The sequence below is a fragment of the Crotalus tigris genome, unplaced genomic scaffold (assembly GCF_016545835.1).
Source record: "Crotalus tigris isolate CLP2741 ecotype Arizona unplaced genomic scaffold, ASM1654583v1 scf7180000017668.6805642782:7212621, whole genome shotgun sequence".
Lineage (NCBI taxonomy): Eukaryota > Metazoa > Chordata > Lepidosauria > Squamata > Viperidae > Crotalus > Crotalus tigris.
The window spans coordinates 5339234-5483412 of NW_024096554.1; the positions used below are offsets into that span (position 1 = coordinate 5339234).

Consider the following 144179-nt stretch of genomic DNA (forward strand, 5'->3'; position numbering starts at 1 on the left):
ATGAAATCCCATTGAGTCTCAAAGGAACTTACTCTCAGGAAAATGAGAATAGATTGCAGCTCTATTGCAGAAAACAAAAAAATAACTTAAAGGGGCTTAACTTTTGGGGAAATCATGTATTTTTTTATTCCTTTAATTTTTTTGTGGATATATGCCATGCAAAACCTCTGCAATCTCGAAATATCCATCTATATGTAAGCTGAAGATGGCCATCTCCTTTGCCTTGGTGCTAATAAAGTCTGACAGGTGAATTTCACACTGATTTTTTTCTCTAGGATTTTCTTCTGTAGATAATGTGCTTGTGGTGGTTTGTCAATAACTGAAAAACAGCATTATATTAAATCTTTTCACATTTTAAACGTTCAAAGTAATAGGTCGTGGAAAAGCTGCTTATACCAATTTTAAATTCTTCAGACAGTATTCCAACATGGGTATAACAGATTGATCTCAATGAAAAAGTTGTGTTACTGAAATAATTGCTTTTCCTCTTGAAAAATACAAGCTCTTTAGGAATGAAGTTGCATCAGTCATGGTATATGAGTCATAGTAAATGACAGGGGGAAAAAAGTAGTTCTGAAGCCTTAAAAGGGAGATATAGGGAATGGGAATGTATTCAGGATAATGATTAAGTTGGCTGGTCTATGCAGCAAAGCAGTCATTTGTTTCTTTTGGGTTAATACAGGAGTACATAAATATTGGTTGGGTGTTTGTACTCTAAAGTTGTTCTTGTCCATCAGCTAAATTCAAGAACTTGTTTAATCAAATGTTGCAGCTTATCCTAGGGGTTCTGGCAACCAAACTAAGATTCAGTTTCCAAAACAGTGGGCATTTTAGATTTAGATAACACAGTAGGCTGCAAAAAGCTTCATGACAGAACCACATGCACCTGGAGAGAGGATAATGTGAAAGCAGAGTCCATGCATGGTCTTTTATTGTTAGAACAGCCTACTTTTCTTCATTAACTTTCATTTCCTCAATGTCTACTTTTATTATTATTAAACTATTGGAAGTAAATTAAAGACTGATTCTAAATCAACTACAATCGCTCAATTTTGATGAAAAATCAGACTCCTATTCAGAAGCATGGTGAAATCATTTCATATAAAGGAATATCTATTTTAGGTTTGCATGATTCATATTCTTGGGTAAAATACAACTCATTAGTCTTGTAAGTAACTTGCAAGCTCCCTAACATAGAATCTGGGGGGAGAAACAGTTTCAGCTCTTCCTTTCCATATAGAATCTGGAAAGGAAAGCAGTTTTATCAGAACAGCAGAGTTCCATTTTACTTATGAAATATATTCTTCACCTGATTAGATTTTGGAATGGCAGCCATGCAGAACAGTAAATGGACCAGACACACATTTATGCTATCTACAAGGTATGTTGGAATGTATTTACTTCGGGGAACTAGTGATTTTCCACTTTTTTTTTCTCTAGCAAAAATTGTTTTGCGGGAGGATAAATGATAAACACTTTCCAACATGGCAAAATGAAAAACAGGCATTGATCTGAACCTCTGCAATATGATAATTTGCTGTGTGCTGCCCAATCTCTATGCTTTTTCAAAATTAGCTCTCAATCCATAAAAATATTTGATATAAAATTCTTTCTAGGCAGTTGGAGACAAAACCTCAGAAAACAAAGTTCAGTGCTTTGTTGATACACACATATCTCAACACTGGCTCTGTCTTATCTGTGTAAGATGTCACTGAAAAGCATTGTGCTTGGAGTAATAGGAACTCAATGGTTCTTCAGGGAAATTTGGCTCACACATGCAAAGGAATGCATGAATAAGTTCTCTAATTCTCAAGTCATACCTGTGTCACCTTGCTCATGTTACTCAGTGAATATAAGGCCATAATATTCACTGCAAAGTGTTTGAAGTTTCAATTAGTTTGTATAAGACCCCGGAGCAAAACAAAATTTAGAGTTTCAGAAAGCACTTCCAAAATATATGCTCTCCAGGCACAGAACTGCCTCAAACTTTATGTGTATGTGTTACCCTGATCTCAAATAATCTCTGAAAAGCCCCTTAGCAGCTTTCCAGTCTAATTAATGTCTTGCTTCAAATGATTGTCATGGTATTTCTCTTTCATATTTTACCTACATTATAAAACTTTTGTTTGTGAAGGCCTTTAGAATGATGTTAATCTCCTAAAAAAGGTTAATCAAATTAAACTCGCCTCCATTTCTTCAGAGAAAACTTGGGGATTGCTACAACGGTATAAGTAATGAGGTTATAAATTGCTGCATTGGTTAGGAGAATGCCATATTATATATGCTAAAAAAAAAAAAAAAGACCCAGCATTGGATTTCATGCTGGATTATAGGCATTGTTAAACTCCTATACAAATTAATTTCACGTAATGTAAATAATATTTTATTTTTCTGATCAGAATACACCTTGTGCTTAACTGGTATTCAGTTCATAGTTTGAAAGATTTTCACTACCATGAACTGACACATAAAAGTAGTAGAAGGGTGTAAAATGCCTGTAATTATCTTTTTGTTGTGGATTTTAAACCCATGGTGCATTCCTACCAGCTGCAGGTCTATATTCTTTTTTTGTTGTAGTTGCATTCTTCTTGAATGACAATTGAGTGGTTGCCCAAAAAAGGGAGCTTGCTATGGGATCCCTGATTCCTGCTATATCCAATCAGGAACACAATTATAATCCCACTGCTTACTGAGATTGAGTTGGGGGCTCTGCTGTTGTATTTTTGCTTCTTCTTCTTTCTTTCTTTCTTTCTTTTTTTGCCTCAGAGTAGCACATGGTTCACTTATCTGAGTGACAATAACAACTTTAGGAAGAATAATGACCACGCAGGGGTTGAGATCTAAAGAATCAGCAGGTCTTGCTTTTGGGTTGTTGCTGCTTCCTTGTAGCCGGATGTCAACCAGGAGAGAAGGCATCAGCAAAAGATCCCATGATCCAGTTGAAAGGCAATAACAGATGCCCAAAAGCTGTGATGTAGGTGAGAAACAAGGGCACCTCTAAGCTGCCTTACCATGTCTCCTTAATAAGGCATAATATAGAAAAGACGTTGCAGGCGGAAATAAAAGTGGGAAGGGTAAAACTGCAACCATTTAGTAACTTTCTGTCCCTTCAGTAGCTGGAAATATTGCATTGATTTCTATTGCTTAGCTGGTTAGAGTCAAGCAAATGCAGGACAACGGTCAGACCGCCTGTGAGAAGATGTAGGGTTGTCAAGGAGCAAAAATCAGTTTAGTCATTTCCACATGTGCTAGGAGCCAACTGGGCAGCCGAGTCGCGTGAAGAGTCAGTGAATTTGTCCTTGTTTTAGCTGGCACCACTAACATCATACATAGACTAAACACAACAGTGTGCTGTATTCAGAAGCAGCTCCTCCTATCAGTCCCCTCTTTCAAATAAAAAGCAAATAAAATATATATATATTTATACATTATATTATCATATTTTCTTTCAGCTTTACAGGAAAAAAAATTGTGGATTCCCCTTCTAAAATAATGGACACTTTCATTGAAGATTGATTGTTGTCCCTTATTGGGGGTGGCTTAGCACGCTTTCAGGCCAAAAGAACAGGTCTGACTATGGCAAATCTGAAGGAAGCAGAATACTTTAAAAAGGAGGATGGTCCATTTCATCAAGCCAGGAGGCAGGACTTGTTGGAAAGTCTGGATAACCAACGCTGCTTCCAGTGGAAATATCAGAGGTTGGGCCCCCAGCCATAGCTCTGAATGTCTGGCTCACCCCCTGCCCTCCATGTGCTATTATTCCTAAATTATTGTCCATTGTGTATTCCAAACCATTTAGCAATGGAGTATGTGATGGAAGAGATGATATGGAAGCTGGAGATTGTGGGATTCCATAAGGACTTCCATCCCTCAAGTCCTGATAGGATTGTCCTGTCCCATCCAGAGAGAAAGTACTGTTCAATAGTTGTCCACTAGCCACCTCACCAGCGTTGCTGTATATTCTATTGTGGCCCAGCTCTGAGAGGATTTGGTCTTCTGAAAAGAAACAAAATTTTAGTACAGAAGAAAACCTCTCTATCTGGTACACTCTGATCAAAGACTGAAAAATTCCTTTAAGTCAGGGATGAAGACTGGTAGACCTCGTAGGTATTTCAAGACTACATCTCATATCATCCCCTCATTATCAGCCATGCTGATTTGGGATCATACAAAACAGAATCCAATAATATTTGAAAAAAAAGTGTGCATTTTTCCATGCAGGGTTGTTATTTTTTTGCCACAAAGCTTTTATTTATTTATAAAACCTTTTATTTATAATACCTCAAGATTAATAATAAATCCCAATACTGAGCAATGCAGACTGCCTGGAATGAAACAGGTTGATATCTACACATCCAGCTATTTCTAAGTACTTGTAGAAAATGATTTTGACATACGTAAAATGTGGATACAGCATTTTACCCTCTACAGTGTCAAAGTTTGGCTTGCATCTTGAAAAAACACCTGACTTGACCAGCCCACTATGATATGGGCAACATTGAACTGAATTTGCACTGGCCATGGTTGATGTGCTGACGCCCTCTATAAGTGAGGCAAAATACCACCACCGAATTGTGACTGTGGGGTAGAAAAACAAACTATCCAACATATAGTGACAGAGTGCCAAAATTTAACATTTAACCAAAATGTGATGTGAATGTGCCATACAATAAATAATAATAACGCTCCCCAGATAAGCAAGATCTCCTGAACCAAAATCTGTGCTGAAGTCAATTATGAACTAACTTAAAGGCAACCAAATTTGCTCCTGATTGCCACTTGCCATCTATATTCTTTTAGTATATAGATGCTATAAATATACTTAAATGCCATATAAACCTTATAAAGAAAAAACATAAGTGTTATAACACCTCAGTGTCACAGTCACTCATGCTGTAATCATCTTCCATTTGGATTTGTTAAAGACTGTGCAGAGCCAGAAACTGGAATAATAGATAAAAATTGGAAATGGGGATAAGACCAGAAAACTGAAGCTGGGAAAAAGATAAGGGAAAGTAGAATAAATGTACCCAGTAAAAAGCATGATTGGCTGACTCCCTCAATGGGAACATTTTGCACTCAAAGTTTTATTGCAGATTTTCGCAGTCCAAAAAATCAAGATGGTGACATTGAAATTCTATTTTTTTAAGAGCATGAAGTATGCAGCAACCCCATCTAGTTCACTGCACCTTGCACAATCTTTAGACAGATGCATATACACACATTGTGCAGTCATGAGGAGTAGCACAAATTAGTACAAGTCCTAGAAGGGACTATGGGAAGATAGCTTTAAAAACTAATTAAGAATCAGGGGAAAGTCTTCTGGACCTTGGGTAAGCACAGCATCCCTCTGCTATTTATTAAAACAACCCAACTTTTTTCAGGCTTCTACATCAATCAGAAAAGGTGGCTGCTTTAAAACAGACAGACAAAAACTTTATTTTGTTTCCTGACCAATAAAAATACATTCAATAAAACAAAATCAAGTTAACTCCTAACATCAATGACTGTTGGCAACCATTTGTGAGTAAAGCTTGCACACAATGCAGCAGAAATTTACTACTTTTAAAAAGAGAGGTTTAAGCTGCTTATCTAACAAATAATGCAAATAAAAATAACCAGAGTGCCTCAGGGATTTAAATAAAAAAGGGGCAATCACCTGGTGACAAATGCACTGAATCAGTAGTTTAATGTTTAAAATATGGTCTATCTACTGATTCAGAGCATTTGTTGGCATTTCCCAGGATCTGCAGATCTTACTAGGAAAAGCGTAAGTAGCCCGCTCCTAATCTAGGACATTAGTAAACATAAATGGGAGCCCTAATCTTAATTTGCCTTAATCTTTTGTACTTCCTCTCCTGCCTACCTCTGAAGCTCAGCTCACTGTCACTAACGCCGCAGTCCTCTGCAGAGCTTTCTTTCTCATGCTTGGTGCCTCCTCTGTTCCTTTTAACGCTCTTGTAGAACTGGCCCCAACGATGTCGCCCAGCATCTTTCTTCAGGCGCTTCTCTTTGGCTCTTCTGTTTTGAAACCAGACCTGTAATCATGGTGGGGAAAAGCAGTGAGAACAAGATCATTTTCAGTCCCACCACCTGAGATTCATTGAAAAGAATTTTTTCATCATCCAGAAGATGGACAGGCATGATCTCATCTGGGAGAGAAAAGATCAAGCCCTGTTCCTGCTATAGGGTGATTGTGTGAACCTTGGTACTAGCCCTCTAGTACCCCAGTTAAAAACTGGGGATGATAACAGCTTCCCTAAATTCTACTTGTAGTAATGAAATGACAGCAACTGTAAAAAAAAAGGTTTTAGGCTAAGACATATGGGAAATGTATTAACAATTAATACCTAATACCTATAATATCTATAATATGACAAAGCACAAATATCAGTATAGACAGTTCAAAGTTTCTTACTGTGGATTTTTGGTGGGGAGAACTTGTTCAATATTAGATATCACCCATAAGTAAAGAGTTTCAGGGCAAGTCCAAGGAACTGAAATGAAGAGAAGCACTTCTTATTTAACCCTACATCATAATCACATCATTATCCAAAGTCCTGATTGATGTACAATAGGAATCACTTGGTGTATGCGTGTGCCTGGCCTTCCAGATCTATGTTGTGGCAATTGCACCCAGTGACAATTAGAGGTTCCTGAGTGCCTGTATCTGCTGCACTATTTGTTTACTGATTCGCATGCTTTCTCCAACCTTAATTTTCTAGGATGCTCTCTCTTGGTTTTTTTCCCCCAGTACCATTTTGTGGTTTTGCATAGACTTCAAGATGTGCAGCTAAGTCTCTGAGTCCCTTCAAACTGCACTAAATAGGGAAAGTCAACATCTGCAGCTGCCACTGCTAATATTAAAGGGGGGGGAGAGAGAGAGTCCCCAGCACTGCTTTGACTCTGCAGTCATAAGCCTTGACAAGCTGTCCTTCCTAGCAAGAGGTTATAGAAAGAGGACAAAGTTCCAACTCTAAGCAATAGTAGACTTTACAGCAAAGCAACTGACAAGTGAGTTAATAAAAAATAAAAGGGAAGAAAATCAGAATTATAATAGGAGAAACAATATTCAGAAAAAAATATAATACAACAATGTGAGCCTCTTACTCCTACTCTTACGTACTACTTTATTTAGATAAAGTAGATGGGAATTATAGAATCAGAACTACAGGCCTGAATAGGAAGACACTCTGTACTTTCATCTGTACTTTTACTACTAGTATTCATTTTGAATGACACCATCAGGAAGAAGATGAAAACAGCTACAGAATTCTATAGAAAAGAGAATTTACTGTTTTCCCATTTGGGTATTAAACTGCCCGGCAGAAATCCGACACAGCTATTAAAGGAGCCGTGTGCATAGAATTTATCGATTGATTTAAAAGAGTTGTATGGCCGTCTATCCTGAAACACAACTCTGGGCAGCTCACATCAGCAATAAAACCATAACATCATAAAAATGAAACTAAAATCAAGAAACAATAAAAAGAAAAGAAAAAAGAAAGCTGGTACTTCAGTCATCTCCAAGGGTGCCCCCAAAGCCCTCCATAATCTCCCATTGCTCTACCCCGATGCCTGGGTAAAGAGCCAGGTCTTGATGGCCTTCTAAAAGGCTAGAAGGGTGGGAGCTTGCCAGATTGTGGAGGGAGGATGCTCTACAACAGGGCTTTTCAACCAGTGGTACGGGTACCACCTGTGGTACATTGACACCTGGCAGGTAGCACGCGACCATCTTAGAAAAGTGGTAGAAGGGGAGGGGAATGAGCTGAATCGGTGGCAGCACTGCACAAGCCTGAGCGGAAGCGCCAGGATCAGTGCCGTTTTCCAGCTGATCGGCGCTTCTTCGGGGCTGTCAGGACTCAGTGGAAGTGCCAGGATCAGCGCCAGGCTCCAGCTGGAGTTCAGCACTGATCCTGGTGCTTCTGCTGAGCCCTGAAGAAGCACCAGTCAGCTGAAAAGGAGCACTGAACCTGACGCTTCTGCTGAGCCCAGAGGAAGTGCCGATCAGCTGGAATGTTGCAGCATCTCCAGGGTCTTGTGATTTACATTCAGATGCTTGGCAACTGATTCATATTTATGATGGTCACAGTGTCCCAGGGTCATGTGAAGTGACCAAAACCTGATACAGATGGGAGGAATAAAAACCAGCAGACGGGAGGAATAAAAACCAAACACCCTCCACCCCACCCCCACTGCCAGTCCTTAACAGAAATGCTCACAACAATGAAAACCTTGGACAGGAGGAAGCGCGCCGCCGGGCACTGTCTTGCTCGGCTGTGGCTTGGGGGGGGCACTTTTTTCAGTGCCATTGTAACTTCGAACAGCCACTAAGCAAACTGTTGTAAGTCGAGGACTAGCTGTACTTTATCATTTTTATTTTTGGGGGGGGGGGTCACCAAGTTTTTGACACCTTGCTAGGCGACTGGTGGTACTCGGATGTTGCCCTATCCTAAAAGTGTTACAATGGGTGAAAAGGTTGAAAAGCCCTGCTCTACAAAATAGGGGCAGCTATGGAAAAGGCTTATCTAATTCTAGTAGTACACCTTCATCAACCTCCCAAAGCTTAAGATTCTGAGATGTTACACTGCAGGATTTTGGCCCATTTCTTCCTACCTATTGCCAGTTAGACTTAGCTACTATGCTTTCTCAAGAGAGGAAAGGAGGTTTCTATTCAGAAGGATCGCTGAACAGTTCATCTTAGGCAACCCCATCCTTCAGCTTTGCATTCACTCTGCCACGGCTTTAAATTTGGAATGTGTTCTACATCACCTTGAGTAACTTTGAACTCTCCAAAACAATCGCTACAAACAGCCCATTGTTTGAGTTGAAGAAAAAGTCAATATTATGTCATGTGCTCACCTGTACAACCCGCATGTCCAATCCTGTCTCAGAGGACAGCTGTTCCCGCACATGTCTGGCTGGTTTGGGGGAGTTTTTGTAGGCGTTTTTTAATGTTTCCAACTGTTTAGCTGTGATGGTGGTTCGAGGCCTCTTGGCTCCAGCCTCTGAATCATCTGCAATGGAAGAGTTTCCGGTTACTTTAGAAGGTGGAGCATGAATCAGAAATCTACCTAGAACAGTGTTTCTCAACCTGTGGGTCGGGACCCCATTTGAGGTCAAACGACCATTTCACGGGGGTCGCCAAACAATGCAGTCCGCCATTTTCCCCCCCTTTTTCTTAGCTGTGCTACTCCCTTTTATTCTATTGGCTTTTGAAAACCAATAGAATAGACTCTCTTGAATAGAGTCTAATTCTGTTGGCTTTCAAAAGCCAATAGGAATTGTCCAGACTGTCTCTGCCCTGCTGAGCCCGCCAAAAGTCCCATTCTGCAAACGTTGCTGCACCAGTTGAGTAGTCCTCGACTTACAACCGGTTGAGTAGTCCTCGACTTACGACCAGTTGGGGGTCGCAGCATTAAAAAGGTTGAGAACCATTGACCTAGAAGATGTGGGGCGTTTTGAAAGCTAACACGAATGACCATAGAGCAGTTATATTTGAAAAAAAATTAGGGGTACATTTAAGTTTTTATGGATACACAGTACTAAAATAAACCAGATTTCACTAAATTAATACAAGTAGTCCTCAGTTAATGATAGGAATTAGTGACAGCAGTTCCAGGAGTCCACCATTAAGCAAGGACCATATCTGTCATTAAGTGAGGACCCCACAGGACCTCTGACTTTCTGCCAGCTTCCCTATTGACCTTGCTTGAGGAAAGCCAGCAGGGAATGTTGGAAATCGTGATTGCCGAGGTAGAAATCACACTACTGTGGATATGCTGTGACAGCTGGAATTCCAAGGACCAGTTGGAGGCACTTGTTCAGCACTGTGGCAAATTTGAACAGACACTGAATGAATGGTCATTAAATGAGGACCACCCATAAAACCAAATAGAATAAAGAGAGATCTGAAAAGATCTGTTTAGGCTGATGTTTACATAAGATAACTCAAGTGGCCACAGGCCATTCCAATTCTAAATGTTTTTTTTTATTTTCATAGTAATGTCAACTAGTTCATTTATATGTATATAAAAATATACATATATTTTGATTGCCGTTTTAATGTCCCTGTACTTTCTACATAGGAAAATACATTGATTTGGGTTTTCTCCATTAATTTCTAATCCACCAAGCAATGCAAGGGGGCTGACCCTGGAACAAGTGCTATATCCAACTTAATTTTAAGGAAAGGAAATGTGATTATTTTGATATTTATAGTCACTCTTTTCTTTTTATACTGGAGTTCCCTGTCTTGCAACTATGAATTATTTTAGACCTGTTATACCCACATTTTAATGGAACTACTCATAAACTTATGCTCTTCCATAAAGGGGTGGAAAGGGGCATAAATAAGGCTCCTCAACTTTGATAATTATAGTAACATTTTAACTAGGCATAACGGAACTAATCTGTAGTTAAATCTACAATCTTAAAACTGCAGTAACTTTGGGCAATCAATCTAAATGTACCATTTTAATTCTACCTTAGGTCCAGATAACTATAAGAAGATTATTGGTACACTTTCATTGGGAGGTAACCATTTCCATCAGCAGTAAATACATCCTGGAGCTAGAACTGCCAAGCTGTAAGATATAGAAAATAGATTTTTTCTGAATTCTAAATGATGATTCTCAGACTCCGCTGCCTTTCTTTTCATGATAGTTTCTTCCTTTGAAGCTAGCCTCCATATGCACACCCCTCTAATTAGCAAAACATAAAAAATATACAATATAAAACAACTTATATTTTTCCACACATTGATAAAATGTGTCTTATTGTAACATTAGAACCTATTCTCCTTCTAGAAGTGGTTAGCAATGGACCTTAACCTACGTGCTGATAATTCCCCTCTCCCCCTCGCCCCCTCCCCAAGCTCTGTGGTTTGCAAAACTAAATCATACTGAAGTCATTGATTACACTGAGCCTATAATAGAAATTGAGCAACATTCAATCCATGATCTATTAGCCTCCCTCTCCACCAATCTCCTTTACACAGGCAGGCATTGCATCACCCTAGCCAAATTGATTAGGTCAAAATAGAGTCCTTAATTAATGAGAAGTCAGGGCTTGTCAACATGAAATCCATTAAAGACCAGTTCAGTTTTAATTTCAGTCAGGCACTGTTGGGCAGCCTTTGAGGAGTCATTAGCATTAGTGATCTATAGCCTGTTTTCTGTCTGGCTTCCTTGAACCCAGCCCCGGTTCTGTTGTTGTTGTTTTTACCTACAGTAAATATCGGCATTTTAGACCGAGTACTGAAAAATGGGAGACTTTCTGGATGAAGGGCCAAATCAAGCTAAAGTGCAAGATGCAACTCTGCTGCTTTGAGAGAGCTGCGCCAGGGATTATTTTCAGCTCTCGGTCTTATTTTATGTACAGCAGCTGGAAATCAACAGAGAGGACAAATATGCAAAGACCAACTTCTTGTGGCACATCCTAATAAATAAAAATAAAATGCGTGCTTCAAAGCCCTGGATATTTCCTTTACTTCCAACCATCTGATATACACATTTGTGGATGAGCAGAAAAGGATGGAGGTGATTGGGATGCTACACACAAAAAAAGGTGAACTATAGGAAAATGTTTTTCCCAGATGAAGCATCCATTCTGATAGGATAGTTCCAATTTTTAGTTCCAGTTTTAACATACCCAGTTAATTTCTCCTAATATTATATCGAGGGGTTGCACTGGCTTGCGAGAGCCATTTGCTACATTTTCTGGAATTTTGCCAGCCAGTCAAAAGCGTGGCTCAGTCACTGCACCTTAGTGTGCCCATCAGTTGTTCTACAGCAGTGTTTCTCAACCTTGACAATTTTAAGGCATGTGGACTTCAGCTCCCAGTGTTGCTGGCTGTGGAATTCTGGGAATTGAAGTCCACAAGCCTTAAAATTGTCAAGGTTGAGAAACACTGTTCTACAGCTAGTGGCATCAGAGCAACAATGGAACCAGCAGAGCCAGTTCTGAAACATCTATCAGCACGCCACTGGTTATAACTGGCAAAAAGCCAGCTTTCTGTGCACATATTCCTAGGAATAAAAAAGGGGAAAGGCTAAAACAACAAATGAGACCAGTCCAGATCTTGAATATAGTGCATTGGGTTCAATGTGTAATCAGGACTTGGGCCAGAATCAGAGCCAAAGGTTGCATGCCATACACTAGGCCACAAAACAGTTGCAGTTGGCAGGACCCGTCTCTCCAGCATCACAGCTGCAATAAGCAAGAATGCAGTACCGGAAGCGATGGGTACTGATATTCCTAGGCGGAACAGGAAAATCCATGTTGTCTGCCAGTGTTACCTCATTCTGTTTTCCAGTTCAAACAAGTCATTTTATCAGGACCAGTTTGCATGTTCAACCCTACCGTTCTGTTTGGCTGTTTCGTAATCCTCCTTGCACACCAGGCGCCCATCTTCCATGAGATAGAACTCATCCCCTGTGGCAAGTTGGCGGTTGCAGATAATGCAGGCAAAGCAATGGAGATGATAGACGAAATCCTGGGCTTTTCTGACCACTTGGGTGGGTGGGATTCCCTGTTGGCATGCTGTGCATTTTGTACCAAAACGCCTGCAAAAGAGAAAGAAAAAAAAATGCTAATGCCTAGAAGCAGAACAGGGTATATGCAACATCGGAAAAAAAAAACCCACAATTATGAGAACAGATACTGATTCAGATTTCTAGGGAAATTTTTACTTTCATATTTTAACAATAAATGTCTGTTCTTCTGACTCTACAAATAACCCCAAAGTAGGTGGGTATGCCTCTGTAATCCACAAAAATCAAGTATTTCTGAACAAGTTTTCAGTGACCAAAGATATTACTTAAAGTCCATGTGTAACAAACTTTTCCTTACAATGACTACCAAACTCAGAATGAACTGTACGTAAGTCATTAATCCAAAGACTTGATCTTGAATTTCTAGATGCAGAATTATCTAAGCTTAAGTATTGTTTAATTGTAGAATATAAACATCTCTTCTTGTTGCAGAAATGCACAGAGAATTTCCTAGCAAGAAACTCTGAAAAAGGTGGCCTTTCCAAAGGAAGCAGAGGAAAGTGCAGAATTGAAAGCAGCAGCCAACCCAATCATGCATGACATTTCACACAGAAGGTCTTTATCTTCTTCAGTGTAAAGCGATTGGGCTAATTGAAGGGTAGAGTTTGATGGTCCTTTTAACTAAAGCTAGGGCAGGCTGTACAATTACCCCCATAAGGACGTATTTCATCCACATTAGTTCTAAATAAATTACTTGTAGTCATTGCCGGTAAGGTAAATACAAGATTAATTTAAAGTGATAGAATCTGCAGGCTGCAATAACAGTGGCACCCACACACCAGCTGAAAACCCGTCCCTAGGAATGTCTTAGCAAATGTCCTAAAATAAGAAACATGCCTAGCACTGTCCTTTATTAAAGCAAGCCCTCATCTATACTTTACGATAAAGCTACAAATTATGGATGACCAAGCAGAGCTGGCTGAATTTTCACACCACTTTTCTTTCCACAAGTAGTTTAAGCCTCCCTTTAGTCAGCACCAGACAGTTTCCCCAGCGGAGTGGAAGGCTCCGACCCAAAAGAACAATTTTGCTGGACTAAAAATGATCTTATGACAATCAACGGGCTCTTGTGGCAAAAACAGATTCCATAGATGTATTTACTTATTTATTTAAGTGGTTGTTTTCAGTCTCTTTTCTAATAATGCCAAATACAGCGTTTGACATTTCACTGCTATTGCATGCCAAGCTGATATAGATACTGACATGATTTGAATTTTAGCCATTGTTTTTCTTTCCCCATTTGCCTTCCATTTTTAAGCCTTGCAACTTAAAAAAAAGAGAGATCTTTAGAATGTGAAAGCATGTATAATTTTCTTCTACCATTTGTAAGTTACAAGAGCACTGAAAAAAGGGACTAATGACCATTTTTCAAATTTACAACTGTAGCAGCATCCCCAGGGTCACGTGATCAAACTTGGCGATGGGCACTGAATTTATGACTGTTGCAGTGTCCTGGGGTCATGTGATCCCCTTTTGAGTCAAATGTCAAAGTCACTTAACAATCATGTTACTCACTTAACAACTGCAGCGATTCACTTAACAACTGTGGCAAGAAAGGTCGTAAAATGGGGCAAAATTTAGTTAACAACTGCCTTGCTTAGCAATGGAAATTTTGGGGCTCAATTGTAGGACTACCTGTATGGACTTTGGATTCCCCTGCCCCTTCCCCTCCTGTTGCCAAAAGAAATGCCTTGGCTACTTTTATTAAACTCCATCTGTCTTTCAATGTTAATCTCTGCCAATGCTCCAGATCCCCTCCACAGAGGTATTCCCAGGGGGAGTTGGGGGAGGAATTGTGAAAACAACGGAGACCCATGACACAAGCTCCACTCTTTTGTTATGCGTTAAGATGTCCTATGCACATGTACAAAAGAGACGGAACCTGCGTTGTGGCTGTGCAATGTTGCCTCTGTTGTGCTGATCAAAGCACTGGATCCTGCCAACACCTCTGGCTATCAGCTTTACTGTGGAGTTAGGACTTCTTCGTAGCATGTATCTCTTTACTTGTAGAGAAAGATTCATTCAACTATTAACTTGCTCCATTTTTAAAGGATTACCTAAGCTTTGTTGTTATACATTTTGGAAGTAGCAAAAAAGATGCCCCTGTCCTCAGGCTGTGTTATTTAAGGATGAAGTATTTTTTTTTAAAAAAAGATTGTTTTGAAAATTCAGGTTTTTCTGCTAGGTAAATATCAAAACTCCCAACATTATTTACATTAGTTTTGTAAGTAATGAATAAATTCAACAACTAGCTGGATCTAAAAATTAGAAGAAGGAACTTTGCTTTTCTTTAACCCAAATTCTATACTGAACTGGAACTTTAAGTGTTAGTCTTTCTGGATCATAGTAATTGGAAGAGATGCATTTGTATTGTACAATACTTATCCTGAGATATTAGGACCAACACTATGGAAACCTAAATTCAAGTTCATTTAGTCATGGTATCTCATAAGAGCTGAACACTATTTCTTACCTCCCAACCTACCTCAAAGTATTGCTGTTGTGGGAATAATATTGTAAAAAGGAGTATTATATATGTTGCCTTCACACCCTAGAGGAAAGATACAATCTAGCAAATGAATAATACATTTAACTGCAATGTATTAAGCCACATAATGCATCTGAAGCTATATCAATTGGAGGAAATGCTATGCTATGATGCATAAATATACCTGCCTGTAAGAATTACAAAATCTTGAGTGAGCCCTATTATTCAGAAAAGTCCACCTTGAAATAGTTCCAAGCCTTGTACAGAAACTGGCCATTGGATATTAACATAAGAATTAATCCCAACTGAAAAATATCATTCTCAGGTTAAAAGTTCACTTATTTATTTATTTTTAACTGTCCTTTTAGCCTTCTAAGAGAGCACACAGATTAAGCTGGTTTACTGTGATTAAAAAAAAGTATGAGTGGAGGAAAATTCCAGTTCAGTTGTAAAAACATACACTGTTTTGTATGTTGTCAAACAGCAATATGAGAATAAGAAAACTACTTGCCTTACAGGAATGTTACAGGGGTTATTAAACTTACGTATGCTTACTCTTTAGAATGCTCTGAATAACTATGTATCTTAAGAACAAAATCATTGTAGTGATCTACAATACAAAATCAAAAACAAAGCAAGCTTCAAACTACTGTTGACATAAAATATATCAAATTCTTCATCAATCAGAATATTTAAATCCAGAAAAATCAGCCACAATATTTCCCAAACTAAATAATACAATCAGGAACACTTTCTTTCAGATAGCCCCTAGATAACAATTCTCCTTAAATTTTAACTGTTTTTTATTGCATATTCAGTTTTCAATTGCTCAAGAGACCAACTTCCAGATTTTTCACTACCCACCCTTCACCCTGGTTGGAACTGCAACCAGCACAGTTTGCTTCATCCCCAGGGTAAATGTGTTTGCTGCTAAGTACATTAGATTTTCTAGTTCCACATGATGCACCATGGTTTCCAGACCAAATACAAAGCTGGTTCAACATTACATGCAGTCTAATATGTAGTTGCCAAATGTATGAACTACAAAAGATAATCAGATATTTGTTACTATAATAGTCACTTAGCTGTATAATGTCAGTTGTGAATCTAGAAGTATTCTCAAAATACACAGCTATACTTTAAGAGAATACCATCCATACTGAGAATAAGACAGCTCCTTGAATATACCTACCCACAGAACCACTGCACAATTATCCACTCCCAGTTTACTTAGAGGATTTGCTAATATTTGGAATCATCTCTGCCAGCATAAGTATCCATGGAGAGACAAGGAGATAGCTGACAGTACACCCATGACTGTGCCATCTTGCAAATGCTATGACTTGCATACTTACATCAGATGTTAGGAATGTAAGGATGTGAAGGCAGAGGTTGTATTGTGACATCACTGAATGTGTGGTATTATGCTTCCATCATCATAGTTTACATCAAATAGTACTTACCTGGTACTATTTGACATAAACACCAGGAAGGGTATTTTTCAAGAGTGGATACATCACCATCTTCTTCATGGAACTGACCACTATAAATCCATGTGCAAAAATGCAATTTCTACTGCCTGGACCACTCAATCAGCCTCACCTCAGCTAAAACAAACATTTCCAATGGACAATATGGCTTCTGGACGAATAAAAAAGGGCAGGGGCTGCTACTGTATAGAAAAGGCACGTTTCCTAATTCCCAATAGATGGCAACATTTAAGAGATGGGACTTAAACAGTACTCATTCTCTCTAGCCCGGTGGAGTGGTCAGATACATTCAGAGGAAAAATAATCTGCCTTTATATTATGTAAACAGCAGCTTGAACTTCACCCAGAAGGAATCTGGGAGCTAGAGCTACTTAAGCAGCAGTAGTGTAACATGGTAAGGTGCCCAGCACTGCTCTGAATTCCACATTCTGTACCAGTTGTATCTTCTGGATGGTCTTCAATGCTGACCTCTTCAATATAATTTGAAAATCTGTCATAACAGATCTCTAAGGACTTCAACCCAGGAATTATCAGAGGAGATAACAACACTTGTTATATGTCTTGGAGAAACACCTAAATAAGAATACAATGGAGAAACAGTCCTTTTCATTACCCTCAATGCCCATAAGAGATGTGCCTAATACTTGTCTGACTGCTTTCATGATAAAATGTTATGTTTCATTACTAAAATATGGCCATCTTCCACCCTTTTCATGACAGAGATTTCCTCTACTCCCAAATTAGGGAACAGAAGCAACTAAGCGTAGCTATGTTCATAGCCTACTATACTCACCTTAATAAGTGTGCTGAACAAATTGCTTCTTATTATTGGAAATTCCACCAGAACATTCCATCAAATGTTAATCTAAAAGCAAATGATGTAATAGGCCTTATTTTAAAGGAAGCCACTGATACTTCACCATGTTCACCAACTTTAGTCTTTAATATATCTAGGTTTCTACCTCCTCACAGCTTACAGAAAAAGACTAACCCAAAGTATATTCTGGTCTGTGCACTGGTCTGAGGACAAATTGAGGTAGTTTTATTGGTCTTAATGAGATCATGAAGTTCTGAACCAGCCCTGACAAGGTTCTCTCACTGACAATGTTGAAGTCCTTCAGAATGACCAAATATGGAGTTTCCAGTACTATAATGGACATCCTTAGCCTGATCAGTCAGGGAGACTGTTGAGCTGCACAGTGAGTGGTCAGTCCCAATTCTATCTTGTTCAGTCACTTGAAAACATATTTCAAAGAGATTTCTTAGTAAATATAAACCTTTAATTATCACAGCAATGCCTCGTCATTAGCTATCTAGCCTAGGCTTATGCAGAATTGGAACTGCAGGTGGGAAAGCTAATTGCTAGTTGTCCAGTAGTCTTTTTATTTAGAGTTAAGTCATGGATGAGGACAACTTTGTTATAAATTCATCAGGCAGGGGGCAGTGATATCTTCAGGCAAGGAACCAAAAACCATGAGACCAGTGACTTACAAAAAAAAGGGCAGGACCATTAAAAGAAAGGATCTGCATATCTGTGTCCTCTAAACAGGGGCCGTGCCATGCCATGCCATTCTATCCCATCCCAACCCATCCTATTTATTTATTTATTTATTTATTTATTTATTTATTTATTTATTTATTTATTTATTTATTTATTTATTTATTTGTGAGACTTATATACCGCTTTAAGTGCAAGCACTCTCTAAGCAGTGTACACCAGTAAGCAATGTATTTACATTGTCCCCAACAATCTGGGTCCTCATTTTACCTACCTCAGAAGGATAGAAGGCTGAGTCAACCTTGAGCCGGTGAGATTTGAACCGCTGACCTGCTGAACACAGTCAGCTAAAGTGGCCTGCAGCACTGCACTCGGCTCATCATATATTTGGTTGTTTGTTTAACACATTTATATAGCCAACCACATAGAGGTGACTCTTGGTGGATTACAACATCTATCCTTTTTTCAACTTGCAATCAGCTATATATTTGCCTCCCATTTTCTGTAGAGGACTAAACCAGGGGTAGTCAACCTTGGCTCTTTTATGACTTGTGGACTTCAACTCCCAGAATTCCTGAGCCAGCTAAGCTGGCTCAGGAATTCTGGGAGTTGAAGTCCACAAGTCATAAAAGAGCCAACATTGACTACCCCTGGACTAAAGTATTGGTCTCCAAAGCCCGAAAACGTAAGGTAGCCAAGACGAAGAGTGAATAATTAATTATTTGAAGTACATTCAAATGTTTTCTCCAAGGACTTTCTAAATAGTCTAACCAAGCTAATCTGATTCTCTAATGATCTATTTACTATAGGAACTAGCACTTTGTCCTTGCTTGTTATTTTCAAATCTATACTTAAAATATTGGAGGCATATCCTTAAAAAAAATCGCATGCAGTTCAATTTGCAATGTTTATGTCTGCCAGAGCCCTCCATAGGGAAGCATGCTTTTAATCTGTTCAATGTGTGGATTACATGCAGCTGCAATGTCTTTCTCTCTCCCCATTAGAGATGGACAAAAGTTCTTGGGATATCATAAAGTCACATTAAGGAGCTGTGTTTATTTTAAATGCCGGAAAAGGATAATCACATTTCGGTTCACCAAGACAGCACCTTAATATTACAGCTTGCTTTCCCAACTTGCAAATTGCTTCTTTTCAAAAACAAAGAAAAAACCCTAAAATGTTTTTGTAGAAATTTGTCTTCTAATTCCTATTAGTCATCCAATACATGACAATTATTTCAGCTTCTGAACAAGAGGGTGGAAACTGATCATTTAATCTATACAAAAGAGATGTTTAATAATTTAGTGGTCAAGGGCCATATGTTGTCTACAACAACTTACAAGGATAATAGAGCAAATGTCTGAACTTTCCAATAATTATACTGTTACTCAATATAATACCAAACCTGTGCCAGACTATGCAGTGTTTCAAATCTGATGCCAAAATATGTTTTGGAACATGCAGGGGCTGAATGTAGCAGCCTTCACAGCAGTTGTATGATCCCAGGAAAACGTGGTTGTTTTAAGGAGTTATAAACAGGTGCTATTTTCACCTCCTTGCGTGCTCTGAAGCATAGTTCTCTGGCACTGAATTCCAAAACTGAACAGACTTAGGCAAATAAAGACCTAGTGTTGCATTTAATATTTTGATTAAAGTAGCTAGTTAGTAAAGTAGACAATGTGAGCTCTGCTAGGTCATCATTTCAGGGACATTTCCCTTACCTTGTCCAATTAAAGGTTATGGGAATGAAAGTTTTAATCGACTATAGATGTCTTCATTTGCTCTTATAATAATAATAATGGATTTTAAGGTTACTCAATAAACAAATAATAGAGATATCTGCAGTATCTCTAGGATTTTGGAATTTTAGGGTTGGGAACACTCCTGAGAATACTGTATACAGCCAAGAAAACAAATCTTGGCTGTATACAACCCAGATTTTTTTACTCAAGACACAAGGGCTCAAATTACTCTATTTGGATCATATTATATGAAGATTAATTTCAGAGAATTACCATAAGTCTTCATATAATATGTCCCAAATAGAAGAAGATTCTAAATGCTAGGAAAAGTAGAAGGAAAGAGAAGAGGGTGACCAATAGCAATGAGGATGAACAATGGCAGTGAGTGCACGGTTGGAAGACTTGGATGATCAGATTGGGGACAGATTGTCATGGAGATAGTCTATATATGTGGTGGCTAGGAGTAAAAAATGACTTAATGGTACATATTAATCAATCGATCAATCAATCAGTGTGTAGTGGAATTTTCTTTCCGTTGGAAAAATTTGTGCTGAGCCAAGTAGATAAATTGGCAAGGAATGCTGCAAAGAACATCTACTGAATCTGAGCACCTTCTTTTCTAGAAACAGCCTATTTGGATCCAACCCAATACACACAAGAACACAGAAGTTACCTTGTTCATTGTCAGGCAAAGGAAGTATGCAGATGATTGAATGATAAGATTATGATATGAGAGATTATCATAGAAGCTTTTCTGCATGAACAGAAAAACTGATCTCTCAGGCAAGTCTCATCAAAAGCATCACCAACCGTGACATTAATCCAGACACTTGATATACTTTTGTTTATGCCAATAAAATAAGTTTTCCTTTTTCTTTAATAAATTTGAATTATTTTCTATAGCTAGCTATTTTCCAGCGAGGTAAAGCACATTAAGAGATAGAGTTTGCAGAAAGACAATTGGGATCTCATAAAAAAACACGTCACTGCTACCATGTTGCTGTCCGTTGTCCTGAAACCAAAGGCCTCTAACATTTCTCAGCCCTTGCATTCTGCTGGCTTATTTCACATTATTCTCTAATGGACTTTACAACTGAGACATTTTTACAGCTGGCAGTATCAAAATAGACTGTCTACAGTCCAATATTCATTTCCTCATCTAAGCCTCAGACCCACTGATTTAGTACAGCCCTTCCTACCTGGATAGCCAAACTTCCACCAGAAACTCCAAGCACCATGATTACATTTTAATACATCTTTTTGCTTCCATTCACATGGTGTGAAAAATGTTCTGCTCTTGTAAAAAACATGTATTTTAATGGCATCTGTCAAAGTCTATCCACCATCAGAAAATGTGGCTAAGTAAATAATGCCATTTGTTATTTTGGGCAGTAGCAGCAACCACTGGACATCACATCAATCAGTTTTTAAAAGGCAAATTAATAATAGAATATATGGTGGCATAAACACATTAACATGGAAAGTTCATTCAATTTCTTCCCCAGCAAATACCCCTCTGGGTAATATAACAACAGCCAGGCTCCTGAAAGGGAATCATTAGCTATAACACTAATATTCAGCAGCCAATGAATTTGCAGAGGGTTGGATATACTAGTTCAGTTGTGTTCCTCAAAAAAACTCTTCACGTTTCAGATTTCAGGGGTGTCTCTGTAAGATTTAAAGTCTACCGCTTTAAAAAAAAAAACAGATATGGCATAACAACTACCCTGATGTATGCATCAAACAGACAGAATTAGCAGCTTTTTCCAGCATAACAAATCTCTATGTGAATTTGGCCATATTTGCGATTTATAATCAAGGGCTAACTTTTAATCTGCTCTGCCTTTGATACAAGTACCTTATTCCTGCCTTCCTGTTCTTATTTCCTATCTGTATTCTTCATCCGCCAGCAAGAATAGACATTTTATCACCATTAGCAAACTAGAAATCTCTTTTTCCTTTAATTAACCACCCTTTCTGTCCAGCCACTGCACCATATTCTGGAACTCTTTCTCCAAACACAATTACAATAGCTACCACATTTTCCCCTAAAGCATTTAGCTCTACACCATAATGCTGATATATTTTTAATGTAGTACACATATCAGAATCTTAAATTCATCCCTTGGGATCATTGCATCTTGTTTCCTCTTGTTTTTCTTTCCATTTCATGTCTGATTTAAATTGCAAATTCCTCAGGGCAGGGAACAATCATTTGCTCAGTTTTTTGAAACCCTATGCAAACAATATATGATGATTTGCCCTTCAAGATTGTCCACACAAGAAGCACCACCATGTGTATTTGCTCTTATCTTTATTGTAACAGAAACTTGCAAGACAAATTATTCCCCTCCCCCCTCTTATTTTATTCTCCAGAAAACTAGGGAGGATCTCTTCTGAAATGCCTTCCCACATCCTATCCTCTCAACAGTCAATGAAAAATTCATCAGGTCCCAACAATATCCCTAATCAACAGTAACATTAGGCCCTTAGAAAAGGGACAATAAAGCAGGATGGGCTACAAAATTTCAAAAGCATCCAAGTCACAAGGATAGGTTCTTTCACTATAGGGAAGGGGGGGGTCCTGAATCTGCTTTCTATATCTGCTGAAGAATGTTGAATCGGAAGGCATATTTTATTGCTATACATGAGGTCAGGAGATAGTCAAATAGTGTATATATATATATATATATATATATATATATATATATATATATATATACATACATACATACATACATACATACATACATACATAGGTATAGCTTGACAAGATGAACCAGATAAAGAGAAGATTTCAACAATAGTGAATTGTACCAACAGAATAACATATTTGTAAGAAAAGTTCCTCAGCTTTAACCACTTTTCCTTTCCTATATATATTTCATTTTTCCTGACAATTTAATGCTTATTTGTCCAACAATATTATTCCATTGAATTAAATATGGGATTGGCTCTAAAGCTTATGCTGACTGATGCCCACACGAGAGCTGTTACTTCCTTTAAAATTGGCTTATGTAATACCATTAGAGAGGTTTTAACTAAAAGCAAATATACAGTTATATTCAGCAAATCAAGCAGCCATTTTTACTTCCATGCCCATTTTCCAGAGAGATCCAAATAACTGGTAAAATGAGTGGAATATTAACTGCTGGATTAAAAAAGCTATAGACTCCCAGAGAAAAGTATTATCTGCAGCCATATGTAAAGGCATTTCATGGAAGTCCCCTGCAGACAGATGTAAAGACTGTACATGTTACACAGGGCCAGCCATTATGATACCATTTAAGGAGAAACAGACATGAATTTAAACAGTTATTGTCTGGAACTGAGATTCCTTTAAGGAAGGGGGGGGTGAATTTGCAGAGCAGTCTGATTTCCATGTCTGCCTCTTTTATTCACATGTATTATTTCTTTGAACTCAAGGCAGATAGTGTTTTGTCATTAGGAAAGTCAATAAATAAATATGTATGTATTAACAGTGAATTCTAACTAGGGAGTTGTAGTAAAATTGGGAAAAATGAGTGAAACTGGGGTATTGGTTTTCTATGAAAAGCAAGGAAATAATTTGGATGTTAAGAATGTGGGTGCCCAGGGAGGCAGGACAGAGGAAAACGATGCATAGATAAACAAGGAGAAAGAAATATAGAAATTACAAGTGAAAATAAGGTAACTTTTCACCAGACCATTGAAAATCCTACAAGAACACCTGAATTGGGGACTTACATTCAAGAGGGGAGGTGATCCATAGAACTGATAAGGAGATGAAAATGAAATGAAAAAGAAATAAAAAGATGTGGCGTTGTGGGTCCACCCAAACCTAGAGACATTGATTGATACAAGCAAGAGTTTGACCCAGAGTGAAACCAAGCATTGATGAAATAGTTAGGAGAAATAAAAAGAATACTGCAATAGGAATCTATTAGGGGAAGAGGCAGAAACCATATGTAAGACCTCAACTTTGGGTATGGCAGGAAGGAGGGAGAGACAAGGAGGAATGTGAAGGAAAAAATAAATCATATTTGGAAGTAGCAGAGACTCCAGCTCCCCTTCCTCATGGCAGCAAGATTATTCATGGCAAAACTCATGATAGGTGAAGAAGGAAGACATGAGGTTTTGTGCAAGAAATGCCAGATCAAAAATTGGCAGCTGTGTCCATTTGGTGCAAAACTCAGCGGGTTTATATGTTTGGAGCTGAGAGCAGTTTAGAAATTTGACCCAAGAAGAAATAAAATGGCCTGAAGCTTTGCAGCAAGCACTATAGCTTCGCAGAGATGAACAGAACGAGCACATTATGGAATGGGGGACCAGGAGTGAGAGTTGCTTGCTTATTAGACTGTTCATCAGAAAAAATATTAGATGTAAATAAAAACTGTAAAAAGTTCACAATTAATGGTGGGATAGTAATAATAATAATATCCCAGAGCAGTTTAATTTTATCATTTTTCTATGAGAAAGTCATAGAAAATGATAAAATTAACCTGCTCTGGGACTTCAGAATTCAAACAGACAAGCACTTGCAACATAACAACCCAGACTTAACAACTGTCGATAAGAAAGACAAAAAAGTCTGGATAGTGGACGTGGCAGTGCCTGGAGACAGCAGAATAGATGAGAAAGAACTGGAGAAGATAACAAACTACAAAGACCTACAAATAGAAATAGAAAGACTGTGGCAAAAGCAAGCAAGGGTAGTACCAATAGTCATAGGCGCCTTGGGTGCAATCCCAAAACAACTGGAGCACCACTTGAACACCATTGGCATTGACAAATTCGCTATTAGTCAATTGCAAAAGGCGGCCTTATTAGGAACTGCTTCCATCCTGCGACGATACCTGTAATACCATCAAACATCCACATTGCCTATCCCAGGTCCTGGGTAAGGACTCGATAGGTAGACAAAATGCCAAATCCAGTCTGAACATCTGGCTGACTGTGCGATGATCGATAATAATAATAATAATAATAATAATAATAATAATAATAATAATAGGCTCCTTGGGTGCAATCCCAAAACAACTGGAGCACCACTTGAACACCATTGGCATTGACAAATTCGCTATTAGTCAATTGCAAAAGGCGGCCTTATTAGGAACTGCTTCCATCCTGCGACGATACCTGTAATACCATCAAACATCCACATCTGCCTATCCCAGGTCCTGGGTAAGGACTAGATAGGTAGACAAAATGCCAAATCCAGTCTGAACATCTGGCTGACTGTGCGATGATCAATAATAATAATAATAATAATAATAATAATAAAGTTGGAAGGGACCTTGGAGGTCATAAAGTCCAACTCCCTGCTCAGGCAGGTAACCCTATACCATTTCAGACAAATGGCTATCCAGCTTCTTCTTAAAAACTTCCAGTGATGTTCTTTTACTTATCAGATGGCCTAAAAGGGTGGAAGGAGTCAACTGTTAGAACTCCCCCTTTGATTGGCAGCAAGCTTGATGAGTAAATAATCCAAGAGCTACAAGAATTTCTGCTTGGAAAATCTCTGGGGGATTCAGCTCACAAAGCCAGTACATAAATTGTTCAGCCTGTTTATTTACCACCAGGGTCCCTAAATACAAGGGGTTATGCACATGCATCCCTTTCCCTTTTTTCACTTATGTTTAGATCTTCCTTCCGGAGATCCCTCACTTGCCTCCCCATACTCACATGTTCCTCCTCTTCTCTTATAAGGCAATCTACCTCTAGCTTGCAGTGTGTCCAACAGGCTCTCTGAATGCCCATTACTGCAACAGGCCCTTCCCTCAAGACATTTTGCATGTACAGTCTTCTTCCCATCCCTTGCCCAATTGTCAGACCTGGTCTACACAGTGGCAGCAGAATGAAATGGTGGGAGTGATGGCATGCCTTTATGCTGCTAGTTGCAAGACCCTCTGCAGTTAATAAGCAGATACACATGTAGTAAAAATGTTGTAAGGGAGAATTCCAAAATGACACTAGCCTACCTCCCTGTTCAGGATGCTGCCACCTCATGTTTAACCATATAGATCAAGCTAATCAGTCCAATTAGAAATACCTTCTTTTTTATTGCAACCATCACTTCAACATCCCTAAAAGCTGCATCTTGAAAGCATCATCATCATCATGACACTCTACAGAGCTGCAGGAGAACTCTCTCTCTCTCTCTCTCTCTCTCTCTCTCTCTCTCTCTCTCTCTCTCTCTCTCTCTCACACACACACACACACACACACACACACACACACACACACACATTTTTTAATTTCTCTAATCCCCTGCATACAAGCCACCACCAATTCTACATGATGGCTTCGAAGGATCTCTGCATTCAGCATCTGTTCTGTCACATGTTCTTCCCTTGCTAATGGCAAAGGAGGGAGGGAGGGTTGGCAGGCAGAGGCTTTTGATATCAAGCAATACAGCCAAATAATGGAGGAGAAGGCTTAATTTCCTGAGTTACACTTTCTTTTCACCTGTATACTGAGCTGGGCTGGCTCTGCCTGACAGGCACAAATAATTTGGCCAGCAATATGTATGTTTCATGTACTTGGGAATCCACTTTTGTCTTTCTACATTCATATCTGGAGCAAATGGAACAAGTGGGAACTTCCAGAGGGAAGGATACTGTGAATCGTCACCCATATGCAGCAAAATCCTCTAGGCTTTGCTTTGGTGCATAGCAAGGGTAGTTTTCTGAACATTTTCACAGTCAGTTTTTTAAAAGCAAGCCTTTCTCTTTAGTGGCTGGGAGTGACCACAGAGAGGAAAAGGTTTTTTAAAAACTCTGGCCACAGGTGCATTTTGATGCTGAACAATGAGATTTCTATATAGCCATTGGACCTCCCCAAGACTAGCAGATGCAAGAATATCTGATAAATGCAAATATATACACAACTTTTACAAGATTTATGTTCACTAAGTAATGCAGTTCTGGGTCTTTCTAAGGCATGGCTCTCCAACTGAGCTTTCAGCACAGAGGGATAAAGGATCAACAGCTTTCCCAGGATGCTTCCCTATCTAAATGTTGGTTTTGAGCTATAAAACCTTATATATGGTGCTGGCGCTTTTCGAATTCAGGAGGGCTATTTTGTTAGGTGTGCTGTGCTACTTTAATGATCCCTGTTGTTTTAAATTGATTGTTTTATGATATTTATGATGGTTTTATATGAGCTGCTCAAGATTTGTAGAATTGGGCAGGATATAAATTATGCAAATATATAAACTGGATTATGACAGCTTGATAGCAATGCGCCACTAACACAAAACGAAACCTAAACACATGCATTATTTTTTTTCTGCAGTTCTGTAAAACAATGAGATATTTTTAGGCTACCTTTGTAAACAATTCTGAAAAAAATAATATTTACTAGCGGTAGGCCAGAAATGTTTGTTTACTTTACAGATGGAATAATTAGTGAACTAGTATTTACTGATTATTTTCTGCTAATTTACATTCAAATAAATATTAAATTCTGAGGCCCAAAATGTTAATAACTGGGATTGCCCATCAAAATAACTAAGTGGATTAGGTGGCCTTTCCCCCACTGATTCCAGAGTGGACGTACATTACCTACTATTTCTTTTCTACCAGTCCGAGACCTGACCTGACATCAGTTGCCTGCCAAACTATCAAACTATCACTGAGTTCCTTGGCACTGCTCTGAGAGGCCATGCCCTCCTTCCAGCCAACTCATCTCATGCCTAGATTCCCCCCACCCACCTCCGGGGCAAAGCAGCTGCACAAAGTAGATCGGGGTTTGATTAACAAATTATTAAATTAAAAATAATTCATGTCTAATGCAAAAGGGGTTGGTAAATGATGGCGGATGTCTTGGGTTAAGCTTTCTTCGGGGAGGGATGTTTGCTCTAACCTTTTTACTCTCTCGTAGAGTGACTGTTTGCAAGTTCCCCTTCCACTGCAGGGTTTGTGACTTATGAACAAATCTGATTCCTGGCCTCTCCCCTGCCTGCATCCTCCCCACCTCTAGGCTTTGTTAGGAATTAGCACCAGAACACCAAGCAGATGGTCCAAGCATCCTAAGGGATTCTCTGTTGAAGAAATAAGATTGCAGGATCTTGATAAGGCAATCCTACATGGGTCAGTACAAAAAAAAAAAAAGCAACGGAATTTGATGGAATTGAAAGGCACATTTAACTGCAGCCTATATAACCAACGCAAAGAAAATGTAGACTTCCCAATTTGACTATAAGACAGAAATAGGCATTCTTGGCTGAAGTCATAGGTTATACTGTATTAAGAGTACCTTTCAAAAGTAACTTTACATATAGAAGTCATCATAGCATCAGATAAGAGGTTATGAATAATTAAAAAAAACATTTCATAGCAATAGTATTTTCAAAAGATCTCATAAATCTGATCTCAGTCATCAGCATCATTTGCCAGAGGTAATACCATTTTAGGACTGCACTGACACTTAAATTGACATCTTCTTAGTCACCCTTTTAACAACCCCACTATACCATCCCTCAGCTACCCCCTTGCCACCTCCCCAAAACAAGGACATTTCAGGCCATTGCCCGTGGCCAGAGAGTAAGCCCTGCAAGCCTTCCAAGGCATCTTGGATAGCTTTTCTGTACCTACTTGAAGAAGTCTTCCTTGCAATAGACACTTCCTGATCTGGAAAAGCAACGTTCTGCCAGCTGCATCTGGCAATCTGCACACTTGAGGCAAGAGCCGTGCCAGTGTCGATCAAGGACTTTCAGGATGAACTTATCCAAGATGTGCTGGTTGCAGCCAGCACACTGGGGGATCTCTGGCAAAGGAAGAACAAGAACAATATCAGCAACAAACAACAAAAATTTCTGCAAAGCATGAAAAGACTGCAGCGAGCAGGCACATCTGATTGGTGGAGGGGGGGCTGGGGGTGTTTAATTGTGCACAACTAAATACGAAGGAGGTACTTGAAGCAGATAGGAATGAGGTTGTAAGTTTAACCCTGTTTTGTTATTTCCAACTTAAGATTGTCTTTCCCACATTTTTCCTCCAGTGGGAACATGCAAGAACCTGAACATGAAGATTACCTGGGGTGTCCATTTTTAACAGGGGAAAATGTGCAAGGAGTTGGTTTCCTCCAGTTTTTATTATCCCCACTCGCTGCTATTAAATTCTAAGCAGAACAATTCCACGCCATCACCTCCACCACCATCATTTCCATGTAAATTCTAGTATAATATTATGTCTGGGGAAGATTCAAAGGCTTCTATACTCTTACAAACGAAACTGGCCTATTTAAAGTCAACATCTTGCTTATTTTCTATCATTTAAAAAGCTTGGAGCCAAATGACCACCTTCCTTGCTTCATAACTAAAAGGTTCCTAATCTAGGTTCAGCCTGAGATTCATTTATTTAGCCTTACCCAATGTAAGACCTAATGCAAATTCCATAATCTATTCATCCATAAACCACTGGTAATTTTTAAACATTTTAGGCTCTGCAGCTAGAAAAGCCCAAATTTTGTACTCAAACTGTCAAATTTGGGAGGATGTAAAATGTATTGATGCAGATCACAAAAATTAAAGAGCAAGACATCAAGGCTAGGGTAAAACTGGAAAACAACACATACCGATAATAACTAGGAACAAGAAATTCATGTAGGAGCTATGTTCCTTTTCCCCAACTTAGTTTGTGATTTCTTTTCTGAAATTAAAGTTCAGATTTCTGCCAAGGCAAGCCATGTTTATTAAGGATATTCAGAAACTTCTATAATAAATTCTTATCACTTTGGATCATGACCAAAATTCAAAAGAAAAGTAACATTACAGTTTGGACAGTTTCAGTTTCTTGGCATCTAAAATCATTTCTGTTTTTCTTATCATATGGAACTGTGGACAAACATTTTATCAAATCTTGATTAAAACAGTAGCCAGACAAAATGATTCACAGCATAACACTCAGCTTCATAGTTTATCGGCTAGCCATTAAGGCTACGCAGCATTGTAAAAATATGCAGATTTTTAGTTTTCTAAACTAGAAAATGCTTAAAAGAAACTAGAAAAAAACACGTAGATTCAATGATTTAGTAAAAACAAAACTATTGCTTTTAAAGGCTTTACGATATTTTAATATTGTCATGACAACTTTCTTTTCAGAGGTTTCCTATTTTTTACTAAAAAAAACCCCAACCCATATTACTAAAGGGTTTTTTTTTTGTTCCTTCTTTCTATCATATTGATCATTCTGCTCTGAAGAATTAGTTGTAGTGACTATACTAATTATCCATCTTCTAAAATCCTTTCCAAACTCAACCCACTCTTCCTCCCTCCCTCCCTTTTGGCACAATTCCTTGAGTCAAACTGTGGAAGCCAGACATTTAATAAGTGACAGTTCTACTGCAATTATTTTCATAACCCAGGAAACTTCACCTGCTAACTTCTGTCTGATTGATTTCTGTCACTAAAAGCTAGCAAGAAATGGTTTGGAAAGTATAGTACACTAAGTTTGGATTCCATCCTGAGAAATCCTGTAATTAATGGGGTGATCTACATTTTCCCAAGAAAGAAGTAAAAATGGAAATAATATTACTATAGAACTACAGAACATTTCACCATAGTGGGGAAGGCTGTGACTTGTGTATCTGTTCAATCCAGATAGCAAATAAGGATGTTGACTTTCATGGCTTCATCTATCCAGTTTTATATGCTTCGTGTTTAAAACAGACTTGTACTCAACAGCTCTTCGAATAAAGGATTGTCCTACGTAAACTAGACACAAGGATGCAAAGTGCTGGATGAGATGCAGCTGGGGTCAAAAGGCTGCTATGTGGGTAAAGCCTGGCAGAAGATGTCATTTTGCTGAATTTTGACCACTATCCTGCTTGCATGACCAAGTTCAGGTTTATTAGTCAGATCAGTAAAATACAGTCTGGTTGTGCACTCTGTCTCTGCGTGTGTTGTCTGTCTGCAAGAAAAATAGGTAGGGTATACAGCTGCAAAGAGCTAGAAGTTCATCTCTCTTTCTATCTTCCTATAGTTCCAAATAATGAAAGATGTTGTAAAGTCTGCCAGGGGAGATTTCCCAGTAAAAGCAATGCACATAAATTCCAATATATATGTCTGAAAAAAGATTGATTTCTGAAGAAGCAAACCACAGAGCAGATACGGTGTGATATTTCAAGAGATATTTATGCATCAGAGGCTTCTTTCTATTCCTTCCCCCCTCTTTGGCCTCCTTTTTCTGGGAAAAGAGACAGTTTTGGAATGGCAGGAGACTGACTCACAATAAATATCAAGAATTTGTTGCCCTTTTATGCCCCTACAAAACCTCTGGATGGCCAAAAAGGGATCTCAGAGGCTTTTGTATTGAAATCCCAAGGAAACAGAACCATTGATTGGCTTATTTACTGAGGAGTTTTCTATTGCTGGAAAAAGATTCTAATTCTCAAGAGGATGAATCGTGAACCCATTGTTACCCCCACCTTCCTTTGGCTGGCTGAGATAAAAAGCAGGGTCCCAAGGAAGAACTGACCAGACCAGGATTTGAAATCAGGTTTCAGCAATGATAGTAGGAGAGCATTCTCCTGAGGTTAGCAGGCTGACTGAAAGAGGCGGTGTTCAGATATGTGAACAACCGGTTCTCTGTGTGGATGCTGCTTCCAGAAATCCATTCTAGGCCTGGGCAACAAAAAATTAGCTACCGGTTCTGCTGAACTGGTACGAACTGGCTGGATCCCACCACTGGCTGTGTCCTTTCTCAGCTCTGCTTTGTCTTCCAACTCCTGCCATTAATTTCTTCCCCTAAGATGGCTGCCTAATAAAAGCCAGGCCTTTTGTGCATTTTCAACATCTATTATACAGGCCTGCTTGTAGACTATGGAGGGTTTTGCAGTGCATGAAAAGCTGCAAGAGAGATGGAGAGTTTGACTAAGAAAAGAACTGTATATACAATGGGAAATTATGCCAATATGATATAACCTTCATTCCTAAAACAGTTGTCTCTAGCTGCAAACATAGGCCTCAGCTATTGGAAAGTGGCCATTTTCAAAAACATACAAACATGTTATAGAGACTTTTATGCCATGGTTTTCATACTAAATACAGTTCACCGCCAGGTCATGCTTTCTACCCCACATGTAATTTTCTCAACACTAGTTTATTTTCAGTGATAAAAAAGACAGGGAGCAAGCATGGGAATCACACACCAAGATCTCTGGACCTCAACTGTCCATCTGCATTACTGGAAGGGTTTGGGGTTTTTTTGCCTTGGCAATAAGGAGGATTGACGGATTGCAGCTCATGCTGAAATTTTTAAAAAGTGCTTCTTATCCCCTTCCACAGTGTTGGCATTTAAGCTTTGAAGAAAAAGAACATCCATTAATGCCAACTGCCTGCCTTTTTTCCCACCAAAATTTAATTGCTCTTATGAAAGGAATGTTAAATCTGATTGGAAAAGAGAACATTTTCTCACAGTCAAACATTTAATTCTCCTCTTTTCACCCTTTCTAGCACACCTCTCTCCCTCAAGGATGTATTTTTGAGAGCACACTCCTTGTGTGCTCTGACACACATATCAGCTAAAAGAACTGTTTTCTGCTCCAGTTTGGAAACTTACATGGGCTACTTGCTAGAAAACCTACGCGGAGTTTAATATCTGCAGATAACTCAAATATTTCGATTCAGTTTAATTCATTCATCTGATCCACAAAACTTGCAATAAAATATTATCTACCATTAAAAAGTTCAAAATAAAAATTCTGAAAGAACAGGAAATTTCTGGATGTGAATATATGCAATAAATTTTTTTTAAGTGAGGATATATAGCTTATTCCAGATGAAATTGGCCTGTTATTATATGTTATTACAGAGGCCATAAAGGTTGCCTCTGAAGTGCTGTATGCAGGCTATAATGCACAGGTCTTTTTAAATAAACACATTTGCATTATTCTTCCTCATATTAGCCTTTTCTTCTTGGTTTCATGATAATCCCTGAACCTCTTGCTTTTCTTTTCAGTGGATTTTCCAGCCGTTTTATACCTGAGACTCCTCTCTAACCAGTTTTATAAGAAAAAAAAAGTGAGAGAAAGGCATTTATAATATAAATGAATTCTCTATCTTATTACTGTAATTCAATTTTTAAAGCTGTCCAATTGGCAAGCAATTGAAGTCATGAAGAATGAAAGAACAAGCCAAATAATAAAGCAGGGGCAAGGGAGAAACTTTAGTCATCGCAATCCTCCAAATCAGATTCCAATTCACATTATGAAGTAAACTGAGCCTCTCCTCCTCCTGAATTTCTGTATTAATTAAACTTTCATCTCAACTTTTCCTGTAAGGAATCATCCCATTTTATTTTCACTACAATTTAAAAATGAGCTAGTCTGAGAACAACTGCCTTCCCATAACCTTAGATCAAGGTTCTTCAGTTAAATTGTGGTTTTAGGACAAACTGTAGTATCCTGATTTGCTTATATTGCTGGGCCATCATGGATGGATTCACGCACCAGATTGTGCCAAAACCAAGCCTCTTAAAGGTTTCAAGTTCAGTTTTGAAACTAATCATTTCATGCCGCAGATTCAATACAATACATAGGTATCTATCTACACAATGGTTGTTACCTAGTTTAACCCATTTGCAGTGATCTCATATATAAATGTCATGACTTATAACCTTGCATCAGGATGTAAGTATGTAAAGAAAAACTTCCATGATAGCATCATGGTGCATGTATTTCATTTCAGCACTGTTTATTATTATTACTGTTATTTCAAATGCTCATTAGAGAATATCAGGTGTTTATGATTTTACAGAGCACTTTTCCGTAATTTCAATTTTTTAGAATCCTGATTAGCAGTGAAGCATTATGTAAGGCCAGCCACAGTTTAACAAAGGAACAACATAAACTTCAGCTTTCAGATGATAATATAGTATGTGCTAAACAAAACCCCAAGAATATAGAAGTGTGGTTATTTTAAAACAGAATGCCTGGTGAATTAACTAAAAGAGGTCAGGAATCCGAAAAAGCCTCTGAACAGAGGCAGGTGGCAATGAAAGTTAATATATTCTATGGCAAAGTAAAAGCCTGACTTTTTGCCATTTTTCTTTCTTTATAAATAATTAAATCATTTATTTTGTTTTTAAAGATGCTCATTTCACTTTTTCCCATGAAAATTTTTTTTTATTTCAAAAATAAGATATTACATTTAAAATAACTACAAAGACAATAAAAAGAAAAACAAAATTACAGACAGTTAAAACAGACAATTACAGAAGAAAAAAAGTGTGCACAACATATACAGAATCAACATTAAATATTGAACACATATTGTTCACCCTGGTTGAATGCTTTTTGCCATTTTTTCCCGAAAATGAAAAGATTTTACAGAGATCTCTCTATAAGATTTAGAGAGTTTGCAAAGTGGCATTGAAAATTCTAATTAGTCAATCAGTATCCTGAGATGCCCTATTCATTCACTATCCGTGTAATTCCTGGGTTGCTGTTTGGGATATCTATTAATGAAGAAATATAATAATTGTTTGGGCATGTGTTAGGGTTAGGGTTAACAATAACAGTTCCTGAACTAATCAAAATTTCCTTTCACCACTCTACCCAAAATTTAAAGGAAATAGGTAGCTAGTGTGTCATGCCTCCTCATTTTCAATCCAAGCTATGTATTTTTCTGGTTAATGTCACCCATCCACCCACCTCAATCTGAGCCATTGCTACATGGAGAATTTCCCTGGCTACAAAGAGCCATTCTTTCTGTTTAAAAACTACTGTGAACTATGAAGAATAGCACATCAGCATTTTTGCAGCCAGAGATCATAGCCAAGATTGATCTAGGCTGTTTAACTAATTGCAGATTAGCCCAAAGAAAGAAGCCAAAGGTGAATTGAAATTCCTTCTGCTTTTCCTTCACCAGAAGACCAGTCCAGGCTACTGCTTAGGGATGTACTGTTGTATTTGCCTTTTATACTAAAGCTGGAGGAAGCAGGTAAAAGAGAGAAAGAATAAGCTTCTCTTAAATTCATAAGCTAGGAGGTGTAGTGAAGCAAGCTATTCTGTTAATGCTCAACAAGAATAAAATTAGAACTGTTAGCACTGTTTAGATCAGCCGAGTTGGAAATAAATTGTCTCATTTACTAATATTTTCTACATTATGAGTATGAACAGATCAAGAACTGCTTTCAAACTGGCATAGATTCCTCCAATGGAGGTATCCTTATCTCCAAATCATTTCTATCAGTAAAGAGCTAACAGCATGTAAAACTATTCAGACATCTTGATTTTTCCTTTCTTTAAAACTTGGTTGTTCCCTATGGCAGGAAATAAATCAGCCAAACTATACAGAATCCACACACTCCAACAACTAGCAAAACATGAAAATAAAACAAGGCTTCAGAAAAAAAAAATCTATACGCCCGCTTTGACTTTTTAAGTACAATTATCTGTCCTGAGAAATCTTGCTGATCTATTCTCCTATCTTTCCATCTAGCAATTTTGTAATTTTTTTTTAGCTATAATATAATAGGAATACAGTACAGTTAGTGGTGGAATTATTCACTGTGATCAGATTAAAATCTAATGTTTTAATGCAACAAATATTTCCACTTAATGTTTATAATATGAAGTGTTTACTCTACCTTTACAATACAGTACTTCATTAGAATAAAGAAGCTTCTTTTGTGTTTCTCTGTTAAGAATAGACAGTTATCTAGCCCAGTGAAATTAGATTTGTATTGCTGTTTAATTGACCAGTTACAAACTAGTGCTACTGGGTAAAGAGCTAAGTTCTTGAACCCTGAGTCATGTTATTAATCCTGTTTTTCAAAGCCAAATTACCTCTTCAGTTCCGGGCCCTGAAATTGTAATGAAGCATTGTGGAATCACTTGAAAGCAGTTTCTTTCCAGAGTTTTCAGTACAAGTGAAGTGGAAAACTCCCTGAGCAGGGAGTTGCAAGTCTTAAATTTTTAACAGAAGATTTTGCTTAAAACTTAGGATGTTTTTGACAATTCCTTTTGCAATTCCTATGTCTGGTTCTTTTAAAATTATCTTTTGTTCAATATTGGACTGAAAAATAAATATGAAACATTAGAATGCTAAATATACCATAGATTGGCCATAAACTGGCCAACATTCTCAGAAACAATTAGGGATTTCAAAAGAGTCTTAATCAGGTACTTTATATATCATTAATATTAGAATATCCTGTATACCTTGCTTCCTGAAATTTCAAAATGCCTCCCTGTCCTTCAGAATGTCAGATGGTAGCAGAACTAAGGTTCCAGACCGGAACTATAAGTTGGTAGGGACTCTTTTGTGGATGTTTAGGGCATGAAATATGCAACTGTTATTCCGTTGTTGGAGAAAACATCAACTCCATTCCAGAGAAGACCTTTAAAATCACACTGCATTGTTCCAGCAACAAAGATTGTGATAATCTGCCACTGTGAAATGGATTCCTCCTGACCAACAGTCTCAGCAGTGGCATACGTATCAGTAGTGAACACTATATGAAATATGATTTCAGAGCACAACAATTTATTAGATAATGCCTTCCAAATATCTTCTTCAAATTAGTACCTGCCATGTACTTTGATGAGCTAGCTAGGAATGGTGGGAATTGTAGTCTTACACAGCTAGGGAGTATAGTATAACTGAAAGTTGCTCAGTGACATCATTTGAGATAAGTGGTATAAGTAGCCTTTCCCCAAATCCTATTCTAATTTATGAGCAAGTTAAATAATTAAATAAGTTGTAAGATAACCTGTGAGTCCAACACAAACCACAATAAGCTTTATATGAGGAAACGTCTCAAAAATGGGAAGAGAATTAGAGAGGAAACTGAAATATCATCTCTCGAAGCATGGATGGAGATCACTCAAAACCAAAACAATATTACATTATAATTTAGAAAAAGCACCTCCAAATTCAAAAAGCTGTCAGCCTGGGTAACGAACTGCGTGAAAAAAGCTATTGCTTAAATATATCAGAAGCAGGATACTAATTATGGAGCTGTGGATCTAGATAAGAAAAAAATTGTTGTCTTTCTTTAAGAAAAAAGAAGCTAAACAAATTGCAGAGAAAGTAGCTGCCTTTTTACAGTGTAAAATGTAGACATGTTTCTGTGTTCATTCTTCTACCATTTTTTCCATAAATGAACACATCTGTTTCACAAACACAAACCACAAAGCTGCCTCTTATTTTCAACAAATCTGTGAGTCTTTTTCTTTCCAATATACATGGAGAGTTATGTGTACTGAACTTGCTTTCAGTGGCCACAGATTTGATTAGGTTACCAGCTAATGGACCTACTCTTTTAACCCTAAGTCAAACACAGTGGAAACATCCAAGAAGATGACTTTGTGGGAAGAGCCTCCCATTCCACACATACTCCCTCCCCCACACTGCCCAAGGGACAACAGATTATGTTAGCTCTCTTTCCACTTCTTTCTACTCAAACAATATTCTTACTGGGCTGCACGGAATTTGTGTGGGAACAAAATCAGAAAGAGAAGTGTGGAAAGCTGTCCAAATTAAGCTTTGAGTTCCATTCAGTCCCCAATGTATCTGTCTACCTACTGCTTTGTAAGGAAACGGGGGAAGATTTTGAGATGAGACCATGCCAAATTGTCTTTAGTGCAAATATATCTTATAAATTCACTGTTATTCTTCCTTCCAAGTGTAGTGATATAACTTTTATTCAAAAGCTTGCAGTACAGGAATTTTAGTTTGTGCTACATTAATAGTTATTTTGACAGCATCAAGATATTTAATATATTACTGAATATTGGTTTCATGTTCCTCACCTAATTTGACTTTCAGCATTAAAGAAATAAAAAAGTGTCATTAAATATTTTAAAATGTGCTTTTATATTGTAGAAATGAAATAAATTACAGTGCCATATGCTGGCCTCTATTGTAAACTGATAATCATTGCTTGTATCCTTTTCCTTGATTGTGTCAACCACACTTCTGAGATACAGGGGTCTTTTGCATATTAAAAATGTTTCATAGGGATTTTTCTTGTTTTCCGTCCTTTACTATCCAAGATTATGTGTACTTTGCATGCCTATATTTATTGCACTGATGGACCATATGATGGACCTAAGTACTGAAACACACTAAGGCCATTTTCCTAATAGTTTAGACTCCTGGTCATCCTTCCTTAGGTTAGCAAAAGGCTCTGCTGCTCTAAATTCATCCAGGTTGTTGACTGCAGCTGGGTTCTGTAACATCTGTTGTGTCTCTAGTAGCTAAGTGCCAAACTGGAGGGAGTTACCAATATATCCCCACACTTCACTTTTCCTTATGTTAGCAATGAGAGGTAGGCCAGGTCAAGAAATAAATTCTACAAAGACTATTTTAGCACTTTATTGCTGCCACATGTAATAACAGAATCTTGAAAGTCTGATCTGTATTCTTTCTCCCCCTTCTTACATCAAAGAAAATCAAGGTGGAGAAATCTTGAGTTTCTTTCTCACTCACTCCTCCCTCCAGTACTAAGTTAGTATTTAACTAATGCCTATTGAATTCTTTTTTGAAGCTATCTCTGTCCTCCTTTACATCTCTCTCCTGGTACCATCAACTTTCTCCTCTAGGCTGGAAAATATACGGATCTGAATATTGTAACAAGAAAAGATAGGGTTGCTATACGCACTTCAACACTGTTTCAATTTTGCAAATACCTGCCTTTGTAATTCTACCTGTGAATTGTGACTCTTGACCCCTCTCACCTCTACTTTGCTTTTAGAGTCTTAAGCATTTCATCTAGGGCAGCTTTATTTTAGTGAAAGGAGATATTAATTAAGCTCTTGAAAGTGACACAGAAACTTTGAAATTTTGGAAGTATTTATTCTTTCCTTTCTGGTTTCTTCAATTCAGGGTGTCTGTTCTATGTCCAACCAAAACTCTGCTTTAACTATTTTTGGGTTCCAGGCACACAGTACTCATCATTTTCAAGGCTTTTGACCAACTGATGGTTAGTGGCTTCTCAATTAGCAAATGATTTTAAAAAGAAATATAAGCATATCTTTGTAACAAGATCATATAAATAAATAAATACACAATGAAAAAAAAAGAGGAGTAAGGGGGGAAATATAAGAGCCCAAGTAAAGTAGAGAGGAAAAGAACAGAAATCAAAATATACATAACTTATCATTTGAAGACATGCTTTCTAGATGGAAGTTGGGGGTTTTCCTTTAATTTGTCTGTGATTCACACTTTCTTCCACTCACCTTCTTTTTGGTCTTTTTATTTAACCTGTCCTTAAAATGAAAAAGACTCTAGTGATTGGTGAAGGCACCAGTGGCTCACTCATCAATTTAGGAAGAGAGAATGCCAGTTGCCATTCTGAGGATCGAGAAATAGATAGATATATTGTAAAAAGGCCATAACTAAAAGTATGGTTAAATTTGGAAAGAAGACATAATCAGTCAAGTTGCTGGGAAATAAAAAAAAAACACCTTTGGAAAACAGATATGAACTCACTCATTAGATGGTGCAATTTTCTCTTAGTGTTCTGCAGATCCTGGAGAAAGGAGATTACAAGTTATACACACTTCCTAATTTTGGGGGCCTCCTCATGTATTTCGATGAGGAATATGGTGATAGTGTCATAATTAATGCAGAATTCAGCTCTATCAATGTTTTATTTCTGTTAGTTAAGACTGCATGGACTTCCCAAAATGTCAGTGAGTTATACAGCTCTTCCCCATAAGTGGAATGAAAACTTTATAGCATTACTGACATTGCAGATTTTGTTTATGCCACCAATTTTAGTTCCTCTTTTTAAAAGAAAAGAAAATCTAATAATGGTTTTTTCGTGAAGTGCATTAGTCACCATAGAAACAGTGATGTCACTCAAATGGGCAGAACTTGAACATCACCCAAAAGTACGACTTGAAGGAAGTGACGGTGCTTCTTGAGCTGGAGTTGGGAATGACTTGTCCCAGTTGGTGACAAGAAGTTGTTGCGTACACAACTGGAAGTAGAGTATTTTAATGACATCATTAAAAATTTTCAAGTTAGAAATTAGAGCAGTATGGAACACAGGAAAATTAGGGCTACCAGATTTAATTGGTAGATTAATTTATTTACCCTAAGATTTAAATTTATGTATTTATAGCAATTTAGCATTCATATAATACTTTGAATATTAAAACTTTCATAGACATTGTAATGTGACTCTCACATTTCTACAGGGCTCTTATCATTATGGAGGTAGGGATGGCAATGGTCATGCTGTATTCTCTACCAACATCATGTTATTTGAAGTATGACCGAACAATAAATAATAGTAATAAATTAAATAATAAAATCAATCATGTATTGAAACACAGTAATTAAAGCAATATGCCTGAAACAATTTGAACACATAAAGCAAGGTGCAACATAGTGTCTACATCTCTAAGTCAACTATGTTCCAAAATATTATGGGTTTTACCTTATCTGGGATTGATAGATTCTCACTCAGAAATCCAAAAGTTATATTTATCTTAATTTGTCCACATATATTCTTTTATTTTACCTTTTTTATAATGTAAAATAAAATTATATGAAATGCTAAATTACAGAATATTTAATGACAGAAAAAAAATCGAACAAGGGAAATATTCCTTGAAGAAAAGTATTTATTTTATCCCATTAGTTCTTCACTTCAAATATGCTAGTTTTTAGCTTGCTTTTCCTTGCTCTTTCATCAGAAGATCATCTTGTCTCACTCCAACTGCTCAGATTATCCCTTATTTTAAGATGTAAGTTTCAAGTCACATTAAACAGAAAGCCTAACAGATTTTAGATGCCAATTTTCCCAGCAAAGTGCCCTTGATGGAGTAGGTTGCCTCAATTCTGATAAGCATGTCATGAGTAAAAGCAAGGTCAAATATCCCTAATCATATCTGAGAGCAAATTTGTTTACAGTACAGAATGCAATGGAGGCTGAAGGTTTTGGATTCCAACAGAGGAACTTGTCAGGAATCCATGAGTGCTGCATCATGCTAAGCTTTTGCTACCTGAAATGATGCCTCACTCTGATTAATGGTAGGATTTATAGAACGCCAATAAAATTGCAACAATAAAATAAAAACCATCTTAGTCCTGCAAAAGGGGAGAAAGGGGAAGAGAAGTGATAGTGTGGTCTAAAATCTAGAAATGCCTGAAATGATGTTTCCTTTGGCAAGATTTACAGACAGTGGGAATAATCCCAGTAAAACTCTCCTGTAAGACTTGCATCCTGGAGTCTGGTTCTTCTGCAGAGCTGAGAGAAGTACAGTATATCCAGGAAGTATACCCAGGTGAGCAAATGAAACTCTGAGACAATGCCACATTTTAAAAGTCATTAGCAATCCTTAAAGCTGGAGTATTGTAACAGAAAAGCAATGTTGCCTGGGCATGCTGTGCTTCCTGTAGTCCATTTCTGTCCATTTCCATTATAGGTGACAAGAATAACTTTCCAGATTTTATCTGGCTGTAATCATAATCTCTGACTTGTATAAAATCTTAGCATCCTGCAAAAGCACACTAATGACAATAGCAACACAATTCATAGTGTCACTGATGGAGTGCCCTGGCTAAATTTAGTTTTAGGATTCATACATGAAACAAAGATAGGTTATAGGGCAATGATAATCTTAATTTATTATCCCAGTTTCATCCACGTCAGTGCAGATATGCTTCTGTAAGTGTTCCATTATGCAGAGGTCCATAATTCAAACAAAAATATATCACCTCTGACTGGAAGATCAAAGTATAGAAGCAATTAAAGGACTGTTGGGTTAAAGCAGATTGATTGTGAAACTCTCTCCTAAAAATATCAAATACTTCCTGAGATTACTTTCCTTATTTAAATGTGGTACTTTTAACATACTTTAAGTTTTGAATGCATGAAGCAGAGGATTTAAATAGCAGCTCTATTACACTTCTTGTTGTTGTTGTGCCATATCCATTATCAGACATTGGCGATCATGTTGGCGATCCTATTTTTATCACCAGCCGCATGAAAAAGTGCTGCTGAGTTTTGTCCAAACCAGTCCCTTAGAGTTTGAAACCATGATGTTCTTCTTCTGCCTGGACCTTGTTTGCCTTCAATCTTTCCCTAGAGGATTAAATGGAGTATGCTGTGTTTTTCTGGGTGTTGCATCACATGTCCAAAATATTCTAACTTTCATTTTTTAATTGTTTTGATGATTTCCCTTGGCTTTCCCAGGAGGCTTATCACCTCCTCATTTCTGATCTTGTCAACCCAATTTATACGTAACAGCCGCCTGTAAATCCACATTTCAAATGCTTCTAGTCTCTTCAGGTGGCCTTCTGTCAGAGACCAACTCTCTACTCCATAGAGCAGGATAGAAAAATATAACATCTGGCAAGCCTGATTTTCAATCTGACTGCAGAAGACCTTTTTCATTTTGAAGAATGCTTTTTGAGCTTTCTCTATCCTTGTCTTTAGTTCAATGGTCATGTCCCAGCTTTCATGTAAATTAGAACTGAAGTGCGTGATCCTTTCAACTTTTTCTAATGGTATTCCTTCCAAATTTATTAGTGGTAAATTAACAGGTTGTTTGCTGACAACCATGATCTTGGTTTTTCAGGTGTTAAGCTTCAAGCCATATTTTTCAGATATTTCTGTGACTCTGTTGATGAGGAGCTGAAGGTCTTTATGCTTACTGGCAAGCAGAACTGTATTGTCAGCATATCTTAAATTGTTGATCGAAACACCGTTTACTTTGATGCCAGTCAGCATCAATGTTCTCCAGTGCCTTGTTGAAGATACACTCAGAGTAGATATTGAACAACAGTGGAGACAGAATACATCCCTGTCTGACCCCTCTTTGTATTTCTGCATCAGCTGAGTATTTTTGGCCTAGTCTCACATTTGCTATCTGATGCCAATAAGGATTCCTTATGATTTGGATTATTACACTATTACACTTGGGAAAAGTAATAGCTGGCATTGCAAAGATATTGGGTGGGGTGGGGATTCCCTCTGTGCCCTAGAAGAGGAGGTTAGCTAAATGAACACTTATTAGCAATGAGAGACAGAATTGCTATGATTAATTGCTAAATGCAAGAACAAGCCAAAGCAATCTCCATCTTAAAATATGGGCACCTAAAGACCTCTAATCCACAACTCAGCCAAATCTTCATCTAGAATATCTTTCCTTTCAACAATACGGCACACTCTTTTTTACTCTGGGTGGATTCACAATGGGAATACTGATTCTTCCCTCTGCCAACCATGCCATAAGCTTAATGTTGATGGTGACTGAAACCATGATTCTTATTAATAATGTAAAAGGATTAAAAAGTATAATCAGTAAATCTATTACACATTCTAGATGCACTACACAGGGCAAAATCTGGAGCAGATTGTCTAGGAGAGGCTCAAGATGGCTTGAGGGTCTTATATAAACACCCAACAAGAAAACCTTAAGTTGAAATGTTGGAATATATTGAAATGATTAAGCACTACCTCTATCAAAATTAAGCTTCAGTTTATTTTAAGGGGACTTTCCTCTGCCCTGGTTATCTATCAGTCATCCCAGTATTTTCGGTTAGAACCTTGGAATAGGACTGTTGGCTGCCATCCACAATGCAAACTCCATATATTCCTGTTTCTGTAAGAAAAACAAAGAGTCAGAGGCCCTAACCTGAAGTTTCAGAACGGTTCCAGAATGTCAAGCTAAGCTATTTCTTGGTGTTTCATTACTATCACTTGAAAACATACTCAGCAAGTGAACTTTTCCTAAAACCAAGACAATGTATCATGCCACAGTCCCCACACAGTCACCTTCGTTTAATAGCGATCATGAGCAACTTCATACTGATTCCAAAGACGGCTTGTTCATTTGCATTATACTAATGCCATAATAAACAGGCAGCCTTCCTCCTGCCACCTTGTGGCGTTGCACCTGCCTCTGAAGCAACTAAGGATTAATTGCTCATCTTGCCTCATATGAAAAGAATGAGGTGCAGCTCTTTCTCAAAGCCAAGGGAGCTTCCCCAAAGCCCTTCCAGCATTACATTCAGGGTTTGCCTATTGAAAAGGAACATTCAACCATGAGCACAAATGCCACTGATGCAGACCCCAACGCCAGCTAAGTGTCCTTTGGTAGGGTGGGTGGAGCTGCAGTTTGGACACCAAGAAAACAGCTGTTTCTGAATTATAAACTTTTGGCTCAATTAAGATAAGATAACCTTTATTGTCATTTTTTACTGTAGGCACGACACACATCAAAAATGAAATCTTAGTTGCCAGCTCTCAAAGTGAACACATACATGACACACACCTAAACATACTATATACAATATATACATACTATATATAACATATGTATAGGCCTACACCCCTACATATACATAACATATGAATATTAAACACTGTCCATCTTGAATATTCTCATATATCTAGGGCAGAATCCAGTATCAGCCATCTTTTATTAGTTTACAGACTTTGTCAGATGATGGCATTTTCTTCTTTTACATTCCTGACTTTATATAGTCAGACAAATCTTTCTGCTTCAGAGCTCTTCTAACTCTGGTATAAAATGCAGCCCAATTAATTTGTATGATTTTGTGGATCTGTTCTCTGCCTTCCTTTCTTAGTGAGAGACTTCTGAATGTGCAATAGCTTAGGCAAAGAGAAGGGGGGAGAAGCTGACCAAAGTTTATTAGCAACAGAAACATTGTATTTCTGTGTCGTTCCCCAAACAGACCAGAGAGAAGCCTCTCTTTGCTTTTTGTTTCAGCAAGAGATTAAACACAGTACAAAGCACTCATCTGCTTGGGGTTGGGTTTGTTGTTGTTGTTTGCTTTTTTCCCCTCTCCTCACACAGGTACTTAGATCCCCCCTCCTAAGGGGTTGAGCATGCATAATCAATAGGATCTGGGGGAGTATGCACCTGTATCAGACTGCTTATTTATCTATCTTGAGATTTCATGCAGTTTCAAAAATCTGGTTACCACATAATTTGGGCACTGTGTACCAATACGTGGACAGCACCTATTTTTTCTAGAAACCCATGGCATGTGTTGAAGTTTATTATGCTTTAGGAAAGCAGAATCAAGAAGACAAAGTTCTTATATTTGGGATGTGAAAACATGATGAGATGGGAAGTAGGAGACAATGAAATGAGACAGATATCTAGGAGAAAAGCTGTGACATGGTTTTCAGCTCTCTTACAGATCAGTTAACAATGGGGCACAAATTCTGTTTCAACAAGTGGAAAGTGTCCCTGAAAAAAGGTTCCAGCTTTCAGAATTGGAGGTCCAATACCATGCTTGGCAAATATCCCTTCTTACCTTTATCTCTCCCTCTGACTTTAAACAGAAGAGGTGAATTCTAGAGAAACTGAACCAAAACAGGCTATGGAGAATTAAGAAAGATGAAATACTATTGGTAAGGAAAGATACAAGTATAAAATTCTATTTGGGAGTAAATTGATATGTAAATAAATTCACTATTAAAATGCCTTGGTGGCACAGTGGTTAGAATGCAGTATTGTAGGCAAACTCTGCCCACAGCCGGGAGTTCAATCATGACTGGGCTCAAGGTTGACTCAGCCTTCCATCCTTCTGAGTCCAGTAAAATGAAGACCCAAATTGTTGGGGGCAATTGCTGACATTGTAAACTGCTCAAAGAGGGCTGTAAAGCACCATGGGGTGATAAGTCTAAGTGCTATTGCTATTAATGATAATCCTCCAATTAGTCAATTCTAAAATACTTTTACTTTTAAAAAAATACAGGTTAATGAGAGATCACATAATAGTCAATAATCCAGGAAAGTTCATGAGTGAACATGAATAAAAAATAAATAAAATATGAATAAAACTGACCATTTGGCTGATGTGTCACATATATGCATGTTTTGCTGTTTTAAAATTTTCCTTCCCCTCTCATTGTGAAAGAGTTCTTCAAATGCCTTTTTTAAACATAAATAAAACAAACTGTTTAGTTAGCTCCCTATAAAGTAAAGACATATAAATAATGAGATTTCAGGGAACCCTGGTAGAGATAATAAAAGTAGCATTTCAAATAATTAGATTAGTCAGGGATACAAACAAAAGAGTAAAAATTTAACAAACTCTGAGGAAAAGTCTGTGAAATGGTATACATTGCAATATGCTTTAGTGTGACAACAAGCAACACCATTACACATTTGATATATAAATATATAAAAATAATTAAGTATCCCCCACACCTCATCCAATCCTTCAACTGAAAGAATTATTTCACAATCCCATAGTTTTGCAAGAAGATGGATGTCCTTCCAAACTAAATGCAGATTCAAATACCCATGTACATACATAAAAAAACATAAAAATATAATGTATTCAAAAGATTTGTTTTAAAAAAACAGCATGATTATTGTATCCAATCAATGTATATGCAGTACAATCCTATAGATGGTCACTTAGACATAAACACAGAAAGTTTGTCACTAGGTTGTTTCAGAATTAATTGCACCACCATATCACTAACAAAGAATAGATGAGTGTTTTCATTATGGATAGTCACCTGTCTCATTTTGCATGTATTTGTGCTTTGAAAGAAAAAATAGGGAACTTAATCTTTCTTCTGACTTAGTCCTGCACCTGGCCATTGCCTTCAAGACAAGGGACATTTGCCAAGAAGTGGCTGGGACAGCACAAAAAAACAAACAAACAAACAAAAAAACCAGCTAAATCTCAGTCAAACCTCATTTTAATTTAAATGTAAATAAAATACAATATAGTTAATAATAACTACCCAGGTAATTAATACATTTTCTTTTCTATCAATGCTAATGAGATTCAGTGTTGTGTAGTAGTTAAAGGGACCAGTAATTGTATATCAAGTCATTTGTAAGACTACTCATCAGGAATATGTATTGTGTTAAATGTTATGAGATACAAAACTAGTCACCATTTTTAAGCATGGACTAAAGAAATGTATTTATGTATTCATTATATTAACAACAGCAAAGGCAATAATAATTTCTATACCATTTTAGGAGGACTCTTTTTGAGTCCAAGAGTGGTTTTTTTAACTGCAATTTTTTTTCCTCAGGTGCATCAACCCACAGTGAATACATATTGAAATCTGTTCCTTGTCCTCCTTTTTAAATAAAAAATAAAAAAATTGTAGCCACGATTGTGGAAAAAAGCAGAAGTGATCTACCAGACAACATTCACTAGACTTATAAACAAGCTCAGGAAAACATTTATGTCAGCCTCCATCATTTGATTTGAAGGATGGGTCCAAATAAACCATCACAACATGATGGATCAGCTTCTTTGGGCTTCAAATATGATCCACCTTGGAAATCTCCAAACAGACTGAGCCTCAAGTTAATTAAAGTCTGTGAGAATTTTCCACATAGGCCCTGAAACTCAAGCAAATGTTAATTCACTTAAAGGACTAAAGGACTACAGTAAGGACCACCAGATTCATTTGATATGGTGTAAATTTATACTGACTTTATCAAAAATATCTAGTTACAAGGGTATTAGTGCTGGTCTCTTCAGCATTCTTTCTTTCTTCTGATTTTATTTTATATTATTGTCCTAAATTAGGTAACTGTGATATAAATGGTTTTATCTGCTCATTTTGTTTTTAAAAGTTTTTTCCTACAATAAAATCATATTTGTTCCACTACAACACAGTTTTTTTTCCAAGATAGTTTATTTTTGCTGGACGAAGAGAATAAATGCAAAAAAGCTAATCTTAAATTGATCTACAATCTGCACCACTGAATCATGCCTTTGATCCAAAAACCATTAAGCTAAGGACTTGTTCATACAATTGCAACAGCAATTAGAAAGCTGCCACAAAGTCATGAAAAAATGCCTAAATGTATTGTTTGCAAATATTGATCTCCATACACCCAAATTGCAATAGTTATTCTTAAAGATATATAAAATGGGAATGAAGCAAATTCATTGTCCAATATTCACAAACTTATTTGTTGTTGTTGTTGTTAATTGCAAAGTCGTGTCCGACCCATCGCGACCCCATGGACAATGTTCCTCCAGGTCTTCCTGTCCTCTATCATCTTCTGGAGTCCATTGAAGTTCACATCTACTGCTTCAGTGACTCCATACAGCCCTCTCATTCTCTGTCGTCCCCTTCTTCTATTGCCTTATAGAAACGTATATAACTTATAGAAACGTATATAAGGTATGTGTTATTTGTTAAGATTCTGATACCATAGATCAACTCATAACTACTTATCACAAATTTTTGACAATCAGTGAGTGATTTCTTTCATTAGGGCTGAGCAGGACTTCTCTAGGACACAAGCCTGCATGCTTTTCAAACCATTTTGGGTGTGATGCCTCTACTGTCACCAGAGGGCAAGATTGATTGAAATTGATCTTGATTTGTCTTTCTTCTCCTTGTTCTGAGAACAAAAAAGCAACTCTACAGACCAACTCTTGAGTAATCTCTTTTTGATTTGTTGGCTACTGTTAGGTTTTGCAGTAGATTATTTGTTGAATTTGGGACAGACCTTGTTGCAATAAAAGGAGAAGAAGGAATTGAGAGGCACCAATTGTTATAATTATTGTTTCATCATCTCATCTGTTTCATGGTCTGTTTTGGCTGATTCTGTCCTTCAATAAGAGATTAAAACTTTAGATCAAAAAACAAGCTTGTTTTTTTTTCCCAAACACACACACACACACACACATCAAAAGATGAAGATGGCTGAATTCAGGCCAAGTGCCCATTGGAGGCGTGTTGGAGGACCCGAGCATTAAATGCATTAAACCTTAGAGGAAAGAAGCAAGTGCTGCTCTCGCTAGCAAAGCGGAGGATCTCGGTCCTCTTAGGCCTCACTGGGCCCAAAACATCTCGCAGGAGACCAAAGGGGAAAAAAGCAACCGAAGGCCTCGTCTCTCTTCGCTTCGAATTTCTGGGACACTTCCGAACGAGGGCGCTTCCGAACGTTTCGCTCTGAAGGGGCGCCCCCCTCGCTTGCCCCCGCGCACCGCACAGCGAGGTTGGCGCTCCTTCCCCGCGAGGGTAAAAGGCCTCTCGGCCTGCCACGCGCCCTTACGCTCGTCCAAAAGGCCACCTACCCGGCCGCTAACGCCTTGCTTCAGCCTCGCGGGACTGGCTAGAAGAGAGGGAGGGCCGGCCTCTCGTCCGAGACTCGCGGAACAGTTTCCCCGGAGCTGGAGGGGGGGGGGGTGACAGGCGGCCTCTTCCCTTTCCATGGCGTTCAGTCTCTCGGCCGCGAAGCACAGATATATTGGAATTCATTTGCATTTTACGAACAGACAACCCCGCGAGATCTGCCCGCCTTTCCCCTCCGGGCTTTCCTTAAGAAGGCGAACCCAGCTTCATTAGGACTCTCCCGAGGGTTACAAAAACGGGCCTCCCTGGGCGAGCTTCCAGAGGAGCGGTGGGGCAGAAAAGCAGCAGGGAGGTTTCGGCGGCTCCTGACCACCTTCCGACCGTGCGAAGGGTAGGGTTGCCGTCCCTCCGGCCTGCCGTTGAAAGAACAGGACGGCTTCTCGGTTGCGCTCCACTCCCGGGAGATCTATTCGAAGTTGCTCTCCTTCCCCGGCGTTGCAGGAACTGCCCCTTCTAGGGCTCCCTCGAGCTTCCCTCGTAATCAACGGGCGGTTCAAGAGGCGCCGCTCAGACCTCCCGAGGAAACCTTCGCCGCCCTGACCCCTAGAAGTGAATTAGCGCACTCGCCTGCTGGAGCTCGCCCGCCCGCCCATCTCAGCGAGGGCTAGGCTGGGAAGGAGGGAGCGAGGCAACCGTGCTCTTTCTACCGAGACCAGAACAGAAAGGGACTCGTCTCCAAGAAAATAAATTGGCGGGAGCCCTTCGTCTGCAAGAGAGAATTAAGTTCACCAGAATTAAAGGCCCTCAAGAAGGGCCGATCCCTGGTTACGGGTCGGGCCTCCGACACCCTTCCCTTCCTTTCCAAAATCCGCCCGTCAGTATCGCCTGCAAAGGACAGGACGCAAGCGAAGATGCCACGCGGTTGGGATTCTTTCGTCTCGCCTGGGGGTGAGGGAGACGTGAAGGACTGTTTCGTTGTTTTTTGGAGAGACTCACAATCTCTTTGACACACCGAGCAGTAACTGAATACAGTATATATATATTCCTCCCTTCCCCTGCAAATATGACTTTCATATAGCTTTGAAAATACAAGGGTTTTTTATTATTTGTTTTGGTCTCGATAATTAAATTCGAGCGATTATCTTTTTCTGTAGCGTTTCCCACACAAAAGGTGAGAAAGATGAAGATTAGCATATCTTTAAAAAATATGCCAGCAATTTATTTCCACGTTTGTTTATTTTGAAGATAACTTCCCCCCTCCTTCCGCTACTCTTTCTGTGTCGGCAAAGGTCCCAAATGAAATTAAAATACACGCATCTAAGGGAGGAAAGGTACATTTCGGCGAGCATGCCAGATCAGTATTTTGCTTAAGGTTAGAAATGCAATTTCATGCTGTTCTCCCAGACTCTAATTGCAGTTGCGATTTTAGACCAAGCATTGTGGACTCTACAAGAAGGAGAAAAGGATTGCAAACAACCCCCAAAGAAGCCCCTTCTTGCCGATAAGATCTGATTTTTTCTTAAAAAAACACCACGCAGCTAAGCACGCAAAGCCTCCGGGATGCGACGGGCCGCAGCCCCCCGCGACCGCGATCTTTCCCGCGCTTAACACGGGACCTGCACTTACAGGCACATCCCATCTACGTAACTGGCCCGATCCGCTTGCATGGCGGCGCAATAAAAACTTGGAAAAGCGCATGTTAGACCGTACGTATTCTGTCGTTTCATACCATTAAAAAAGAAAGGTATGTGCCTCAATAGGTATGTGCTGAATGCCGCCTTTCTTTCCATTATTACCTCCTTCACTCTTTGTTTAATCTTTTGCTTCTGGTGGTTGGTTTTTGTAACTCTAAGCTGCTTTACCTGAGTTTTATGTATTGACTGCCCTAACTAGCAGGCGTAAGGGAACTGTAGGTTAAATAAATTGCGGAATTCGTACAACCGAAACGAGCTAAAACCGATTCAAGGCTTGGGCAGGGAAGCAGAGAAGAGCGCGGCAGCTACTGAATTTCGGTTAATCCGAATCCTTTTGAAACTCGGAAAGCTGTTCCTAAAAGACAAAGGTAGAGATCCCAGCTGCGGTGAACCGGGAGCAGCCTCTGTTTCGAATCTAATCTGTTGAAATTCGCCTTCCTATCAAATTGGAAGAAAGAGAAGAAGGAGATATTTAAGGTGAAATCCGGGTTCCACCCCGAAGTCTATTTCAAGGAATAGAAGGGTTGAAGAAGAGACAGAATCTATCTAGAAAATGTAAAACTGCTAGTCCACTTATGCCCCTACCACCAAGTGGAGAAGAAATGAGCTTTTCATCGAAGAGAACTGAAGTATGCACATGTGTCCTTCCCGGAAAGTGTGTAATTAGAATTAAAGTCTATGGACACATTTACATATCTCGCCCAATCAGACTTCGCCCAAACTGGGTTTTTGGGATAGATCATAATGTTCGGATTTTCACACCTGAGCCTACAGCAAGCAAATGACATCGTAGTTTAGCGCCTTAGGTGAATCTATTCGATCCCACGGCCACGAAAGGTGGCTTTTTCTCAGACTTTCCTCCCTCCCTCCCCTTCCCCAAGCAATTTATCTACAACAAAACAGGGGGGGGTCACCAAGGAAGTCACCTCACCTGCTTGCCCTGTTTTTTCCTTTCCACAGAGGGCAAGCTTGGCATTTTGCTCGAATTAAGGCACCTTTGCATCAAATCGGTTGGAGGAAAAATGTGACTGGAAAAAAATCAAGCAAATTAAGCATCGCCAGCTTCTTATCAGCCGAGGCTTCTTCCAGTTCTTAGCCCCCTCCTCGTTTTCGCTAATAGAAAATAAACGGAGCGCAGTCGATTGTTGAGCTTAGTTGGAGGATGGCGAACGGAGCCCTCTTGTCTTTGCTCCATTTCGAAGCCATGGGCAGGTTCGGGTTTTCTGGAGAGAAAACCCCGGGGAAGCAGCTTCCCCGGGGGAGGGAAAGCAGGACAATCGATTTTATACCCCACCTCAGGGAGAGGGGTAGCTTACTGCCTTACACACAGTTAAGCAAAATTTGCTGATTTTTCCACAAATTTTCCGGGTCTCGGTTAGGCTTCCAGATTAGAGCAGAGGTCAGCTGTGCCAAGGGGAGAATTGCCTCGGAAGGGAACCTCTCCATTGTGGCGCCTTTTGCCCCCAGGGGGCTGGCTCCGAACTGGGAAAAAGGCATGAAGGCCTTTTCGTTCCTCTAGCCCAGGGGTAGGCAACCTTGGCTCTTTTATGACTCGTGGACTGTGCTGGTTCAGGAATTCTGGGAGTTGAAGTCCACGAGTCATAAAAGAGCCAAGGTTGCCTACCCCTGCTTTCTAGTCTGTTTACCTTGGAGATACCTCATAGGGAAAAGGAAAGAGATAAATGATGAAGAAAATCAGAAAGAGAGGAGGCTTGATTTGGGGCCACCAATCCTGGGCTTTGAGCCAGGGTTACTTCCTGTAATTAGAAAAAGTGAAAGGAAACGGACTCCAATGCTCAACTCCCCAAAGGAGATGCTTTGGGGATCTTATTCCAGCAACACCTGGCAGCTCAAAACAAATCCAAGGACATCCCACACCAAGCCCTGCCTCACCCATGTGTTCCCCAAATGTTTTAGATGGCCAACCCAACCTTTCCTAAACTGGGAGCACCATCTGGGAAAAATCCTGAGTCCACAATCCACCGTCCTTTGGAGGCCTGACACACCCAAGCTGGGCTTTCTCTCTACCTTTTCCGTGGAGAGAGGAAGGGATAATTAGGAAAATATTTGACTGTGCCTTCAAGTGAGGAGCCACCAATGAAAGGGCCCCGTCAGAGGGCCCCACATCTCCTGCATGAGAACGGATTGGGAAAGGCCAGAACCGATGGGAACCAAGACAGCTATACTGGGTAGGGCAGCTTTGAAACCTAAAGGAGAGAAATAGTATGTGAAAAGGTAAGGTGCAGAGAAACGGAGTGCAGAAAAACTGCTATTAAAATATCCCACCAAACCAACAAAACAGAGGTAAAAGGTCAGTCTTTCGATGACTCCTGCTGTCAGTCTGCACATTTGTAGTCAAAAAGAAAAGGGAAAGGTGTGAAAGTGTGGAAGGTATGCAAAGTATATCAGTTACCTACAGCTCTTGTGCTGGTATCAGTCTGCTTAGACCTACAGCTCTTGTGCTGATATCAGTCTGCTTAGGTGCACTGAACTTGACATTAGATTGTGTATGCAAAAGTACAAAAAGAGTGTGCATATCTAGGGGAGAGAGAGAGAGAGAGATGTGAATCCCAGTGTTAACTGAGGAGAGAAAAATGCCAATTGATAAGTAAATGGCTTCTGGCATGGAAAGCAAGACAGGTGAAAAAGTGAGAATGCAGACACACCAGCGATTAGATAATTGGAATTTAACGGACTTTCTGAGTTATATTCTAGGCCTAATTGAATGGAACCAATTGACTCTCCATTAGAGAAACTCGAGCAGTGACCCAGGCTATAAATTTGGGGCACATAGTTTGCAGAGAGTTCCCGAGTTGCCTTTCTGCTCTCAGTCTGTTCCTCCTCCCTAATTTAATGGAAACTGGCTTCCAAGAAAATAAAAGGATGTGTCCTGGAGTGGCATTTTTAAGTAGAAGGTAAGGATGGGTTTCCGCCAAGAGGAGAATCAAGAAAGGATTCTTTATTGGAATAAATGCCGGGTGCAGAGAAAGAAATTAAAGCAGAAGGAGGTAAGATATGAAAAATAAAGCTGGTTCGATGTTAACAATAAACAGAGTCTTCCTGCCAATCTCGGGTCTACCATACGTCAAATCATGCCAGACCCGGCATTTCACAATTCATGTATTTCACAACTTCCCATTTTACCTTCTAATCCAAGAGGTTGGCCGCATCAAGACAGTGCAGTGACATCAGTCTCTTTCCAGTAAAATCTAGACTCCTGGGGGTTGGGATAAGACCCTTGCATTTTGGAGGCAAAAGTCAGGGCATAAAGCGTCCTAAAACTCATAGTGTTTCAACTCTAGTGGCTTAACCAGCCATTAACAAGGTGCAATGCCTCAGTTCAAAATGGCTGACTTCACTCAAGGTGTTGAAACCAACTCAACACAAGTCAGGTTCTAGCTTAGGTGAGGCACAAAGGTATTGCTACCCAATGAAAGGCTGTTCCCAGGCAACTCACCTGCCCACCAGGCACTTTTTCTGGCAATATTTGGGGCTGAGGCGGTGACTGGGCTGACTGAGAACCCAGCTAGGTTCCTTCCCGGGCAGCCTGATCCACTAGAAAGTCGTCCTTCCTGCTGTTTCCACAATGGAACTTCTGAAATCAGCAGCAATTGGTGCCTGGGAGGAAACGGAGGGGCGGTGGGGAAAAAGCCGCTGGGGAGGGGGGACAGGGTCAGGGTGGACGGGGTTGCCTTGCTTATGATGGGAGGGCCTGGGATCCCCACCCAAAGTCAGCCTCCCTCTTCCTGGGGGCAGAGAACCTGCCTCCTCCTTGTGATAACTCCTCAAATCACCTGACCCTCGGTGCGAGGGAGGCGACCCTCGACTCCTGTGGACCGGAAACGAAAGGGAGCCAGCTTTCCCTGGCCAAGGAGCCTGCACCGAAAGCGCCCGATCCAGTGCAGCGAAGGCCGTCCGAAGCGGGGGGGGGGGGAAGAGACGAGAGAAGGACCCGAAAAGCCAGGAAAGTCAATGACGGCCAGCCGAGGATGGAGATTCGGATAAGGGGACTGACTCTGTGGCAGCCCAGCTAGACAGTCAGTGAGAGCCGGCCTCGAAGTGTTCGCACCACTGCTGGGCAGGACCTGGCCAACTTCGCGAGGCCGCAGCGCTGTTCCGGCCATCCTGAGCGCTCAGAGACCCAGCCGAGTCCCAAGCAGCACAAGGGGGGGGCGGGCAATTGACCCGTCCTGGCCAAGTCCCAGCGCCATTCTGGTTACCCGGGAGACCCTCGGCCCCCTTGACCTTCAATTGAGGGGAGGGTTGGCTCCCTCGAAGCCCTGCAGAAAGGAAGGGGGGGTGCGAGGCTAAGGTACCTGGCGAGGATAACTTTACCTACGCTCCGCCTAACCTTGACTTCCTAGCCTTCCCTTGACCTGAAGTGAACCTAAAGGCCCTCCGCTTTAGCTCCACCGGGGCCTATCTGGGAAGAGTCAGATTCCCTAAGGCGCTCCCTCCTTCCGGCCACGAGGCTCTCCGTAGGCCGCGGCGTCGAGACAAACTAGCGGAGGCTGGCAGCCCGCGGTGGAAGTCCTCCCCTCTCCAGAGCGGCGGTCTGTAAGAAGCGCCGTACCCTCTTCCAATCTGGGAGCGAGTCCTTCGGGGCGCAAGCGGCTCCTCCTGGCTAGAAAACGGAAAGCTCCCGTCAGCACCACGTACCGGTATGTATTCCTGGCTTGCTTCATCGGTCCTTGCAAAGGACCGATTACAGAGGCCAAACAGTGGCTCTTCTCCAGGAGGAAGTTTTCCGAATTCCCTTTCTCCCCCCCCCCCCCCAGCAATCTCTTGGAAGCAAGGTTGACGCACCTCTGGGAAAGCACCTCTGGGAAGGCGAGCAGTGCCTGAGAGGGCTCTTCCTAAAGGTCCGCCCCATTTAAATCAGAGAGACTTGCTTCTGACAACACAGTTTCGGGGAGAATCGATGAGCAGATCCGCCGGGACACAAGGAAGGGGAACCGAGGCCAACCGAAAGAAGCTTGTTGCTCGCGACGGCCCAATTCATAGCAGAGCTCAGGTTGCAAAAGTCCACCCGTCGGAGGAGAGAGGTGGGCGTATGAAATATTCTCGAGAGACCCCCCCCCCACCCTTTCCCCTTTATCCCTCGTGTGCGTGTGCCTTGAAGGCAAGGGCGCACTCCCGCTCCTGCCACCGGTTTTCAATCCACTTCCCGCTTCCTCGACGCACCTCGCGGAACCTCCAAGGGGAGATTTCAGCAATTAACTCTTCCCCTCCTTGCAGGGTGAAAGAGACGCCTTCTCACGACCCAGCGGAGTCGCTCCTCATTTTCTCGAGGCCGCAGCAAATGCAGGCCCGGCTGCTTCTCATGCTCCTTTCCGCTGAAGGAAGCTCTCCCCCCCCCCGCGCCGCAAGCCCGGAGGTGCCCCAAGCGCAAGCAACCTCCGGCCCAGTAAAGGGACTCAAAGCAAGACTGCAAGTGACCTGAAGGGCAATGGAAAAGGATCGGCCCGACTGCTTCTCCCAAGCGAGAGGGCAGAGGCAAAGTTCTGGCAAGTCGCTGCTCAACCCGGCCTACGCACGGCAAGGCCATTCTCGTGTCTGCCCGACGTCCTGACCGTTAACCTCCTGCCCACCCCACCCGCTTATCCGGGAGAGAGACCCATGAAACTCAGCGGGACTCACTCCTGGGTGAGTACAGTGTAGTAAGCTGGGAGCTGCTGCCACTTGCCATCTGGCAGGTTGTTGGTTTCCAGCGCTAGGATTTATTGATCCAGAAGGCAAAAAGACAACCCTGCAAAACGACCTGTCCTCCTCCTGGTCACAACCTTGGATGATCGCTTGCACAAGACACCCTTCCCCCCCTCCCCGAAGAGACACAGGCTAATGTACACACGTCGCCAGGCAGAACCTTCTACCCTTGTTCCTAACATGGACAACGCAGCTGTTTTAACAGCTATCCTCCCTGCACCACTCAAGCTCCCCAAATTGCCACATTTCTTTATTCTTAAATTAACGTGGACGAGAGAGGAGGGAGAAAAAAAGATTCCTTACGTTGCATTGGCACACCAAGAATTTCTGGAAGCGCCTTGACAGAACCTTCCGTAGCGAGTGCTGAGCTTTGCATCGTGTTATTTCAATTGACAGAGAAGACGAAAACGCTGGGTGAAGGGGGGGGGAGGAAACACCCAAGGGGATTGTTATTAAAATAAATAAATAAATAAAAACTCAGAATAAAAAAAAAACCGAAGTCTATTCGGGACCGATCCTTCTCGATTTGCAGAAGATTGGCCCCAGCTGGCTTCAAATCCCCTTGGAGTCTCCTGCTATTCCAGCTTGACCGTATCCTGGTTGGAAAGTGATGCTGCAGCAGTCGCCCGCTAGCTGAGTGCCGGTCCAGAGAACGCAGCTTTGATTCATTCACACTGCAGGGAGAGGGCGTGACGTCACTTTCCGCAGGGAAGCCCCGCCCCCACGGCCAATCCCGGTGCGCCTGCTTTCAAAAAATTCTGGGCGGGGAAAATGGACCCCAAAGGATCTTCGAGAGTCCCTCGGATGCCGCTGAGCCGAGAAGACCCCCGCCAGCCGCCTCTCCTTTTTGCCTTTGGGCTACCAGCAGTAGCGTCCCTTCCCGCCCCGTCGGACCCCGCTTCTTTTCGTCTTTCGCACCGCAAGCGAGGCATCCGGAGAGGCTTTGGAACCCTTTCCGGGGGGGTTGTGTGTGTGTGTGTGTGTGTGTGTGTGTATGTGTTGAACCGTCGCCTTTCCACCCAAAATCTTTTTCCTGGATTTTCTCTCTTCCTGACCTGCCCAGCTAGAGAAAACCAAGCCCTTTCCTCTCCACGCAGGGGGAGGCCTCTTAAGCACCCCTTTCTTCACGAGCCCAGCTCTTCCAGCCCCCGCATAGGTAGTTTTTTTTTTTTTTAAGGATTTCTTCAACGAGGCTATTTTTCTGACCTAAGCGTTCGTCGTAAACCCAGGACATCAATGTAAACAGCGCATTTTGACGCTTGCTTGAAATGCAACGAAAATAAACACGCTTTCCTTGCCCACCCATTCCCCCCTCCCAAGGAGGACCAGTGGCAAGAAGCGCTTAGCGCAGCCGGTCTCTGCCAGGCTCAGCGAAAGGGGTTTTTCCTTCCCTCTCGGCGAGCGCGGAGTCGGAGCGTTTCGGTTTCTCCTAGGCCCTGAGCGCGGAGAAACAGGTTCGCGCTGGGGACGGTGGACTGTTCTCCGCCTCCTGCGGACTCGGTAGTCTTCGCTTCGACCCCTTTCCCTTTCTCAAACCAGGTGGGGGTTTGGGTTGAACTAAGAAGCCTGCCCAAAATTCTTGTTTACGACTTTGTCCCAGCTTTTCTCTCTCTCTCTCTCTCTCTCCCTCTCTCTCTCTCCCTCCCTCCCCCCCCTCTCTCTCTCTCCCGCACACACATTCTTTATTAAAGAGACTCGCTCGATCCATTGTTTCAAGGCTGGGGTGGAGAAAATAGGTTGAGCCTATCCCGGTTTGTTTCAAGAAACCGGGGTGGTTTATGAGCCTATATAGACTTTAGACTTTGCGTCTTGTTTTGCTTCCTCGGTTCCCACGAAGCCCGAAAATCTCCCCCCCCCCCGCTGGCTTCTGCTCAGTTGTCAACTAGTGGCAAAAAAAAAAAAAAAGCCCTTGGTTCCCGAGAAAAGAAAAAATTGAGGCGAGAAGTGGAGAGCCTTCCCTTCTTCATTGAAAGCTGAAAGCAAACGCGCTGCAAAATTCGTTCATTCTCTCTCTCTCTCTCTCTCTCTCTCTCTCTCTCTCTCAGGCAAACGAATTGAACAGGTACCCACCAAAGCCATCAGGTGACGGCGTTCACTCTTGTGTGTTTGCGCGGATCAGAAACGGAAGGAGAAATTCATTTCTGCTTGCAATTAACTATCTCGGGCATCACTGAGGGAAGCGAGCTTTTAAAGAAGCAGCCACTTTCCAGCTTTTTCATTCTTAGTTCAACTGCGGGGAGCGCCTTTCGTTCGGATCCCGAGGCTCTTTTCCTGGCCGAGCTTCCTTTTTAGGGTTCCTGGGATTGCGCGGTCAATGCGCCTTTCCGAACGGGAGTTAAGTCTAGCTTACACGCTTCTTTTCACTATGTGGGATTTCCTGTCGTTTAAAGGGTTCTATCCCAGCCTTCCTTTGCCATTACATTTAGTTGTAACCCAATTCTTTGTGTGTAACTGCTCTTCTCCTGTCCCGGCTTTACTCGGCAGGGAAACGGAGGCAAGCACCAGGTAGATGGCTGGATATGATCAACCACCAATAATGGTGCAATTAAATCTGCAGAAATTCTCAGCCGGTGATGAATGAACGAGGCAGAACCAAGAAAAGACATTGCTGGCGAACAGAAGCCCGGCTCCTGAAACACAGCTTTTCTTTTTCGCAATCGAAAATCAGAGCTCAGATGGAGGGTTGGAAAATGAAAATTTTCTCTGGGCAATATTCTGGCTACTTTTAACAATGCTGAGCCTCCACTTCTGTTTTTGTTTGGCTAGAATTGAGCTGATGGGTTTAGGAAAATTGACAAGGGGGCGAAACCTTCCCTTTTCAATCAGAGGAAAGGGACATTTGTCGTTGGTCATTTACTTCCATGGTGTTAAAATGTTAAGATCAATGGTTACAAATTGCTGGATTCTTCTCAGACATTAGATAAGTGGCCGAGAGAACGTTTTCTAGAATGAAGCAGGGGAGGCAGAAGTAGGATCTCCCAGAATAATTAAGAATTAAATTCTCAGAATATTTGAGTATCGTAAGGGGATGGCAGGGAGAGGAACCTACGTGAAATAAATTTACCAAATAAAATGTCAATACATTTGGTTAAAAAAATTGCAACCATAGTGACTGCTGTTTATTTCTATATCTGGTTTTTTTTAATGTAACATTTCATTCCTTCTTCCTAACTCTATCAGGGTGCCCACTAAAGTTGATGCCAAGATGGAGACAGGAGACAAATAAAATCTAGCGCCGAGAAGAATTTTCTAATCTCTTTCTGAATTTGTATTGAAAACAGATACTTGAAATTCTGTGCTGACATCGGTAAATTTGATCACGTAGATGAAACAGATTTCAATATTTAAGCGTGTTCCTCTCTGCATAAGACCTGAAGGAGGGTTGTTGTCACCACCACGCCAAACAAAGTTATTGCCACAATAGAAACATACTAGAAAGTGATGAGTTGGCAACCAGCAAAGACGCAGGTCAGATATCTCTGGGGTGGGGGTGGGGGTGGAGAAGTCCAGCAGAGTCAAGGACACTGTCTGCGCATCAAGCAAGATCCATCCGGGGGATGCGTTTCATATTCTCCTGATTTAACCAGGGCAGCTACAAGAGTAATTTGTAAATTGTGTGCAAATGCCTGCATCACAATAAATAAATTTAATTATTGACCACTCATATGAACCCAAAATATGCAATCTCAGAAGAGGCTGTTCATCACACTTCGGCATGATTAATTACTCTGGCCTTGTCTCCTTTCAATTAGCACCCATAATGAGTAGACGCGTTATCTATTACACATATTACAGATACACTACATGATAATCAGGCAAGGATAAAATAGCTAGCACAAGGTAAAATGAAGTTAAAGACAATTCCATTCTTCAGCAGGATTTATCTTTCCTCAGAGGACAAGACCTAAAAGCCTGTGCCCTAGGTTCCTTTACTTTGAGACATATCACGTGCAAAAATAGAGGAATGGGGTTGAACTCCTTAGCCGGTTGATCATTCTCACTTTTACATACTGTAAAATTTCTGATCTGTAATTAAAGCCTTTCCATTTTGTTGGAAGACTATTGTGGTGATGCACATAAACCCATTTGGCCAACATTTTAAAATTAAGTTTTAAAACACTAATTTTTGGTTGGACTGTGCCCAGGAATTAAATAAATTTAATTTATTTACTAAATTATTTATTTAGTAAATAATTTCCACATAATTTCAAGTGAAGAGGCATGTAGCTGTCAAGACCACAAAGACAGATTTCACTGATAGACCAGTATATTAACATGCAGATAAAAACTTTGCAACCATCCCGGATCACAGGTTGTCAGCACCATCAAATCCACAAACAGCATCAAGCAAAATAGTTATTCTTCACCTTCCTGGAATGTAAGTCAACACATGTTCACATTCGTTATGGATTTTTCCATCTCTCCTCCCCTTAAAATTATATAAAAATAAAGCTTCTCTTTATTTAAAAAAGATGTGGGGAGATAAGGGAATAGGGAGGGCTTTTAAAAATAGTACTCCTTAGATCACTGTTCTTGGAGAAATAGAGAAATTAATTATATATGAAACGCATATTTCCTCCAAGATAATGAAGGCCTAATGTGTAGTTCTCTTCTTCCTCCAATTTATTCTCACACACTTATGAGGTGCATTAATTGAGAGGTTGTGATTGTCCCACTTGAATCCTCAAGGGAACTTCAAAAGTAAATGAATCAGAATTTAAACCTGGTTTTCTCTGCCCCTAGTCAGAGGTTCAAGTCATTACACCATGCTAATTCACTTTCTGGGTAATAGGAGACATAATCCCACACTCTAGAAGGTACCATGTTGAAGATGGCTTGTATGAACAATAAAGAGTATTAACAAATAAAGAGAAATGAAATAGTTACTAGGCTAGAAGGCTTGAAAAGAAACAGGAACATGCAAAAAAAATTGGAACTGCTATAACTAATGTATAATTTTGGTTAGAATCAAATTAACTTTTTATCTTAATTTTCTAAGTTGATGCTTTCCAGACAAAGTGGAAGTAGACGTCACAGATTTTTTTTTCCAGTTTGGAATTAGTTGCAACCCCACTGCATCTGAGATCAGGTTGACAGAGTGCTCTGTGTATTGCTATGTAAAATGATCAAGACTTCATTCAAGCTAGCCATGGAAGAGCTTAACTTCTGCACACCATGAGGAAAAGTACGTAAGATCTGCATTTATACATAGTATTTGTGAGCATATGATGTTCTTTTGTTCTAGGTATTTGAAGAAAGTCTTGGTTTTTGAATGTACCATTCCTCAGCCAGTATGGCTTTAAAACACAGAAAGCAGGTCTTATCTAAATACCCCCAGAGCCTTTTAATTATCCTATTGTTTGTTATACCAACTATAGCTTATAACCTATAGTTTGATTCTTGTTCATGGAATACTGCAGCACATCTATTATCATGACCATCATCAAAAAGTTACTGTATTAGTAATATCAGGGTATTAAGATGGCGAAGCAGAGGTTACTATTTCCCAGAAGATATTTGCCCCAAGCAAATACTGATTTATATTTGTTTTCTTGATACTGTAATTGACTTGATAGATCATGGGAATGCAGTCAATGGGCAAGCAGAAGATGTGACATACAGAAGCTCATATTTCTGACCCTGGAAAACCACTTGGCAAAGCTGCTATTGTAGGTTCAGTATAGTTAATTGAAACATCTGTCAGCTAAGGTCTTGGTAGCAATTAATGGATCAATATCGGGCTGTGCATCTAAGACATGCATTCCCCATGATCCAGTTATTTGAAAATCCTTAATTGTTTAAATGTACATATCTCCCCCTATGACTTTATGGTTGCCTGCCTTCCTTTTAACAGAAGCTGTTTGCCCTGTTGTCCTCTGAATAATTCAGTCTATTTTTGTTTTTGTATTATCAGCATAAGCAATTTGTTTCATCTGTATCATTGAAGATTACACTAAAACTCAGAAATGCAGGAAACATGGGATTATGCTGTAGTTAGTACACCTGTCAGAGTTAGGAGAAGAGGCAACTTCATTTCATAGCTGGTTGCAGGTACTTAGGCACTCATAGTATGCTCAGGTTAATCTCTGATCCATTCATTTTGGTTAAAAATCAAAGGCAATAATCCCAGACTGATGTTACTCAAAGTGGTTCAAGCTCAAGCTGTAATGGACAGTGAATTGCTACAAGAGACTCCTACAATTTGGTAGTGAAATTTATGTATCTATTTATTTTACAGACATCTATCCTGCCGCAATAAATAAAAAAGCAAATTACATAGAATATAAAAAGCAATTAAAGTATCCACAATAAACCTTTGACAAAACTATAGAAATAGCCAATGGTTTATTAAGTACAAACTTTGCTTTAAAAAAGCACCAACCAAACATAAGAATGAAACAAAGAAAAAAAAATAGCAGTTGGAAATAGCATGATAAAATCAGGAAAGAACCCTTTGAAACAACTATCTTTAGTAGCTTTGAAAACATTATCAAACATTATCCCTACTGAGTGGCCATTGCATAATATTGCCATTGCCTTCTGGTCTCAACCTATGGATCCTCTCCAAAAATGCATGATCAATAACAGTTTCTCCCTGATTGATCTACTAAGTTAGCCCAGAACTGTTTGCAACAAACCGTTCTGCAGATATTGGGGTTTCAAGCTATAGAGGGCTTTAGATGTTAAAAAAAAAAAACCCAGCATCTTAAATTGTAGCCCAAAACCAAGCAAAAAGCTATACAGGATTCACAAAACTAGCATTATGTGCTAGTGCCAGAGAGCTCGTAGGCTACTGCATTTTGTTCCAACTCTAATTTCTGAGTGGTTTTTGAGGGAAGGCTCAAGTAGAATGCATTACATAGTCCAATTGGTGACCTCTTGGATCAAGGAAACTGTCAGTTCCTTATTGCTGGGGTGGAGTTCCAAAACCTTGAAAGAGACTATATTATTGTATCTAGATCCACTTGCTTCAGGTAAGGTTGTAACTGACACACCAGCTGGAACTAGGTGTAGGCCCCTCTGGCACACCTTCTATTTGCTGTTTCAGCAGGAGTCATGGATCCAAAAAGATCCTCTAAGTGAGCTTGCTTCTTAATGTCTATACGCTAACATAATCTTCATCTCAAACTTGGATCAAGGGATGGCTTTTTCAGGATGGGGGGCCCAGACCACAGTCTCTTTCAAAGTTCTGGAACTCCACCCCAACAATAAGGAACTGACAGTTTTCCAGATCCAAGTGATCACCACTTTATCCACTTCCTGAGCAAACCAGGAAGGCAGGAGTCCAAATGGCATGTGCCAAAGGGCATCCAAGACAGCACCCTATCCATTTCCTTGGAGGTCACAGACTAAAAGAAACCCCAGACAACAGGATGAGCTAACATCCCAGTCACCACAAGTGATTGACTTTGTTGACAAAATGCTATACAAATTGTTCACTGTGGCCCGAGGAATTATCACAGCGATCACTTCTCCAGAGGGTAGCATTGAAAACAAGGAGTCCAAAAATGACATTTCTTTTGGAGCCAGAATAATTTGGGGAAAATACCAAACTGGGAGAGGGAGAGGTGATCTGTGAAGAAAGAAAGCAAGAAAGGGAAGCTCCCTAATAGTGTAGAGTATTAACTGAAAAACTCATCCCCACTGCTCTAGGCTTTTGATTCCCATTGCTATGGAAACTTCCATTTAATCACTAAATGTGATGATAGATAGATAGATAGATAGATAATAGATAGATAGATAGATAGATAGATAGATAGATAGATAGATAGATAGATAGATAATGGATGGATAGACAGAATTATATGCTGTATTATAACGGTTTACACACAATATACTGTAACACCAGGTCCCCAAGGCTCCAAAACAAATGCAAATGTAGTGATTCCAAGGGACTTTCAGGGAGAAGATCTGAGTTTAAAGTGCAAGTAGATTGTCCTACAGAATGCAAGCAAGATAATAATCTGGAAGTTTAAGATAACAACTGTATTTGGAGAATAGCACAGCATATTTCTCTCTGGCCTAGGCAACCCAGGGAACAGTTCAATTCATTAGAGTAGGTGGGGGGAGTGCTAGGAAGGGTCACCAAAAACAGGCTAAGAACAGGCTCCTGGTTCTTAATGTAAAGCAACTTAACTTAATGGCTGGGGAAGACCACACATCTGAAAGTTGCTGAGGCTTAGAAGTGCTGATATAGAGCATCCTGGCATAGTAAACTTGGATCTGCAGCCCTTTCCAGAAGAAAATAATTATTTGATGTTAGACTGATGCCAAGAAAATGTAGAACAGCTACATATTTGCAGATTTCCAGTGCAGCTGGTTAAAAAAAGAATTCCTATCCTGGAAAAGGTAAATTTACAGGCACAATGGATAAATATGGGAGACAGGCTGCAAGAAGCTGAAATATTAAGAGATTGAAGTTCTGAATCTTCTCATAGGTTTTTTTTTGCCAGTGCCCTCATTAGGTGATCTAGCTACAAACAGCAACTAACATCTGCTTGTACCAGGGGTAGGCAACCCAAAACACTCAAGAGCCACTTGGACACGTTTCCCACCGAAAACAAAACACTGGGAGCCGCAAAACCCTTTTGATATCTAAAATGAAGATAACACTGCATATATCCTTTTTTATCTTTATTATATGTGTGTGTGTGTATATGTGTTTGTGTGTGTATATATAAAATAAAGGTAAAAAAGGATATATGCAGTGTTATCTTCATTTTAGATGTCAAAAGGGTCTCTCCCTCCCTCCTCTCTCTCTTTCCTCTCCCTCTCTCTCTTTCCTCTCTTTTCTTTCCTCTTTTTCTCTTTCCTCTCCCCCTCTTTCTTTCTCTCTTTCCTCTCCCTCTTTCTCTCTCTCTTTCCTCTCTCTCTTTCCCTCTTTCCTCTCTTTTTCTCTTTCCCCCTCTTCTATCATTCCTCTCCCCCTCTCTCTTTCCTCTCTTTCTCTCTCTCTCTCCTCTCCCTCTTTCTCTCCCTCTCTTTCTCTCTCTCTTTCCTCTTTCTCTCTCTCTTTCTTTCCTCTTTCCCTCTTCTCTTTTTCCTCTCTTTCTCTCTCTTTCCTCTCTCTCTTTTTCCCTTTCCACTCTCTTTCCTCTCTCTTTCTCTCTCTCTTCTCTCTCTCTTTTTCTCTTTTTTCTTTCCTCTTTTTCTCTCTTTCCTCTCCCCCTCTTTCTTTCTCTCTTTCCTCTCCCCCTCTCTTTTTCATCTCTTTCTTTCTCTTTCCTCTCCCTCTTTTCTCTCTTTCTCTCTTTCCTCTTTCTCTCTCTTTCCTCTCTCTTCTCGCTCTCTCTTTCCTCTCTCTTTCTCTCTCTCTCTTTCCTCTTTCTCTCTCTCTTTCCTCTCTTTCTCTTTCTCTCTTTCCTCTCTCTCTCTTTTCTTTCCTCTTTTCTCTTTCCCTCTCTTTCTTTCTCTTTCCTCTCCCTCTCTTTCTCTCTCCCTTCCTCTCTCTCTTTCCCTCTTCCTCTTTTTCTCTCTTTCCTCTCCCCCTCTTTCTCTCTTTCCTCTCCCCCTCTCTTTTTCATCTCTCTTTCTCTCTTTCCTCTCCCTCTTTCTCTCTCTCTCTTTCTCTCTCTCTTTTGTCTCTCTCTCTTTCCTCTTTCTCTCTCTATTTCTCTTTCCTCTTTCTCTCTTTCCTCTCTTTCTCTCTCTTTCCTCTCTCTTCTCACTCTCTCTCTCTTTCTCTTTCCTCTCTCTTTCTCTCTCTCTCTTTCCTCTCTCCCTCCAGGTGAGGGGAGGGAGAACAAAAGGCAGACAGTGCTGAATGGGCGGGGAGGGGGAGTAGGACAGGAGACAGAGGCTCCGTGGCGCTGGCGGTCACTGCAGCACCATCAGGATTCCCCTCTGCCCCTGACCTGGCCACCGCCCCACCAGGTCCTCAGCCAAACAGGCGGGGAGGGGGAGCAGGACAGGAGGAGGCTCCGACTCTGGTGCGGCTGCTGCCCCTGCTGTGTCCTCAGATGAATGGGTGGGGAGGGGGAGCAGGATGGGAGGCAGCAGCTCTGGCGTGGCCCGGCTGCTGCCCCTGCCGTGTCCTCAACCAAACAGGCAAGGAGGGGGAGCAGGGCAGGAGGCAGCAGCTCCGGTGCAGTCCAGCCATTGCCCCTGCCCCGTCCTCAGCTGAACAGGCGAGGAGGGGGAGCAGGATGGGAGACAATGGCTCCAGTGGCGGCGACGCGGCCCAGCTGCCGCCCCCACTGCATCCTCAGCCGAACGGGCGGGGAGGGGGAGCAGGATGGGAGGCAGCGGCTCCACCGGCGGCCACTGCAGCATCGTGGGGGGTCCCTGCCACCCCCAGCCTGGCCGCTGCCCCCGCCACATCCTCAGCCACTTCGCCGTCACAAGAGGAGGGCACCAAGGCCGGGTGCACCATGGGCAGCCATGCCGGCAACAGGGAATGCCACTGCTGGGACGAGGGGGGGTCCCAACCCGCCGTTGGCCCCGCAGCCCGCGCACCCCAAGGTCTCCTTCTCCTGCAGCACTGAGGCCGGCGGCGGTGGCAGCGACAGCAGGATGGCAAAGGGGCACAGCTGCCCACTCACTGCCGCCTCTTCAGCCTTGCTCAGTGTGACCGGGAATAGCGGCAGTGGGAGGACGGCCAAGAGGACTGCGCAGCAGGTGGGGAAAGGGCCGGGCAGGCACTGCAGAGGAATCCACTGCACGTGAGACAGCCGAAAGGCGCAGGCAGAGAGGGGAAGCTACAGAGACCCCCAGCAACCCCCCCAACTAACAGAGGTGGCGGCGGAGCAGGGCGAGGGGAGACCCACCGGGCAGGGAAGAGGCACCCCAAGACCGGCCACCCACGGCTCCTTACCAGGGACACCTTTCCAGCAATCCTCCCGGCCACCACATGCTGTACGAAGAAGGAAAGAGGTTTGTGGGCAGTCCCACCAACCAATCAATTCAAACTTCATGAGAAGTTTGAATTGATTGGTTGAACTTTTTTAGTCCCACTTTTTTTTTCAGACTGTACATGGTGGCTGAGGACAGGATGCCGCAGGAGACGGCTGAAAGAGCTGCATGCAGCTCCAGAGCCGCGGGTTGCTGACCCGTGGTTTATACTATTAGGATCTGTTGTGCTTTGGTTGAAGGGGCATTTCTTATTGGTCCAGGGTAATCATGTTTTGGAAGTCTTATATATTAGATTTTGATACTAAAATTTATTATCCTGCTCATAGTACTGAACAGTTTCTTTTTCAGCAAATACTATATACTGTGTAACACTGTATTTAAACTCTACTTCTTACAGTTTTTCTTAAATACCATGACTGGATTTACATCACATGCCTAACCAAGTTGCCTTTACTCAGCATGGTGATTTTAGTAAATTTTAACATTGGTTAATTGGGGGGATAGTGCTGTGAAAACGCAGTCCTTTCAGTTAGTTAAATATTCAACAAATTAAAAATAGGTTAGTTCAGAAATTGAATTAATGGATTGATTCAGTAATTGAGTTAAGTATATTGCTCACCCATAGAGAAACAATATAGAGCAGAGAATCTGATAATATTGAGTGGCCCTGGCTGATGAGTAACTACAGCCAATCTTGCATTATAAGACATTTTTTAAAAAGAGAGTGTATTTCCATAGTAAAGTATTATTCTCAGTCCTAAGATTTTTCACTGAGATTAAACAACATAGTCATTAGCAAAATAAATATGATATACTTTCATTAGGCTTAACATATCTATTTCATTTTTTTTAAAGGCATTTCAACCTCACAAAAGCCAAAAATCTCATTCCATTTTTAGTGATGTCGTCATGTGAGAGTCATACCCTATAGCTTTTGGAGGAAAATATATAATGAAATAATTTTTCTCATGGGGCAACATTCCAATACTTTCTTGACAGTAGCATCCCCTCTGCTTATAATGTATTCTGTTCAGCTTTCCCCAACATGTGGTCCCTCCTGTTGCAGATCCACAGATCTACAATACTCAGACTAAGCTGTCTAGAGATTATGGGGTTTGAAGGCCAATATCCTGGTGAAGCCTAGGTGAGAGAAGTGCCCTTGAGCATCTCATTATCTTTTCTGCTCAGAGCTACCAAGGTTAATGGGCCTACTGTTATGGAGGAACATTTATACCTACTAGCTGCTGTCATGATTATAACCCTTATGGGTATAAATGTGTTGTTTGACCCTCAAGGTGTAAACAATCAGTTTTATTTTATAGTTTATGAAATGGAAAGTAAAGGATTAAAGAAATTTTGGATGGATGGCCGTACATCTCACTTTCTCATTCCCTCCCACATCCACTTATATATCTCACTATAGAATGAAGAGTCTCTGACCTTTTCTTTTGTAGCTGGGTTTTGCAAGAATTTATCTTCCAGGGTAGGTGCCATATCCTATGTAAGATATTACTGGTGTCAACGTGGGTTGCTTTGATGTCTTTATAACCCTCTGAGATCGATTTCTAGTTTTGTGCCATAGGAATGTATTTTAAGCTTATTCTATTTAAACAACAACAACAAAAAAAAAAAAACAGGGCTATCAAGGGTCTCTGTACTCAATGTTGCCATGGTCTGGTCTTCTGGGTTCTTGCAGCCCAGATCTAATAACCCTATTTTTATACATACGCCTCCCATTTTCCCCCCCTCTAAATGGCCACTTGGCTTATTTTCCAAAAGAGCATCTGGAATTCAGGCTGAAAACAGCTGCCAGACTCTTGAAAATTACATCTTTAAAACCTTGCATTCAATTGCTGCCTAATGAAAGAGAAAAGGCTCACTACAGCATTCCCCGCTGATGTATAAGATCATCATCCAGCCAGCATGGGAGCACCAAAGGTAATGACTCTTAGCCCAAGTCAGCCTCAGAGTCAAAAGCATGCCAGTGGAGGCCCAGAGGGCCAAAAATATGAATCTACTGGGAACCGAGCTGCAGGCCTTCCAAGCATGATGAGTTCTAGGAGTCAGCTATCCAGGGGAAGAAGAAAACTGCAGGGTCTCTTTAATGTGGCAAGAGGCCCTTCCCATACAACAGCCTCCTAAGTGTATTGACATATAAATTTAATTTATGTATCTATTAGTTACACACACACACACACACCACTCTGCAATAAGGATCAGCACTCTTTCTAATGCAGCTACATCTTGGCAGGAGAACTATAGTCAATTTCATAAAAGCAATCCCAGCAACAGCTATGAGAATTAGATAGCCATACTGGAGCTGATGCACAAGCCAAATCACTAAAACACAATTGTCTAAGAAATAATGCTACGGCAAGTAGAACCCAAGTTCTGCATCCCCCTGCTGAAATACAGGACTGAAAGAACAGGCTATTAATCACAATGATTATATGTTACCTCCAGTATGGATGATAAAAAGTTTGTAATATCAGTTGCCTGGACACATTAGCAAGGAGGGTGCTATGGCAGCTTGGGGGCTACCTTTTTTTTTAAAAATGTATTTGTTCCATATGAGAATTATAAATCCTTTCTTATTCATTACTTTGGAGTTTTTAGAAGGTATTGATCAGATGACAGAAGGCATCATCAAGATGAACTCAGACCCAATTTTTTTTCTGAGCACGCATAATTGAGAGTTATTTCATATGTGAAATACTCAACAGAGGCAGGAGGTACAACCTGAGGGATCACGTACATAATTTCTGGGAAAGCAGGAACAAGAAGGAATGACTTCATGGGACATTGGAAATATTGTCTCCAGTAATGCTTCTCAAAATCATCCAATAGACCAATTAAAGAATAAATGGGTCCTCTTCAGTCTCCAAAGAGTTTTCTCTAGCCCCTTTGATGTCTTAGCACTACAAATCCCAGAATTTCCCATCGAGCATATAAATTCTGAAAGTTATGGTCCCAACAGACCTTACAAGCTTAGAGTCACCTGACACTATGTGTGCGTGCGCCTCTGTGGTGAACAGTGCTGGCCTTTCTCTACAGAGGTGCTTTTAGCAGGCCTGTGGCAATCAAGCCTGGACTGATTCAAATGGTCCCTGTGGAAAACCAGTCTGATTTTTTTAGACATTGGAATCAATTAGAATCAAACAGACAAATCAGGCTGATACAATTCATGATGCTAAAAACACACAGGTCCGTGACTTTCAACAGAATATCTGAAATATTTATATAGTTCTGCTCTTACCCAGTCGTTCCTGTATTTTGGGGCCCATTCAAGCATCTTTTGTCCATAAGGAGCAGGGGCGTAGAGGAGAACCTCCACACCCGTTCTCTTGCTTGAATCAGTAAGGAAGGAATTGCAGCTGGAATGTGCGTGTCAGATACATAAGATGAAATTTAATTCATGGTGGGATTGGTTGACCTCTGGTAAGATTCTGAATCCACTGACTGACAAATTTATTTAGAAATCTGCAAAACTGAAGTTCTGAGGTAAAATAATAATTAATTTATTCAACTTGTGATGCCACCCAACTCTCAATGACTCTGGGTGGCTAACAACAATCAAAGAAAGCAAAGTAAAATAAATGAAAGATAAAAGTTGGCAAGCATGACCAACCAGATGGAATGAAGCAAGGGGTCTCATTCACCCTTGCCAAAGGGCTGAGTGAACATCCAGGTCTTCATGACTTTTCTAAGAAATAGTAGAATGGGGATCATCTTTTTCTTGGGGGAAAGCTCATTCCAGAAGGTATACTTCCAGGATTGCGATAAATGACCTTATTTAATGAAAGGAAACCAGAACCTGCAGAACTGAATTGGTGGGCAGATGCTAAGGGGGACAAGCAGTCCCTCAAGTAAGCCATGTAGGGCTTTATAGATAACAACCAGCACCTTGAATCACATCCAGAAGCAAACTGGAAATTAATGCAGCCTGAAAAGCTGATATGTTTCATGGGCATATCCAGGCATGTCCATCACTGCTTGTGCTGCCACCTTCTGAATCAGTTAAAGCTTCTGGGAGGCCTTCAGGGACAACCCCATATAGAGCATGTTGCAGTAGTCAAGCCATGAGGTAATTAGGGCATTACTATCTAAAACCCCCCAAATCTAGACAAGAGTGCAATGGGCACACCAGATGGAGTTGTGCGATGGCCTTTCCAGTATATGTAATTATGGTGCTCTAATGAGAGAAAAAAAAATGAAGGTCAGAGTGGTCAACTGTCTTTTTGTTTTTGACATGCACAACCAGGACTACCATAACTTGGCTGAAAAAAATCATGCAACCACTAGATGGCAGCAAAGAGAAATGGGCCATTTGAACTCCTTGCTGCCTTTTAGAGTTTGTCCTGATTTTGCAGCACACATACAGCAGTTCAAAGGAACATATTTAAATGATGATATCAATATTGCAGTTTGCAAGAAGAGATTCATTTTCTAAGAGAAGACATTTCTGCAATGAGATGGAGTTCAAAAAAACACAAAACCTTGAAGAGTCTGTAAAGTCAGCAAACCAGGCTGAGTGGCCACGCTGCCATTTTTTCTCCAGTATGCTCATTTTCAAATATTCACTGTTGCTAGAGTCAGGTTTTGGTTTTGTTCCCCCCCCCCTCAGATTTAGAAATCCGTAATGATGACCACTACAGAAAAGTTTATGAAACTCATTGTTTTTATTTTTACTTCCAACCAACATCTAATGTGTGTGTATGTGTTTGTGTGTGTGTGACCAGAAAATATACACAGAGACATATATTTAAAATAGCCATAAATAAGATCCAAGAAATATTATGAAGGGTTACATTTAGAGAAGGTGGAAGACAAATCAGAAGAGTAAAAACCATATCTCATTCTTCTGCAATGAAGGTTCTTGCCCTTTTCTTGTGCATGGAAAAAAAATCTCCCTTCAAAGCTAGCTCCTCTGCAGTATTGCACTCCTGGTTACGGTGAGTAATATGGACCAGGGCAGAGGGTCTATATCAATCTAGCAAAGCAGAAAAATGAATGAAAATTGAATTCCTGTGAGAGAAAGAGGAGGAGGAGGAGAGAGCTGTGCTTCAGACAGAAAGATAAATCAAAGGATGCTGGGAGGAGAAGAATGATGAACCAGCTCCTAGGCAGAATGGAATAATTAGGGAAACTGGTTGGAAAGGCAAAAGGGGGGAGTGGTAGAGAGAGAGTTGGGAAAGGCAATGATTATCCATTGTCACAGGAGAGGGACACCTTTGCCCAGAAGATCCTTTCAATTTTGATTTGGACTATATTAAGACCACAGAAAGATCATCTCTGAACTAACAGAGAAGGTACAACATGGTATCTATACTGTTCTCTGTACCTAGCCACCAGAGAAGTATCTGAAAGTAGAACACTCTCCCTCCAGATTGATTATTTTGCCTGTGCTGGTGCCAGAGAAATAAGATGTGTGTATGTGTGTGTGTGTGTGTGGGGGTACAAATACAAAAGATACACTTTTGTAGTCATTCCTAAGATTCTCCCTTGAGGCTGCATACCTGTTCTAGAATTTAATTTGCTGGAGAGCTGGGAATATTTTAACTATACTGGGGGAAGAGTTGTTCTCCGCAGCTGCTAATTCATCTGTCTGGAACACTAATTAACCAGCCGGGACCGGTGACGTGGTCCATGAGCCGGGTGCAGATGCCGGCAAAACCCATTTAAGACATCATTGCTTACTGGCTCCTTAGCCCTGATGATGTTTGGAGTTTCCAAACGAAAGCTTGGCAGCTTTTAGGAAAGTGTATTTTTATATTTATACTCTCCTGGTGTTCGTATTTTATTTGTACCATACACACACACACACACACACACACACACACACACACACACACACACACACATATATATATATATATATATATTTGTTTTCTGAGGTTTTCTGAGGTTTTCGCGGGTATTTGTATATAGGTCTTTGACACTTCCAATTTTACGCGGGAGAAAACCCGAACAACCAAAGACCTATATATATATATATATATATATATATATCAGTAAAAAAGGAAAGCGATCACCAGGAAGTAAAACACCAAGGTTTTAATAAATAAAATCAAGCTTTCGATGGTTAACATCTGCCATCATCGTCAGGATACAAGCCAGTTAGTGAGGAAACCTGCTTACAAGCATAGCCACGCCTAAACTCTACGCATGGACCTTGTAACAGGTCCAGGCCGACTAATCCTTGCTTCACTTACAGCCTTCAGTGATTCTTTCTTATAGCTCTTACTTACATCCACACAACCACCCACTTCCTCCCTCCCTTTAGTTCCTGAGTCATATAGGCAACGTGTGTTTCTCAAAATTAAAGGGTCCTCTGCACTATTGAATTGATTCTTCTTTCTGTGTTCCTTGGACGTTTCTCTCCTCCACTCCTCCGGCACGCATCGCACTCATTTGCATTCTTCAATCCTGTCACTCCTTCAATCCCCCCACAATCCTTGCCACCAATCTCATCCACAATTTTATTTCCCCCCACTGTTCCCAGCATATCGCATCCTCCATGCTCCTCCTTCATGCCACCTGGTGCGACTCTCAATCCGGTTGCCTCTCTTTCAGTCTTCTGTAACGCCGCTCTCCGGGAGCGCGTGACCACCCCCATAATGGGGCGGCTGTAAGTATTGATCTTCTGTACATCCATTGAAGGCATGTCTCTGTCTCGGTGGCTCTGATCAGTGTAGCCGCATAGCAAAGGTGTTATTCTGCCATCGCTCATGGTATGTGTTGCCTTTTTTGAATTCCTATCCATTTCCAAGGCGCCGGCGACCAGATGCGTTGTAGCGGGGGCACCATTGGGGACAATGGAGCCGATATAGTCACTGGGGTAGCGAGTTTGTTTTGTGTTAATTGGGACACTTGTTGTTCTTATTCTTGAGTATTGGGTACAATGCAAGGAGGTGTCTGGGGCATCCGAGGATGGGCTACTAATATCAACAAATTTCTTAATTGATGGCGGATGTACACACGAATCGTTAACTAAAGGGGGTCTAGATTGTAGATGTCTCTCTTCTTTGTTGCCAGTTTCATCTAATGGACACCCAGAGTTTTTGTTACTCAGATGTTTTTTCCCAGGTCGTCTACGCATTTCCCACGCCTTCATGGTCTGATATGCCGGGCGTAGGTCCACATGTCGATTGATTGACATGCTGTCTGAGAACCAGGCTTCTTTGAGTAAACTACCACTCTTGGAGGTGTCACTGGCAACCACCCTTACGTCGTCAAAATTAAATTTATGACCAAACTCCTCCATGTGAGTCAGTATTTGGGAGTACTGCTCACCTCTTCTTATTGCCAGCTTGTGTTCCTGCATTCTTGTTCCGACCCTTTTGGAAGTTTCTCCCACATAATTGCCTGGACAGTCATTACAGTTAATCCTGTAAACGACTCCAGATCTCTCAACTATGGGGAGTGGGTCCTTTGGTCTCATAATGCAGGAACGCAACGTCCGGTCAGGTCTATGTGCAACCCTTACACCATAGGGTGCCAATAGTCTGGTGGTGGCTTCCGAGACGTTGCTAATGTAAGGGAGGGTAATACGAGTCGTCTGTGATGGTGCCATCCCACTTGATGGATTTTGGGATGGTTTGGACAGAGTACTGTGGCGTCTGATGAATTTCATGGGGTACCCATTGTACCTACAGAGACGGAGGAGATGTTTTCTTTCCTCCATCCTAGCTTCGGCTGTACTGCAGTGGGAGTCCACCCTCTTAAAGAGGGTTCTAATGCAGCTGACTTTGTGGGCCACCGGGTGATTGCTGTTGTAGTGCAAAATTCTATCGGTGTGCGTGGGTTTGCGATAGACCCGGGTGGTTAAGGTCCCATCTGGCTGGCGTTGGACTAAGACATCAAGAAATGCCAGCCTACCCTGATACTCCTCCTCCTCCGTAAATTGCAGATCCACGCACACCGAATTAAGTGTGTCCACAAAGTCAGCTTTTTGACTCCTCTTAATTATGACGAATGTGTCGTCAACGTAGCAGGCCCAGAACTTTGGGCAGTATTGGGTCATCGCTACGTGTTCCAACTGCTGCAATACAGCCTCAGCAATAACACTTGAAATAGGTGACCCCATGGGGGTGCCCTTTATTTGCTCATACATTGTGCCCTGAAACGTAAAATACGTTTTGAGGCAAAGGACTAGACGGTCCACAAGGTCATCAGAGCGGAGTGAATCCTGGTAATGTCCTGGTCCTCTGCGGCTCAAAAGATCTTTGATCGTCGCAATGGCCAGGTCCTGTGGGATAGAGGTGAAGAAGGAGATGACGTCAAACGACACCATCACCTCGTCATCCTCTATCCTCAAAGTTCTTATCCTACTCAGGAATTCCTCCGCAGATCTTACCGTGGTCTGGTTGTCTGCGACCAGGTGGCCAATGAGGTGGCTTAGCCATTTGGCCAATTCTGATGTGGGGGTACCCCTAAATGCTATAATAGGGCGGAGGGGAACCCCTTCCTTGTGGACCTTGGGTAAGCCATAAAATCTAGCGGCCGCTGTGTCGCTAGGGCGTATCCTTGCAATGGTTTCATCATCTAGTCTTTTGCCTCATTTCAGGGCATTGAGCACTTTATTGACCCGGTTCTTAAGGGTCACCATGGGGTCCCCACTTACGGTTCTGTAGGCCGTTGCATCACTGAGTAGCCCAAGCGCCTTGCTGGTGTAATGAGCTCTGTCCATGACAACCGTAGCCCTCCCTTTATCAGCTGGCAATATGAGGGTGGCATCCTCCTCCTTTAGTTGGCTAAGAGCCTCCAGCTCATTTTTGGATAGAGTTTGGTAGTATTTGTGGCCCATTAACAGTCCTGTTACTCGGTGCCTGATAGAATCTCCAGCCTCCTCTGTCCCAATGCGATGTAACGCCGGCTCTAGCGCTGCCATAAAATCTAAGGGGCATCCATTAGATGCTACGGTTGTCCTGCATTATGAGACCAAAGGACCCACTCCCCATAGTTGAGAGATCTGGAGTCGTTTACAGGATTAACTGTAATGACTGTCCAGGCAATTATGTGGGAGAAACTTCCAAAAGGGTCGGAACAAGAATGCAGGAACACAAGCTGGCAATAAGAAGAGGTGAGCAGTACTCCCAAATACTGACTCACATGGAGGAGTTTGGTCATAAATTTAATTTTGACGACGTAAGGGTGGTTGCCAGTGACACCTCCAAGAGTGGTAGTTTACTCAAAGAAGCCTGATTCTCAGACAGCATGTCAATCAATCGACATGTGGACCTACGCCCGGCATATCAGACCATGAAGGCGTGGGAAATGCGTAGACGACCTGGGAAAAAACATCTGAGTAACAAAAACTCTGGGTGTCCATTAGATGAAACTGGCAACAAAGAAGAGAGACATCTACAATCTAGACCCCCTTTAGTTAACGATTCGTGTGTACATCCGCCATCAATTAAGAAATTTGTTGATATTAGTAGCCCATCCTCGGATGCCCCAGACACCTCTTTGCATTGTACCCAATACTCAAGAATAAGAACAACAAGTGTCCCAATTAACACAAAACAAACTCGCTACCCCAGTGACTATATCGGCTCCATTGTCCCCAATGGTGCCCCCGCTACAACGCATCTGGTCGCCGGCGCCTTGGAAATGGATAGGAATTCAAAAAAGGCAACACCTACCATGAGCGATGGCAGAATAACACCTTTGCTATGCGGCCACACTGATCAGAGCCACCGAGACAGAGACATGCCTTCAATGGATGTACAGAAGATCAATACTTACAGCCGCCCCATTATGGGGGTGGTCACGCGCTCCCGGAGAGCGGCGTTACAGAAGACTGAAAGAGAGGCAACCGGATTGAGAGTCGCACCAGGTGGCATGAAGGAGGAGCATGGAGGATGCGATATGCTGGGAACAGTGGGGGGAAATAAAATTGTGGATGAGATTGGTGGCAAGGATTGTGGGGGGATTGAAGGAGTGACAGGATTGAAGAATGCAAATGAGTGCGATGCGTGCCGGAGGAGTGGAGGAGAGAAACGTCCCAAGGAACACAGAAAGAAGAATCAATTCAATAGTGCAGAGGACCCTTTAATTTTGAGAAACACACGTTGCCTATATGACTCAGGAACTAAAGGGAGGGAGGAAGTGGGTGGTTGTGTGGATGTAAGTAAGAGCTATAAGAAAGAATCACTGAAGGCTGTAAGTGAAGCAAGGATTAGTCGGCCTGGACCTGTTACAAGGTCCATGCGTAGAGTTTAGGCGTGGCTATGCTTGTAAGCAGGTTTCCTCACTAGCTAGCTTGTATTCTGACAATGATGGCAGGTGCTAGCCATTGAAAGCTAGGTGGATGTAAGTAAGAGCTAAAAGAAAGAATCACTGAAGGCTGTAAGTGAAGTAAGGATTAGTTGGCTTGGACCTGTTACAAGGTCCATGCGTAGAGTTTAGGTGTGGCGATGCTTATAAGCAGGTTTCCTCACTAACTGGCTTGTATCCTGACGATGATGGCAGATGTTAGCCATCGAAAGCTTGATTTTATTTATTAAAACCTTGGTGTTTTACTTCCTGGTGATCGCTTTCCTTTTTTACTGAAATATATGTACCCAGGAATCGCTATTCTTCAATTTGTAATGTAATTTTTAATATATATATATAGCCTTGAACCATTCATGCTCATCTTTATCCTTTTATTAATTAAAGCCTCTGAGATTATAATTTGAGGGGAAAAACTGGAGCCACTTAGATGTGAGACTGAGTTGGGGCAACAGGAAGAAAGTTGGATACAGAAGAACAAAATCCCTGGTCTAAATTCCTGTTAAGCCACGACATTCCCTGGGTGTCATCATCTCTCAGTCTTCGCTTCTTCACATGGCAGGCCTGTGAGCATGGGATTACTTAGCATAATTAGTCTAAAATTCATTAGTGTACTTGATTATAGATTTCTTTTTCCTCCCTGGCCAGCAGCCATTAATTCTCTCTCATCTAAAAAGGCTGCAGCACACTTCATGTCAGCACTGAGAAATAATTTCAGAGAAATTGGTATGAAGATTTGGCAGCTGATGGGATTATTCTAGTTATTTAAAAATGCCTCTTTTGCTTTAAGAGAAACCAGGGACTTATTTCTTGAAAGTCTTTGGTAAAAATGATTGATTGCATTATATTGTTTCATAACAAAGTGCTTCTATTCTATTTTCAGTTTGTGGAGTACTGCCTTGGTGACTTTATCAAGTGGTCATGAGACAAAATACAAATATAAATATAAACCAAGCACCATCCCACTGGAAAACCTGGAAGAAAGCATCATAACAAGGAACACGTGCAAATTAAGCAGTAGCAATGCAGGGGTACAGAAAATGGTGAATACTACCTATTATGAAAAAATACACCTTAAAAATTACATCTCAGTAAGCAGCACACAACCATGTCCAGTCCCAAACACAACAGAAAAAATCCCCAGATCTGAGGCTGTTCCCCTTTGTCTTCATACAGGAAGAAAAATGTCGCAGAAGCACATTCAGAAGCAAACTCAGAAGCCTACCGATACAGGCATTTTTGTAAGCCTTTTTAAAATACAGCCTCCATCTTTTCTTTGTAAGAAAAGTGCAGTTACTTGCTGATAGAAATATGGGGCTCAAACCATCAGGAAATTCTTCTACACTGGCTCCATCAAGAGCCCAGTTTTGGTACAAGAACACCCTTGTATTTCTTTCTAAACTTGATGCCCCTCAGTTTAAATGATTTCATTCGAGAAAACTTTCAGGTGTCCAAAATTAGCTATACATAAATAAGAAGGGCTGTACTTACCAGTGATAAAAAGAAGGCAGGTCTTTCGTTTCAAGATATGTAGAGGATGATAACCTAACCTTGAGAAGTGAAACTTGTTTGTAGCATGCCAGACCTACTGCCTGGCATTTAATTCCCCGTCCCCACTGGATGGGCTTGTTTTCTTTGACAGAAATTAGGAAGGCACAGATTAATACTGTGGGAGAGACTCGGACTTAAAAGGGGAAGAGAAGCCAAAAAGTGTGAAAGAGGAAGAGGCAAAAGGTGTCAGGTCTCCCTGCTGAAAAGGTGCTGTGATCTCCACTGTGTAGAGTAGAGAAAGTGATTCTGTGTGTGGGTCAGTAGAAGAGAAAGAAGGAGGGGGGTGGAAAACAACCTCTGAGAAAATTAAATTGCACTTGAGGGCAAATTCTATTAGGGAATAGTGACTGTCTCTCAACAGCCTGCATCCATTTAGGTAATTAGTTGCAGGACAGGAATAGCCATCCAGGAGTTGGTTGTGCAGGTCTGGTTTGACTGATCACAGGCCTAGCTTTGTCCTGGCTTCAGGGAACAGGAGCCTTTGCACCTCCAGCCCCCTACTTGCTACCAAGGAGCTATGTTTGGTTTAGGAAATCAAATGCGCCCTGCTGTGAATGATAGAGCGTTAAGTCTCAATTTGTCTCATATGGTTTCAGACCCAGTAGCCAGCGGTCCACACTTAAGTTTAAATTAAACATCTGCATAAATTAAAGATTAGTGGGATTTTTATGTCTTTCAGATTTTGCTACAGGGATTGGCCATTTGTTGAAATTATCCCTGCAAAATGCTTAACTATGATGCAAATGGCTGGGGCTGCTTAGTCTGTAAACTAATTTATATCTAAAGGCTCCTGCTAGAATTGCCTGGTAATGTCTTGCAAGATTTGTTCTAGTGATCTTTAGCTTCTGCTCCATGTGGTTGGTTGAAGGTTACCCTATCAAGGTAAAAGAGATCGTGAATGGCACTCATTTAGAGTTCTAGTCACACTATATTCATACAACATGCGTAGCTCGGTTATTGAATTAGCTCATTTTTAGAAGGATTATACAATTCTTTGAACTGCAAACCGAGCAAGAAGAGTGGAATCACACAACACATTAAAACATGTGCCACAATTAAACCAAGTTTCATAAGTTGAAATGTAGTTGCCTGATTGCTAATTGGCCTGATTCAGTGTGTTGTGCAAATACACCCACATGTAGGGCGGGAGTTTAAAATGGCACTGCTTTTAATCTGAGGTTCTTGCTTAGTGTGTTATATCACTCAATCTTTGATCCTGTAAAAAGTGATTTTCTAGCCCTTCTTTTACTAACCCTACTCCTCAATTTAAACTGCAGCCTCCTTTAATTCCCTTGGCTCCCGCCCTCTATATTTTGCTATCCAGAATTCCTGCTTCTCTTATTTTCTGGTGACAAAATAAAGCTTTTTGACTCTGTGAGCAAGTGATGTGATGGTAGGTGGTGGTGGTGGTTCACCAAATTCAACGTTCCTTTCTTTATACATTTCTATAGAAAGATGCTTGCATATATCTCTACTCCTGAACATTATTAAAGTTCCACATTTCTCTTATTGATATAGAAAGGGAATCTGGCTGAAAAAATTAACTCAGCGTTTGGTGCTTGCTTCATTTATTTCACAAAATCTTCCAACATGCAATATGTGCCAGCATTAAAAAAAAAAAAAAAGTAACCACCCTTTCAGATTTAGCAACTAGTTGTACCACTTTTAACTGCAACTAAATGCTTCCTGTAACTGATGATCGGTTTCTCATGTTTCTAGGTTCCTTCTTGCTTGACAAAGTTCAATTTACTAGAGTTTTCTGCGTATGGTGTGAACTGCTCCTGCTGCATGTCTAGGCAGACATGCAGCAGGAGTAACCACCTGGTAAAAGCTTTTACCTTTTACTTGTGGACAGTGCAACCAGGGACAGTCCTACCCACTTCCCCCAACCACATAGATGGCCCAAGTTCCAGATCCCTTGCTGCCTTTTGCTAATGGCAGTAAGAAACCAAGGTCGTGCATTGGTTCACTAGAAAGAAGGAGAAAGCCTGTTGACCTGTCTTTCAGTGGGCCTACTCAGAATGACTGGTTTCCTACCATAGAAAACCATTCCTAATAAAGAGATTAAGCTGTCGGCATTTTTTCTATGTCCATAATAGTGGGGGAGAAGAGATAATTGAAAGACACATTGACCTGGAGATGCCAAATAGCCATTGTAGCATCTCAATCTGAAAGTTTGGAAGGATCTTTTTAATGCAAGCTTTATTGAGGTATTAAAATGCATGTTAGCAATGAGAGCCGGTATGAGTGTGTGTAAAGGACATATGATTATTTCTTTAAAGTCCATCCTATTTTACTTTAACTTGGCATTGATCTTTTCTGCTATAGTAAGATATAACTAGATCTTTCCTACTCTTCGAGAACCCAGCATTTGGATCTTTCTGAAGACTATATGGGGTAGGGCAGGGAAATGAAATGTTTTCAACTGTGTTGATCATTTAGCTTGCCACTAACTATAATTAGATCTTCAATATGTGATTGATTGGTAGGATATAAATTATAAGATTTTAAAAATTAATTTTGTATTCTTTTAGAATGCAACAACCCAATTCAACTCAGTGATTGCACAGAGAAAATCAGTCATCCCATCAGATGCCAAAAACCCTGGAGTACAGATTTTGGTCAGCTTTATTGATGTTTTGGGGAAAAATGCTGGGACCCACATTGTTGGTTTCACCGTAATGGTTTTAATCTTCACAACTTCTCTGGGTTGATTTGCAGAATTAATTCAAGGGCAGTTTGATAAAATGTCTGAATCAAAAGATGTGGTTCAGTTTGAATCCTTAATAATTGAAAGGAATGCCTCTGGAACCATTTGATTTGGCCCAAGTCATTTGCTTCTAGACCACATGAGCTCAACAATGCCTGAACCAAATTCAAGCTTATCACATTATTAGAGAAGAGAATAGAGGGTCTGGAAGAATATCTGGCCATATTCAGCCTAACTGGCGAAGATGAAGAGTTCCTTGACAAGGTAAAGAAAACAGAAATCCTAGCGGAAAAAGCCCGGCAGCATATAATTCAGAAGAGAACCAAGAGACCCTCTCTGTGACTGAAACTGTGTAGTCAATTCTAGTTCTTCTCCTTAGAGAATGACTTGCAGGCTCAAAGAGGAAAATGCATGTGGTGGTGAAGGGTGACTTGATGCAGAGATGAGCAGAGTCTGCAGACCACATTGGATGTAATGGAGAAGCTGACCTGACCAAACAGACATACTGACCACTGTCCCTTTTTTAAATTTCATCTTGGAATAAATGACACTCCCAGAAATAACTTGGAAAGAATATCAAGGGAGTCCAAGGAAGTAACCAAAGAGTTGGAGCACAGGTGATGTTTTTGTCTACAAGTCTGAATGGAGTTTGTCGCCCAGGAAAGAACAGACAATTCTGGAGGTGAAACACTGGATCAAGAGATAATATTATTAAGAAAATACCAGATTCCTGGACAGTCAGGCATTCTATTGAGATATAGACTGTCCCTCATAAAGTCTGTGAAGAATATGTTTGGAAGATTATATTCCTCATATCCTCTGGTAGGGTTTAAACTAAATCTGGAGGGAGGGGGGGAAATCATGAACACAAAGAACCTCTCTCAAAGAATAAACTCCAAGGTAGTAAACCTTACAACAGGGAAGGAAGTGATCAGAAGGAAAGGATGCTCAGGAATACACCAGCCAAATCTATGAAGGCAGTTGCCTGTACACCAACACGCAGAGTATGAGGACCAAAAGGGGGGAGGGGAGGAGCAGACAAAGTTGCCATTACAGTATTAGTATTTCTGAAACCTAGTGGAAGGAACTCATGATTGAAGTACAGCATTAGAAGGCAGTAGTTTGTTCCACAGAAACAGAAGTGGAAGGGGGGGGGGAGGACACATAATATATAAATAATGTATACTTTGATGGACATTCATTACATCAAATGAAAAACCATGCCAAAGCTTTCTGGGTGAATATCAAGGGTAAAAGAAGTGATAATGGCTCTGTTGATATATTTTAAAGGCCAGGCGAATGATAATGAAATATTAGTTTATTACATGGTTGAGATATTGATTTGCTGGTTGGGGAAGTTGCCAAGATGGTGAGAGAGAAAGTAAGAAGGTTGAAGTGCCTAATTCCTGTTTTGAATCTGTCTTTTTGCAAAAGTTAAAAAAGGTCCTCTAAGAACTTGCTCAAGGTGGGGCAGGAAAGAAATGCATGTCAGGCTTGGCAGCTTGAAGACAGGTGAACTTCAACTCCCAGAATTTCCCACCAGTTCCAGTTTTGTTCTCCAAAATACAAAAAGGATGAGGAGGAGCTGGAAAGAGTGCAGAAGCAATTAACAAAGAAGTTAGGGATTTGTATGATAAATCCCATGAAAGAACTGTAAGAACTGGGTAGTGGGTATGGTCAGTCTAAAGCAGGGGTTCTCAACCTTGGCAACTTTAAGACTTGTGGACTTCAACTCCCAGAATTCCTCAGCCAGCAAAGCTGGGAGTTGAAGTCCACAAGTCTTAAAGTTGCCAAGGTTGAGAACCCCTGCTCTAAAGATTACAAGGCCAAGGAGAGACATGGTAGCAGTCCTCCAATGTTTAAAGAATTGTCATAGGGATATGGGCATTGATTTATTCTCTGTAATGCTGGGGAGCAGAACAAGAACCAATGGTGGCAGCTTTACACAGAGAGATCGAACTCAAAACAAGGAGCAATTTCCTCATTGTGACAGCTGCTAAGCAGTGGAACTGCCTGCCTCCTGGAGTCATATCAGCTGTATTTCTGGAGGTTTTCAAGCAAAGTTTGGACAGGCATTTGTCTGGAATGCTCTGAGGATTCCTGCCCCAGGCAGGAGGTCGAACCAGGAAGCTTCCAATGTCCCAGTGATTCCGTAAATGACAATCAATAGACATGAAAATGAGGGGTGGGGAATGTTCCGGTCAGCTTTGAATTATGTAATAAGCTTCTGGCATGTGCTAAAACTGGTGGAGGCTCCCTGTTACCATTCCTGTAGGGTACTGCCAGGGGAGAGAAGTCTTAACTGTGATTACATCAAAAGGGGCTCTTCGCATGTTCATTCCGGACCACACAGACCTAGCATTCCAGAGGACTAGAGATGTATGAAACAGGATGATGGAAATTCCACTGATTAGACTATTTTTCTTTCCAGTTTCATCTTTCCTGCTTGGTTAAATCTCAGTCTTTGGGACCAGAATACCTGATGAAAGTTAGTCTGTTTCCTCTGCTCTTGCTACCTGCTTTTTTTTGTTCTCTTTTTGTAACTTCTGTCCACTTCTCTAAGCCTGTATATTCAAGGTATGTAATAATTACTCTGAGAAAGCCATAAAATATAGTAAGCCTATGCCTTTTAAGGTACTATGCACACCTAACTTGGAATTCTGGATTAAGTGTTTGGATGCCACTGAAAAGTGTATATAATTTTATTTCCTTACTGTGCAATATGCCTATGGTTCTGCATAGCCATTGTAGTAGTAATAGTAGTAGTAGTAGTAGTAGTAGTAGTAGTAGTAGTAGTAATAATAATAATAAAGTTGGAAGGGACCTTGGAGGTCATCTAGTCCAACCCCCTGCTCAGGCAGGAAACCCTATACCCGTGGTGGCGAACCTATGGCACGGGAGCCAGAGGCAGCACTCTCTGTGGGCATACCCACCATCACCCCAGTCCTAGGCTTTCAGCTGGGTTTTATAAAACATTTTCATTTCAGGCCTCTGCCGCCGTGTGCAAAAAAAAAAAAAAAAAAAAGGTTCAATCAATCAATTTCAATTTCTTGCGGGGAAAAAAGAGACCTCGCAAAGTTGGAATTGGTTGATTGAACTTTTTAGTCCCACACAGACTACCGTTACCACCGCAGCCACACCCACCCAATGGGCCATGTCCACCCAATTAGACACACCCAACCAATTAGGTACACCCACCCAATGGGCCACGCCCCACCCAATGATACATAAGTGGGTTTTGGGTTGCAATTTGGGCTCTCGGTCTCTAAAAGTTTCGCCATCACTGCCCTATACCATTTTGGACAAATGGCTGTCCAGTCTCTTCTTAAAAACTTGCAGTGTTGGAGCATTCGCAGCTTCTGGAGGCAATTTGTTCCACTGGTTAATTGTTCTAACCATCAGGAAATTTCTCCTTAGTTCTAGGTTGCTTCTCTCCTTGATTAGTTTCCATCCGTTGCTTCTTGTCTTGCCTTCAGGCGCCTTGGAAAATAGCTTGACTCCCTCTTCTTTGTGGCAGCCCCTGAGATATTGGAACACTGCTAGCATGTCCCCCCTTGTCCTTCTCTTCGTTAAACTAGACATACCCAATTCCAGCAACCGTTCCTTATATGTTTTAGCCTCCAGTCCCCTAATCATCTTTGTTGCTCTTCTCTGTACTCTTTCTAGAGTCTCAGCAACCTTTTTACATCGTGGTGACCAAAACTGGATGCAGTATTCCCAGTGTGGCCTTACCAAGGCATTGATGTGTGAAGCTACTTTTTTAGTCAATATAGGTTAGAGAAACATGAGGTAAAAAGCAGCTTTGTGGAATGAGGAAACCTTGGAGCTTTTAAATTGCCTGGCTGAACTCCAAGCCAGGTTATTATGGAATAGAGGCTGTCATTTGACAGTCTGCTCTGAGAGAGGGGGAAAAAAACCTTTTGGTTCCTAACCAGTTTCCTAATCTTATTCACATCCTAATCTTATTTAGTTATTCAATTTGTGTTGCTCTTATAAGAATTGTTCTGAAGGTACATAAAAGAACCATACAATTCAAATAAAACTCAAACTGTACAGGCAGAAAGTTAAGGAGTCAATTTAAAAGAAGCAGAAGCTTAAAAAAAGGGTGAATGTGATTCTGACAACTGCGATACACTTTCCTGCCAGTTTTAACTGAGACGCATATAGAAAACCACAGAGCCAGCCCTAAAATAGGCATTTCAGTTAAAAACTGACAGAACCCTGAAACTTTAGCACTTTTGCGGCTTTTCACCCCTAGCCATTTTTTATTATTTCAGACTCTCTAAATATTTTAATTGGGAAGAAAAGTTTATATCACAATATTTCACCACTCCCCTGCATGAATATCCTAGCAAAATGTCAAGCTCTAACAAAGGAAGAAGCTGGGGGCTGCATTTCATTAAAAAGAATTGCAGAGGTGTAGCCAGTGATGCAATAATCTCAATCCCCAGTTTTATGAGGGCATCTGTGTTGTGAATAGATAAACCTTCTGCCATGACCTCCATTCTTGGACAATTTTTTTAAACTCGCCAACCTTAAGATGTGTGGACTTCCAATCCCAGCATGCTGGATGGGGATTCCGGGAGGTGAAGTCCATGTTTGAAAGATACAGATCTACAACATGATGTGCTCTGCATCCTAAAATGTTTGCCTGTCAATAGCTTATCACAGTAAAAGAAAAGTGTTACTACTTCTCTTCCATGCCCTGGATTAGCTTCCATGAAACCATATAAAAATAACCCAGAGGGAGTTTTTTATGCTGAAGTTTCCCATGAAACTTATGAAACAAAGTTTTTGGGAGTGACTATAATAATTATTAGTAATAACAATAATATATTTTGCCCTGACATCAGGAGTGCCCCATCCTCTTGGTCTTCTGAAAGTTTTAAGGACCTGAATTCCTCAGTGGCTGGGCCAGGAAGTCTGATGAGCCCAGTATAGTAGTAGAGATTTGTGTGCTTTGTGTGGTGAAGTTTATAGATAGTCCTTGACTTACAACAGTTCATTTAGTGACTGTTCGAAGTTACAGTGGCACTGAAAAAAGTAACTTATGACCATTTTTCACACTTACGACCATTGCGCCATCCCCATGGTCACATGATAAAAGCTTTACCTGTTGGACTTCAAAATTCAGACGCTTGGCAAGTGACTCATATTGATGGAGGTTGCAGTGTCCCAGGTTTATGTGTCACTTTTTGTAACCTTCTGACAACCAATGTTAATGGGGAAGCCAGATTCACTTAACAATGGTGTTACTAACTTAACACCTGCAGTGATTCACTTAACAACTGTGGCAAGAAATGTCGTAAAATGGGGCAAAAACTCACTTAACAAAGTCTCACTAAGCAACAGAAATTTGGACTCAATGGTAGTCGTAAGTCGAGGACTACCTGTACTATACTGCATCTTGGTTATTGTATTATGGTGATCTTAATTCCAATTTATCAAGGGTTTTATTATTTTGCCTTTGTTGATTGTTGTTAATCACCCAGGGTTTTTGTGTCAGATGGGTGGCCATAACTATTTTCTAAAATAAATAAACAAACTCCATGCTGAGAAAACCAAAAATTGCTTTCCTAGCACAGGATTCCTGAATACGCTTTCCTTAAAGACAGAAGTTCAACAGGTAAAGCTTTTATCCAAACTATAAGATACATTGCAGCTGCCAAAATCTCACTTCTGCCTGGCTGTAGAAGTCTTTTCTCTTCCACCCATGCCCTCTAGAAAGGACAATTATTTGCTGTCCTGTCCTGTCCTGTCCTTGAATCTGATACTGATCTCATCCACAGCAGTTGTTGGTGGGGATTTCTGTACGTGGGGACAATTTTGAATGGGTCTAGGGCAGGGCAGGGCAGGGCAGGTTGTAAATACACAGCAGGCGAGGATGGGCAACTTTGGGAATTCCAAAGGACAGCAGCAGGGCTGGGTGAGGAAGCAATGGGGCCGGACAGAGATTGATTGGGGTTAAACGGGAGGACAGCTGGGGGGAGAAAAGAGGAAACTCTGGAGGATGTGCTGCATTGTGGCATTGACCCACTGACTGGTGGGCAGGTGGTCAGGTTTGGAGAAGGAGCTGAATGTTAGGGTGAACAAAGCAAGGGGCTGGCTGGAAGGGGGGAGGGGCAGTGCATTTTCTTGTCCCCTGCACAAGACATGGCAAATGTCCTGGTTTGGGAGGTGGGGGAGAGGGCTCCCTTTTTCCTCATGAATTTTGCACAGAACATAACACACAGCTATTATAACAGAACAGCTAAGCATTTTTTCTGAAAAGAAAAGACATTGTTTCTTTATTCTTGGGGTTGAAACCCTAGAGAATGTCATCTATTTATCTCTGTCTGTCTGTCTGTCTGTCTGTCTGTCTGTCTCTCTCTCTCTCTCTCTCTCTGTGTGTGTGTGTGTATGTGTGTTTGTGTGTGTAAGAGAGAGCTAGAGAACTGGTATATTAAAGACTCATGATTATATTTTTAATATTATAAAGCTTCCCCCACTTTTTAAAAAAAAAATTGGCTGAAGGGGGAGAAAGAAATCCGCATGTTGAAATGGAGACAGGTGGGTGGGCATGTAAAACCTTTAGCTTATTACTGCTATTGCTGACATGTGCCCAGGGGAAATCAGGGTGAAAGGCAGCTATGGCAGCTCTGCTAATGCTAAGGAGACATCCACTTGCACCCTATTTATCAATCTGAGCGCTGAGGAGGAGGTAGGGCAGGCCAGTGCCCATGAGACAGCCCACCAGAGAGCAGGAATTGATTCAAAGCGGTGGGCACCAACCTTGTAAGCTCTTGCGTTGCATTACCTCAGACGGTTTTGTTTCAATGTCTGTGGGGACCAGTTTTTGATGCACCCACAAATCCTATCAGGGTGTTCCCAGAGTTCTAGCCTTCGTTTTTAGCTGAGTGAGGATTCCTCCCCAATAGAAACATAGAAAATTACATCAAAAGTGCTGCTGACCCCTCTCTATTTTCACTGACATTAGAAGAAGCTCATAGAATCCTAGCCTGGATCTTCTCCTATTTTCTCTTTAACTCATGGAAAAAGATGCTTAACCAAAGCAAGGGAAGAAGAGACAGACTTGAACTGTTCCCCAAGTGTAGAAGAGGATCTGGATCTGGATCAGAATCTCACCAAAATTCTAATTAAAATAAAGCTAACTGGATCCGCTGTGCACAATGAGGTTTATATGTGCCTTGAGATATTAAGCAAGTGAGGTTTTCTGTATGCTTCAAAGCAGTAAGAAAAACCTCTGCTAAACCTCTGTGAGTCAGGCTACTGCAAAAGAGAAACTAGCAAGGAAAGTTAAGGGTATGTGTGTATGTAAAAAAAAAGGGACAGAAATGCTTGCAAGGAAATACTCTCCACTCTGAAAAATATTCCAACATGAAATTTGCTACTTCCATTGCCGATCCCTATCCTGTCTCTATTGCTTCTCTTTCAGGCTAATGTCAGACATTTGACTTTCCTCCAACTTCCAAGCTAATTGGGGACAAAGCCTGATAGATTTTAAATGGTGTGGGAAAGTGTGAGAATGCTACTTCAACTCTGGTTGAGTAAAGTTGATATAAGATTGTTTCATTCACAGGCTAGGCTGGGGATGAGAGTAAAGCAATATCATTGGGGCATCAGAAGGGGGAACAAAACCCCAATGTTGTCAATCATGTTCATGCTTGGATAGGGTCCAAGCTGGAAAAGGCCATAAGACTCCCAACACTGTGGTCATAAATTACTGCAAGAGTTCTTATGCAATTAAATACCAGATGTGGCTTAAAGTAAGTTGACAGTACATTATGTCTTATTTTATAAAAACAAAAGAACAAACAAAAATAATTGAAAGTATCATACAAAGGTGGCATTGTGAATATCAACAACTTATCAAAATGCTTGACCCTATTCTAGGCAAAGAAAAGGTGTGTCTCAGCTTCTTTCTCCTAGTGTAGAACCTCAACTGTTGGTTTCCACCACAATTTTATTCACCCTGCCTGGCACAGATAGAAGAAGCCAGGAGCCAAGTTAAAGAGTTGCCTGTCTAGCCATAACACACTGTTGCCCTTCTAATGGGAGCAAGATATTTTGGTTCCCTACCAGATGTTTTGGAGTACCATATCCATTAACATCAACCAGCATGGGGCAATGGCTTTAAGGATGATTAGCTTTGTCATTAGACTAGAGATAGAATCTAAGGAAGAGGGAAACTTACATGGGCTTTAAAAAAGGAAAATCATAATTCCTCCCAAAATTAAAATCACATCTTCTTACCCTATACCCTATATTATCCCTCTCAACCTCTAATTTCATTAGCCCTGTACAAGAGAAATGGGACATCACCTAGTTCAGGGAGTTATAATTAATATAATGGCTGATAGACAGACAGACAGACAGACATATATTTAGATGTAGAGATAGAGATATATACTGTAGATATATATAGATGATAGATAGATAGATAGATAGATAGATAGATAGATAGATAGATAGATAGAATATATGTACTATCTAATGAGACTAGGGAATTAGAAATTGTATTTCATAGATTGCATCTAAATGCCATTTTACAGAACATGGATTTTTATTAAAACAAACAGAAGTTCTTCCAGTGGTCCTACTTTACAATGAAGTACCCATCTTGGCTAATTTTAGAAGCTACGCATTGGGTGGTTGAAGTTGGACTGGGGATTAGCCAAAACTTTCAGAGCTGTTGATTAGACTCAGTTGGGGAAAAAATCCTGAAAGCATTGCAAAGCATTTCTGTAATGTTGCCAGAAACATCAGAGACACAAGTGCTGCAATGATATTAGAATAGTTGATATATAGAAGGACAAACATTAAGAGAGTTGCTTGGGGTAAGAGAGAGTAGGGAATGCAGAAAAACATAAAGAGTACAAACAATTAATTCCATTGTTGCAGTTAGACAATATGTCCTAATGCAGTGGTTCTCAACCTGTGGGTCGGGACCCCACTTGGGGTCGAAAGACTATTTCACGGGGATCACCAAACAATGGAATCCGCCATTTTTTCCCCTTTTCCTTAGCTGTGCTACTCCCTTTTATTCTATTGGCTTTTGAAAGCCAATAGAATAGACTCTCTTGAATAGAGTCTAATTCTATTGGCTTTCAAAAGCCAATAGGAATTGTCCAGGCTGTCTCTGCCCTGCTGAGCCCGCCAAAAGTCCCATTCTGCAAACGGTGCTGCACCAGTTGAGTAGTCCTCGACTTACGACCGGTTGAGTAGTCCTCGACTTACGACCGGTTGGGGGTCGCGGCATTAAAAAGGTTGAGAACCACTGTCCTAATGAAAAATATTTATTGGTCTGAATATAGCTTATCTCACAATTTATCTCACAATTTGCTTCAGTTTGGTTGTGGTGTTTAAGACAGTGAGTATGAAAAACTCTTTGGAACTTCCAAAGTTCTCTTAACTCTGAACTCTTTTTATCCTTCTTGGAGCATTTTTTGGCTGAAATGCAAAAAACTCAGAGCTCTCCAAATAGGGCATATAGAATTCCACTGTTGCGCTGTTATATTTTGTTCTCCCAGACTCAATTCTCAGTAAAGTGAAGATATAAGGGAGGAAAAGGCATCAAATCGGATTGACACCCACTACTGCCTCCTTAATAAAGTTTATTATCAGCAGTCTGTAATCCTTTTAAATCCTCTACAGCAGGGGAAGGGCCGGGATTAGTAGAGGTCAATGTAATCCCAATGAATTGGTTACAGGAGGATTTAGCTAGTACTAAGGGAGCAGATGGCCCAAGTTTCAGCTTTGGAAAACAACCATTTTCTTTAATGATTAGGAACAAGGATAAAAGGACAAGAGAAATGGGAGCAGTGGTCCTGGGATTTTAGAGGGGGATGGTAGAGACAACAAGTTTATCCTATTCTTTAGAAAATCATACCCTTGCAACCAGAATGGAAAGACTATAGACCCTAATTTCTGATCATTCCAGAAAAACAGGATTTGGGCCTATTTTTTAATAGGATGCCCAATTTGTACCTTGGCTGTTCCTCTAAATTTGCAGATAAGTTATTATACACAGACACATTCACACACATACAACATTTGGATGACTTCATTCAATGTACATTGGAATTCAGACATGGACTCATCAGATTCAATGCAATCAGATAGTTATCTTGAAAGTAAGTAAACTGGATGCACAAGGGAGAAAAGCCCCCACCATGGAAACATTCTGCACTGAAAGACATTGGGGGTTTCCCGACACACTGGATGTGAGCAGGGAGGAGGTGTCAAATTCCCCAAGGACAACAAATTATTTAGAGTGCTTAAAACAAAATAGTAGATGTGTAGCACTTCAGAAGGATTCCTCCAAATCTGGGAAAGATAAATTAAAATGGGAAGTGCAGTTCAGTGTGAACCAGGGTAAAGTGATGCATTCCAGAGCAAAAAGTGATTCAACCAGGAAAGAAATCTTAAGGTTGTGGTCTTTGGTGAAACATATAGGTGTCATGAAAGCAGAAATCCTCTTCTGGAAATTATTAAGAATGAATACAAAGAAAGACACAAATTGCTTGTTTTATGCTAATCCAAGGAATAGCCATATAGGAAATATTGTGCATGGTTTCAGTCCTACTTCCGAAAGGCTACAGGAGAGCTAGAAAAGGTGTAGGCAATCAAAGCATCCAAGGAAATGGTACAACTTCTTTTTGATGATAATTTACAAGTTAGCAAGAAGGGGAGATATTAGATACATAAAATTATGCACAGTGGTAGAAACTGAGAGGAAAGTGACAGGCTTCCTTTGGCTTATTATATTGGAGCCCAGGCACATATAAAAAAGGCAAAATGATACATTGGGGGTAGATAATAAATAGTCGTTCACACAGCTCATGTTTTCTAAGGGCACTTACATTTATGTCCCTGCTTGCAAGATCTCTATAAGGATCCAATTGACAAAGATAAGCTTCTTTTACTTTATTTAGCATGTTTGGCAGTATAAACTATGGGAGTACAGTAAAATGTAGGTTCTTAAATTTTATACGGCTTTGTCAGTAGCTACCATAAAATACATTTTCCCCAGTGAAATGAAGTCCATTTTTAATGTGCTAACAATGTCACTTCTCTAACATCTCAGTTACTTGTTGGGAATACCATGCAGGATACATTTTCCTGCTACTCTAGCCTCACATTGATATCAAGGAAACTAATGAAAGTAATATTCTAGGATAGGCTAGCAACTCTCGCCTGTCATCTTCTTTTCATACATACTACATTAATATTGTTCTATAGGCCTCTCTGGGCTTTAGGACTGAAGGCCCCTTTGGAATTCAGACATCATGTTATGGAGATGATGGCAGTTATGAAAGAAGATGCTCATTCATACAATAGCTGTTCCGGTGGCCTTGTCCAATCACAGAAAGAAAACATCTGGGGGTGGGGATCATAGAGCATGGAACGTACCAAAGAAACATTCAGTGATGTAATCTGTTTCAGTGCCATCATATAACACAAGAGATAGAAAAGCCTGATATTATACTGATTATAAAATGCTGTACAAGATCCAGAGAACTAAAATTTCCTGCTTGAAAATTAATATTCCTTTTTGCATTATTGGCTAGGAGACAAATAGCACATAGGGCAGTCCAATTTCTTTGGTTGCTGAGTAAGCAGTGGTGGCGAACCTATGGCATGGGTGCCAGAGGCAGCACTCAGAGCCCTCTCTGTGGACACGCGCACCGTCGCCCCGGCCTTCAGCTGGGTTTTATAAAACCTTTTCGCTTTAGGCCTCTGCCGCCGTGTAAAAAAAAAAAAGGTTCAATCAATCAGTCATTTTCAACTTCTGGCAGGAAAACAAAAGTTCTTGCAAAGTTGGAATTGATTGATTGAACTTTTTAGTCCCACCCAGTCTGCTGTTACCGCCGCAGCCACACCCACCCAATGGGCCACACCCACCCAGCACCCGACGATGCATATGGGTTTTGGGTTGCAGTTTGGGCACTTGGTCTCTAAAAGGTTCGCCATCACTGAGCTACAGTATCAATTGTATTGTTTCTCAAATATAAAAGTTCCGTAACCGATGGTCATTTTTAAGACTAATTGTTTTTTTCCTTCTCGTGGAGGAAGAAATGGACTAAATACAGTTCTGCAAAAACCAGGCCTGATGACCACAGTGAAGAAAGAAGAGCCCATATGTAAACTGTCTCTTTAAACCTCTCTGGACAAAGAGAGGACGGGAGATCACTCACAAGTGCTTTAGAGACAGTTGCTTCTCAACAGTCTCCTGTGGAATTTGAGCAATGGGAGATGAGGGAATAACCAGTCTGCAGATGATGCCTTTAAAAAGGGTACTACGTTTGCATACATGCTTTTATAATTGCATTTGGAAATTGCTTAACTACTTTTCAGCTATTTGAGACTTTTGGATCAACAAGTCTGAAAGCAACCAGTGAGTCTGCCTTAAATCCTTAATGAAAAAAAGTTTTAACTACACATTTTTACTAATTTTAAAATGTTTGAAATAAACAGCAAATAGTTAAGACTTTGATTGCAGAATTTTAAATGAATTAAAGTCTAGATAAATTTGAAATAAGATTTTGGAATTAATTGTAAATAATCCTTCCCATGGGAAAAGAAAGAAATGAAATCAAGTTCTACAACATTTCTTGAAAGGACTAAAGATTAAGGTTGCCAGAAGTACAGTAAAAGGCAGGAATATAAAGTTGGTTTATTTGATCAAGGTTAAAATATGTAATTTCTGATAACTCTTAATGGAATTTTGCTGATAGTTAAGACTGAAAGGACAGTGCTTTGCTTATAGGTAAGAGATGGGCAGGGGATGAAGAGCTCATTGGTTGTAAATTAAGAGATGAATTAAACTAAATTGTTTATATTAGTTGTGGTTAAAGTTGGAAGTCAATCTTTTCTTTCTTTCTTTTCTTTTTTTCATTTTTACCTTTTCCTTTGTACTTTTTACTCTTTTAATTCTGTCTTTAGTTTAGTTCTTTAGCATGTTTTTACTATTGCAATTATAAACTTTAACAAAATTATTTTTAAAAAAGAAAAAACAAAAGAAATCTTCTGTTATTTTTTTTTAAATTCAAAGGTACAAAGGAATTTTATAGCAAGTTTTATGGAGTAACTTCAATTTCAATTTCTAAATCTATTTTAGAAATGTGTATTTCAATAGTTGTATAATCCCTCAGTGTGTGTGTCTGTGCCCGTGTGTATGATTTAGTTTATAAACTTACCACTTCCTTCCCACTAGTCAGTGCAATGTATCATAATCTTAGAAACATAAAGCAAATACACAGGCTACGTACGCACATTTATTTATTAGCAAAAATAAATTTATTCCACTAGGTCAAATAATTTGGGTAGAGGCTTTTTGGACCGTTTCCACACAGCATGGTGGAATACAAAGAAAATGCAGTAAACCAGTGGAATGGGACAACTTGGCACGGCCAACTCACCAGGGGGCAACGCGCTGTGAGATAATTCAACAATTCAAGTATTTAAAATAATTTTTAAAATGTCTTAATTTTTATCATTCGCATTTCATTGTGTCCCTCCTTTTACATCCTTTCTTTAACGATTCTATTCCACCATTTCTTTGATATTAGTGTAACTCTTGTCCTGTGGTGAGCTGTCCCGGAGTGACTTGGCCACAACTGTGGCGAATTGGCCATGCTGAGTTGTCCTAGACCCATAAACCAGCCTCACATGGCTCTGAAGAACTAAAAGCTAACCGAAAAGTCTTCTTTCCTGTTTAAAGTGGCTCCTTCAGTGTTCCATTACAAGGCAACCAGCATTATGATAAAAGAGAAAAATCTAATAGATAAATGTATTGTTATATCATATGGCAAGATGGTTAAGGACAATTTATCTCTACAATGACCTTTTGAGGTAGACTGCCATAGAAATTCTGGGAACACAAGGCATATTTGTGAAGATCATGTAATTAGCAACTTCAGTGTAGACTATACTTATAACACTTATTTATTGGGCAGTCAAGTCTGTGGCACAAATATGTGACTTGGTAATTCCCCATCCTCCATCCCAGTCTCAACCACATTTGTTATGAAGCAGAATGTGACCAGCAAACCTCATTCAATACTATGTTCCTTCTTATTTAGTTGGAGTCAGAGATATATCTGATCAAGAAGGACATACTATTTAATCTTATTGGCCTACTCTGTGATTTTGGTTTTTAGTTTTGATCTTCATCTGCATTTTACATTATAAGGAATGAAGAAGACATCATTATTGTCACTATAGGATAATCAAGTGGCCGTTTATAGGATAGATCTGATCAACAGAATACATTCTGGCTTCTAATAGTCTCCATCACCATATACTGTGTGAATGGAAGGGAACTGTTCTCAGTTTTGCTCGTAAGGGGAAAAGAAGGAATACATAGAGTTATTAGGAATACTTCTATTATTTGTATTAATCCTTTGCATTTGGTAAATCATTTAAATTCCCCATCCTTGTCCAAGCACACATACTCTCATACATGTACAAATAGTACCAACTATATTAGGACTTGAGGAACTCTGAAATTAATTTTTGAGGCAATACATAGTTTTTGAGAGTAGTTCTGGTATGTTCCTATGTTCCATGAGAGTAGAAGAATTAATTCCTACCCTAGCTATTAAAATCTGACTAAAAAGCACACCGAATTATAACCTCTTAAACAGATGATAGCGAAGAAGAATTAACAGGTTTTTAGAATAGTCTTTCAAATCTACTGTCCCTTGAATAAATTAATAGCCGAGACTACAATTATGTTAACAGACAAGAAACAAGGCAATGGTAGCATCATTTTTACCACAGAGTGTATGAAAGACATTTATATAATTTGAATTATATAGAGTATAGAGTACATCTTACCTTGACTACCCATACAACTATTAAACAAACAAAATATAATTCCGGTGCTTACTGTCACCTGTAAACAACCATAAGAGAATGCAATGGCAATTTGCAATTAAAGAAATATCTTGTTCTATCAAAAAACGGTATTTCAAAACTCTCAGAAATTTTTTTCTACAATATGGAACCAGGCTGGTCTGAACTATATGCTACCTGTGAAAGTCTAATGTTTCTCATTTAGTGCAAATATGATTCATAGTAAACATTTAGTTAAGTCTTTGACCCACAGACCGCAACATTTTAATTGGGAGTAGTAATTTTACTGACCCTTCATTTCTCTATTTTAACCATACTATTACCTTAGACACATAATCATATGGCACATAATTGTTAGAAAGGCCATTGTACCAAGGGAAGCCTTAAATATTCTACAGCATTAAATGATATCAGAGTTCATATCATTTGAAATACTACCGTCTAATGCAGTGGTTCTCAACCTGTGGGTCGGGACCCCATTTGGGGTCGAATGACCATTTCACGGGGGTCACCAAAGCATGCTGTCTGCCATTTTTTTCCCTTTTCCCTAGCTGTCCTACTCCCTCTTATTGGTGGCCACACCCACTTGGGGGTCACCACAACATGAGGAACTGTATTATGGAGTCACGGCATTAGAAAGGTTGAGAATCACTGGTCTAATGAGAGTTCATATCATTTGAAATACTACTGTGTTTCTCAACCTCAGCAAGCTGGTTAGTGAATTCTGGGAGTTGAAGTCTAGACAGCAAGTTCCTGAGATTGAGAAACATTCTGTTGGCAGAAGGACCAGGTGTACAAGGAAATTTGTTGCTGAATGACCAGCAAAATCTCTCCGGAGGAAGGAGAGATTGTTGAGATAACCCATGTGACTCCAGATAGCTCCTCCTTGTGAGTAGATCACGGAATGGTTGTTTTGTGGTCAGCTTATGTGTTGAGTGGCTAGAGTGGAGGGATACTGAACTATCAAGCTCATACTTGTAGAGTAGCCTTTTAAAGACATAAAGCCTGCCTGGCCCTCATTTCTTAATCACTTTTTGAATTATTTCTTTTATTGTCCTGAAAATATTTGCTGTATTCATTGAGTGAGTTACCTTCTTGGAGAAAGATGCTTTAAATGTCATTTTAAAGGCTCTAGAAAAATATTAACTTTTGAATTAAACAGCAAAAAGGTATATAGAATATGATTTTGGAATGGTAACAAGGATTAAAAGTCCAGATAGCCCTGGAATTATAATTTTGAATTAATTAGAAGAATTCTTCTTGCGGGAATTGGTGATTGTTTGGGCTTTTTAAAGAGGAAACATGATAATGGGACCTTGAAGGTTTGGCACCAGAGGAAGCTAGAGGATAATACATTAATTTTGTTAACAAAGAAATAAATAATGGAGCAACAAGCCTTAATGTATGTTTTTGAATATTGGTCTTCAAAGCTATTTGATATGATGGAACATGGGACAATGAAGTTAGACAAAAAGAATAAGCTATAATGGATAAGTATGAAATTAGACTTAACTGTGTCAAGCAGAAAATATAAAGATATACTGAATATGCAAATGAAACTGATGGATATTTCACTGCCAAATGATGTACAATTAAACCATAAAAATAACTTTTTCCTTACTGGACTTACAAAAGAGACCTATTAAAGTCTGGGACTATATTTAAAGGGTTTAAAACTTAAGGTTGTTAAAAATTCAGTGTTGTCTTATTCAATCAAGGATAAAACAGAAAATTAGTTATATCTGGTTTCCTTTACTGGACTTTTGCTGACAAAGAACAAATGGCAAAGCTTTGAATTTTGTTTTCTAGTGAATAAATGAGTTGTGAGTGTATAGAGAGAGATAGTACTAAATTACTGAAAATGTATTTATTTGCCAGGGTGAAGGGGAGTATTACTTGTTTTTCCTTTCTTTCTTTTTTGTATTTTTTTCTATTTTTCTATTTTTCATAGTTTGTTATTAGTTTTTATTTTTCCTACTTGTAATTCTTAGTAAGATTATTTGAAAAAAAAAGAGAGAGAAATACTGGTCATTTCAACTAACTGATACCAGCATTATAGATCCCAGCTATCTAAGATTGGATTAAATTATTCAAGTTCCCAAACCAAGCTTTATATTTTAGATGGGTATGGAAGGGAGAACTTAATTCTTTTTGCAAACAACGCCATATATCTGGCTTTACTAAGGGGTAATTTTATAGTGGCACAGAAGCTTTGGAAAACAGATTAAAAGTGTTCAAGAGATCTTCCAGCACAGTATTTTAGGCTGCTTGTATACCTAGACCATAACATTTCTTTACCATGTTACAGGGCTTGGACATACCTCAAGACACAAGGCACAAAGATTTCAGAAATACAACTTTGTTGCTGGTCCTAAACTTCTCGTGCTTTTTTTTCTCTTAAAACAGCAACAGTTTTTGTGTTACGTTCTGACTGTTTAAAAGAGGATCGTACTACATTTATCTAATGAGATCTGAATCTTTTCTGTTTATTAATCCTCTCCCACCACCACAAACCAAAACAATAAAGAGCCCCTGACTTCTCAGAAAATCAGCCTGTCACCGTGTGCTCTGAAATATGATTCCATGCCCCTTTTGTCACTACACTCACCTATTTTATTCTGGTACAGAATCACAAATATATATAAATGATCTAGCAACTGTGACAAAACAGACCAGTCTGTTCACTAGGTACTCTTTCAAATATAGAAGTAGCAATTTCTATACGTTTTAGGAGGTCCACTACTATTCTACTGATTTGCATCCTTCATAACCAATATATTATCTGTGTATTTTTTTTTCATCTGTGTATATTCAGTACAGGAATTGTTAGTTTAGTGAAAGATCACCACATAAAACTGATATGCACATGCCCCTTCCATTACCTAATGGCTGCTGTACCTCTGCTTCAATTTCATGTCAATGAGTAGCCTAACCGGGCCTTGCGGTAACCCATGCGCATGCGGAAGAAGGTGTACATGCCCAACAGGCAGACAGAAGAAAGCAAATACAAGACTACACACAAGCTGACATCCAACCGGGAGAAACCCATTCCCAGAATATAGATCCACTGGTTTCCCCTCAAAGTATTCTCTTTTTCCACTTGGATGCCAGAGAACTGTTTGGCTCCCAAGTTCTTGTGCCTCAGGGACTCTCTAATATAATCAAGTGAGCGGTGGCCCTCATTCTCCATCAGGAATAGCCGAGTGTCCCTCTTAGTCCGCCTCTCTCTGTCGCTAACCTGTCTTGCCATCTTCAAGGCTTTGCTCTTAAAATGCTGCTCACTAAATGTATCAAGATCAACAATATCCTCCACCATTCCTTTTGCCTTTGTGCTCATCTTGACAATGCTTGGTTTATGCCACTCTGGAGAACCAGGTTTTCCCAAATCATATTTCTTCTTTTCCACTTTCCCTGCCTCTAGCTGCTCTGCCTTCTTCTCTTCATCTGACTCCTTTTGATTGCCTTGGTCATTCTCTTCTCCTCTTCCTCCCCCTTCCAGCTTCCGTTCATCTTCATGATTTTGTTGAGCAACATCTCGACCATTTCTTCTTTGATGCTCTAGGGGAGAATCCATGTAAATGTTTTTTTCAGAAAAATGCCATTTGAGAAACATCAAGACTCGATTCTCATTCCACAAAAACTTTTTTCCATCAGTTGAGATGTAATGACATGAAGGACACAAGCTTTTGGGAGGCCACTGGATCTTGGGAAATTTGGGATCTTCACTTTCTGTACCTGAACAAAAAATGAAAGTCTTACTATCATGAATATTCAAATAATATTCTCACACACATCAATATTCACAAGCTACTTAGTCTATAAATGACTGGTTTGACTTATGCCTAACTAATTACTGCATCCAATACCTTATTTTTAAAAAGCCCTTAAAATGCTTCTTTATGATGGACATTTATGAAGCCAGAAAACTTAACTCATTATTCACTGTAGATTATACTAAAGTTTTTTTAGTATTAGGTAACATTTATATTGATTATTATATTGCATTAGCTAATTTCCTACAATGATGTTGGTGTATATGGCATACAATTTTATTTATCTGTACTGCATTTAATTATAAACATATCTTAAATAAACCTGCTACTACTGTATACTGATTTGCTTTAAAAGCTGATCAATGCTTATTCCTTTTCAAAAATTGAAAGATAACCCAAAGGTGATATCTCTAAATAGTTACGGAAATAGTTATGAAATACTTAGCTAATGCTTTCAACAATTTTTACTGTGTTTTTAGCAACTGTGACATAAAATATGAAGAGAAGTACACATCAAAATATTAACACTACTTTTCCATAAAAGCATGTGCAAAATGGTTGACAATGAAACAGGTTTGAAGAGAAAAAAAAAAATTTGCTTCATTACTTTGAAAGCAATGCAAACTTTTGAACTCCCTGGTTCTTAGCCAAGAAAAAAATTCTGCAACAAAATTGCTTCAATAATCCATCTCCAGATAAGGATGTAAAAGCTTGGATGAAAAAAAAAACCCTGATAAAAATAACCTTCTTTATTCATTTGTTATTACAAGCCTTCCAATATTTTCTTTGTTCCAATTCAGTGAGTTGACTGAAGGTGCTATCCTGTCCTGTCCAACTTTATGGGTTGTGAAATGTGAAATATTATATCTATTATGTCTATTATAGATATATGGTATATATACATATATAGATAATTCTGCTCCGACAACAAAAGCAAGCAAGGAACTTCCAAAATTTAAATTATAAGCTATTCCTAAGGGGGGGGGGGAATGATTGCAGCACATCGTCATCATGGAAATAATACCATTACTTTCACTTACAAAAGTAAAATGCATGATTCTATCTTAGAAATGAATCCGCTTTCCTTAATGTCAGGTTGTTGTTGTTGGAAAAAAAAGCACCATGTAGATTTATCTAACATCTGACTTGCCTTTGCCAAAGTGGACCAGTACAGTAAGAACTTTAAGCAGTTAAAACCCAAGAATTTCAGTCAAGATAAACAGAGGTCACATTTGGTAGAATACAACAAACCATTAAACTGTTATATTTTGTTTCAGTGGCACATGCAAGTAATCCTCGATTTACAACAGTTCCTTTAGTGATTGTTCGAAGTTGCGATGGCACTGAAAAAAATGACTTTTCACACTTACCACCATTGTTGCATCCCCAAGGTCACATGGTCAAAATTCAGCTGCTTGGCAACTGACTCATATTTACGACTATTGCAGTGCCCCAGGGTCATGGGATCACCTTTTGCAACCTTCTGACAAGCAAAGTCAATGGGGAAGCCAGATTCACTTAACAATCGCGTTACTAACTGCAGTGATTCACTTAATTGTGATTCTCTTAATAATTGTGGCAAGAAAGGTCGTAAAATGGAGCAAAACCCATATGTCTGACTTAACAATAAGGACTACCTGTACTGTTTTCCTTTTGTATTTTTGTTTAATGAATTTTATACACCACTCAGAGTTGAATTGTTTGAGCTGGATGGGCATATAAATGTTTTGAAAAAGCAAATGTAAATAAATAAACAAATTTTGCTTCCCCCAATTTTTTCAGAACAGGGCAAGCAAAGGATGCCCAGTTGTTATCATTTCTAAGTATCCAATATTTGAAATATACCCAATTATATCGTCAACCTTCTATCTCTAACTAAAGAGGAAAAGGAACATGACCTTTATAGCAGTGGTTCTCAACCTTTTTAATGCCATGACCCCCAACCTGTCGTAAGTCAAGGACTACTCAACCGGTCGTAAGTCGAGGACTACTCAACTGGTGCAGCACCATTTGCAGAATGGGACTTTTGGCGGGCTCAGCAGGGCAGAGAGCCTGGACAATTCCTATTGGCTCTATTCAAGAAAGTCTATTCTATTGGCTTTCAAAAGCCAATAGAATAAAAGGGAGTAGCACAGCTAAGGAAAAGGGGGAAAAATGGTGGACTGTGTTGTTTGACGACCCCCGTGAAATGGTCATTCGACCCCAAATGGGGTCCTGACCCACAGGTTGAGAACCACTGCTTTATAGACATATGCAAGAGCTCCTATTTAGGAAAAAAGGGCTGAAATAGTTTTTAAGTCCAGAGAAATTCGACAGACTATAAGAAGAAGGTGCAGTAGGATCAGACTATAAGATTATTTTATTATAGTCAATTTCAGTCAAAGTACTTTCAGTCTTCCTTTGGAATCTATTTCTTAGTCTGGTCTACCTAGTGGGCTGACCCTGATTTTCTGAATTAGATGAAATGAGTTGGTTTAATTCTGAATGGATATGATCGCTATCTCAGAATTTGTGGACTTTGCGTTCCAAAATGCAGATAAGCATTCTATATTGAGAATCTGCTGAAAACAACGAAGGTGTCAATGCTGCAAATACTGTATATTCTTGCTTTGACAATATGCAAAACTGTTGGGCATTTATTGGGTTAATACTTAGCTTAGACTGGGCGGGGGGGGGGGGGAAAAAAGCCCGGGAAAGAAAGAGGAAGTAAACTTTTGACCTTCTCACTAATTGGATAATGTGACCTGTGACTGCATGAGAAGGGAGGGGTTGAGCAAGGAAAGCTTGATGCCAGCCACCGGAAGTTCAGATTCTGGCATCAATTAGTCCAATGTTGACCGGCATAATTTGTAGCTCTGCAAATAAAGACTTTAGGAAACATGCCTGAAAGTTCTTTGAAGTGCTTCATTAGTCGGAACTTGTGACATCATGCCAGAATCCAACACTCTTTTCAAACGATCTACGTCCCGATCTATCAACAGTAGCCTCGGGGGAGATCTCATTATGGAGAAAAAAAAATTGCCTGAAACCAGCCCCGTAGCTGCAACAGTCTCCCCGGGGGGGGAAGCGACAGCCAGCAAGCCGGGGGAGAGAGAAATTTGGCAGATTTCCCAGCTGAGAGCGAAGACTTCAAAGGCAGAATGGACAGATAACACAGTTATGGGTGAGTCGTTGGAAAGATTTCAAAACTTAGAAATGAGAAACAGAAAACAGTCCCTACAAAGTGAAACCTTCATCCCTAAGAGAGAGAATCCCAGTTTGAATCCTCTGCAGCAAAGGGGAAATTGGGTTCCCCAGCAAGCGGCTGATCCATGTCCTCTGAACTTACCACAGCCAATAAAGGCCTTGCAATGCCTTGGGGTGGTACAGATGCCAGGAAATCAGCAGCTGGGGGGAGAACAGCCACAGCAAGGAGGTTGGCCACAGCCCCCAAACGTGCAACCCCTGGGCATAAATCTGCAGCCAGGTTGGGGCCTACAGCAACTGGGGTGGCCACAAGAGCGATGGGGAGCCCAGCAGGAAGCCTGTCAGACCCTGCCTTTGCCAGCCAGAGACCCCAACCCTGAAGAGAGGGTGAGTCCCAGTCTGAGGCATCTGCAGCAAGGGGTAGATGGGTTTCCCCGGCAGATGAATGATCAGCAGCAGCAGAGGGCACCACCACCCCCTCCAGTCCAACAACAGAGAAGACCACTACAACCCCCACTTGCGCAGCCACCATTGGGAGGCCTACAGCTGCAGGGGGTACCATCCATCCCCGCTGGCCAGCAGCCATGGAACCAGCCCCAGTGGGGGCCACAGCAGCCTGTGTTTGCACCACCCTTCAATGCAACGTTTGATGGGGACCCAGAGAAGCTGATTTTTTTCCTCAACCAAGTGCGTTCTCATCTAAATCGCTGGGCCTATCTCTATCCGGAACCAGGGGCCATGGTTGACGTCATTGGGGCCAACCTAGAGGCAGTGATCCTGGGACTAGCCTGGTTGGACAAATGGAAGCCATTTATCTGGTGGGAGAAAGGAATGAGAATTGTGAGACTACCTATAGGGCCTGATCCCCCCATTGATTCAACAGATGTTACCGGGCATCTTAGGCCACCCAATGAGCGAGCGCACATGGCCGTCTCACTGACCCCAGGTGAACCAGTCATCCCCAAAGAACATTCCAAGTTGGGGAAAAGGTCTATCTGTCAACTAAATATCTACGCCTCAAATTGCCCAGCAAGAAATTGGGACCAAAATTCTTGGGGCCTTTCCCCATAGTAAAGGTCATCAACCCAGTCACAGTACAACTAAAGCTCCCTAAACTGTTAGGGAAAATTCACCCAGTTTTCCATTGTAGTTTGTTGAAGCCTTATCGGGGCTCCACTTTGAGACCTCCTCCAAAGAAGGCACCTGGACCCCTCGTAGTGGCAGGGCAGACCCACTATGAAGTGAAACGTATTCTTGACTCCAGAATCTTTAGAGGGAAATTACAGTACTTGGTACAATGGAAGGGATACCCATTGTCTGAAGCCACCTGGGTGAAATCTAGTGAAGTGAACGCTGACAGATTGATCGAAAAGTTTCATGTGAAACACCCCAGCAAACCGAAAGATAACCCTTAACAAATGCTTTTGTTTTCCTTACAGGATCTGTCCTTCTTGTAAGGGGGGCCGGATGTCAATGCTGCAAATACTGTATATTCTTGCTTTGACAATATGCAAAACTGTTGGGCATTTATTGGGTTAATACTTAGCTTAGACTGGGCGGGGGAAAAAAGCCCGGGAAAGAAAGAGGAAGTAAACTTTTGACCTTCTCACTAATTGGATAATGTGACCTGTGACTGCATGAGAAGGGAGGGGTTGAGCAAGGAAAGCTTGATGCCAGCCACCGGAAGTTCAGATTCTGGCATCAATTAGTCCAATGTTGACCGGCATAATTTGTAGCTCTGCAAATAAAGACTTTAGGAAACATGCCTGAAAGTTCTTTGAAGTGCTTCATTAGTCGGAACTTGTGACAGAAGGAAGTTTTAAATTGTCGAAACATCTTGTGGATATTTGAAATATAACATTATAATCTTAGTAAACGCTTACAATAAAGAATTTGCTGTCTACATTCATTGGGCAATTACTTTATTGTTAGTAGATTTGCCATCAACATTCCCTTGGATTGTTGACAGTCCGAAGCGTTTAAGAGACTGACTTAAACAGGCATCTTCTAAAGGCTCTGGTGAAATTCTGAAGAGGAATTAGCCTGTTTAGTGGCTGTTATTTATCCCGGGCTTGAAGGAATAAATGTATGGATGGGTAGCTGTGTAAAGGGAGTAAGAAACTATGCCTTAGAAGATCAGAGATTATGACCCTAGGGATAGACAGAGAGGGTGGGAAAACCCAAGAGAAACAAAGAGTAAATAACTCCTTTGATTCTCTGGCTTGGTCAATGAGTCCCTCTACTTTCTCCCTTCACAATCATCTGTCAAGGGGAGTCACCTATTCCTCCTCCTGTCAGGGAAAACAGGACTGTAGAACAAGGGACAGCATCTGTCTGTGAGAAGCACAGCATTTGGGCAGCAACCCTGGAGGAAGGTCCTCTCAAGGCACGTGTCAGCCTTTAGAAGCCCCCAGTAGAAAAGATGAAGAAGATTTAGTAGCTGAGTCTCTGGTTCAAAACCACCAGCTGCTGACTCCTTTCTGGCAACAAGAATTGGTGTTTGCTGTCTGACCCTCTCTGCCCCTTCCGATCCAAGTATTCTTCAGGGAATTTTTTTGTTACGGCGGGCAGGGTTAGCTCACAATGCTCTCTCCTGCCCACAACATTTGCTGCAATTCCTCCTTTTATAGGGCAGGAGGGGGTGTTTTTCTTCAGCATGGTGGGTGGTGATGAGGTGCCTTTTTTTCAAGTTGCAGACTCCTCAGGGCTGCTGAAGCAGGGAGTTAGAGGACTCCGCAAGCCAGAAAGCTAGCCTGTTGGAGTACTAAGCAAAGCGTTCTCAGAAAGAAAAAAAATATTTATTTTGTTTTAGAGTCAGCAAAACAGATGCAGCATGTAGACTCAATTAAATACAAATTCTTTCTGTGTATGTGTGTTTCAAAAATGCTTCCATTTATAATTGGAACTATCTAAATCAAGAAACAATCTCTCCCTTAATCAGTCCCTAACAAAAAAGATGAGGAAGCTTCTTCTATCAAGAACTCTGATCATTTTTAGTTTGTGCCATCATAATACAGAATCAATTTGGCCACTACCTATTTTTTGATTCAGACCCCAGCATTAGAGCAATAGAACCAGTGGAGTAGAGGTGGCTATTAAAAAGGCCAGCATGTCCTGGAAGGTAACTGCACTAAAGTGTAGAATGAACAGGTAGCCAAGCCAACCAGTTCTAGAAACAAGCTATTACAGACGGTCCTCAACTTATAACCATTCATTTAGTGACCATTTGAAGTTACAACTGCACTGAAAAAAGTGACTTCTGACTATTTTTCACACTTGCAACTGTTGAAGCCTCTCTATGATCAAAACGTGGATGCTTGGCAACTGGCATGTATTTATGGCAGCTGCAGTGTCCCGGGTTCACGTGATCACCTTTTGCCAACTTCTGACAAAGTCAGTGGGGAAGCCAGATTCACTTAACAGCCGTGTTACTAACTTAACAACTGCAGTGATTCACTTAACAACTGTGGCAAGAAAGATCATAAAATGGGGCAAAACTCACTTAACTGTCTTGCTTAGCAGTGGAAATTTAGAGCTCCGTTGTGATCGTAAGTCAAGACTACCTATGTTCAATTTCCCCAATACACATTCAACATCAACTGTCTCCAAGGAGAGCTACAGAATAATATTTAAAATGAAAGTTTTCATATTTGAAATTTTTGCCATGTTAACTGAAATCAAATTTCCCAGACAAAAAAGGAAGCTATTGCTGGGGGCAGAGATAGAGTACATGTCTCTTTTGACAGAAGCAATCAATTGCTGTAAAAAAAAGCTAAGGGGGATAACTAACTAAGATAACTAGCTAACCAGCCAAGGAGAGAAGCAGCTTAGAACTAAGAAATTTCCTAACAGTGAGAGCAATCAACCAATTGAACGGCTTGTCTTCAGATGTTGTGGGTGCTCCATCACTGGAAGCTTTCAAAAAGAGACTGCACAGCCATTTGTCTGAATTGGTATAGGGCAGTGTTTCTCAACCTTGACGATTTTAAGGCATGTGGACTTCAACTCCCAGAATTCCACAGCCAGCATTGCTGGCTGTGGAATTCTGGGAGTTGAAGTCTACATGCCTTAAAATCGTCAAGGTTGAGAAATACTGGTATAGGGTCTCCTGTTTGAGCGGGGATTGGAATGGAAGACTTAACTCTTAACTCTGTTATTCTATGTCCTATGGAACTCAGTCAGAATATACAGGTAGTCCTTGCTTACCAGCCACTTATTCAGCAGACATTTGACCATATGATGGTGCTGAAAATAGAGACTTATAATTGGTCCTTGAAGTTGCAGCTACTTGCAGAATCCCTGCAGTCACATGATTGCAATTTGGGCATTTAAAAGCCAGAGCACATTTATGAAGGTCATAGCATCCCACAGTCATGGGATTGCCATTTGCAACCTTCAAAGTCAGCTTCCAATATCTGAAGTCAATGGAAAAACCAGCAGGAAATTGTAAATCATGGTCATGGTCATATCATATTAAATGATTCATGGTGATTTGCTTAATGACCACAGTGCTTAACAATGGAGCTGCCGTCATGTTCTTTTAAAATTCCTACACTGAGTACTTTTTCCAAAGGTGGAAGCTGTCATCTTTTAGATATTATGTAGTCCAGCTCCCAAAAGACTTGGGAGTCCAATGACACAGCCAGTGTGGTGTAGATATTGGACTAAGACCATGGAGACCAGGTTAAAGTCAACCCTCAATCATGGAAACTCAGTGGGTGAGCTTGTTCTCTTTCCATACCAACTTAGCTCCAAGGGCTGTTCTTCTGAGGCAAATCTAACAACTATGTAAGCTTTTGAGAGCCTTATATTGCTAGAGAAACAGGATATCTGCTGGTTAAAATGGTCAACAAGTCCACTTCCAGGAGTAGAATCCTCACCTGCCAAGCGAGCGTTGACTCTGTTATGCCTTGACCAAAGCCACAGGATAGCCTGATCCCTGTTCTTCACTTCATGCATAGACTCAGCTGCCATCGCTTCAAAGTGTTCTGCACACATCCTGCAGGCAAAGAAATTACGGATGTATCTTCTCATTGTAGGAAGAACTCCAGGTGTACCCGAGGAAGCTGAAAATGAGACCAGGATGGAATTCTTAACACCAAAGTAAAAAAAAAAAAAAGTTAAAAAAAGTAACCCACAACAACTACCATCTTCCTAAAGTGAACTCAAACCATGTTTCTTTCCCAAAGCAGAGCTGATTTTGGTTTACTCTATTACAGATGAATGGGGGGGAAAATATCAGGGGAAGAACACCCCTGATATTTTTAAAAAGAGACAAACCTTATCAAGAAAGGTATAAAAATGAGAATCTTGTAGGAGAAAAAGAAGTACAACTAAGAGTTAATTTATTTATTAAAAATAAGTTATCACTTGTTAATCAAAAATCAACTTTTCTCTCTTTGCTACTTTGAAGTGGCTAGGCAGTCCATATAAAAATGAAATATTTCACTGTCAGAACAAATGACCACTATATGAATGTAAATGGAGAAGTATCCAGCATGTTCATATATAGAACAAATCACCATGTCATAGCTCCAATAGATGAAACCCATCAAAATAACTTCAAGGCAAAAATTCTTCCTTAAAGAACATTTTATTCAGGAAACAAAGTATCGGCACTACATTGTTGAACCCAAAAACTAAATTCCCTTCCCCCAGATACAAAGTAATAAAGTACAATTCCCTCCCCCAATAAGCTGTTATAAATCACATTCTCCAATTAGCCTGAAATGCGGGCTTTTTCCCCAGCTCTTCAGCCCGCCAAAACATAATCAATTTGTCCTTGGGTTCCCACAAAGCAGCATTATTATTATGGCTAGCTGAGCTTGAGCATTTATCCCAACCCTCCCCTTCTGCACCTGATTTCTAAATACCAGAAAAAGCAAATTAAAAGCAAAGATAAAATGGCTGTAATTTCCATCAGTTGTCAGAGTGGGAACATCCAATGTTTACAGCGTTGACACACCATTTCTGCCATTTCTTGTCTAAGTTATGTTTCTGACTTAAATGCTTCCTTTTCTCTCTTAAAGCCATAAAATTGTAATGCAATTATTTGGATGAGGTGTGACAAAATAGTGCAGAACTGGTGTAGAGTAGCAGTACCATAGTAATTGCAATGCTGGACCTGGACCAGAGGGACTGGTATCTGGCAAGAAATAGCAGTAATGGTGATTTGGTGTGTGTTTGTGTGTGTATGTGTATAGGGGATTTTATAGGACAGAGGTGGCGAACTTATGGCATGGGTGCCAGAGGCGGTACTCAGAGCCCTCTCTGTGGGCACGTGCGCCATTGCCCCAGTCCTAGGTCTTCAGCTGGGTTTTATAAAACCTTTTCACTTTAGGCCTCCGCCGCCGTGTACAAAAAAAAAGGTTCAATCAATCAGTCAATTTCAACTTCTCGCAGGAAAAAAAAGATCTTGCAAAGTTGGAATTGATTGATTGAACTTTTTAGTCCCACCCAGTCTTCTGTTACCACCGCAGCCATGCCCACCCAATGGGCCACACCCACCTGGCACCCAATGATGCATAAGTGGGTTTTGAGTTACAGTTTGGGCACGCGGTCTCTAAATGGTTCGCCATCACTGTTATAGGGCAATGGTTGTAAAAAAATAGAATTAAAGAGGAACTGTCATGGTTTATGATGACTTCTCATAAGAAAAGGGAGATAGATTTTTAATCATCACAAATAATATTAAAAATGATATGAGAACATTTGTGACATTTCTATTACTTTTTGTTTTTTGTTTTAATCTGAGAGTGGGCAAAAACAGAACATTGCCAATAGCAATATCACTTAGACTTATAAACCGCTTCACAGTGCTTTACAGCCCTCTCTGAGCAATTTACAGAGTCAGCATATTGCCCCCAACAATCTGGGTCCTCATTTTACTGACCTTGGAAGGATGGAAGGCTGAGTCAGCTTTGAGCCGGTCAAGATCGAACCCCTGGCAGTCAGCAGAATTAGCTTGCAATACTGCATTCTAACCACTGCGCCACCATGGCTCAATGATTCAATTGTGAACCAACTCCCAAAATGTTTTCTAAGTATGTTCAAATTGTGATTGTGAGACCTAGCATGTATGCTCACTAAGGCTTTGGAAAAGGACCATAAAGATCCAGGTGATAATGCATCTCCACCCAGGGAAGCTCACTGAGTTACTTTGGACCCTATCACTCAGCATAAGCTTACCCTATAGAGTTGTTCTTGTGGGGAGGGGGAATAAAGGGAAGGGAGTGTAATGCACACTGGTTTGAGATCCTGGGGGAGGGGGAAATCTAAGATATAAATCTGACAAAAGAATAATAAATACAATACATATAAATTCCTCTGTCTGCAAGAGATGAGGGTGAAACCATGATGAATTTAATGGACATTACAAATATATTTCTGACTGTATTTTATGGTTAAACAAATCTCAAAATGGTAGAGTAATGTATCCAAGGACTATGGTTGTCGGATCAGGCCTTCTATTCTGAAGTTCAGTGTGATGAATGAGATATAGAGCTTTCATGCAGTTACTTACTAGGCTGTTTTTGACATGCTGCTTGAACAGTCAGGTGATGGAAGAGAGTCCAGAGTCCACATGGAAAACCCCGGAAAGTAGATTTGCTTCCTTGACATCCTATCCAGTGAGGTTGCTCAGGTAACGTGACATTTGGAAACTGAAAGATAGGAGGGAGATTGGAGAAAAAAGGCTGTGCACAGAACAAAATACCTGTCACACCTGCCTTCAACCTTAAGCAAGAATGATCCATGATCCCATTTTATGAGAAAGATATACCTTATTAAAGGTCAAGTGCAGTACAGTAGAGCAAAGCCAGACCTCAGAGTTGCACACCAAATTCCCAAGTGTAATTTTCTCCTTCCAAGATCCTTCCCCACATTAGTCCCCACCTGTCCAGTCATGTTCAAACTAAATGATGTTGGAATAGTCATCCTTGGTATGCAGCTATATTCCTTCACAGTCCTTGGATTCATGTCTCCAGCCAGCACAGGTAGATGGAACAAAAAAGCAACTGGGAGCCACTTAAGAGAGAGAGAGGATATGATGTTCTCACCCTACTCATCTCATCCTGATTTTTTTTTATTTTTTTTTCATTTGGAACTTGGAACAACCAATGTAAGGACCCACCCCACTTTGCATCTTAAGAAGACAGAACTCTTGGAATAATTCTTCCAACAGGAATCCTTTATTAAGAAGAAGTAGTTTCAGGCGTGCTAGACAGGACTTGGGGTCCAAGCTTTTCCATTAAAGGTTTTAAGGGTTCCCCAGCAGTCCCACCCAATCAACCCCCTTCCAGTGATAGTTTCAGGCATCATAATCCCACCCCTTTGCTCCTTTCTTCCGTCTGTATGGAGACTTCAGATAAACTACATAAAAGGTAAATAGTTCTCTTTGTCATGGTAAGGTTCTTTGATGCTAGTTACATTCAAAGTCTCTCTTTGATGTTGCAATAAACACATTCAATTCCTTAGAAGTATACTGAAGGAAGTGAGGGCCAAAAAGCCCCTTTGTTCTCCCCCTTCTCTCCCTCTTATGGCAGAATCCAGAGAAGGCAGAATTGGGGTTTTCTATATTTGATGATTAAAGATGAAATATAATTGGATTCTGACATCCGGCCCCTCTTAAAAATAAGAGAGATCCACCTGAAAGAAAACAAAACAGATATAAACTTAGTCAGGCTTGTTAGGATACTCTGTGTGAAACCTCTTCAATAGCTTCGGGGCTCTGACATGACGTTTATGGACCCACTCGTTTTGTGAGGGAGGGAGGTGTTTCCAGGCAACTAGGTACTGAGTTGCTCCATGATATCTCCTAGAATCAAGGATTTCTTTTATTTCGAAGTGTTGTTCACCCTCTACCATGACTGGAGGTGGTGGGGGGGGGGATTTTTGGCCATAGAGGTGACTGATGCTCTCTTTTCAGCAAGCCTGAGATTTTTGGGTAATTCTAATTCTACTGTTACTGGATTTATGATTCTTTTAATTGGAAAAGGTCCTATATATTTTGGTCCAAGTTTTTTACAGGGCTGTAGGGACTTTAGGTATTTTGTAGATAAGTACACCATTTCTCCTATAATGAATGATGTAGGCTCAACCCTTTTTTTATCGGCTTGTGCTTTATATGCCTGCCTAGCTTCATCTAGTGATTTTCTAACTATTGGCCAGGTGTTTTGTAGGTTTTCCATCCATTCTTTCAATGAAGGGATCGTTGGTTCGTTTGGGCTTAACTCTGGCATAGGGTTGAAACTTTGACCGTTGGCTATTTGAAAAGGAGTGTAGCCTGTGCTGGAGTGGACTGCATTATTGTAGGCAACTTCTGCAAAAGGAAGTAAGTCCGTCCAATCACTCTGTTGGAAATTTAAAAAACATCTCAAATATTGCTCAAGTACTGAATGGCACCGTTCCGTTTGTCCATCTGTCTGAGGGTGATGACTAGATGTCAGTCCCTGAGTGGTCCCTAAGAGGGATAAAAATTCCTTCCAAAATGCAGACGTAAATTGCACTCCCCTATCAGAGATGATGCGTTGGGGTGCCCCGTGCAATGTGCTGGATGAAAAGTTTTGCTAAGGCCTTTGCAGTGGGAATCTTTTGGCAAGGAATAAAGTGTACCTGTTTGGAAAATAAGTCCGTGACTGTCCAGATAACAGTATTCCCATTGCTTTCTGGCAATTCCACTATAAAATCCATGGCTATTTCCCTCCAGGGGGCTGAGGGACTTGCCACTGGTTGTAATAGCCCTGGCGATTTCCCTTGCAACCTCTTTGCCGATGCACAGGTTGGGCAGCTGGCAACATAACTTTCTATGTCCTTTTTTATTGATGGCCACCAAAATTGCCGTTTAATTAAGTGTAAAGTTTTTACAAATCCAAAATGCCCTGCTGATTTTGTGTCATGGCAAAGCTGCATGAACGTGATTCTTTGGGTTGTTGGTATATATAACTTTTCCCCTACCCAAGGCAACCCATCTCTCATTGTGCACACATTTTTGTTTTTCTGGAACTATTCATCTGTTTCCAAACTTTTTCTGAATTCAATTCCAGTTTGGCTGTCCAGTTGTGGTTTTAACTTGGCTTGGGTTCTTGTGGTTACTGGTGCTGCCAGTTGTGACTCTGCCATTATTGGTCTAGAGTCTGTGGTTCGTGCGCTGTTATATTGAGGCATGCGAGATAGAGCATCTGCCAAGAAGTTCTTTCTCCCTGGTAAATGTTTGAGCTTAAACTGGAACTGGTGAAAATGCTGAGACCAGCGGGCTTGTTTGGGATTGAGTTTCCTGGACGTTTTCAGGGCTTCTAAATTTTTGTGATCGGTCCACACCTGGAAGGGGATTTTGTTGCCTTCCAGGAACTGTCGCCACGTGAGTAATGCCCAACGTATCCCATAAGCCTCCTTCTCCCATACGGGCCAGCGCTGTTCTGTTTCCGTGAGTTTCTTGGATGTATATGCACAGGGTTGCAATACTGCATCATCATTTTCTTGTAATAGCACAGCCCCCACTGCCACATCACTTGCATCTGCCTGGTATTTCTGTTAATCTTTTTTCTCTCCTATGGATGCTTTTTCTATTCTTGATTCTGGTAGCCTCCCTTGGGGTTTTAAGTCCATAGGGTCCCCCTTCGGGAATTTGATTTCTGTCGTCCTCCAATTTACCCAGGGGTTCCATTTTTTCAACCATTCCATCCCTAGAATCATTGGGCATTTCATACCTGGGGTTACCACAAACGTTATGTCCTCTTCATGTTTGCCCAGGGAGAGGTGTATTGGAAGAGTGGCTAGGGTAGCTGGCACCCCCCCTGCTATGGATCCATCTAACTGGCCAAATGAGATTGGTTGTTCCAGTCTCCTGGATGGGATGCCCAGATTCCCCACTAGTGTTGGGCTAATGAGGCAGCGGGTGCAGCCAGAGACTATTAAGGCTTTCACCTTCACAGCTTCGGGCATGGGGGGGATTAATATAGTCACTGATTTGAAGATGGGTGTGATGCATTCACTTACCAGGGGTTCGCCCTCCGAGCTGTCATCTGAGGCATCCACCGGCCCTGTGGGGTAGGCTGGAGTTCTTTCCCCTTGGTGAGCAGAGGTGGGGGGTTCTGCAATTTCCATCATTCTCATGGCCGTTTCTTTTGGCTTAGCTGAATACTCTCTGGGTTTGTTGATTGGGGATCTGTCTGGGTTGTGCTGGGGGGCCTTTGAGCGGCATTCTACAGCTCGATGCCCTTCTCTTCCGCACTTGAAACACCCCATTTGCTTCTTGGCTGTAGCCGATGATTTCACCGGTTCGTGTGTCAGCTCAGGCGGGGGGCGGCTCCATTGTTTTCCTTGGCGGTGCCTCTTCAATATGTCAATCTCTGCTTCCTCTGCCAAGACGTACCATTCCTCAAGTCGGTGTGGGTCCCCTCGGGGCAGGCAAGCGTCATATAGATCATAGTTTAGTCCGTCTTTGAAATGGCTAAGGAGGATGTCTTCTGGCCAATTCAGTTTGCTGGCAATGGCCCGGAATTCTTGTGTATATTCAGCCACCGGGCGTTTGCCTTGCCTCATCGTTTTTATCCTTTCACGGGCTTTGCGATCAGCCAGGGGGTCTTCAAATCGTCTTCTCAAAGAGGACATGAAACAGTTGAAGTTACTGAGTTCTGGGGCATTGGAGTCATGCAAGTTCACCACCCAATCTGCAGCCGGTCCATCCAGGGCAGATTGCACGATCCGGATGCGGGCTTTGTCGCTGGGAATGTCCTGCCCGTATTCCTCCATATAGCTGAGGACTTGGGTTAGGAAAAACCCCAAGTGTGTTGGCTCCCCTTTGAATTTCACCTCCAATGGTGGACGTCTTGGAATGGATCGGTGCCTCCGTTGTTGGTGGTAATGTCTTCCGTCCAGGTTGCCATCTGTGGTCCGGTAGGGGGTGGGGGCCACTGGATCAGTAGCTGTCCCCGGGGTTGCAGGTTCCTCGTCCCCCTCGGTTTTTCTTCCTTTGCGGTTCCAGGAGCTGGGGCGGCCATAGGGCTCAGGATTCTCCTCTCCTAGGGAGCTGAGAGTTCTCTTCATCAGGTCAATAGCTTTCTCTAGGATCCAGTCTGAGTACGGTGCCCAGCTTCCTTCCTCTTCACTTGCGTGCAGGGATTTCTCCATCTCCTGCTTCCATTCTGGTTGCTTGGTTCCCCGTCTCAGGGTCACCTTTCTTGATTCCTTTCCCCACTCACTTTTCTTTCCAACGCCCATTGACCAGCGAGGCTTGTGGTCCTGTGTCTCCACCACTTCTTCTCCTGAGGAGTCTGACCTCTCAGATCCCAACATCTGGCAAGGTTCCAACTGGGTCAGCGGCTCTCTTTCCAGGGAGTTTTCCCCCTCCCTTTCTCCATTGTCTGACATGGTAAATTTTTTGCAAAATCCCCCGGCAAGGGTCTCCCTTCCAGGTGGATTAATTTTGCAAGTCCTGTCTAATGTAAGGACCCACCCCACTTTGCATCTTAAGAAGACAGAACTCTTGGAATAATTCTTCCAACAGGAATCCTTTATTAAGAAGAAGTGGTTGCAGGCGTGCTAGACAGGACTTGGGGTCCAAGCTTTCCCATTCAAGGTTTTAAGGGGTTCCCCAGCAGTCCCACCCAATCACCCCCCCTTCCAGTGATAGTTTCAGGCATCATAATCCCACCCCTTTGCTCCTTTCTTCCGTCTGTATGGAGACTTCAGATAAACTACATGAAAGGTAAATAGTTCTCTTTGTCATGGTAAGGTTCTTTGATGCTAGTTACATTCAAAGTAATTTGAAAACCAATCTGTTTTGAGTTAAATTTCTGCCAAAGCATGGCTGACTTGGAACCATTCAATGGAAATGTACACAGTGGATTGTCCAGGGTTCAAAACAATTGTTTATGTGGTTGTTTTGTTTCATGCATTCCCCTAATGGCTTCCCATAGGTAAGGAACTCACATTTCCCTACTTCTGGGATTTCCCCTTTTTTGTCCTATACATCTTAGTGCTGGGCCATGATCTCTCTGCCCTCCCAAGTTGTTTCCAGAGGCAGCTTTCTTACTGCCTGCATACAATGGATAGTTAGGCTTTTTGTCCTTCTCCCCCCACCAAAAAAATTTGACAAAAACATAGATTGAACAAGGGCTGCCCACTGTTTTTGTATCGTCCCATTAATTAATTAATTAATTAATTCTCACCACCCATCCCACACAAATAATTCTGGGTGGTGAGCAGCATGAAAAACATTAAAATAGTGAAATAACAGTCAAAGTGACCATTATCGGCCTCAGTGGGAATACAGCAATGAGGAATTTTTCCCATGCTTTAACTGAATTTAATTATTTCTTAGATTTATATTTCTCCCTTCATTAACACGCTGTTATAGAACTTCCTCTTATTTTTCCCCAGAACAACAACTTGTGAGATGGGCTGGGCTGAGAGTGTGTGCCTGGCCCAGTGTTGTCCAGAAGCTTCTGTGCAGAAGGTGGATCTAAACTTGGATCTTCTCAATGTCATTACAACACTTTCACCTCTACGTCATCCTGGCCACTTGCATACCAATAGTTTGGAGAATAATTTTTATGGTACACAAAATAAAACAGAGGTAAACAACATTAAAAAGGACACCTGTCAAAAAAACAATACAGCAAAATACTCTGCCTTAATTATAATCCTAAACAATGTATGAACATTGTTCAGTTCTCAATAAATGTACCCAATAAATTGCAAGAATTGCACACTATTAATATGAAGTTCATTAATAGCACTAATTCCATATTTTCTAAACTATTTAATAACAACAAAGGCAGAATCTGCTTTTTTTAAAAAAAAACACTTAAACAAAACAGTCTGTGGATCACAGAAAATATTTACACTATTCATAATATAAACTAATGAAATTCAAATATATTTGCAATAAATTTATATCTTGGGACAGCTCCATAATATATGATAATGATGACATTTAGCAAGTTACACATGGAGCTTGTAGCTTTGGAAACAAATACTTTCAATATCTTGTGGGTTTTTTTTAAAAAAAGCTGAATCTCTGGATAGAATCTAGATAATTGAGTTCAATTGGACTTAATCAGTAAATCTGGCCTCCACTTCAAACGTTTCCTTGTTCAATTAACCCACCTCCTTTTTGTTCCTTAGAGCGTCCTCCCATTCACTCCGTGAAATGTTTGTCTTTGGTCTCAGCCACAAATCCAGGTTGTAAAGGTAATTCTTGACTACTAACCGCCCAGCAAAATGCTGATATAAAAATAAGAATAGAAAGAAAAAGATTAAGGTGTAGATGGAGTCGAGCTTTGAAGCATAGGTACATGGTATCATGGTGTGGCTACACAGAGTATATTGGATAGCATGCCAAATTCAGTTTCTTAAAAAAACTACAAAAACAATGTTACATTAATTTAGGGAGAAACACCTCTGCTACAAGTAGGACATACGCAGATACCAGAGTAATCAACCACATAATATGACCTTTTTCCCTAGTGGAGGAGAGAGAGAATGGAATTCATCCAGGCATTTCGAATTCAACAAATATAAAATAGGACATTTAGCCAGGCTCATATTTATTGTGCAAAACATATTATTCCAGAAACCATCCAGAGTTCTGATAGAAATTGTAAGCATGTTAAGAGGAAATAGTCTAAGATCCATTAGCCTTCATCAGACTAAAGACTAAAAAGCTAGTTTAAGCCACAATAGACAACTGAAGTCTAAACCTTGTAGCAATCTATTACAACAGAATCATTGAGATACCACTAATCAGTGCCATCTTACTCAAGCTATAAGAAGTACAGTATATTAGCTGGCACACATAAAGCTCAAAGCAGTGTGAAAAATATTCAGTTACAACCATGAACTGCTGCTGCAAAGAGTTATTGGCACAGACCCTGACATTCTTTAGCACCAAAAGCTTAATGTTGTTAATGCCAAATGCAAGAACATCTGTCGGTCCAATCACACAGAGATCACAAGTCAGCAAGAATTAGTAACTTGAGCCAAAACCATACCCTTGTTTCCTATATAGCTCCAACTCTGTTGAAAAAACCGTGCGCTGTCTGTCCAGTTATTGGTGGCAGATCTTGACAGCACTTGAAAAAGGGGCATTGAAAACTGGGAACAGCTAGTTGCCCTGTAAACTCAGTAGTTCATCTCTTGTCTTCCAAGGGGCTATATGGCATTCCTCTCAAATCCAGCCCACTACTTGCTAATACTAAGAGGGGCTTTTTTTGAGTGGTGTTCAAGATGCCGCAGTAGCAAACAAGTCAGCCCCTATGGGCTTACAGCCAAGATCCAGATCTTGACTCTAAGTCCAAAATAGTCTCCAAGGATCACAGAAAGCTACTTTGACAATAAGTCATCTCAAATCCGATTAGCATCAGCACTTTAAAACCACAAGCACTCCAGGGAGGAGGAGAGGGATCAAAGAGCTATATGCTCCAACTGGGGTGGGAGGGGGAGAGAGAAATGTAGCAGAAAAAGCCATGTCACTAGAAGAAAGCCAGGCAAATGACAGGTTGACTGGAGAAGGGGAGCAAGTTCAGAGAAAACAAGAAAACTGATTGAGAGGATGTATAAAATACCTGTTTTGTTTCTCAATGAGAAAATGTAAGCAGTATTAAATGGCAGGGTGGCAATTGAAGTAAATCAGCAATGGATGTTGATGAAAGAGAGATTTTTCTTTGATTATTTCTTTAAAAATGAGCACACAGAGAGTTGAAGTGAACCAACAATTTCTCTTCTATCTGAAGATTACACACTAGCTCATTTGAATGTATAGCCAGACATGCTTTATGGAGAATCATAAAGTGACACAGATCTATCTTTCTAACATAGTACAGTCAGCATGCCTAGGCTGCAGGAAGCCTGTTGAGATCTTGGACCTTCTAGAGAAGGGAGAGAAAAAAAAAACAACAGACTTCCAAAGCTTTAGTTTTATTTTGGATATAGAGAAGCCAAATTCCAAGAAATGTAAATGAAAGGAAAAACCTTGCAAGAAAAAGACCAAGGAAATAATGAGTTACAGGATCCAATCTGGGTCGGTCACTGGGACCGGAGGTTTTGTCTCCCGAGCTTTCGGACTTGTGCCTTGTGCCAGAGCCCCATCCTCAGGGAACTTCTCTCTAGCTAATAATGAGTTAAGTATCTGGAACTTAGTCAGACTTCTCCACCTTGTGGCCCGAATCTAGCAGCACACCTCACACCAGATACAGCACTGACTGTGCTTTTTCAAAGGTAAATTGGTTATGGGGAAAAAAGAAAGGAAGTCATGGGTTCTTTCAGAAGCTAAAACATTGTTTGACCAAAGTTTATGCTACAATTAAAACCGAAAATTACATATAATTCTGACTTGGTGAGCATTTTTTATGTATACAGGCCAAAGGGAAATAAGAATCAAGGTGGTAATTAATAGTGGACTCAGGCTACAAAGTTACGGCGTGTGAGCTCAGTCATATAGAAGTATTAGAAAAAGCCTAAATTACTACCCTGCAAATTACCTAAATACTACTGGCCTTTTCTTGTTTTTAAGACCTTCCCTTTGGCAATCTTGAAGGACAGATTTAATAATCTCCCAGTCACACTGGGAGGTTTTGCCCATGTGAATATAGGAAATCTGACACATCAGAGAGTATGTCTTATTAACACTTATATCCAACCAAGATTTGTAGAGGCAGATAAATTTGATATCCATATAAACTAACAATATTCCTCTACTCTCACAATAAGAATTACAGTTTAGCAAAAAAAAATTATTTTTTTTGGAACCTATACTCAAGCCTTGTAAACACATTTAGGCATTTCCCTTGATATCCACATTATAGAAGCAACAGGTATATCTTAGAAGTCATTAGAAGAACGTTTTTCAAACTTGGCAACTTGAAGATGTAGGGACTTCAACGCCCAGAATTCCCCAGTCAGTCAAGCCATTCCTCATTCTGGCTGAGGAATTTTGGAAATTGAAGTCACACATCTTCAACCTGCCATTGAAACACTGCATTAAAATTTACAGACAGTCAAAGCAGATCATCAGATGTAATGTTCTGCTAATGCTTGAATCTTTTTTCACAGTTTTATGCTTGATCAAACATACAAGAATAGAAGTAAATTTAAAATAAATTGTATAAGGTACTGGTAGTCAGAAATGAAAATTTTGAATTTGAATAGTTCTTTCATTATAGCATTATTATTCCAATTTACAAAGAACTGAGATTTAAAGATTCAGACTATATGGGGGTACAAGTATGCTTTTTGTATACAATTGCTTTACTTTTTAACACATGAATTAATCATGATCAATTTTTCTCTGCCATTGTTTGGAAAGGGAAAGAAATTCACTGATTTATATCAATCATTCTGAGCAAGTGGATTGTAGAAAAAGTTGGGTAAGTAGATAAGAGAAGTGCTTTGAAATGAGATAATAAATCTTATACAATATTACCATTTAATCTGATTGTCCTAAATCCAGCTCAGCTCCTGAGGACTCTGTCCATGTAATTTTCTTGGCAACAATACGCAAGTGATTTGCCATTGCCTTCTTTCAGGATAATTTTGGACTTCTCTAATCTAGACCCTTGGGATTTTGGTGGACCTCCCTGCTTAGTTTTGTTCAAGATCGAACAGTATTAGTTGGGGCCATGTTAAAGTTGGACAAACCAATTATCTTCTCCAATTGTTCAAAACTATTAGACAGCTCTTTTTTGTTATTCTAAAAAGTGAGGAGTGAAAAAAAAGGTTAAAAAAATGGTATTCAGCGAAATCCTGAAATGCAACTAAAATAAAGTATAGATACTCAAGAGAGAAACAAAACTTTATACTGAATTGAAACCACAAATATTATGCCCTCATTTCTCAATATGTTGCCTACAGAGATTTTGGCTGACAGATTTTTAAAACATGCTATTTAAAAAAAAGCATACATGGGGAACTACATGCTGGAAAATGAAGTCGCAGCCTTAAGCATAATCTTTATTCCCAAGAATGCATAAATCCTTGTCGGGTGCAAAGAATCAGGACCATTGCAGCTTATTCAAGCCTATATAGCAGAATCTGGTCAACTAAAGTTCAACACTAAATAGGCACCGGATAAGGGTCAATGGAATTCAGGAGGCAATGGATTTAGAATGCTTGTGGTAACTCAAGGATTCTAAACTGATGACATGCTAATCCCACCCCTCAGCTCTGCCTACTCTTCTCTAACAATCCTGGAGATATTCTTAGAAAATGAAAATGATAGGGCAGTAACTCCATGCTTTCTCTAGGAGCATGGCCATGTGCCCAGAAAAAGACAGGTCAACTGAAGTGATAGGGAATATCCTGAAAAGGCTAAAACAGGACTTGGAGAGCAACTCCATGAATTGGTTTCCTGTCAATATTATGTGACTGGCCTCGTCCACCATAGCAATTAGTTTGTAAACTAAACGTTTAAAACTAAACATTTTAAAAAATATTTAGTAACAAAACTCTTTTTATTGCTTTTTCAGAATTGTCCATTTGCAGGGTTATGAGCACAGTTAGGAAACACCATGAAGTGAAGCCAAATTCACAGAGATGCTACACAAAATTCACTAATACTCTAAAAAGTAAAAGGCCTCAAGAAACAGGGTTATTCAGAACCAGTACTTTATTAATGGGGGAATTATGATTTTTGTCTAGAGAAAGGAGCATATTAACAGCTTATGGATGACTTTTAAGACTGAACTTGCTCTCCAAATGAAACATTTTCATCTAAGTTTAAAAAGGCAGAATCACTGGTAAGATTATAAAAAAGCAAATATATAGAGGTAGTCCTTAAGATATGATGGCAATTGGGACTCAAATTTTATTTTATTGTTTATTAAATTTATTTGCCGCCCATTTCCATCACTAAGTGATGCAGTTGTAAAGCCTGATGTCTCATGACCGCATCGCTTAGTGATGGCGATCCCAGGAATCCCAGTTGCTCTCATTAACCAAATAATATTTGGTTAGCTAGTTGATAGCCAAAGACCTACCCCAATTCAAACCATTCCCAATGTGGTCTCTCCAGGCCATACTTTGGTAAGAGACTTTCTTCTCTTCAACTACCCCCATCAACCTGTCTTCCCTCACTTCTCTTCCTGTTTGGCTGCCTTACACTCCATCTCTACTGGCCTTGCTGCCCTGCACTTGCTGGCCCTGCCATTCCTGTGAGAAGCTCAAACAGAATTTGGACAAGGGGCTGGCACAAACTCAAAAAATAGTCCTGGCACAGACAGCAGCCCGCTTGAGAAGAGCCAGGCCCAGTGCACCTTATGGCAGGAAGAAAAGGGCAAAGGTCAGCCTGCATGGCAAGGCTAGCAGAGGTGACAAGGCCAGTGAGTGCAGGACAGCCAAAATGGCCGAGATGGGGGTGGTGGTTAGGCAGATAGAGGGTGCTGAAGCGTTCCTGCAATCATAAACGCAAGTAGATTGCCATGTGCCCAAAATTTAATCACATGACAGCAGGGGGCTGCAATAGCCTTAATTTGGGTGACCAGATGTAACTACCAGTTGTTTAACTGATTTCAAACAATTGCTGAACAAATGGTGGTAATTTGAATACTACCTGTATGTAAAAGGGGAGAGAGCAGCAAGAGAGAGGAATTGTTTGGAAAGTCTCTCAGGTCAAAAAGTGTCACATCACTCACCTGGACCAAAACAGACACAAAGTCCTTCAAAGTGGAGAGTTGCTCTCCCTCAAGGTTGGAGAATACTGCAGCCTCTGTCCTTAGGGTATAAAGTACTGCAGATTCTACATCAGCCATGTATATCTTTTTCCTGTGGCACAAATATTAACCAAAAAAGGGGGAAATATATTAATAACTAACACAACATAAAATGGCAATTCTAGGATGTAACCTCACACCTTCTTTGGCACTATCTGACCCACTAGTTGTCAACAGAGTTCAGAGATGCATAAAGCTAGCTTGAGCTGTGGCTATAGAACTGGTAATCATCTTCTCTGGGGGAAAAAATGAGACTTTATCCTCCACTATCTCTCTTGAGATTACTTTCTATAAATTTGCACTGACATCCACATTCTTTGCTAAAATCAAAAATCCACAAATGTGAGTCTCCTGCACATAATAGACTTCCATAATTTAATTTCCATCTGACTGGACCCCCTTCAAATTACAACTTGAACTAAGCTTCTATTTCTTTTAATACTTAAGTGTCTTGCCCTCATGCTTTGTATCAATCACTATTTTATTCCTCCCCAAATTATTTACTGTTTTTAAAGATTTCTTGCCAGATTATAATTGGAGTTGGTCTCAGTGAAATCCACTAAGAATGTGTAGCTCATTCCATGACATCAGATAATCTAGCTGGACTTCCAAGTAATATGAAAACTATTTTGAACAAAAGAAAGAAGAGCTAACTTTCCCCAGAGAGCACCATTTTAATGCCTATGTACAAATGTGCTTTGAGAATGAGTAGAATAACGTAACAGGATATTCTCTCAAGAAACAGTTCTCTCCAGCTTCCAGTTTTTATGTGCATCCTTTTGTAGAGCTGCATTCAATCATGTATTATGCTCAAATATGCTCTAAAATGCAGGAATGGCTTTTCTATGAATTATCTGTCCAGAGTAGGATTTTGATTAAAATTAATCCCAAATTGAAATTTCATCAAAACCCTACTCAATCACAGCTGAACAGAAGAATGATTTCAGTATTAAGACATTCTTTGCAAAATTCTTAAATGACAGATCCTGTGCTGTTTGCGAGAACATTTATTGTACATTTGTTGATTTTGGAGAAACTGATAAAAGTGAATGGGTTTGAAGTATGGAATGTTTTGTATGAAAATGGAATTGAAGGTTGGAAACTAACCAGAATAGGAAAAAAAAAGTAAATAAATTGTGTGGATACAAACAGAACGCTTACTCAATGGTTTAGCATTGAGCAGAAAGTGAGACATGGGTGTATAATATCCATTTGGTTTGCCAATGTGTATAAGGAATGCTTGTAGTGACACTAACAATATGGTGAACAGGGACATAAACTTCTGTGTTCTTTCATGCGCAGATGATGCCCTTCTCTTGGCCAAGACTTAGAATGAATTTGCAGTGAACTTTAGATAAATAGTGGGTAGGCTGAGCTGAGCAGGGCCAGGCTCGTTTGAGCGTCCTCTTTAATCCCACCAGCACTGAAGCAGTGTGGCTCTCTGCCCATCTAATTCTCCCCTTTGCCTTTTTTTTCTTCCTTAGATGAAAGAAACGATCATGTATCAAGAAAAATTAGCTAAACTACAGGCCCAAGTGCGCATCGGTGGGAAGGGTACTGCTCATAGAAAGAAGAAGGTGGTTCACAGAACAGCTACAGCAGATGACAAGAAACTTCAGTTTTCCTTAAAGAAATTGGGTGTAAATAACATATCTGGGATTGAAGAGGTCAACATGTTCACCAACCAAGGCACTGTAATTCACTTCAACAATCCTAAAATTCAAGCTTCACTAGCTGCTAACCAATCACAGGCCATGCTGAGACAAAGCAGCTGACTGAAATGTTGCCTAGTATCTTAAACCAACTTGGCGCTGATAGTTTGACAAGTTTGAGAGGACTGGCAGAAGCTCTACCAAAACAATCTGTGGATGGAAAAGCACCTCTTGCTACTGGAGAAGATGATGATGATGATGAAGTTCCAGATCTCGTGGAGAACTTTGATGAGGCTTCCAAAAATGAAGCAAATTGAATTATCATGTTCAGTAAAACTTGAAAATTATGTGGAGCTGCTATTTTATATCGTGACTTTTACTTGTAATATTTTGTACTGATCTTACTCTTAAGGTCTGTAATATTTGGAAACTTAGTTCAATGCAGCTCTCTTCAATTATTGTTAATGCACAGTGCAAATGGGCTGGAAGTACACAAAATGGAAAAGTACTAAGTCCAAAAGCTAATAAAGACTAAATTTGTAGATAGTGTGATGCAACAAGGAATATGGATCTGAAAATAACGTAAGATGTGTTTTACAGGAAAGAGAGAATAAACAATTATAGATAAATGCCAAAGAACAAAAAATGACTGTTGAAAGAAGCAAGAATGACTATGACTATGTATTAAAACATGCTTCTGCTTTTGTATAAGGTAGTGGGAGTTCATTATGTCAAGAGAACATAAAAGTTAAGTTGGATACAGTAAGAAAGGGGTATTTAAGAAATATGGTGGTAAAACAAGAAAAAGAATCAAGAATGAATCCATATGAGTGCTGATTATGAAAATGAATATGTATGAAAGTACATTGAAATGGTTTGGTCATATAGGAAGAATGAATAAGAATTAAATCATAAAGCAAATCTATGAAAGACAAAGAGGAAGGGTGTTTGGAGTTGCTGAGGTCCTTAGAGAGAAGTGAGAAATTTAAAGAAAAAAAAGTCAGTATATCAAACTCTGAAAGGACATAGTAGAAACAAAGACAGTTGCCATCGCAGAAAAGTATAGAGAGGATATTGTTGTGAACTAAATTGAGCTTTATTTTGTTTTCTTTTTCTAAGCTCATGATTTAATTTCTTTGGCTTACTCCCTTCCTACATTCCACATTAAGTAGCTTACCTTGAAAGGGAACAGGTGATGAGTATGCATGCAAGTATAACAGTGATGTACAGCTACCTGGCTTCAAAGCCAAAAAAAAAGGTGTTTACATGTTAAGATTTCACTGCAACTTGTCATGACCTCTTTCAAAATGCTGCACCTTTTCCTGGGCTGGCACAGCAACTTCAGTCCAAAGAAAATATGCACTGGCATTAATGAAGTGCCAAAACGATGTGGCACATTTGTCATAACATGCTGTTAGCTTAAACATAGATTTTCCAGAGATGCATGCCTACTGTGCCAACACAGGAAAAGATGTAGCTTTTTAAAGGAGGTGTTGAAAGGTGCAGAGAACATTCCAATGCTACCTCTAACGTAATTTTTCCACTTTGGATGCAAAGCACTGTACATCCATGATGTATAGCTCTTGCATCTGCTAGCCCCCTTTTTGTTTATAAGATTGTGGAGGGCAGGCTGGATACCCTACTCCTCATAACTAATGAATGGCGAGATTGACCAGTTTTAACTTATAGTGTGAGAACATCTGAAACAGCACTTGGAAAGAAGAAACATTAAACCATTCAGGGAAGCTGGCACTCACTGGTCTGCCATCTTCCAAATTGTAAAAGTCATTGTTGACTGTGCAGTGGGGGACACCGTTGGTATGAAAATATCTCGTCTAAAGACTCCAGATAAGTTCCGCAGAAAATTAGTATACTGGGATCTCCAATCCGCATGCCTAGAAGGAAGCATAAACGGAGACAAACTTTAACAATATGTACTTGTTGTGTCCTTTCTAGTTACTATCTTCCGTTTCTGTGTGGTTATAACACACATAACCACAGATATATTACAAAAGAGAAAACTGAACTGTCGATTTTCTTTAAGCATCAAAATACACAAATGAGTATATACCATTAATAAAGAGATGTAATACTTTGCACTAGTAAATTTCAAATAGGTATGCATGCCATAGACCATTTGCTGCTCTACCTGTTACCTAAAATGATCAAATACACATTATTACCAGCTATGCTATATACTGTATTCAATTTGTATGAAAGATAAAATGTAAAAAACGAATTATTAAGAAGGAAAAAGATAGGGGGAAGGGAAGGTGCTAAAAGTTCAATAATAGTATGTCTACAATCGTAAACATTTCTAATTGTCAAATCCAAAAATTAAAGTAAGATTTTTTTTTCAGTTTCTAGCAAGAAGTGGTTTCCATGTAAAAACAAAATTAGACAAAGACTTTTCTTTAATCAATGAAGTTAATTTAATCATTTCAGCCCATTCCACTGACTTCACTATCCATTCTTTCATTGTAGGAATTTGTAAGTCTTTTCATCTTTGTGCGCAGAAATGTCTTGCTGCAAAGATCACATACAGAAACATAGTCCCATATTTTTTTCCTCCAACTGCTTAACTGGCTAATTTAGACTTCTCTATGTTTTATTTAGTTATTTATCACATTTTTAATAGGTAGCTCACCTCACAACTATTCCCCATATCAGCTCCACATGCTAATTCTAACTGATTAAAAATTTCAGAAAGCACACACCAATAAACTCTCCCTAAGCAGTACACTTTTTCTGCATTCACACAGCTGTTATTCATAACTATGTTTAATATCTTGGTAGTCTGATTTCCAGTGATAAGATCCCATGTAACTATATAGGGGGTACCTTGCTCAATCCCTCCCTGTGAGAGGGATCTCGGCGTCCTAGTGGACAATAATTTAAATATGAGCCAGCAATGTGCTGCAGCTGCCAAAAAAGCCAACACAATGCTGGGCTGCATTAACAGAGGGATAGAATCAAGATCACGTGAAGACCACTTTACAATGCCTTGGTAAGGCCACACTTGGAATACTGCATCCAGTTTTGGTCACGACGATGTAAAAAGGTTGCTGAGACTCTAGAAAGAGTACAGAGAAGAACAACAAAGATGATTAGGGGACTGGAGGCTAAAACATATAAGGAACGGTTGCTGGAATTGGGTATGTCTAGTTTAACAAAGAGAAGGACGAGGGGGGACATGATAGCAGTGTTCCAATATCTCAGGGGCTGCCACAAAGAAGAGGGAGTCAAGCTATTCTCCAAGGTGAATGAAGGCAGGACAAGAAGCAACGGATGGAAACTGATCAAGGAGAGAAGCAACCTAGAACTAAGGAGAAACTTCCTGACAGTTAGAACAATTAACCAATGGAACAACCAGCCTCCAGAAGCGGTGAATGCTCCAACACTGGAAGTTTTTAAGAAGAGACTGGACAGCTATTTATCTGAAATGGTATAGGGTTTCCTGCCTATGGACTCAATGACCTCCAAGGTCCCTTCCAACTTTATTATTATTATTATTGACAATCTTTCTTTTCTTTTGAATATGGTTTGTCAAACTCAGATGTGGATTAGGTTCATGCTATTGGAATAATCTATCTCTAGATAAAGGGGAAAGCCAGGATAGGAATGGAATATTAAATGAAAATTATTATTATATCACCATGTTGGAAAACAGGCAATACAGTATTTGCAAACACTTAAAATAAATGGGCCTTGGAAACAAGCTCTAACAGGATGGAGCAAGCCAAGCAGATTCATCCCAAATTAGAACAATTCACTTTCACTTTATTGTCTTTGTTACATAATTAATTTAGAAGACAAAAAATGGAATATCCTTTATATAAACTGTCAGATCCACTTCCCCTCCCCCCCCCACACTCAGTTTAGCACAAATTAAAGAACAATCCTGCACTCTGGATGTCTGTGACTTAATTATGAAGCTAGTCAGTATATTATTATTTCCTACTGATACCACATGTACAGATGAAATTATCCACATTTCATTTCTGTTTAATGTTCAGCAAATGGATTGTACCTAACAAATGTCAGAGAAATATAGACTGTATTCTAGAGCTTCATATTTGATAGGATGACATTGACTTATCTCTCTCTCTCTCTCTCTCTCTCTCTCTCTCTCCCTCCCTCCCTCCCTCTCTCTCTCTCATCTGATTCCCTTTGAAATCAGAAATATACTATAGAGCAGGGGTGTCAAACTGCTGGCCCGCAGGCTGCTTTGATCATACGGAGGCCGTGCCCATCCCAGGTCCGGCAATGCAAAAAAAGTTGCGATACATCGCGACATGTCACGTGACATGGTGAATTTGACACCTGTGCTATAGAGAGATTCAAACAGAGACAAGCCTAATCTCAGCCACCCCTTTATCTACAAACCAGGTGGCTTAGGATATAAACAGAGAATTTTGAATAATCTTGCTGGACAAAGCCAATTTCCCTCACATCCCAAAGCAGCGTAAAATTAAGAGAAAGCTGCTTCCTAGTGCAGCAAGCAGTGGTACCAGCAAAAAAAAAAAAAAATCCCTGAGGGAAGCACAACCAGGAACAGTCACTTTATACTCTGTTTTCTCGGCCTGGTGCTCTCTGCGAGCAGATGGCCAAGAGTCGGCATCATCACAAATAATTCTCTTCTCTGCCAGTTCTGCAGCAAGGAAAACAGTGGCTCTCCTGTTGGGTGAAGCTGGCAGGAGAGAAGCAAGATGACTGCCTCTCAGCGAGCCAGTTTCCTCACTCCAGCTAGTTCACTGCAGAAGAAAGCATACAGATTTCACATGCACCAATTATTCCCCTCTGGTCCAGGAGTGAGTATTGCCGTCGCATTGGTAAACCTCTTGTTAAGGAAATCAACAGTGCCAACATGCCCCTTTGCCCATCACACTAATGCCTTCACTGCCAGGTGGACATCAATCATCTGCTAAGAGCGATGTAGGGGAGGGGGAGGAGGGAGACCATCTGCTTGTTGTTTAATGCACTATTCAATAGCAGGAATTCACCAGAGGGTCCAAGCACAGGTTCCATTGTTCTCTGTCAGCATCTCAGAACCAGCCATTGTCTGGCTCCTAATGAACTTTTCTGCAATTAGAAATGAATGTGGAGGAGACGAGCAGCTGGGTGGATGTGAGGTGGTAGGTCAGAACACAGATGATCCTTTGCCAGGTTTTTAGAAGACCACACTCAATGATCTTTGTTTCCAAATAATGTGAAATATAACTTCCCTTCTGCAAACTAGGCAGAGTATTACAAGTTGCAGGGCTGATCACAAAAGGTAGTACTGGATGAATATTTTTCAGTTCCTTGATAATTTTGCCAGAGAAAATCACAAAGTAGTTTGGTGCTATTTAATACTGTATCTACGTAAAGCATTGGGAGGCATGATAAAGAATGTGAAAAGGCTTAGGGCAATGCCCAGCAGCAATAATAGACTAGAAGGGGGTCAATACTGTACACTGTGCCTGTATCCTGGTGAGATTAAGGTAGTATCAGGCAATTGTTTCTAAATCAAGGAAATGAGTAATTGTGGATGGAACTAAATGCCCTCTGAAGCAGCAGGTACATGGCCTGGAGATGTCTACCTTAATGCCAAAGAGTGTTTATGCCAGTTACATACATATACTGATGGACTAGGATAGCTTAGTTATGGTGATATAAACATGAGTAATTTTCAGTCACTAATTCTACTGGGTTCAATGTGGAATTACCTTCCTGGAAAACAAAGAGTCAGTGCCCTATAAAACCACAGCAGCATCTTAAAAGGAGCACAGCAGCATGCTGCCAAAAGTGATGCAATGCAAACCCTGCCCTATTCACATAGATCCCTTCATTGCACTTATGTCTAAAGGGGGCACAAGTTGCAAAGTCCTATGCTCACAGTTATTTCCACAGCTAAAAAACATGCACAAACTATGGATTTGCTACTGCATGAAGATGAAGGATTTAATTCTACTTCCTGAGCCCCAAAAGCCTGGCTCCATAAACCTAACAGCACACTTTTTTTATATATAAATGTTCTGGAAATCTGAAAAGGAGTATTTTATCATCGCAGTTTAACTCCAGAAGAAAAAATAAGGAAGAATGTGGGAAAGAGAAAATATTAAAAAAAACATGGCCCATTTCCCATTCCTTTCATTGTCCCATTTGAAACAAGAAGACTGGTGCTTCATGACCAGCTGGGACACTTACAAGTTGAGCCAACCAGCGAAGTTATGTCTTTCTATGGGCTGTAATTTTGCAGAAGGTAATTAAAAGCTGTTGGCCTCCTGATGAATGGAATGAATCAACTACAATGAAATCTCATAGGCCTTACATCAATTTCACATTCTAGTTTGAGAATTTAGAATTCAGTTGTTCAGCTTTACTTAACTTACAGTTGCTGAGCATATCAAAAGGTAAAATTCTATTTAGTTGTGCACAAATGTACAAATGCCTCAAAATTCAGCTTCCAAGCTACTATGCCAAGAGATAGTGGCTCAAATTTGAATGCTCCATAACTAGGGAATCACCTTTCTTCTCAGAAGATTCACAATGAATTAATAATTTACTGTGTTGACACATTATACTGCAGCATTAGACGTGAGAACTGTTTATTTTAGATAGAGAGTATAACTAGTGCAGGATTATGAAATGTTATCGCCAAAGAAAATCTCCTAACACGTGCAGCTAACCACAAAAAAGTCAGTGTACATAAATCATTAAGGTGAAGAAGGAATGTACAAGACAAGAAATTGTATAGATCAGATGGCATAAATCCAATATATACTAGATCTGCTGTTATGACATTAAAGGATACAGGAGTTCACCACAAATGATTTGCTCAAATCTAGTTTGAGGGAGACTTAGATTAAACTACAGGCCGCAGTCAAAAATTTATCATAGTAATCGGAGGTACAATTCCTCATATCTAGACAGAACCAGGCTTGATATTGCTATCTTAGAGGATTCTAATTGTGTGTGTGTGTGATGTAATAACAAGAGAGGAACACAGCGTGCCTCTCTGGAATGACAGCACTCTCGATGCTTTAGTAAGAAATTAGCAAGACATATCCCATATCCACACCCTCCACACATAAATCCTTTATATCCCAGAAGATCTCTTTTTGAGCAACACCCAAAAGAAAAATACAGGATTTTTGCTTCACGCACAACAAGAACCTCCCATCAGTGGAGATTCCATCATTCCCAACCCGGATAACAGGTAAACACTTGCACGTCCAAGCAGTTGGCTGAAAACAGGTTTTGACAATGCAGCTGTCTGAATTATAATGAATCTGGATATAGAGGGCTGACCTCTTATTACAATGATCACAGAAGTTGTGTAGAAATCTATCCTGTTGAAGTTTTTTGCAGATGCCTAAATCATAGAATCATAGGATTGGAAGGTCTTCTAGTCCAACCCTCTGCCAGGATTCTTATACCATCCTGGACAAATGGATGTTCAATTTTTTTCTTGAAAACCTCCAGCATCCATAACTCCAGGAGGCAAGCTGTTCCATTGGTTAATTGCTCTCACCGTCAGGAAATTTCTCTTTAGTTCCGGGTAGGCTCTCTCTTTAACAAGCTTCCACCTATTGCTTTTTGTCCTGCCCTCAGGTACTTTGGAGAATAAGTCAATCCCCTCATCTCTGGACTGGCCCTTAAGTACTGGAAGGCAGCTGTCATATTTCCTCTAATCCCTCTTTTTGTTAGACTAAACATACATAGTTCCCTTAACCGTATGGTTCATCATATGGTTTAACCTGCAGACTCCTTATCATCTTTGCTGCTGTTCTCTGCATTATTTTTAGGATCTTAGCATCTTTTTTTCTTTGGTGGCTACCAAAACTTGATGCAGTAGTGGCTTCACTAGTACAGTAAAGAGCAGTACTATCATTTCTCATGAGCTCGATGCTACCCCTGTTGATGCAGCCTAGGACTATATTTATTTATTTATTTGGGACAACTGCAGCATACTGCTGGCTCACACTTAAGTGGTGGTCCACGAGGACACCTTGTTCGTTCTATTGGTATTGTTGAGCCAGGTACTATCTATTCTATGGCTGCGCATTTGGTTTTTCCTGCGGAAATGTAGGACCTTAGTTTTCTCACCACTGAACCACATCTTACTGAATAGGACCCATTGCTGTAGCCGATCAAGATCCTTCTGATTTTTAAATCTATCTTCCAAAGTCTTAGCAATTTCCCCCAGCTTGATGTCATCTGAAAATTTGATAAGCTCCCCTTCTAAGTAAAAATAAAATAAAATAAAAATAAATTCTAAATAAGATCCCTCACATAGGAACTGGTCTGAGAATTCCAAAAATATAAATATTCTGCAAATTCCTTACATGAATAATTATGAAACACAATTTAAGAATAGACGATCAATTTTTGTAACATATTCAAAAGAAATTATATATTGGATAGTAAGTCCTCACAGAAACTCTCTGGATTGTCACAAGAACCTGAATTCTTGAACTCAAGGAGAATGAACATGGGTGAGAGAGAATTTATGCATTTTAGCTACAGTACTAGATAAAAGAGAAAAGGGAGGCTTTTAGGACTATGATAACATCTCACCCAGGGATGCTTCTGCAAGAACCATTATTGGTCACAAGGAGGCCAGATGGAAAGGTAGTGATGTTGAACTGCTTCACTAGCTCTTCATTGCTCTGTAGGACTCGCCTTACTGCAATATTTTCATATTGAAGCATATCCAGTGCTACCTAGAATCAAACAAGGCACGAGTCAATATTGCTCAGCTGGATGCAAGAAGTTACTTTCTCCCTCCTCTAATCAAAAATTTAACCTTCTGAAAGACTCTGTTGCAGCTCTCTTTCATTCTCATGGTCCGCTACCAATGAAATCTTTTCAGGTTATTCACATCTAAACAGTGTCGCGTTACATATTTGTTGATTAATCAAAGGCACACACGTTCTTTGGAATGTTCCATTATCATTTCTTTAGCAATAATATATCCATTGCCAAAGTCTCCCTTGAATCCTGAAATGGAAAATACCATTACATATACTCAGCATAATGATTACACAATTGAAGTTTCTTAACGTAATCTTTGTGTTCATATTTCTAACAGCCAGTAGGTACAACCTATTATTTTTTTTAAGACTTGTGACAATTAACTACTATCTTTGCTTCCTCTCTTATCCCAAAGTTCACTGAAGGAAATAAAGCAGCCAGAGGTGCTCAGTAGGCCATGAAGAGGAAACTCAGAAGAACTGAGAACAAAGAACTGAGAATAACAAATAACTTTTTTTTCAGTGTGCAAACAAATCTATAAAAATAGTTTATTCTCTTCTTTTATGCAGGAACTCCTTTGTACTGATTTGCATCAGAAAGCATCATCAATTTAAAGGTTATACTTTACCTTCAGATGTTAGGTCAGGGTTACAGCCCAGTAATGGTCATAATACACATAAGATTTTACTATCACTTTTGGTGAGCCACTTGGGGTCCTGATCTATGGGAAAAGCATACTGAATAGTACAATACCTCCATTGCCAAAACTGAATCTGGTACTTTTTATCCTATGGCAGAAGTCTTTGTGTTCAGACTTTGAGAGGTAAATAGGCATAGAAAGCCAGAGGGTACATAAAAACATGGGCTTGCACTATGAAGGGCAGCATAATGGCTGTACATTAGTCAGCTCCCCCTTCTCCTCTTTCCAGAAATAAATGATTCTTCCATCTTTAGAAAAACTGGCAGCTAGAAAGAGATAGTGGGAGGGAAATAACTAAGATGCTTGGAGCTGAAATCAGGGGCTGCTCATCCACACATTTTCACGCAAGGAGAAATCTTCTGTTTTGCCACCACATGCCAGTGTTGCAAGAATCGGAAATTAAATCCTTTCGCATGTACATTCGGTTTTACATTAAAGACTTTTTGGATGTTCTCTGCTTAATTTGAAATCAGAAGTTCACGCTTAGTCTGTCAAAAAAGATTAAAACAAAAATCTGGGCAAATTCACAAAATCCTATTGTCAATGTTATCAATGTTTAGTTTAAGTGGAAATACTGTGTATAAACAGAAATAATATTCTAATTTACCATATATACGTAACTGTTGTGAAGAAGCAAAAGGGATGTCCCAGTCACTTTGAATGAAAAAAAGCTAACCAGCAGAAGAAGAAGTATTGCCCTAGTTTCCTCCTTTCATTTGATTTCACTGTGGGTTGTGGAGGAGGATTACATAAACAAAATTCTTTCACAGGAGATGAACCAGTTAGAAGTTAAAGATTACTTTGTTTAGTCATATTGAGAAAATGTGTTCTGTGAACTATACCATTTGCTTCCTTCAGTTTCACCTTGTCAAGAGATGATATCTGGGCACATATGCATAGCAGTTGCCTTTAATAAAATAAGCACCATCCAGAGAGGAAGCACCCCCAAAGCTTAAAACAAATATTTCCTGAATAACTCAGAAATACTAACTTAACCTAACACAGGACAAATAAAAGAGAATATATATAGTTCAAGGTGTAACTATGGGGCCTTTGGAACTCTCTGAGCTTGGTTGTTTTGCTTGCAAACATCTAGTATCTAGTACCCAACTAGATAAAATCATTAGTGCTAGTGGGGGTAGGATTTCCTCCCTATTTATGTACAGTATTGGGGGGAGCAACTACTCCTTTGTAGTTCCTTGTTTAGGGCAGGGGTCCCCAAGCTTTGGTCCATGGCTCACTATGAGCCTTAAGCCTTTCAGGACCAGGCCACGGAAGTGGTGGGTGAGCATGCATGCCCGCCGAATCATCTCCTCTCTCCCCACCCGCTGGTCAACAAAGCCAGAAAAGTTGGGGAACTTTGGATAGGGTATTGTTTTTTACATGAATATTTGCCTGGTTAATCCCCGCTTATCTGGGTGCAGGCTGCTGGGGAGGATGTGCTCTGCTCTTTTTATTTCCTTTTTAGCATTTTTATGGACTCCTTTGAATGGTGTATAAATGAATGGTGTGTAAAAACTACCAAGGAGAAAATCACACCTCCACCAATGCTGGCAGGCAAGCTACTACATGTCTTACAAACCCCACATTCACTAGCACTGATATTACCTAGTCAAGTAATGAAACATCTGCAAGCAACAATCAAACTCAGAATGCACCAAAGACCTCACAGGACAATTAACCAGTAGAGATGGGGAAATATCCCTATCATAGTTATTGTGGACAGTATCAGGGATTAGATTAATATGTCAGACATTTGCTAAGGGATCATATCCCCACACAGTGCTTGACCCATGTAAGATTTTTAGGAAGGAACAGGAAGGAAGAGCCAATATACTTTTCATTTATTTCCACAAAAGTTACAGGTCTATAATAACATAATAATGTTTAATTAGCCTATTTATCTGTGCATCAGAGCGTGCCCCAAAAACTCACTTCGGGCAGGTTTCCTGGTCAGGTTGATTAAAGGCCATTCCAATGTTACAAGGAGTGGGACCATTACTCATTTGACACCTGCAATGCCTTCAAAAGTATCCTGAAATTTTAATGCAAAATATAGCACACGGGGTGCTAATGGTTACCCAATATCTAAATCTCATTGCACCTGTTGCACCTGTATGGAAAATGCTGTAATTGGTTGCCAATTATTTTCCAGGCACAATGCAGCAATATCTTACAAATCTGACTGTGCTTTACCTCCTCTCCTTATACCTTAGGGCAGGGCTCTTCAAACTTGGCCCTTTTATGACTTGTGGACTTCAACTCCCAGAGTTCCTCAGCCAGCGTGCCACAAGTCATAAAAGGGCCAAGTTTGAAGACCCCTGCCTTAGTGAATCAGCAAGGTGTTTACCTGAGCCACTTTAAGGATCATCTTGCTTCCCAGGACTTAGAGAAAGTTTCAGCCTTTTTTGCCTAAATAACAGCTCTTGCATGTTTCTTTCAAGATCATCTCCCTTAGTCTTTACTCTGTGGAACATTCTTGTTTTGGAATTACATTCAGACTCCACTCTTTTGACTGTGTCATTCCTGTTTATTCAGAACTTCTCAGTTTGAATTGGATAATGATTGCAAGTGGGTCTCAATTAGTGCAGTTAATGAATTCCAAAAGTGGTCACATTATTTGAATTTGCACTACTCAAAGTGATATTTCTATGGAAAATATGGAAATTGGTTCTAACCCAATCGAAATAGACAGTGAAGAATTTTAAACAATAATTAAATATTATAAAAAGGATAAAAAGAGCATACTTTTGATTAAAATTTATGGTTAACAAAAACACAAAGTAGTTACAAAAAGTAAAATTAAAAACAAAAAATTCTATGAGTGTTTCAGTATATCCTATTTTAGTGTTGCCACAACCACATTCATGTGTTCAATTACATCAAATTTTTGGTCCAATGTATTAACAAGCCTCTTTTTAAAAACTTGTACTCTTTTCTTCTGACAGAATCTTTCTTTTCTCCATTTTGCACACACAAAGATTGGCAGCATCTAAAACCCCAACTGCAAATGCACATATGTAAGTCTCAACTGCAATAGCCTCGCGTTAATGTGATCACATTAAAGACAACCTGGTATTCAAATATCGTATTATTTGAACTCACACTAATTGCTATCGACCTGTATTTTAAGTTTTGATCCAATTTCAAGTCTTTATTTAAATTTTATATTAGCCTCAAATGTTTTCTATGTTGAAAAGCAGGATATAAATTTAATAAACAATAATAATACTGACTCAGATGTGTATGTTGAACAATCAATTAAGATTCACCTCTCTGCCCAAAAAGGAGTTGTCCTCATCAAATATCAGGGCCAAATAAGTCACGTTGTTTACCAGAAAGAAATCACGAAGTTCCGTCACACTGAAAAAGAGGAAGAACATTATATATTGTTCCAAGTACAGATTAATATTTCTTATGCAAATTAAGTTGCCCATTGCTTCCTGTTATAGGAGATTTTACCCACCCTACTGCTAAGCATTTCTTTCTCGATGTAGGGAACAGCAATAATTTTTTAATCTAACTGGAGTTTTGATCTTATATGAGAATATAGGAATGCAAATTTCCACCCTTTAAAAAAATCTGACCTATTTCCTTTTTTCCAAATATGGCAGCTACATCTTTCCTTAGCACAGATATATCAGAGATAGGGAAAAAAAGTTTCAGCTATTACATCTGTACTTGTTAGGGGAGAGCAAGTATTACAAGAAATACAGAGCAACTATCAAAAGTGACATTCTTGTGCCAAGTTTCCACCTCCATAAAATCTAACTAGGGCTTTCATCAGCATTCCTTCAGATAGCCATTATCCCATTGTATTGGTATCAACCCCAGCCTTCATCATCCAGTACTGACAGTGTACCCAGGTTGAAAAAGTCTGGTTTATCTCATTTTAAGATTATTTTTACATTGAAATGCAAAACCAACATGTCCTGAAATAGGTGAGATGTATGTTATGGAGTTGGGGCAGAGAACCAAGATAGGGTATTATTTCTGGTGGATTTTTTTAAAAAAAAAAAAAATACCGCCAGGGCAAGGAAGAAAACACATCGTGAGTCTGGAGAAATCACTATTTCTAAATATCCTTCCTCCGGTAATTAGGACTCTTTTTTTTCTCCTTTTGACAAGATAGTGATTGATTTAATGGTAGTTTGAAGTTTGCTTTTTGCTTGCTTTTATTTGTTTGCATCCTGCCTTTTATTAGTTTAGAAATAAGTCAAGGTGGTGAATACATCCAATACACTTTCTTTCTATTTTCCCCACAACAACTATCTTGTGAGATGGGTTGGGCTGAGACAGATCGACTGGTCCAAAGGGACATCTAGTTGACTTTCATGACTAAAACGGGAATTGAACTCATGGTCTCCAGCTTCCCTGTCCTCTTAGTTATAACCACTGCACCACCCCTGCAAGTCATCTGATCACAATTCAGGCACTTGGCAACCGGCTTGATTTTTTTCACAGTTGAAGTGTTTTGTGGTCACGTGATCGCAATTTGCAAATCTTCCCAGCGAACAAAATTTCAGTTTCAATTGTAGTCATAAGTAGAGGACTACCTGTAATGTTTTTCAAGAGAACATAAGAAAGTATGCTTTTTTAGCTTAATCAGTTTTAAATAATTATGAGTAATTGTTTTGAGTTTTTTTTTATAAATTTATCTCTAATTCTAGAATCAGAGAAAAAGCAAGGCAAAGATAATAATAAAGTTGGAAGGGACCTTGGAGGTCATCTAGTCCAACCCCCTGCTCAGGCAGGAAACACTATACCATTTCAGACAAATGGCTGCCCAGTCTCTTCTTAAAAACTTCTGGTGTTGGAGCATTCACAGCTTCTGGAGGCAGGTTGTTCTACTGATTAATTGTTCTAACTGTCAGGAAATTTCTCCTTAGTTCTAGGCTGCTTCTCTTTTTGGTTAGTTTCCATCTATTGCTTCTTTTCGTGCCTTCAGGTGTTTTGGAGAATAGCTTGACTCCCTCTTCTTTGTGGCAACCCCTGAGATATTGGAACACTGCTATCATGTCACCCCTGGTCCTTCTCTTCATTAAACTAGACATACCTAATTCCAGCTACTGTTCCTTATATGTTTTAGCCTCCAGTCCCTTTGTTGCTCTTCTCTGTACTCTTTCTATAAATAAATAAATAACCCACAGCCAGCTAAAATCCAATCTGGTATGTCTCCCATGTCTAGGTATTCAAGTCATTCTAGGCTTGCATCCTTACAGGAGCTTTACAGTCACATTTTTGTATACATTTTTATGTTAAACCTTTGCCAAGCAAAAAATGTCAGATTTTACTAAGATGTCTATCCAAGGTTTCCTTGATCACTTCAACGTATTTGCATTCTTCTAATCCTTGTCCACCAAGGTAAGAAAAAGCCTCATCACACATTCCAAGTGAACTATCAGCTCTAATGCATAAACATTTTTTAAATGAAAAATCAATAGGTTTGATTGTCCAGTGTGTTGTCATTAGGTCTTCAAGATAGATTAGGTCAAGAAACAGAAAACCACAAGAAATACTCAAACTCTACTTTATAGATATTAAGAAGTCTGATAGGTGTATAGAAGTCTCAAGATGATTTATAGACAATGATTTAGTAAATGAGCAGTTGTTACAACACTATAATATTATTCAAATACTATAAGCTATAACTTGTCTTTCAATGTTTATATAAGCACTGTTCTAACAACTACACATCATTTACTGAGTCACTGTTTATAAACATTATAAAATGAATCATACGTAATATTCTAAGTTTGTGAGCTGATAGTTATCTGCAAAACATACAACACCAAATAATGAAATGTCAGTTCTGCTAATCACTCAATTCCTTACAAGAGAATATGAGCGTATTATGAATGGATATTTCTCTCCACAAAATAAAACTAGAAATAAACAAATATAATTAAACTATTAATGGTCAGAGAAGGATAAAATTGCAGAATCTTTGAAAAGAAACCTGCTGCTTTCTTAATAATAATAATAATAATAATAATAATAATAATAATAATAATAATAATAATAGTAATGATGATGTTGGTGTTGGAAGGGACCTTGGAGGTCATCTAGTCTTCATTTCTGGGACTCAACAACAATGTGGAAATCAGCCCTGATGATGAAATACAAAATTTACTTAAGAACATATTGGTTGGGGAAGATGGAAATTTTCATTCAACATATCTGGAGGGAAGTGCAAATCTGAGGAAAACTAAGTTATACAGTTCTGCACAAACAAACATGACGTTCGGGTGGGCCACAGAAGGGAGGAGGCTGATATTAATAGACAAAAGATGGTAGTTCTCTTTTTAGAATGTATGACCAGCATCTGTGGGTCTACATAACTAATTGATTAACCAGATAAAGAGGGGCAGCTGACTGCCCATTGTTGACAAGGCTCTCCTAGTTAAGGGTACACCTGCTTTATTTTATGGGACTATGGCTGTTCTCCCAAGGAGGCTGGTGCCTCCTTTCCTGGATATTAGTCACTGATAAGATGGTTTGGGGTTTGTCATTTGCTCTTCATTTTTTTCATTGGAGCCTGGTTTTATTGTCTGTTGTTTCCATGATATTCTTTTTATACTGGTTCATGTACTGCGAGCCACCCAGAATCAGGCAAATCGAGCTGAATAAAGATTTTATCAAAGGCAATTATAACTTGGGTTATAGAAGTAAGACATAATCTCTTTTGTAAGACAAGCAACATTACAATATTCTTCCTACAGTAATCTTTCACAAGGCGGAGAAGAATCTGGGTTGACACAATCAAAGGCATTTTGGTAATCAGTGAAAAAAATATTGACCTCTTTTGGGAATTCTTTGGCTTTCTCAATTATCCAGCGTGCATCAGCAAAAATGTCTTGGGCTTCTTATGCTTTTCTAAAATCACCTTAAACATCTGACACATCCCTTTCTATTTAGGGCTCTAATCTGCATTGGATGATTCTATTTTGTTAGCATGTGAAATTAAGGCTATTGTGTGATAGTTCACACACTCTGTTAAGTCTCCTTTCTTTGGTCTCAATATGTAGACTGATCTCTTCAATATGGTAACCACTATGTCCATATTTGCTCCCATAACTTGGTTAAAATCTTGCAATTTGGTTAAAATATTTGCAATATTTCTATAAATATTTCATCAATTCCTGTAGCCTTCTGACTTGATAATAACTGTGATGTAACATCATCTTCTATTACTATTCAAAAACCTAGTCAACATAAAAATATTAGAAACCTTCCAGAAAACAGAAAGAACAGCTATTTTTAAAATATTTTTCTACAATTGTTAGATATTATTTTATCAAGATCAACAATCACATAAATAATTAATAATGTACTTTCAATCCATGCAGCACAGTACAAGCTGATTTTAATTAAATATATACATTGTTCTCATTTTTAAATGTTCTATTTTATTTATTTATAAAACTTATATGTCATCCATCCCACTGTCAGGTGACTTTCTAAAATGGTTTGCTGGCATGGGCAAATTCTCCATGATGATTTTTCAACATGGAAGATGTGTGTGTGTGTGTGTGTGTGTGTGTGTGTATATACTCTCTCTCTCTCTCTCTCTCTCTCTCTCTCTCCCTCTCTCTCACTCACACACTCACACACACACATCTAGGTAATACACATGCAGCAGTACAAATCACAAACCAGATTTATCTGTTCACATTGATTCACTATAGTCTCTATTTTTTTTTCCATTTCTCTGTTATCCTTCTCATAAATGATTTTAGATCTCCTTTGGTACAGGGATCTGATACTTTCTGCCAAATATAGACATCACCCTGCCAACAAAAGTGTGTATAGTCAAGGCCATGGTTTTCCCAGTTGCAATGTATGGATGTGAAAGTTGGACCATAAGAAAGGCTGAGCGACAAAAAATTGAGGCTTTTGAACTATGGTGCTGGAGAAGATTCCTGCGAGTCCCCTGGACTGCAAGGCGTTCAAACCAGTCAGTCCTAGAAGAGGTCAACCCGGACTGCTCTTTAGAAGGCCAGATCCTGAAGTTGAAACTCAAATACTTTGGCCACCTAATGAGAAGGAAGGACTCACCGGAGAAGGGCCTAATGCTGGGAAAGATTGAGGGCAATAGAAGAAGGGGATAACAGAGAATGAGGTGGCTGGATGGAGTCACTGAAGCAGTAGGCGTGAACTTAAATGGACTCCAGAAGATGGTAGAGGACAGGAAGACCTGGAGGAACGTTGTCCATGGGGTCGCGATGGGTCGGACACGACTTCATAATTAACAGCAACAACAACATTCTATGTTATAAGATTGTTGTAATGAAGCACTTCAAATATCTAATGCAATGTAAATGCTCAGTTTACATATTCTGTTGGGTTGAAGGAAAAATATCTGGCATGCATACTGATGCTTAAAAGGGATAGTTTGTCTTGCAATCTCTTTTCAAATTACCTTGTTGGCCGCAGAGGTGGGCTGGCAGAAGGCCACGTATCTTCATGACTCTCCATTAAAGTGATTATGGTCCCTCTTAGAGATTCAATGTTTTTTTCATTATCTGTACAGGAAAGAGAGCATACCATTGTGAAATCTCAGTTAACCAGTATGACTAGATCAAGGTAACTCAAAATAATTCAAGTTACCCCAGAAGATATCATGCATGGGCAAAGTCCCAGCAGCTTCTACCACCTGATTACTGGGGACTGTTGCCGACACATGCTTTCCAACTGCTTAAGTACAAGGATTCCTTTTTTTCTGATTAGACTATCATATGTATCCATGTAGAGAGAGTACACAGGAAACGATCACATCATGAAAATAACCTTTATAGATTTTTTTCAAGATCAAACCTCTAAACAAGAGGAACTGAGCCGTTTTTTCCTCCCTGAACTGCTGCTTAGAGGAAGATAAGTTCCAGTCACCAATAGGTTTACAGTAGCTCATTTGTCCCAGCAAATATCTCTCTATGCCTGCTGTATCCCCCTAAAGTTCAATTTTCAGTTGAGAATTGAGGGACAAAAATAAACATGAGAAACTGAGTCTAACCACTCAAACATAATCCTTCTGGCCAAGGAGCCACTCCCAACTTAATTCTTACATGGCTCATCCCAGAGTACAGTACTTCCTGAAGAGGGATTCCCTCTACAGAGAGTCTGAGTAATTCTCTTGACTAAGAACTTCACCAATGTTGTCTAACAAGTATCACCAATAAAGGAAGAATAAGTGTTTGATCCTCCTGTAGTTCAAGAAGCAATCAACAGCATCTATTGGCGTTCATAAGGAGATGAACTTAGACGCTGGCCTTTGCAATGGATTAGCACTTTTTACTTTGCTTTTAGATTTTGCTTCTTCTTCTGGAGCTTTTTTTTTTTAATCTATGATGTCCCTCCCCCCCCCACACACACACCATGGCATGTCCATATTGCAGCCTAATGAACAGGCTAAGAATTCTTTGTTACAGATTCTTAAGTTTCTTCAAAGAGAAATACTCTTTGGTTATCCCTAGAGACAGAAAGCTGCTATTATATAAATATTTAGGTTATAGCTAAGTCTTCATCCAGGTAAGGAGAAAATAAGCCAGCATTCACATAGTTTATCTGGAAATGTAAAACCCAACCACAACTGGTTATAGTTCAATTTTGTTCAAAACAAAAAGAAAGCATGTGTTTATTCTGAACAATGTTAAGCCTGTAGATTTTAACCTTAATACTCAAGAGAAAGTCAATCTATATGTTATTTTCTAAATAGGTTAATCAGGTTCTGATTTACCCATAACCCATATTATTTATCTGGATGCAGAATTTTGGCATCTCAAAATGGAAGTCCCAATCTGCTGATCTGAGAAGGCCAGAAATAACTTGCCCAAATGAAATATGTAACAGAAGTGTGGAAAAGGAATGAGATGTCTCAAAGAAACTGCATTACAATAACAGTCATATTACATGGTGGATCATCTCTCGCTTTGATAAGCATGACTTTCCTTGGGTATAAAAAGAGACAATTTATTTGGTTGCCACTTTACTGACAAGAGCTCTGCATATGGTACATAC

At 40.2% G+C, this 144179-nt stretch overlaps 2 protein-coding genes and 1 pseudogene across 3 annotated transcripts in view; 1 reads left to right on the plus strand and 2 right to left on the minus strand.

The window, feature by feature from the left end:
- Positions 1–1161: 1161 nt before the first annotated feature.
- Positions 1162–75304, minus strand: LHX4 (LIM homeobox 4). The gene is made up of 6 exons (XM_039337018.1): positions 74759–75304; positions 28349–28569; positions 12364–12566; positions 8863–9017; positions 5867–6038; positions 1162–3996 (listed from the first exon to the last, which is right to left on the minus strand). Exons 1-6 carry the CDS (start codon positions 75302–75304, stop codon positions 3605–3607), a joined length of 1689 nt encoding a protein of 562 aa, XP_039192952.1. The 3' UTR covers positions 1162–3604.
- Positions 75305–94811: 19507 nt separating this feature from the next.
- QSOX1 (quiescin sulfhydryl oxidase 1) overlaps positions 94812–144179 on the minus strand; it is a 74919-nt gene continuing 25551 nt past the window's right edge. For both annotated transcript variants that reach the window (XM_039337140.1, XM_039337141.1), the window contains 9 exons: positions 142585–142687; positions 137435–137525; positions 133286–133431; positions 126481–126618; positions 122994–123123; positions 117475–117591; positions 110888–111026; positions 108246–108431; positions 94812–100141 (listed from right to left, as the gene is read on the minus strand). In XM_039337140.1, the coding sequence (XP_039193074.1) occupies positions 99318–100141; positions 108246–108431; positions 110888–111026; positions 117475–117591; positions 122994–123123; positions 126481–126618; positions 133286–133431; positions 137435–137525; positions 142585–142687 (1874 nt within the window). In that variant the 3' untranslated portion in view covers positions 94812–99317. The remainder of the gene's footprint in view (positions 100142–108245; positions 108432–110887; positions 111027–117474; positions 117592–122993; positions 123124–126480; positions 126619–133285; positions 133432–137434; positions 137526–142584; positions 142688–144179) is intronic.
- On the plus strand, positions 124207–125154 carry LOC120305384 (annotated as a pseudogene).

Bases quoted from the DNA above. Each gene is read 5' to 3' on its own strand.
- LHX4 (XM_039337018.1), bottom strand. From the start codon at position 75,304: ATGGTGTCGTTTGACGTCATCTCCTTCTTCACCTCTATCCCACAGGAC. The intron at 28,570-74,758 runs GTCAGCTGCATT...CATGCTTTGCAG, and splicing joins ATCACCCGGTGGCCCACAAA to AAATTTTTGTTGTTTGTTGC. The intron at 9,018-12,363 runs GTAGGGTTGAAC...CTTCCATTGCAG, and splicing joins CGAAACAGCCAAACAGAACG to ATGATTCAGAGGCTGGAGCC.